This window comes from Heteronotia binoei, chromosome 1 (assembly GCF_032191835.1).
Source record: "Heteronotia binoei isolate CCM8104 ecotype False Entrance Well chromosome 1, APGP_CSIRO_Hbin_v1, whole genome shotgun sequence".
NCBI lineage: Eukaryota > Metazoa > Chordata > Lepidosauria > Squamata > Gekkonidae > Heteronotia > Heteronotia binoei.
In genome coordinates this window covers 198,985,058-199,129,236 of record NC_083223.1, presented here as the reverse complement: position 1 = coordinate 199,129,236, position 144,179 = coordinate 198,985,058, and the positions used below count along the sequence as shown (strand labels likewise).

Here is a 144,179-nt window from a genome sequence, read left to right as displayed (position 1 = left end):
TAGCGCTCTCTGGGGAACATATGGGGAGAGGCGGTCCCTGTGGTAGGCAGGTCCTCGGCCATATAGGGCTTTGGCCTCATAGGAGTTGTCCTTGAAAAGGCAGCTGCTGTAAGAGCTCTCTCAGCCCCACCTACCTCACAAGGTGAAAAGAGGCTTTCTGGGGACAACAGGAAAAGAAGCCTAAACCTGGGTGGACCAGGTAACAAGGGGTGGAGACTGGAGAGTGATGTAAATGATAGATTCGCTGCTGTTGTATTCCGCCATCAATTTATTAAAAACCTGTAAATTAGCACCATAACTGTTAATTTTAATTGGAATGTTGTTTTAAATGATGTTTAATTGGAATGTTGTTTTATAATGTAGTATTTATTGAATTATGTGATTTTATTGTATTGTATTATATTGTATCGCACTGTATTGAACTAAAATGTTGTGAGCCGCCCTGAGCCTGCTACGGCGGGGAGGGTGGGATATAAAGAAAAGTATTATTATTATTAAAGTGGGTGAAGTCAGAGGAGCAAGGGCTCTCTTCTCTCTGGGAGCTGGGACTGGAAGACAACAGACTGCTACTCTGCAGCCAGTAGCCAGCAGCCATATTTGCCAATGTGACTGGGCCTGGCTGCATGCAGGAAGCCAGAAGCAATGAGGTATCATTAGAAGATTTTGTAACTTATTAAGCTTAGATTTGCCTGCTCTGCTTAAACATCTGGTAAGGCAAGTTTTTAAACCAGAAGAATGCGTTTCAAACCAACTTTTATATGATCTTCTGGTTGCTGATTGTGTGCTGTGCTAAGATTATGCTTGTAACTTTTCATTTCTTTTTTAAATAAACCTTTTACTATTACTAAAGCTCTGTACCACATAGTTCCCCAACTGCCTTAGACCACGCTACTGTAAGAGGGGAGTCCCGGGAAAGGGGAAGGGTGCCAATCCTCCACGGGTCTCCCAAAGAAGGACTTTGGTCTCTGTGATAACCAGGTGCTGGGTTGGCAGAGGACCTCAAGGCCAGGCCTCAAAACGGGAAAGGGGGATTGGGAGTCCTGTTCCTCTCAGTGAGGAACCCCTAAATTGAGCAGGTGGTGGCAGCATGCCCTAGTGCCCTTGTGTTGGGGGAGGGCACAGTGGAAAGGCTTCTAGCCCCACTGGTGGATATCTTGATGGCACTTGGGTTTTTTGGCCACTGTGTGACACAGAGTATTGGACTGGACGGGCCATTGGCCTGATCCAACATGGCTTCACTTATGTTCTTATGGAAGGAAGAAGAATAGCTTCTTCCATGAGGTGGCAACCCAAGAGGGAGCTGACGGGTCTGGGTGTGAAGGTTGAATTGAGCTGGTTCCGTCACAGTAACAATTTAGGAATTGCTACAGTTGTTAGGAACAATCGAATGGGCTAAGTTCTGGGTGTGCATGCAAAAAATAAAACAGCTTTGCTTTGAAAAAGTAAATATTCAACCTGCAATGATAACGCTATTAGTAATCATGGGGTACATCCAAAAAATTAACCATAACCAGTGTTCCCTCTAAGCTGAGTTAGCATGAGCTAGCTCACAGATTTTTTAGCCTCCAGCTCACACTTTCTTGTCTTAGCTCAGGAAGGATGTCCCCAGAGCACACTCATTTATGCAGCAGCTCACAACTTTAATGTCAGTAGCTCACAAAGTAGAATTTTTGCTCACAAGACTCTGCAGCTTTGAGGGAATATTGACCATAACATACATGTAAAAGTATATTATTAATTTAGAGTGCAGGGTTTTTGTTTGGTTTTTGTAATCTGAAACATATTGAATGTCCTCAAGCAGAGCTACCTTCCCACCTTCTAGACAACTTTGAAACATCACCCTGCACATTTCCCACCCAGCCCATACCTTGTGAAATTTTAAAGCTACAAGTACATGACAATTTGCCCACTTAAGCAGATGAATGCTCATATGCCTTTGTAATCGGGGTGGGGGGTAATCATTCATCCACAGTGGCGACAATGTCCTGCCATCTCAACATTCAATAGCTTTTATCTCATTTTCTTTTGCAGTACATTTTCTTTCAGTCCCCTTCAAATTTTTAAAAGTATCATTTTCCCTAACAAACTTATTTCCTACTCCTTTACCTATATATGGTAATCACAATAGAGCACAGAAGGGAAAGCTGTTATCATTAACCACTCATCTGCCAAAGGGATCATCTGTATACAACCTTGTGCAGGATTGGAAGTAAATCCAGAACAGGGACACGTGGGGACAATTAAGAACCTTGAAAGGTTAATGAGATACAGGCTTAATTCATTCTCATACAGCATAATGTTGTCTAAAGCAGTGATTTGGAATAATGCACATTTTTTGTCCAAAGCAGTGATTTGGAATAATGCACACAATGCAATCCATGGATTCCAATAGATTTAGAAGAGTATAACACTGTTTAGGATTGCACTGGTAGGCACCGTTATGTGTGGAAAACATTACACACTAGAACCAGCCCAAGAGTGACTGTGCAAAGTCAGTTCGATTCAAGAATCAACCATCCAGTCTGTGAATTTACAGGCTTACAGTTCTACAGGTCAAGTGACTTTTCTTTGAACCTCAAAACAGGACAACTTTGGCACTCTTGAAACTTCTTTCGAATATGAGCTACAGTATATCATTAGGACTCTGTAAGATTCGTTTAGTGGTTTGATAAGCACCTTACATTTACATCTTTTCCAAGGCAAAGAAGAGTCAAGAAAGTTATAGATAGTGTGCCTAGGTGAAGTAGGGCGTAGCCAAAAAGGGACTCTTGGACCATAAACATGGGAAAACTATTTAGTGACTCAACCTCAGCTATCTGGAAGATATGACAGGTAAGAATTGGAAAGAAGGAAGAGGGAAAGATGCATGGGTTAAATCTATGCATGGGTTAAATACTATCATGTGTTGTCTTTCAGCAGTTAAAAATCATTCCTCTTTAAGTCAGAAGAGAAAATTAAGTGATCTGCAGCATACAAATCAATAACTGTCTTTTTGGTCATTAAACTACTAACAAAATGTTGGACAATGTTAATCGATCACAAAAGCCTTTTAACGTGTTCTTGGAGAAGCGCAAGAGGGTTTAATGCTTTATTAAAACAAACCTTAATGAGGGAATGATGAGAAACCTTTTGAATGATCCATTACATGATGGGTGAAAGTGGAAGAGGAAAGCAGTCTGTTTTCAAAAGAAAATGAAAGGTGGATTGGCAGACACTTTGTCCACAAAAGCAATTGCTTTTGTTCATATGAATGTAGTCCCCATCATGTATTTATGTACAAAATTTATATCCTGCCTTTTTGCCTTCACAAGGGCTTCATAAGGTCCATCAGCAATCTAAACGTACATGCTAAAATCACATTAAAAAAACTATACAAAATCAACTTCTCAACGCATCATTAAAACAAATTAAAAACAGTTAAAACTGCATACAAAACATAAAAAACAGCAATGAAAACATTGCTAAGGAAGGAGGGTTCACCAAAAACGTCTTCACCTGCTGATGAAAGATGGTAACAGAAGGGAATAGACAAATCTCCATGGAGAGAGGGTTCCAGAGTTTTGGTGCCATATTAAAAAAGACCATTTCCCAGGTTGCCCCCCACTTAATCTCAGAAGGCAGGGGCACCCAAAGCAGGGCCTCCAAAGATGACCATAGTAGTTGGACAGGTTCATAAGTGTCCCGCCTCAGGACTCGGCCGGAGAAGGGGGGGCAGCCCCCCCATGGCCGCCCCCGCAGCCCTAGTCACACCCGCCTCAGCCGACCACCCAGTCAAGCCCCACCAGCAAAGGGCCCTCCTGGTGGGCACCGGGGCTGCTCGCGACATCCCCACTCGCCTCCACGTGGCCCGAAGAGTCCAGAGGTTCGGGCAGCAGCTGCGCTAGACCCCGCAGCCACCCAATGTGGAAGGAACCAACTGGCCGCCAGGGAGGAGCTGGGGCCAGCCGGCGATGAGCCTGCAAGGCCTGGCCCGAACCGTGGCGGCACCGCCACACCCCACAGCCCAGCCCACCAGATGGCCAGCACATGAGCCAGATGAAGGCCTCGCCTCAGGACACCTGGGATCAGCGTCGGGGCTTATGAAGAGGGGCAGGACCAGCCTGGGGAGAGGGCAGGAGGGAAGGGGTGGGCTCCCTGGGGAATAAAAGGAAGCCAAACTGGGAGGTCAGGAAGGAAGGATGGTGGATGTGACAAGAGGGCTGCCCGCTCAGAAAGATAGAAGGAGCACTAAACACCACCAGGGCTAGGCGGCTGGGTGACGCAACCCCACCCCTATCCAATTCTGAGACCTCCACAGTTGACTTCGAGGGTCCACTGGGAGGACTGGCTGCCAGGGGACCCCCCAGGTGGCAACAGGGGTGTGACAATAAGGGAGTTAGTTGGCCCTTATTGGGTTTTGAAGGTCAAGACTAGCATTTTAAATTGAGCCTGGATACAAACTGGGAGCCAGTGTAGATGGCCAAGAGTCCGCTTGCGGAGAGGACAGGATAGAAAATTAAAATAATAATAAAAGACTGGAGTGAAATAGTTCATATAACTCACTCCATTCAACATCCTGGCTGCAATCTTCTGTACCAACTGAAGTTTCAAAACACTTCTCAAGGGCAGCCCCTCATAGAGTGCATTGCAGTAATCTAATACAGATGTAACCAGGGCATGCACTACTGTGACCAGATCTTTTCTGTCCAGAAAAGGCTGTCTGGCAGCCCCATCCATATACTCACCTGCTCCAGAGGGACTTGCAGGCCTGGTGAACAGGACTCTGACAGTGGATAGCTCCCCCACCCCAAGTCACCACTGAGGCAGGCAAGCCCTATCAGGTTGCAGGGAAACAAAACAAGAGTGAGGCCAAGCCTAGAAATATGCCAGCAGCAGCCCCAGAGTCCAGCAGACCTGGTGCAGGCCTTAGACAAGATGCAGAGCTCAGGGAGCAGGCTGTACACAGGAGTAAACAGGAGAAGGGAATTGGCAGTGGTTTGGGCCTCCTAGGGCCTGACCAACTAACAAAGCAGCCTCTTAAAGCCTTAGGAGAGGGTGAGGCAGAAGAAGGGAAAGCCAAGTCAGCAAGGTGATTGGTTCAGGTTCTGTTCAGTCATCGGGGGTGGGGTGGGGTGGAGGATCCCCCAGTTTGGGCCCTACCTTAAATCCTGGATTAGTCCTTCCACCTATCAGTAGTACTTCAGTCTTGTTGGAATTAAACTTCAGTTTATTAGCCTGCATCCACTCCAAAACTAATAATTACGTTTTATTTATTTATTTATTTATTTATTTATTCATTCATTCATTTATTCATTTATTTATTTATTTATGCATTCATTCATTCATTCATTCATTCATTCATGAAACTGCTCCAGGCACTGGTCCAGGGTTTCTGCAGCCTCTCTAGGATTGGCTGGAAGTGCAAAATAGAGCTGAATGTCATCCACATATTGATGACAACTGAGCCTAAATCTCCAGTTGACCTCATTGTGATTATCATCATTTTGGATAATGTGCAACACTGGCCAAAAAGTCATAGGATGTGTACTTTCTTCAGTACTGTCATATCAGAGTATATGTGTTACCAGAAATGGGCACTCCGCTACATCCATATAACAAACTGCAGCTATATATCTGGTGAATTAATGTGAAAATCATCCTAATTATTTTAGGCAACCTGTTATTCCCCTGCCTCTAAGCTGCCACCCTCAAATCCCGTGTTGAATTGGACTGATTGGTGTATCCACAAAACACAACTTTTTAATCTCGACACCTCCAGTTCAGAGCACTGTATTTTCTCTGTTCACTAGCATCTTTGTGGGCATGGAGAAGACAAGCAGGTGGCCATTTTAACCTAGATGCCATTAGTTTCAGAGGGTAGCCCTGTTGGTCTGCAGAAAGATTCAAGTCCAATAGCACCTTAGAGACCAACAAAATTTTGAGGGTGGGAGCCAAAGCTCCCTTTCTTATATCTGACAAAGCAAGTTTTGGATGGTATCCCAGAAAAACATGGACTCATAAATCTTTAAGAGGATCAAGTATAACTAAAACTCATTCCTTGTTATTGTCTAGTTTGTCTGAATAGAAATTATATGTCCCAAATTCGATGCTGTTGATGTAGAGAGCCAGTTTAGTATAGTGGTTAAGAGTGGTCCGGAGTGCAGAGAAGTGGGTTTGATTCCCCGCTCTTTAACATGCAACCAGCTAAGTGACTTTGGGTCAATCACAGTTCTCTCAGAGCTCTCTCAGTCAGTTTGCTTGTTTGTGTTGTGCTTCCCCAAGCATTGTGCTGCTTCCTGGGGTTTCCCCAGCTATTCTCTGATTTTTCTTAAACCTGCTTTCCTGCAAAGCTTGGTTTTTCCTGCTCCCATCCACATGGCTGCCATTTCCCCTGGCTCTAGCTCCTTGGCAGCCATCCCACATCTCATCCCTTAGGAAGCCAAATTTGTAAAAAAAAATCCGTTACTTGATTGTTTATTTATTTATTTAATTAAATTTATTAACTGCTCTTCCCTGCAAGCAGGGCTCAGGGTGGTTTACAACAATGAATACACAATAAATAGTTTACATTAAAAGCTTATTATTGTAGCATTATAACAATATAACAATCTGTGTATTCAATTTTCTGGATTCCCAGTTTTCTTATATATAGCCAGTCGCTTTTGTTGCAGAGATATAAGGGAAAAGTCATGTCTTGTCAAAAAATAGCTGATTTTTTTTGGGGGGGGGGCGGGCGGGCTCTGAAAAGTCTTGATGCTGCAAGGGAAGAATGGCTACTGCTGGGGGGATGTGGGGCAGGGAAAGTAGGTGTGGGGGAACCTGCCACATGGAAGCCTTTTACTGCTGCACTATATTGGAATCCACATTTTCCCATACTGGGGACCCAATTAAGATGGAATGGTGGCATGGAAATGTGTTGGGCTTTTTTAAAATAACATTTATCCAGCTCGAAGAAAAGCAAGAACATAAGAGAAGCCATGTTGGATCAGGCCAATAGCCCATCCAGTTCAACACTCTGTATCTCATAGTGACCAAAAAAACCATGTGCCATCAGGAGGCCCACCAGTAGGGCCATGACTACTGGAAGACCTCCCACTGCGCCCCCCCCCCCAAAAGCACCAAGTCATAGGGGAAAGTGCTCGATGGGTTGAGTGTTCCATTCACATGCCCCTTTGTTGCTTTAAATTGCACCAAATGTTCTTCAAAGACTTGGATCTGTCACTTATGTGCAATTTTGTCCCAAGATGTTTCAGGGCTTACTTTCAAGTAATTTAGTGAGATTTATTTCTGATTAAGAAGGTTTAGGATCCAGCTGATTCCTTTTTTTTTTCCTGCTGGAGATGCTGAAATGCATTTGCTTCTCTCTACAATAAATCACTAGAAATAAGATAAAGAGAAAGATACATCAGGGGTGAGGTCAGACGTTCAGAAAATCCCGCTACAGGCATGAGCGGAGTCCAGAAGCATGTCGGATTTTAAGCGGTTGTCCAAACGTCAGCATCTGCGAATGATGGTTAGCTCGTTCGAGTCCCGCGTTGAGACGACTGGGGTGTGGACTAATTTGATACTACTTTAAATCCGGAACAAAATTCTTCTAATGGTTCCTGAGTGGAATTTCTCTGTTTGAACGCTCCATCATTGGCGACTCGTTGGAAGCGCACCACCGCTTCCCGCCCAAAGCCCCCTGCAACTGATATCACTGCGCCAGTGAATGAGCGAGTGAATGTTGGCTCGATAAATCATTTACCCGCCCCTATGTCCGAAAACAAAACTCACTTTTGAAACTAGATGTGAACTAGATATGAACTGATTTGAATTCCTGGGTTTTTTTCTGCATGAGTAGTGCTTGTGCTGGAAAAGTAGTGCCAACGGACTAGCAAAACTTTTAGTGATCCGACCCATTTAAAAGTGACGCGCATCCCTGCCCTCAAGAACAAGGTCATGGTGGGTGTGCGAGGTCTCTCATGGAGAAGAGAGGAGACACTGGATCTGCTCGATAGTGCAGATAGCAGGCATCACTGCACCTGCGCTAATGCAGATTGATGTCTCATGAAATGTAGAGCACTCTGATCGACCAGCGACGGGACCCATATGGCATAGAACGGGAGCCTGGCTGTTGTCTGATTGGGAAATTGGTTGTGCGGATTATAATAGAGGCGCGTTGCAGATAGATTTAATGGTGAGTGTGACCACACCCCAGCATTACCTGTCACTATTGATTCTTCCAGTTCTTGTGGCTGCTCTACCCTTCTCTGAAAGTAGTTTTATTGATTTTAATGGGGATGTTCACTGCTGTGACTTTTTTAGTGATTATTTTCTCTCCTCTTCCCATTTTTCTTCTTTTCCTTACACTCTCTAACCAGCTGTCCTTTTATTTGGAAAATTTATATTCCACCTTTGCAGTCAATAGAGTATTTGAATCCTTACAATAAATAAAAATAGGAACAGCCATAATAATCCTATTGCAAACTTTGAAATAAATAATCACAACAGAGGAGGTTGCAAACTGGGTGTAATAGAACGATGAATCCTTATGTATCAGAAAACTTAGTAAATTTTTTGTGATCTTGCAGTTATTATGAAATACATTGCTGTACTCACATGAGTTGCTGAATGTTACACAACTGCTTTATTGAAACCAGCTTTAGACTAACACAAAAAATGAAACTAAAAAAAGAGAACAGTCCATAATCAGGTTCCAGTTAACTCTTTACTATCAATTTTACTACATTGTTGTGTGGGTGTGTTGTGTTTCCCCTTCTCTTAGGGGAGGGTGGTTAAGGTAATGAAAATGAAACAAATTTGAGTACAGCTTGATGCTGAGGGGGGGGGGGGGCACCCGGCCAATATAATCTATTCTGTTCTATAGTTTAATATTCCTTTCCATCAAGGCCATTTGTTGTAGGAATGGGTTTTCAAGATTCATATGCAGTCCATTTGTGAAGCACACAATGGAAAAAGTTTTCCCTTGTGTGTGTGTGTGTATATGTATATATATTTGTAGGAAGTAGCTGCTATAAATATGTTGAGTACCTTGTCTGTCAGCCTTATGACGTGCAGGGCCTGTAAGTCAACCCTCTTCCGGTTAGCCTATGCCTGATTAGATAAATGTAGCTGCCAGATTTCTGTGATTAGTATACTGTATAGTTCTAATGTTAAATATTTTAAGGTTTTTTAGGTTTTAAATGTCTGATTTTAAATGTAATAACTTTGTTCTGATTTTATTGTTTTATTGTTTGTTGTAAGCCGCCCTGAGCCACTTGTGGGAAGGGCGGGATATAAGTTACCAAATAAATAAATAAATAAAAATAAATAAATATGCAAAGCCACCTTATTCCCTATAGCCATGTATTACAGCATTACCCACAGAGAGTGTTTTAAGAACACTTTGGCCAAGATCCATCCTTCTAACAGCTGAGTCGGTATATCTTGTAATAAGCTCTGGCTTGACAGCTGTAAAACATCAGAGTCAAGCAAAGCAGCCTAGCAGAACATCCAGCATGACTTAGTGGCAACACAGAGGTTAAATGGCTGAAAGTTCAATAGAGCAGGGGTGGCCAATGGTAGCTCTCCAAATGCTTTTTGCCTACAACTCCCATCAGCCCCAGCCATTGGCCATGCTGGCTGGGGCTGATGGGAGTTGTAGGCAAAAAAAGCTACCATTTCTGGAGAGCTACCATTGGCCACCCCTGCAATAGAGGAACCAGACCAGTGATGTAATGGGGTGAGCAGTGATTTCCAAAATATATGCTATCAAAAGAAGGGAAATTATGCTTTGAAAACTGAAGCTATCATACTGGGCTGATCTGCTACCCTTTGCCCAATGAAGCCAGGATTTCTTCTACCAACTAACAAATATAGGGGCAATGTCATAGTGTAAAGGGAGAAAACAATTCCCTGTTGTACATTGTGCTACAACTTATAGACCCAGCAATTTCGCAGAAACATCAGCATTGACCATTATAAAAAACACCTCTAGTCCCGAATAACTGGGCAAAGGATAGGTTGCCAACTCCCAACTTAAAGCTTATAGCTTCTAAATTGTTCTGTGATATAGTCTGCTGATACAAGTGATGCAGCTTCAGAAATAGGCAAATGAGAGTCAAGTCTCTTCAAAACAATGGCACTCCAGAAAGCAGCATGTGTGTTGCTATGAGATAGCACATTAAGCCCAGGAACCACTTGTATCTGCATCAAGCTAGAGAGTAGCATCTTGTGTCAAATGAGGAGCATAAATGTGTTCTTCCAATGACAATATAACATGCAAGAATAAACTGCTTTATTGTTACATATCCTCCCAGCAAAAACTGAGCTGGCTTGCTTGGTTAAATATCAGGCCCTTTACTATACCCAGATTAGGAGTGTTATCTTACATTTTAATTAATTATGCAAATTGCGTCTTTTATAAATGCAACTTTGCTAGTTGATGGTGTATTATTCATGAATATACCTTTTAGCTGCATGTAAGTACTGTTGTAAAAAAGCCCTGTGGCGCAGAGTGGTAAAGCTGCAGTACTGTAGTCAGAGCCCTCTGCTCACGACCTGAGTTTGATCCTAGCGGAAGCTGGTTCAGGTAGCCAGCTCCAGGTTGACTCAGCCTTCCATCATTCCGAGGTCAGTAAAATGAGTACCGAGCTTGCTGGGAGGAAAGTGTAGATGACTGGAAAGGCAATGGCAAACCACCCTCTTAAAAGTCTGCCATGAGAACATTGTGAAAGCAACATCACCCCAGAGTCGAAAACAACTGGTGCTTGTACAGAGAACTACCTTTACCTTTAAGTAGTGTTGTAATCACAGTCTTCTGTGCTTTCTCTTACTATATCAAACACATTTGTTTTAAAAGCCATGAAGTTTAACTTGTACAGTTCAAATTTCTTTTAGAAGCTTGGCCGCTGATTTGGTGCCTAGATATTTAATATTTTGTTTGTGATATAATGAGGGATTGTGGTTCAGTGGCAGAGCCTCTGTTTGGCATGAAGAAGGTCCCAGGTTCAGTCCCCAGCATCTCCTGTTATAGGTCCAGGCAAAAGGTGATGTTAAAGACCTCAGCCTGAGACCCATTGTCAGTCTGAGTAGACAGTACTGACCTTCATGGACCAATGGTCTGATTCAGTATCAGGCAGCTTCCTATGTGTGACACTGTAGGTTTTCTGGGCATCTAGATGCCCAGTAGAAATTGTTCTCACTATATAAATGTCAGCTTTTAAAACATAAAATCTTGCATATGTTGAACAATTGACTTGTTGGTTCAACCATTCAAGAGACTGCAAAGATGACATATGCTTACACAGTGGATGAATTTAGTAGGGTTGTAAGAACAATGATTAATAAATATTGTGGTGTGCATGAAAAGTGAAGTTAGATTGTTTGACACTGACATGAAACTATTTTATTGTTAACATATTGGTGCATATTAGTGTATGGGTGAAATCTGGCATAAAGTATTTCAGATGTAGGACATGTTTACTATATAGAGATTGAAGTTTGTTTTTTACTTTCTTAGTATTTCTCCAGAACCCCCTCCCTTTGTTCCATTTATTGCTTTGCTTTGATGTTCCTTTTTTCCCCTTTCCTCAGACTTTAGTTTAAAAAAAAACACCTACATCTAATGCTTCGTCTTTTTATATTTATTTTTCAGCTAATCAGGCCCTGGTTTTGTGGATTACTAAAATCCATTATTTCCTTTCAGTTGATTTTATTCACACTTTGGTATGTTTTCTTGTTCTGTCTCATTTGAATTATTGTAAAATTCTTTATTTGATTTTCTTGATTCCCACCTTAATTATCTTGTTTCATTCTTTCAGTTGAGTATCCATCTTGTCATTTCCATTCACAAAAATAAGCATGTTTCTCCACTGCCACTTCCCTTTCAGTAGTTGCATTTACCAGTGTAAGGATGTTACTTGCTTTGAAATCTATCCATCTGTAACATCTTTGATCTTTGTATATTTGTTTCTCACTCTTGCTGTCTTTTCTCTTTCTTATTATGCCTCATTGTTATTTCTTTTGTTTCATGTCTTTGTACATGTTCACTTTGGGCTTTTAATTATGTAACTGACTGCTAGTTGCTGTATAACCACTGTATTCTCTTTTCTTGTTAAACCAGGGGTTGTTTTTTTTTTGCAGGAATGCACAGGAATGCAGTTCCAGCTGACTTGGCAGCAGGGGTGGGGCCTAATATGCAAATACAAACACACACACACAGACAGATTATTTAAACTAGCCAAGTTTGCTGTGATAACAATGTCAGCATTCTCTTTCTCCTCTTCCAGTTTTTCATTCCTTGTATTTTAGTTTCGATGAATTATATTAAATTGTAAGCCTGTTTGCAGAAGATCTCTTTTACAGCACATAAATTTTTGCATCTTTGATAAACAAGCAATGCCATCAATGGTAGGAACTGGAAACCCCCTTAAAGAGAAAGATTTCAAGTAGTAAACTCATAAAATGCAAGATAGGGGATAATTTGGGGGCACAGGGCAAGGTAAAATTGGGCAGGACACTCAAGGGCTGGTTAACCAGGTTAGGACTATTTATAGTGTGTGGCTTGGCTTATCCTGAGAAATTAAAACTAGAGTCCTATAAGCAAAACTAAAGAATAATATACAGGGTATGAAGAGGGCAGACTGGACTAGATGTGGCCCCGACCTCTGATTACATCCAGCTACCCTGAGAGCATGGAGAAAAATGTCCTGTCCCTTTCATGTGTGGAAATGACCTGAAACTTTTTATGGCATGGAAGTAGATAATATCTATGAAAGTTACAGGACATTTCTTGCTCCAGGAAGTTGGCCAGCCTGATAGCGGAAGGGGATGGATGAACTGTATGCAAGGCTGAATAGTTCCTGATTTGAGCTATCTGGCCTTCCTCTTCACCTGGAGACCTCCTGCCTGAAAGCCTCTGTTCCCTGCTCAGTAGGGTGGCAGTGGGGGAAATGGGGATTAGTATTGCTCCCATGGTGCCTTGTCATTTCTGTCACAAACCTAGAAGTGACACATCCTATCAAGGTGATTCTACCAAAACTCAACAGTAAAACCATAGAGTTTTGAGAAATACAAAGAGTGTTGCCCCAACATGATAACGTCACTCCTGGATCTGCAGCAGAAGTGACATCATGGCATGGGAATGATGCTAATTTACATGTCCCCATCCCTAAAAACTTGCCATCGGATGGCAACACTGGGCTGGCAATTCTATTCCTGATGGGGCAATAAAGGTCCCAGTCATAAGTAAACATCTTGGAGAATGAACATGTACAAGGCGTGAATAAGGTAGAATTGGAGGCAGGCTAAGATGAGGAGCTGTCAAAAGGAACCAGTGCTTCAGCTACATACTTATGCAAATGCATGGAAGACAAAAAAAAAAATGGATTCCACCTGGCTGACCACTCCATGGTTGATACACAGCAATAATCTCAACAATCGACCATGGGGCAAGTGCAAAATAAAGCCAGTTCAGGGTAAAATATTTGATCAGAACTTCCCATTACAAAATAAAATTGTGTACTTGAAGGCACAGTCATACCTCACTGACCTAACTATTCTAAAGTCCAGTTCACAGTCTTCCAGTTTACCCATCAGAAAATTTTCAAAAGTTTTATTGAAATTCAGATAAACAACATTGACAGCTGTCCCATAATCCAGTGAGCCCATCACTCAGTCAAAAAAGGGGATGAGGTTGGGCTGGAAAGACTTACTGGGGACAAATCTGTGCTGACTTCCCTGGATCACCAAGTAGTCCTTCAGATGGCACTCCCACACCCCCCCCCCCCACACACACTTCCTTGTGAGACAGTGGTGCTTTCAGAACCTACAGTGCCATCTTTAGATTATTTACTGTGTTGTTGATTTTATCTGTTTTTCACCAATGTATTTATGATGTATTTATATACATCATACATTTATATACATATATATGAGCCCTGTTCTTTGTGGGAGGGCTGTTCTAAATCAAATTTAATAAATAAATCATACACACAAACCAAACACTGTTATTCACCACATTTCTTGAATTATTTCTTCCCAAGCAGCCTTCACTTCATATGCTTACTATATTACAAGCAAAATGCACAGGACATGTGACTTGTCAATAAAATAAGCACCCCACCATAATGAAAACTGATAAAACAGAAACTTGACACCCACCCACAGTTTATAGTGCAGTCCTAAGAACACTTACTTGGGAACACATCCCACTGAATAGGCCTGAGTATGATTCTGTGTAGACCTGCTTAGGATTTCTGTCTAAGACAACTGGATCTGATGACCAGAATCCAGATGATAAAAGTATGTTTCCAACCCATCTGGGGTCTTTTCAGATCCCCTGACTTCCCTGCATATCTGGCATCCCTGTGTAACATAGAGAAAGTATTCAGGGATTTCTAGGGAAGTTGGGAGTGGGGCAGAGGGGAGACACTGTAGTGAGTACAGAGCTTCTCAGCTTGCTGACGCTCCACATTATGTCTTTAATAAAGACTTCATAAACCTTGATAGTATTTGATAAATTTCTCCTCACAGCTTTAGCAATATGATGTATGTTGAAGAGTGCCAAAAATTAATCTTGACCAATCTGTGTTTTGTTACTGAAATACTTCAGAATTCTTGACCTTTTCAGAGTGGATCTGGAGAATTTTACTAGGATAGTCTTTTAAAAAAGTGATTCAAAGTATTAGCCTTCAAAATGAAAATGCTAGCTTTTAAACCATTTATTTATTTATTTTCTGAAAGCTAAGTTTTTATTTTTAGCAGTGGGCAAAAACTTTCTACTGGTGTCAGGAGTGGATACAGATGGAGAGGCCTTATTGACCAATAATCTGGTTTTTCTTTTCTGGGCAAGATTTTTTACCTTGCACTTCTGCTGCCAATTGCTAATTTAAATGATGAATTTTATTGATATGTTTTGAATAAAGTATTATTTCTCTGTTGCTCTATGATGTTAGTTGCCTCCTTGAAGCTTCATGGTAGATATTTATTTATATATTTATTTTCTTCAATTTATATCCCAACTTCCCAGCAAGCGGGCTCAGTGTAGCTTAAGAGGTCACATGGGTATCAAATTCAAAGTTAAAATTTAAAAGTGTAAAGTAAACAATTAAACATTTTCAGAAATTTCATATAACACAAAGACCACAGTAAAAGTTATTTCAATGGTGACATTCAGATGGATGCCACCGACTACTAGGCTAGGGCTATCAGCAGGGATGGCCAAGAATGGACTTTGGACACTTGCTGTGTCAACTACATGTTTGTTTAATGTTTAATTCAATTTATACCCTGCCCTCCCCACCAAGGCGGGCTCAATGGCACAGCCCAGTGGCACAGCTCCGTTTTGTAGGACCTGCAGAATTGCAATAGGTCCTGCAGGGCCCTGATCTCAACTGGGAGCTTATTCAACCAGGCTGGGGCCAGGACCGAAAAGGCTAGGGTTGCCAAGTCCCTCCACTGCTGTGGTAGGGGACTTCTAGCACATGCACCGTGCGATGACATCACCTGGAAGTGAAGTAATCACACTGGGTATGTCACACAGGGGACAGTCTAGGAATTGTAGTAAAACTCTGTGGTACCATAGAGTTTTATTGTGATTCCTAGAGCATCCCCATGCAATGTATCCAGTGCAATGATGTCACTTCTGGGTGATGTCATCACACCAGACATGTCACATGGTGACAGGGCTCTTCCAGGATGGGGATCTCCCGGCAGCCTCCTCCCTGCCAGCAGGTTGGGGCTCCCCAAACCAGGGGATCCCCCACCCGTGGTGGGAGCTTGGCAGCCCTAGAAAAAGCCCTGGACCTAGTTGAGGCTAGCTGGACATCCTTTCATAAAGGGATAACCAGAAGATGTTGGTCAGTTGAGTGCCTGGCTCTGTGGGGCACATACAGGGAGAGACGGTCCCTGATTTGAAGGCCCTTGGCTGCATAGGACTTAAACTGGATACAGTACTCTATAGACAGCTAGTGAACTTGATGGAGCATCAGCTGAATGTGTGCTTGCACAGGCACAGCTGTCAGAACACATGCCGGCACATTATGCACCAGCTGCAGTTTCCAGGTCAAGTTCAAGGGCAACCCTATAGAGAGTGAGTTACAATAATCAAGTCTTGAAGTGACCATTCAATGAATCACTGTAGCTAAGTCCTGGAAATGAAATAAGGAACCTGACTGTTCATAGCACGTTCATTCTGGAAAGTTGCACAATAAACCACTAGTCTCTAAGGTGGCAGACAATATTTTGCCTTTCAACTTACCTTCCTTGGCAGTTTCCCTGAACTTAACTAGCATTTTCAGAAAATGAGGTAAGACCTCATTATCTGGACTGGCATTTAGTGTGTGGAGGTTTTTTTAGGGGAAGTACTGTGATATTTTAATTAGAATAATTTTATCTTTTAGGAACACCCTTATTTTATTATCTGTTAGTTATTGTTACATGTATTGAGTCTTTGGGATCTAGCAAGAAGCAAAACCCAGCTGGCATTACCTGAAAGCAGAAGCAAATAAGATTTATTTTTCTTTTCTCACTGGCTGCATCCCACCTCTACACAGCGGAGAATGATTAAAGTAATTTTTAATAATATGCTTTTATATAGCATTTAATAAAAGCAGATAGCATTCATATAGTCCTCTTCATCTTAAAAATGTTTAGCAAACATCTGTAAATTCTTACCAAACACTGTGAAGAGAATTTGTTTGCATGTTATCTTAACACATAATCTTATTCTTGACACATAAACTGAGATTTACAGCCAAACTCTGATTAGGTATAAACCATACTTGGTTCCAGAGTAATCTTAAAATCAGGGAAACATTGCTATCAGTATAACAAAATTTGTAGCGTGTATGAGCTTTCTTCAGTGGCTTGCAGAAATCCAGCCAATCACTACAGAGACCCTTCACCACAAAATACGATGTGGCAGTGTAGATTCCCCCCCACCTTCTTTTTTAGGCCTGATCTACTCATGTGGCATACTGAGCCAATAATAGGCTTGTTAGCAGTCAGGCCTCTCCTCCTGCTGAGGGGCAGTTTGTAGGCTAAAAGAGCCAGAAACACCCTTCTTAATATCACCCCAATACCTTAAATGCAGGGCACTGCTTAGGCCAAAACGGACCAAGATGGATGCCAATGAGACAGAGGCCTGAGAAACCAGTTTTCAAAGTGTAAATCAGAGCGGCTGGCTGGCTATTACCCCTCCTTGCACTGGAGAGATGCAGGACATTAGAACAACGGGTCATCCAGGACATATTGATTCACTCAGTATCACCCTATCAACACCCAAGCCTAACTTCCCCATCACCCATTATCCTTGATTAAGCAGCATTTAATCAACATTTCAGTCTATTCACCTTCCTAATTACTTTCCCCATCTGGTGCTTGCAGAGCCATCAAGCTTCTCCTTCCTCTTTGATAGAACCATCAAGTCATTGTGCTCTGGCAGTGAGTCAAACTGCCTCAAGATACATTTTGCCCTATAAATATGTCACCCAGTTGACCCAGTGTGTGTGTTCTTGGATCCCCCTCAAACCCCACTAGCATGTGAGTTCTTTCTTGCTTCTGGAAATGCTGGCTGTTCTCTTTAAATCTTGCCGCTTTTGTAAATATCATCCTTCCCCTAAACAGCTTTCCCTTTTCCTCCCTGCTTTTCTTAGTTAGGTTTTGTATGTGCTTATTGTGTATTGTGTACCCTTGTTTTACTTATTTTTAATAAAAATCTTACAGTTGAACATCTGCCTGATTGTTTCTCAGAGTTCTCTTAGGGACAAATTCCTGTATGCAGAGGTGATATTCCAGTTACCTACCTCTTACGCCTTCTCCTTGATGGACTTTAAATTTTTTTGCAGGAAGTTTTTAGATAAAGCAGTGAAAATTGCACCTGCAATCTGAAGTGGTACAAACCACTCTGCCACCTCAAAATTCTAACATCTCTGTCATAGAACCTTTTACAAAGTCTGTTAATTATCCAGAATTACTGAAGAACTCCAATTACATGCATTTATTGGAACTCTTACATGTTAGAATTGTAACCCCTCCCAATTACATTTTAAGATATGAGACCCCTTCTTGAGCAACAACAACAACAAAATGACTTCTTGACTTTATTATGGTTTTTCATTTTAAAATCCACAGCGGTTACTCTTACCTCAGCTGTGGGAATGGCTGCCCAGTTTCAGTTTGCTACATATGTGGTGAGAAAACAAATGAGACTGGAAGCTAAGTGGGAGGGAAGAACTGAAAAGTGAACTCAAGCAGAGGTTTCTGTGAATGAATCAGTCTGGACTGCTGGTTCTGAACTTGTGACTTTTCTAACTTATAATGTATTTTAAAATCACAAATTGCATTTAAAAAGAAATCAAACAGATAGTTCCCTAGATGTTCCTCTAACAAGAGAGAGGGTGACAAATTACATATATTTTTCCTTCACAGAAATGTAGGTGAAAGTTTAGGGTAAATATAAGTCACAAACCTTTTATTTTGAGAGCCAGTTTGCTGTTGTGGTTAAGTGTGTGGGCTCTTATTTGGGAAAACTGAGTTTGATTCCCCACTCCTCCACTTGCAGCTGCTGGAATGGCCTTGGGTCAGCCATAGCTCTCACAGGAGTCGTCCTTGAAAAGGCAGCTTCTGTGAGAGCTCTCTCAGCCCCACCCACCTCACAGGGCATCTGTTGTGGTGTAAGAAAAAGCCCCTACTTTTCATACACATGGACATCATGATCACCAGTATGGTTGCCAGGGTGCCTGGAGTTTGACTCGCACACATCTGCTCTAAGAAGGGAACTTTGCCCACAGTTTCTAAGGCTTATGTGGATACTATAAGCCTCAGCTTTGCAGCAGCATTCTACATCTCTGGATGGGTGTTAGCCAGAACTACAGACGAGCTTCTAGCTGTTCCTTGCGTGCCCAGTCTTGGCCGCTGCAGTGGAGGAAGCCACGCCGCCATGAACTGTACAGGCAAACAGTTTCCAGCCTGTTTCCATGAATACCACCAGAATCCATCTTGTTTTCCTGACTCCATTACAGCAAAGCAAGAAACTCACGTATCCAACAGCTGCTTCAACTTCTGCATAAGGCAATCAAGCTTTTCTTAGGTGTGGATCCTGCCAGACCGCCTAAGCCTTTGTCCAAAGACTGGTGCCAAGAAGAACTCTGAAGAAGAGGAAGACCATCTTCAGCCAGAGCCAAGTTCCTTTGTGCAAACTGGGTGTTACCTTAGGTAGCAATTTGGGCATCTATTGTCACCTTTTTAGATAAGTTTAATAGTCTTAAGCACACCTCCACCCAGTAATTTCCCCCATTCTTTTCCCCAACAGTCATCCTGGAGCCTCCCCCTTGGCCCATTGTTACCTGGACAGCCAATCCATTCATTGGCTAGCTATGAGCGTCCAATCAGGGGTTGCCAACTAACCGGCTATTGCCAACTAACCAGCTGACCACCTGTCATCCACCCCTGTACCTCCCATCCCCTAAGGGCTCAAGGTAGTCTTTATAACCTGTGACACAGCTCCCCACATGTGTCCTTCTAGCAGTATCCCAATTCCACTGTCTAGATCCATCCCCGATTCTAAGGCCAAGTTTCGGGTCCCCTCTCCCACGTCCTCTTTCGTCGCAATTGGAGCCTTTTTGAAGACTACGATCGGTAATTATCACCCTGTTTGTCTACCCTGTGTTGTCTCTATATCTTTCTCTATTTTTCCTAGGACTGTATGCATGTTTCCTGAGCCCATTGTCTTGTATGTATGCCTATATTTTCTAGAATAAATTTTAATTGTTTTACTTAGAGTACCTAATATTTTTAAGCATTAATTTCTGGACGTGGAATCCTGTATACACAGGTAAAAGATCCTGATTAAGCCAGGTGCCCACCTGACAATTCCCCAACTTCGTTTTGAGGGCATTCTGGCTTACAGTGGAGGAGAAAGGTAAAGGAGATTGTGAGCCACTCTGAGACTCAGAGTGGAGGGTGGGATATACATCCAATCCAATATCTTTGATGAGAGCTGTTTTTGAGTAATGAAAAATATCCCAAACTATTAAATTTACATACATCCCTGCAAATGTATGCAATTTCCTTCCTTTCTCCTGCATGTTACCAAGTTTTGTTCTGTCATAGAAACAGAAAATGGACTAGGAAGAGCACCCAGCATCAGCTAAACAGCACAGAGAAAATCCCCACAAAAAGTAAAGTGTTTTTTAAAAGCCTACAATAGTATTTCCACTAGGGTTGATAGGTCCGACACAAGAAATATCTGGGAGCTTTGGGGGTGGAGCCAGGAGCAAAGGTGTGATGAGCACTATTGAACTCTGAAGGGAGTTCTGGCCATCAAATTTAAAGGAACCACACTCCTTTTAAATGCCCTCTCTCCATTTGGAATACTGAAGCAGAGGGGCACCTTGTTTTGGGGCTCATAGAATTGGACTCCCCAGTCCAATCTTTTTGAAACTTGGGTGTGTGTGTGTCGAGGAGAGGTGCTGGATGCTGTGCTGAAAATGTGGTGCCTCTACCTCAAAAGAAGAAGAAGAATTGCAGATTTATACCCTACCCTTCTCTCTGAATCAGAGACTGAGAGCGGCTTACAATCTCCTTTATCTTCTTCCCCCACAACAGACACCCTGTGAGGTGGATGGGTCTGAGACAGCTTTCACAGAAGCTGTCCTTTCAAGGACAACTCCTAAGAGCCCTATGGCTAACCCAAGGCCATTCCAGCAAGTGCATGTGGAGAAGTAGGGAATCAAACCTGGTTCTCCCAGATAAGAGTCCACACACTTAACCAATACATCAAACTGGCTCTACACTAAACAGCCCCAAATACCCACAGATCAATTTTTCATTATACCCTAAGGGAATTGGTCTCCATAGGGAATAATGGAATGACCAGCAGACATCCCCCCCGCCGCTGCTTTCTGATGACCCTGAAGTGGGGGGAGGGCCTCCAAACCAGGGGTCCCCTCACCCCACCTGGGGATTGGCAGCCCTAATTTCCACAAAAGCACAATATGACATCAATTTGCTAAGAGAAAGTAAAAAGTAAGTAGCCCCACATAATGGTAAAAGTTCCAATAGCAGTGATCTTATGAAAAAAGGGTAAAAATAATGGTTAGCATCACAAAAATGGGAAACCACTGGCTCCTAAGAAGACCTCCGTTCCTAATTCTCCTTTCTACATTGCAGTCCCCTCTTCAAAACTGGATGAACTCCTTTCTCACACCCTCTCTTAGCCACAGCATATTTTTGGAACTCTCTGTCTGGGGCAGCGATGCTCTGTATTCTTGGTGTTGTGGGGGGGGGGGACAGTGGGAGGGCTTCTAGTCTCCTGGCCCCGCTGATGGACCTCCTGATGGCACCTGGGTTTTTTGGCCACTGTGTGACACAGTGTTGGACTGGATGGGCCATTGGCCATGGTTTCTCTTATGTTCTTATGTTCACTTGAAAAACACTCCCCATTCCTATTCTCTTTCACTTACATTTTGGTCATTCTCAACCTGGAAAACGGAAAAAGCTAATGGTGCATCAATTCCCTTCTCATGTTACAGTGAATACATGTACATCCCTCATGTACATGAGTGCATCTGTTTGTAAAAGAGTCAACACATGTTTATTTTAGAAATGAAGCTGGGGACTAGTACCTGGATAAAGATGTGGGTTCAATCACACATTAGGTTGAATGCCACATCATAATTACTCAGTGCACACATACAAAGCAAAATCAAGGGTACACTGTACACAGATTGTAGATATGTTCTTTGTAACTTGTGAACAGGACTTTAAGACATGTCAAGTCAGTTGATTGGATCTCCCTAGGTCTTTGAGCACTGCAAGAGCATTCCTTCTCGTGATCTTTTCCTGGGTTTTACAGAGTCTGCATGAGGTACTTTTCAGCAGCTGGTTAGGTACTCATAAGCTAGCTGTTGGAGAACACTGATATAGGTAACCATAAGCTATTTTTCATATATAGAAAACAGCAGTGGAGACACCCACCAGCAACACAACTTTCTAAGCAACAACCATATTTGGCTCTTTGTCCATTTCAGACAAACCATCTTAACTCATTATTCCTTTCCTCCCATTAAGGTTTGTATTGTTATATATATAACAATACAAAATTGGCACAACATCATCTTAATGGGAGGAAAGGAATTAGCAAAAGGAGAAACTCTGTGACCTTGTGCTGCACAAGTTTTACAACAGAGAGGTAGAAGTTTAATTCCTGGTTTGATTCAGTTAAAAGGATTTCAGGCAGTAGGTGTTGGGAAAGAGCCACTGCAAAGTAGAAAGTACTGAACTAGATGGACCAATGGTTTCAGTGAGAGATAGCTTTATATATACATTCAAACTATTTGAGGTTCTATAGTCCAATAATGAGCTGCTATTGGACCAAGGTCCTGATATTGACCTTCAGTTTGTCTATTATAGAGTGTCCATCCAATCATGATATTAAGAATCGTGATTGGTTAGAAAGGTAACCGGGCAGATCTTCAGAAAATATAATTGTCCTCTGTTGCCCTATGTATTGTGGTAAACAGATCAAATGCTGGGTTTGATTGATTAAAAATTTAATTGTTGTAGAATTTATTTGGTATGCTACTTGGTAAATATGCTAACACCCCCCCCCCCAAAAAAAAAAAATAACAAGGTTTGGTGAATTTTCATAAGACAGAGATAGATTCCAGAAGGAAGCAACAGATATAAAGAGCAACCCCAACAAACTCAGCCTGTGTTTCATCTACTAGAAAGGACATGAAGAGTGGAAATTTCAGTCTAATAGTTCCAGGTATTTACAGCCTTGTCTTGCAAACCTCATCACAATAGGATTTTTGTTAGCTGTTTAGCTTGACCTGTCCTCCTAAAAACCAGGAAGACGTTAAAGCCAACAACGAGAGAGAAAGTATTTTCAGCTTGCTGAAAACACGAACTGTCATAAAGCTGTTATCTAAGCGTATACACTTTTATGTGATGAGAGAAAGGGAGATTCCAGGAAATAGGAAAGTATTACTTTAGTCATTTCTCCCTTATATTTTTGTACATCCTAGTCAGAGCTTTTCCTGCCAGTTATGGCTGACACAGCCCTCTCTGCTGCTCTGTCGTTAAGAACAACATATTTGACCTCAGAAAACAACACATCCTAAAAGAGAGAAAATCACATTGACAACAGTGAGAGTATTGGACAAAAACACTTTAGGTTACCAAAAGTATAAGGTAGCATTTTGCAGAATGATGATGGGGTAAAGGCTGATGATAATATTAGTCAGTTCATGCTCAAATGCTATTACAGGAATCTGCAAGTCTTTCCCAACTCACTGGTGACTGAATATATCTTGATAGGTATTTAGTTGAAGCCACTTTCCCCTGAAACCACAGATCCACCATGAAGAAACTCATACTGGTCTTTCTGAAAATAATGCCTCCTGTGTGAGCTCTGGGTGTCCCTATGCATGAGTCTGAATAAAGCTGAACGTTTTAGATAAGTGAAGCAACCAAATTCTATTGTAGCTTACTTATATCAGCCCATAACGGGGGAAAAATAGTATCTGAATGCCAAAACTCACACTAATTCTCAGGTTACAAAACTTGTTCTTTTAGGTTTCTCAGTCTCTTGAAAACAGTTTGAGTGCACCACTCCCATCTATTCTTAAATTATTTATTAATTACAAAAACATTTCTATATCTCAATAAAATTTCTATCTCATCTGTCCTTGTAACTCAAGGCAGCTTACAAGTCACAGTTAAAACATTAGTTTAAAGTCAACAGAATAAATCTCTCAGTACCACAATCCAAAAGATGCCTGCAGTTTATACCCCATTAAAAGTGCTGATGAATAAAATGGCCTTGCAGTGCCTCCTGAAGATTTCTATTGACAGTGCTCTAATCACTTTCTCAGGGAGCCTCTTCCACAGAGTGGGAACTACACAGGAAAATGAATGGCCTCTGTTTGATGCCAGGTAGGTCACTTTATGTGATGCACACATTATGTCAACAAATTTGGAAAACGCAGCAGTGGCCACAGGATTGGAAAAGGTCAATTTATATTCCAATCCCAAAAAAGGGTAATGCCAAAGAATGTCCAAACTATCGCACCATTGCACTCATTTCACATGCCAGCAAAGTCATCTTAAAGATCCTACAAGCTAGGCTTCAGCAGTATGTAGATTGGAAACTACCAGAAGTTCAAGCTAGGTTTCGGAGAGGTAGAGGAACTAGAGATCAAATTGCCAACATTCGCTGGATTATGGAGAAAGCACGGGAGTATCAGAAAAACGTCTATTTCTGTTTCATTGACTACACTAAAGCCTTTGATTGTATGGATCACAACAAACTGTGGCAAGTCCTTAAAGAGATGGGAGTACCAGACCACCTCACATGTCTCCTGAGAAACCTGTATAAAGGTCAAGAAGCAACTATCAGAACGGGATATGGAACAACTGATTGGTTTAGCATAGGAAAAGGAGTTCGACAAGGATGTATATTGTCACCCTGCTTATTTAATTTATATGCAGAGTACATAATGCAGAATGCTGGCCTGGATGAAGTACAAGCGGGAATTAAGATTGCCGGGAAAAACATCAACAACTTCAGATATGCAGATGATACTACTCTAATGGCAGTAAGTGAGGAGGACCTAAAGAACCTCTTGTTGAGGGTGAAAGAGGAGAGCACAAAAGTAGGCTTGAAACTCAACATCAAAAAAACTAAGATCATGGCATCCGGCCACATCACACCTTGGCAAATAGAAGGGGAAGACATGGAAGTAGACTTCACATTTCTGGGATCCAAGATCACTGCAGATGGTGACTGTAGCCATGAAGCTACAGTCTGTAGCCTTGGGAGGACAGCTATGGCAAACCTGGGCAGTATAATAAAAAGAGGAGACATCACCCTGCCAACAAAAGTCCTTATAGTCAAAGCAATGGTATTCCCAATAGTAATGTATGGCTGTGAAAGCTGGACCATAAGGAAGGCCGAGCGCAGAAAAATAGATGCTTTTAAGATATGGTGCTGGAAAACAATCTTGAGAGTCCCTTGGACTGCAAGAAGATCAAATCAGTCAGTCCTAAAGGAAATCAACCCAGACTGTTCCCTGGAAGGTCAGATGCTGAAGCTGAAGCTAAAATACTTTGGCCACCAAATGAGAAGGGAGCACTCAATGGAGAAGATCCTGATGCTGAGAATGACAGAAGGCAAAAGAAGACGGGGATGGCAAAAGATGAGGTGGCTGGACAGCGTTACTGATGTAACAAACACGAATTTGAGCAGACTTTGGAGGATGGTGGAAGACAGGAGGGCCTGGTGTGACTTTGTCCATGGGGTTGCATAGAGTCGGACTCGATTGTGCGACTAAACAACAAAGGTTAAGTGGGGGACTAGCCAGTAGGTGGCAGCCTGAAGACTGCAGCTGGTGACATATGGCAGGAGGTGGTTCTTTACGTATGTGGATCCTGGATCATAACCAGCATGTGGAATTGGATTTGGAAACAAACTGGCAGCCGGTGTAGCTGTTTTAAGATGGGTAAAATATGTTCCCATCAGTTAGCTACCACATTCTGAACCTGCTGCAGTTTCTGGGTTGTCTTGATTGGATGAGTAAAAAAGGATGGTCTGGCAAACCAGATGCAGCTCACAGAAGACATTCCTGCCCACTAATCCACCCTGTTTTTCAAACAAAAATGCTGGGTCCATGAATACCCCCGAAGTCTTAACTTGCTCTACCAAAGCCAACTCCCATTTCATCCACTACAATGGGATCCAAGCCATCTAGAACATGAGTCTTCCCAACCAGCATCACCTGTTTTGTCTCAATTCAGCTTCAGGTTATTCTGCCTTAGACACCTGGCTCAAAACACCAGTTCAGAATAAACAGCACAGACTTCTTGAAGTGTCAAGCTATTTTTAAAATTGATCCCCTGACCCATTGCCATTACTTGAACCTTCTTAAACTCGGCCACCGTAATTCTTACCTAGTCTGCTAGTTATGTCAAGTCACTTAATAGGAAGATAGCCCCTGAAACAGAAAGTAATTATTTGAAGGCTCTTCTTTATCTTTCTATATGTAGGTGATTGGCATGCTGAATCAGAGTGCCATTCAACAGTGAATTATATTTTTGGTGCGAGAAAGTGCACAGAGGCAATTTGTATTCTAATTGCTAGTAGTCTATGGAGTCAAACGGCTTTGATAAGTTAAATCCCCCATACCAAAAGTACTTTTCTTTGAGGTCCCTTCTGTTTGGTAGAAGGGCTGCCTGCTAATTCCTGTTAAAAAAAGAAGCTGCACCTGCAAGCATCCTAAAAGGAACTTCAGTCTTCAGTGTGGTTCTATTAAGAAGGAATAGGCAATTTTTCGGTACAGTAAGGATGGTCATATTAAAAGTGTTACCAGCCAGAAGTCCATAGTTAATGTGAATGTATTTTTATGAAAATGAAAGGTGTAAAATAATAATTAATTAACACATTACTTTAAATTTATTGGAAAATTATTGTCAGTTTAAATTATCACACACTTGTATCAGCATTTGGATAGGTGAAACTGTCATTATTTTTGATATTTTAGTACTTTATAAAAAAAATAACCAACTTATTTCTCTGCAGTCATAAGGGCCAGAAATATACTTTTTACAGATTAAAACCCGGGATTCTAAGGAGTTTAAAAAAGATCTCCAGGGAACATGAAATGGACTGAGAATTGAGACATTGACACCATCACCATATTTTCATTTATATAGCAGAGTGTTTAAAGCACTTAATGTACTGTTTCAGGGATCCACCTTCAATCACTTCCTCTGTCACTACATTCCTAAGAACACTTTCCTAGGAGTAAGCCCCATTGAACAAAATGGGACTTACTTCTCAGTAGACCTGTGGATTCCTCCCTGTGTGGCTGTCAGCACCAGCTAAGTCTGGGTTTAAAACAATTTATTCAGCACCAGCTAAGTCTGGAAGGACTCATTGTCTAGACCAAACCTAGCTCAATCTTTAAATTCTCAGTTCACTGGTACCACATTTACAATAATTCCTTCTATCCTACATGCAACAAAGGGCTGGAGAACAGAAAAATGTCTTGTAGGAAATATACGTGTGCTGTAGTCACGTGTCACTATTGCAGTCTGTGTGAGCAGGAAGCCCCGAGTGGCAAGGGGTTTTTTCAGAGTGTATCCCTGGTGACACAGGTATGCGTGCCTCTGTCAAACATGACGCTGTTTTACATGGCACTGATTTCTGCACATCATGAAAAAAGCACAATGTACCATTATTTGAAGCATTTCCTTGTTGGAATTAAAAGCTAGTCATTCACACGAGACTCGCTGTGGTTTCCTCAGACACTCGCCGTGAGATTGCCGGACGTATGCAGACCCGTACCCTACACTGAAGCTTCTTCCCTGCAGGCATTCCGCAACGTGTGAATGAATTCTGACGGAGCAACAGGAGGAGGGGGAAGGGGTTGATTTGACTGCCCTCTGGCTGGCGCTGTGAGGGGCGGCAGGGTTAGACATTGCCGGCAATGAATGAAGCCGAGAGCTTCTTCTCCGCATAGACTTGCTGAAGCGCCCCTAGTGTTTTCTGCGTCCTCCCGCACTGGAAGTGGCGGCGGGGCTGCTCTGTTCCTTTAGCGGCAAGGACCGAGCCGTGTCCCTCCCCTCTCTTTCGGCCAGGCCTGGCCTGGCCTAGCTCCGAGAGGAGGAGAACAGGGAGGAGCCGCTGCTGTCGCCGGATGCGCTGAGGAAGCGGCTCCGGCTCTCCTGCGCAGCTCGGCCGGCCGCTCACCTGAGCGCGCAGTGGAAGCCGGAGGAGAAGGAGGAGTCGGCCGAGCCGCCGCCGCCGTAATCCCGGCCCAGGGGGCGGCGGCGAAGGCGGCCGATAGAGAAGCCATGGCTAGGACCCCGGGAGCCTAGGCGGGCTGCCGCGCTACCCGCTAGGAGCGCCAGGCGAGCAAGGGGCCCGGTGCAAGGCGCACCGCAAAGGCCTGCGAGCCCATACCCGGAGAGCCAGCGCCAAGTAGTCGCTCGGCCGCCGCCCGCGCAAAGATGTCCACCCGTACGCCGCTGCCCACCGTCAACGAGCGGGACACCGAGAACGTGAGTGCCGAGATGAGTTTCCTTCCTTCCGTCTGTGCCATATTAATTCCTGGCGTCGGATTGATTGGAGGGGGAGGGGGGCTGCTGCTCGTCAGTAGGAACCATTCCTCCACACACACACAAACACCTTCCCAGATGCCACTTTTGGCACCCCTCAATGGCCCGGGGCAATCTCCTCCGCTAGGCCTTTCCCTGGGGCGCCTCTCTGCCTGCACTGAAGCACTGCCTCGCTGGGGGATGCTCTTTCTCCCTCCTCCAAAAGCCACACCCGGGACCTTCTTATTCCTGAGGAGACTGTCTGCCCTTCCTCTTAGCACTTTCCAAAGCCTCCCAAGGGAGGCATTTTCTGGCCAAGTGTGCGTCTCTGTTCTCTCTCCCCTTGCCCCCCTCCTGGTCTGGTTTAGACCAGCAGCTTCCCTGAGCCTTTTCTCCGAGTAGACTTTCAGTCTCCCTTTCCATAGTTATTTTCCTCCCAAAGTTGTCTATCATATCCACTCAGCTTTCATATCTTTATTTCCATTGAGAAGGACTGCTCCATTCTTCAGCACTGTATCTTAGGAGGGGTAGGTTCTTAGGCTGCATATGTCAGACCTGCATCCTGTAATGGGCCAGTCCTGGATGTCTGCATGTGACCTCCAAAAACTGGGCTGTTCCTGTCTATCTGTCACTGTCTCTATCCATTAAGGCCAGGGTAGGATCTGCTTTCATGTCTGTTTTGTCACAGACTCCTCCTCCCTTCCATTCCCTTCTGCTTCTAGCAAACAACTTCTTTCTTTTTCCTCTTGGTGAAGCTCCCTTGGACTTTTTTTTTGTTCCTGTGAAGTAGTCCAATGAACTTCCCTTTGTATGGTGACTTCTGCTGAAAAAGAAAACTAAGATAAGTGCAATAGGAATAAAGAGGGGTGATTATTTTCCACTTGAAGAATGTTACTGGAAAAATAAAAGTGAAAAAGAATGAGAGGCTTTGCAAAATCGTTGTTTAAGGCATGCAGTATTTTTAATTGTTTGCTGTGTTGTACATACAGGAGGACACAAAGTGGAAGATATTAGGCACTGGGAAAGAAGAAACTTGTTTCAGAATGTCCATTTCATAGTGCTGATGATTGGTTGAGGTAAAGAGGTAGAAAGTTCAGAGTAGTAATGTAGGAAAAATTTTTCCCAAACTGAAAAGTTTCCAGTGCTGTATTTTTCCATGGACATTTTCCAGCCCACATATGTAAAAATCATGTTCCTCTGCAGATGTCAGGGGTGTTGTGCTGCAAATCAATCATGGTAGATGGGCTAAATGTGGGGTATGAAGTATGGGCAGGCCGCAGTGTTTATACATGTTTTGGCTAGTACATGGTGTATTTGTTATTCTTTGGCTAACAGTATTTAAATTTCAATTGGGAACATTTCCAGATAATTTTCCAACACATAATTGTCTCAGAAAACTGTATCACTAACTCAGAATATGAAATCTGGCTTTATGTAGATATATGCTAATTCTAATTAACAGGTATGATTATTGGACGTGTACTATGGATGGGATGGGAAAGGCTCATTTGTAAGCGTTGAATTGAATGGTGGTTGAATTGAAGTAAGCTTTACTGTGTTGATGGTGAAATGGTGTATGGTATATGCAGCCCCATTGGGTTAGGAGGCACAATTAGCTGTGCTTGCTTTTTCTAACAGTTGTAAACAATAGTGAACCGATGATCTGTGCCTAGGAATGTTGTGTACCAAACCCTACATAGACACTCTTGTTTTGAGAATTTGATCTAATGTGAAAATGTGTGTGTATGAGCAGGGGAAAAGAACAATGGGAAGGAGAAGTAGCTCTGGTCAGGAAACTAGTAGCACTAACCATAGCCTAGTGTAACTTGACAGTTCCAGTATACCTTTGTTAGACATTCGGATCAATGTAACTTCTCCCTATTAATGGAGATTTGGTATAAACTTGATCCCAAATACTGTGCAACTGTCTCTCCTGGATCAATTAATACTTTCAGATTTAAGACTATCGAAATGTAAAGGAAAACATCTCCTTTTCCAGTAAGCATTACACTTTTCCTTTGAAAATATACTGGCTGAAGAAGCCATGACTGCATCCCTTTTGTAATCTACATGGATTCCTTTCTTTTAAGAAATCTGGTTGTGACCTGGCAGTTTTGTTTTTCTTACCATTTTGCTAGTCAGATTATCCATTTCCACAAAAGATATACTATATATGCTTAGAGCCGCTCAGTTCATGAATGCCCTGGTTATTTGGAGGATTACAGGTCAGGAGTGGTTAACGGAGCTGTCTTACTGCTCCCCTGCCTCAATCTTTTCTTATATTTTCAAAATGAGTCAGCAGGTGGTAGAATTACCAAACAGGGCCAAGTACTTGTTACAAAAGAACGTTTTCTCTTCAGTTTGACCTGCAAAATGTGCAGCTCTCCATTCTTCTTCAGTCTTGTTACTTATGCTATATCATTTCCCAATGGGTTTTGATATATTTAAGATCTCCAAAATGGGGAGAGCTTCTCTCCTAACACCTCTGTGCCTCCTGCTCTTTGCAGCAGTTTGTACAAGGAAGACTGAAGAATTATCCATAGTATTCTTAAAGGTAACAGAATCCCTTCCAAAAGCAAAAATCTGTTACACTTGAAAAGGATGTTGCAGTACTAGGATTACCATCATGCTATGAAGTTTTATTTTCAATCAAGGTTGAAAGAATGGTTTTAGTCACAAGAGGGTGCTTCCCTTTGACTTGTCATATTTTGACATTACTTCCTTGACAAATGGCATTTTGTTGGCTTGGTTTCACAGTTTGGGCAGATTAGTTTGTTTCTTGTTCTGTTCTGTGAATAGATGATAATAAAACAGAACAGGTGTCTGAAGAAGGCAATGGGATGGATGAGGATCAATAAACTGAAACTCAATTCAGGTAAGACCAAGGTGCTGTTGTCGATGATAAAGCCACTCAAGAACCAAGGAGTCCTTGAATGCCCCATGAGGGAGCAGCTTTGTAGCTTGGCGGTGCTGCTGGTTGGGGTATAAAATTTTTAAAAGCAGCCATTGAAATATGATTTAATTAGCTAGAATGGACCTCAAACAGAGGGAGAGGGATCAGCCGTGCAGATCCTTTTTTCTGTTGATATTAACAGACTCCCCTGCTAGCTTGGCCTTATTGTTAAATGTTTGTAGAAATATATAAATGATAGATGAATAATTTTTGTTTAACCCTTTAAATATTGAACATTTTGTATTCCGAGGTGTTGGATTCTGGCTTGTGATTGGCAACTCAGATGTGCTCTGTACCTAATGCCTTTTAGCAGCTTTAGTTGACACAGTCCTTCTTTAGAAAGTGTGGTCTGGCCATGGAAATGCATTATTTGATCATATCCAGGCAAAATTTTTGTAATGTGCTTTATATGAGACTGTTTGGATACTTCTGTTGGTCTAAAATATAGTGGCAAGGCTATTGTAAGGGACTGGGTTCAGCTGCATGGGCTGGCTATCTGTTTCTGACCACAATTCACAGTACTAGTTATACTTTAAAGGTCCTAAATGGCTTGGGATTGGGGGTATTTGAAAGACTACTTCCCCCCATATCATCTGGCTCACCAGTTAATATCCTTCTCTCAAGTCTTGTTCTGTATGTTCCTATTTGTAGAAGTGAGACAGGGCTTTTTCAATAGTTGGACCTCACCTTTGCAATGCCCTGCCCCTTGAGCCTCACTTGATGTTTGCCTTGTTCTTCTTTAGATGCCTGGCCAAAACCTTTATTTTAATCTGGGCTCTAAACTGGAGGGGGGGGAGTGTCTCTATCTTTTAAAGCTGGTTTTTTGGTCTGCTTCTAGCCTGATGCTTTTATTAATATAATTTTAGGCTGTTTAATGTTGTTTATGATTTTTTTGTTTGTTTGTAAGCCACTTTAAGCAAGCCTCTGAAGAGGCAGTATACATTTTCTAAATAAATTAAAATATGTCTTGTTTACTTGCTTTGGTAAAGCTAATAGAAACTTGAAGTTTAATTTTGCTTTCATACTGTACAGCAGACATTTATATTGAACATTCTTTGGAATCCTAGAAATAATTTAGAATATGATTATGGTAGCATATATGAGCTCTGGGCCTTCTCTGGCTGGTTCTGAATCAAAAATATACTTGCATCTTTCATGGAAGGAAGATTAGGAAAGCAATGTGAAGATTATTAAGAAAAATTAGATAGAAACAACAAAATACTGTAAAATGAATTCTGTACTAACAGTGTAAAAGGAAATAACTAGTAGTCTGAAGAATGATCTAAAGAGATTTTTAAAGATGAAATGTAACTTTTGTTCGTGCCACATGGCCCAGCTAGTCCCTAGCTTTATTTTACTTTATCACTTCACTTCCTTTATGCACTACCTCTCTCCTCAATGGGGACTCAAATTTTCTTCCATCATTCTCCTCTTCCTAGGAGTATCCTAGATCCTAATCCATCATATCCGTTGAACAACACTGGTTCTCATAGATGATTTGGTATTTTGCCTGCTACAGGTTATGGGTTTGTTCCTGGATTCTAAATCAGGTTGCCATCTCTGGGTTGGAAAATACTTTGATATTTTGGGGATGGAGCCAGGGAAGGGAGGGGTTTGGGGAGGGACCTCAACAGGGTATGCTGCCATAGAGTCCACCCTCCAAAGTGCCATTTTTTCCAGGGAAACTGATTTCTGTCACTTGGAGAGCAATTGTAATAGTGGGAGATCTCCAGCTACCCTAATTCTAATAGTGTAATTGTAATTCTAGTAGTCTCTGGATATGGGAAATCATATTGGAAGGGCTGAGGATGTGACTTGTTTTGTTTAAATATTTTTGAAGCCACCTCTCTAGAAACCTGTTTGAACCAGCTAACAAAGTAGCATACAAATGTTTTATTTAAATGAACAAATCTCAGCAGATTTAAAACAACAATTTATTAAGATTCAATACCAATGGTATTTGACACTATACACAATACACTATATAAAACAGATAGCAATAAGTGTGGGAGATGCCATACTAATAGAGCAGATTTTAAATGTTCTTTTGAACATGTCCTAAAATTCACTCCTTATGGATGGATGTTTTGGATCAAGAATCTGAAATTACAGATTGAAGATGAAATCCTGCTGTCTGAGAAATGAAGTACTTAATGGAAATTTTGAAATGGTTATAAATCTGCTGCCTGCTGCAAAACCTTGTATCACAATAACTGGAAAAATAAAAAAGCAGTAAGATCAGAATGGTTTAATAAGATTTGGAAAATGAGTTTAATTAAATTAACATACTGTGTACATGCTCAAAGAACATCAGATTTTGGGGTGAGCAAATTGTATGGTCTATGTGTTAGAACTCCAAATTACAAGATGGAACTTTCTGTATTTATTTTTGGTATGCTATGACTGATATGCAATTAATTTGTAAAACGTGTTTGGTTATGTGCTTGTTGTTAGCTATTTAAAGTGTGTGTGTGTGTGTGTATGTGTATATATATAAAGGTAAAGGTAGTCCCCTATGCAAGCACCAGTCGTTTCTGACTCTGGGGTAACATCGCATCACAACATTTTCATGGCTGACTTTTTATGGGGTGGTTTGCCATTACCTTCCCCTGTCATCTACACTTTACCCCCAGCAAGCTGGGTACTCATTTTACCAAACTCGGAAGGATGGAAGGCTGAGTCAACCTTGAGCCAGCTACCTGAACCCAGCTTCCACCAGGATCGAACTCAGGTCATGAGCAGAGCTTGGACTGCAGTTTAAATTTTTATATTCTGTGTATTTTTATCTGAATCTATTATGCCATTAAAGGTTTGGTATGGTATGGTGTGGGAGCTTACCACTCGTGTGTCTCACAGAGAGAGAGAGATGAAGGAAAAACAATGTAACAGTAAAAACTATTCCTATCAAAGGGGCATAAAAGAAGCATAAATATACTGCAGCATAAAAACAATAATCAGCAGCATAAAACATTAATAAAACATTTTTTTCAGAGAAGATAAGTATTAATCATAAAAAAGCCCTTGGGTTTAGAGATGTGAAAATATCCAGAAATTATAGCCAAATGTGGTGAAATGCCTTGCAGCATAGGAATTATTCCAAAGTTCACAGACTACAGGGCCAATAAATGGGTCCGTTATCTGTACAGGCTTATTCTACGAAGTGCTTTTGCTGAATGATAAAAAGAAAGAGAAAGATCCTAGTCAGAGAAGAACAGAAGGCAGGCAACATCACACTTCACTCATAGTCAAACCCAAAGTTATACCTTGAGAGGACAAACAAGCTGACTTTCCTTTTGGGACAGGAAAAGAAAAAAGGTCTAAAAGGGGAGGGACTGAAGGGGAGATTGAAAAACTCCTGGCCCCAAGGGAAAAACGGGTCTTTGCCCATTTTCGGTTGGCTGCTTTATGCCAGGAATTTTCTTATCTCCATGAGGCAGCCATGACCAACCACTTGGTGCTGAAATTAGAAAATGGGGAAACTCCAATGCTACATAAAATAATGGATTATTTCTAAATGTTTACAACTTCAAGAATTAAATGGCCTAACCCTATTTACGATTGTTATAGATTCTTATGCTTGCAGACTGCAGCATAGCTGCTAGGCTGCATGAGCAGAGTTTGCTTCCCTGGATGGGAAGAGTCAGGGGGTGTCCATTTCGGCGCGCAGAGACAAAGGCGGGTTGGCAGGCTCCTCGTCGGCTCCTTTGTCTTGTTTTTGGTTGGACATTGGGGTTTGTTGGGGCAGACGACTGGGCAGCGGCGGGTGAAGCGTTGGCTGCAGTGCTGCGGGCTGGCAGCGGCATCGGAGGTGGTGGAGGACGTGGCGTTGTCCTTCTTGTTGGCTGAGTCTGCCTAGGGTTTGGGGTCTGCTGGGGTTGTGGAGCCCAGGGGTTGGTCTTTCCCCTTTTAATTTTTGAGGGTCTGGGCCTGTGGGGCAACCTGGGTTTTTTATTATTGCCCTTGAGGCTGGCAGGTGACCATTTTGGAGAGCCTCCCCCTCCCCCCATTTTTCTCCTACTGGAGACATTGGTGTGCAGCAGAGGCTTTTGTGGCCATTTTGAGTTCCCTTTCTTCTTCCAGGGGGAAGCCATTTTAGAGTGGAGCTGCAGGAGGCCATTTTGTGGTCTTGTGCTTGCTATTTAGATGGCTGGTGGAAAAGGGTCGGGCAAGCCCAAAGGAAAAAAGTCAGCGCCTAAGGTTCCCAAGGCTCCTGCGAAAAGGCCACCACCACTGTTATCCTCTTCTGATGAGGAGGGTGATATGGTGGTTGATTCCAATATTGCTTGTAGATTGAGAGCATTGGAACAGGCAGCGGGCATCCTTTCTCCAGGTGGGGAGGATGGTGTGAAGCAATCTAAGAAGGGTAAGCAGGCGAGTATTCTCACCAGGCTGTCTATTCTTGAGGGCAGGTCTGGTGGAGTCGTGCCTGGCAGGGACGCTGGCCTTTGCGGTCCAGATGTGGGTTTGATGGTGGCTGGAGCATCGGGGGTCGGTTTGCCATTGGTTCCTGCTGGATTCGGAGGTAGGTCGGGTGATAATTTACAGGTGGGGCCTGGGCAGGTTTGGCCATGGGGAGCATGGGGGCCTGCTTCGGTGGCCTGGCAGGGCACTTCCATGTCAAGCGCGGGGGCGCCTGCCTCCTCTGCATTGGGCGCATTTCAGAATTGGGCTTGGCCATGTGGGCAAGGCGTTCCTAGTGTGTACCCAGGCGCAGGCCATCCTGGCACGGCTGGTTCCTTTATGGGGGCACCCTCAACATATGGGATAGTGCCTTTTGCTGCTTTGACGTTTGGGGAGGTTGCCTTGCCGCTGGGGGACCACTTGCTTCTCGCTACTAGGGAAAAAATATTAAAAGGGGATTACGTGGATATTTTTTCTCTTTTTCGGGAGGTTGAGAAAAAAGACAAGGAAGAATTGGATGAGAAAGAGAAGGACAAATTGAAAAAACGGAAGGTGGACAGGACCTGGGCTAATTGGCTTCCTGGGTTCTGTATTTATGCCGGGGTGATTGCGAGGGCGCAGCCGTGGTGGGCAGCATCCCTGTTCCAGTATTTGGACATAATTTATAAAGGCTATACGGCCTTTAGTGGACCAGCCTGGTTACAATATGACCAGGAATTTAGGATGAGGGCTGCCCTGTATCCGTCCCTTCAGTGGGATCGGATCCATCAGCAGCTTTGGCTGCAGGTTATGTCCCCGGCTAGGCCTAATCTGGGTGATCACTCTGATAGTGGTCACTTGGTGAGTAGGTCATCCACATCCACTGCTGGTTCATCAGGCTCTCCCCGCGGTGCAGCGGGGCAGGTGGTTCAACCCCGCATGCTCTGCTGGGAATTTGGATCCCTTGGGGTATTTAATAGGAAGGCGTGCCAGTTCGAGCACAAGTGCCCCATGTGTGGTGGTTCCCACTCATTTGACAACTGCCCTAGAGCCCGTGGGCGTAAAAATACGAAGAAGTCTGGTGGCAGTGGAGGTGCCTTTCCAGCTAAGAAAGGGGCCCAATCCAATAAGGGAGGGACCTCTTGAGCAGTGGCTATCAAGGTACCCTCAAAGGGTTGATAGTTTGTATTTGTTAGAAGGTTTTAAAGTTGGGTTTAGGATCCCTTTTCAGGGACCTCGAGTTCTGTTTATGTCAGGAAACCTTAAGTCAGTTCAGGGCTTGGAGCAGGTTGTTAGGGACAAGATTGCAAAACAGCTGGCTGAGGGAAGGATACTGGGTCCTTTTTCACATCCTCCAGTGAGTACTCTTAGAGTCTCACCTTTGGGTGTGGTGCCTAAAAAGGCGCCTGGTGAATTTCGTTTGATTCACCATTTGTCTTTTCCTAAGGGGAAGTCCGTGAATGATGGGATCCTGGAGCACTTATGCTCTGTTAGGTACACCAGCTTTAACCAGGCTATTGCTGTGGTGAGGCGTTGTGGGGTGGGGGCAGAATGGGCAAAATGCGACATTAAGTCTGCGTTTCGCCTTTTACCTGTCCATCCCGATGATTTTGAACTTCTAGGGTTTTCTTTTGAGGGTCAATTTTACATGGATAGAGCATTGCCAATGGGCTGCTCTGTGTCATGTTCGGCTTTCGAGCGTTTCAGCACATTTTTGGAATGGGCTGTGCGGGAGAAAGTGGGTTTGCAGGATGTCGTTCATTATTTGGATGACTACCTCTTTGTGGGTCTCGAGGGGACTGGGCGTTGTGGGCAGTTGCTGTCTGGCTTTGTTGAGCTGGCGGCGGAGCTTGGGGTTCTTTTAGCGCCTGAGAAAACTGAAGGTCCGACCCAGAGGTTGACCTTTTTGGGGATTGAATTGACACTATTGTGCAGTTGTCTAGGGTGCCTCTTCAGAAAATAGTGGAGCTGAGGGCTAGGATTTCTACCTTTCGTTTTAAAAGGAAGGTTACTTTGTTGGAGTTGCAGCAGCTAGTTGGGCACCTCAACTTTGCTTGCAAAGTGGTTGCTCCTGGGAGGGCTTTTCTTAGAAGGCTGTGCGATGCTATGGCAGGGTTACGCTTGCCTCAGCATAGAACTAGGGTCACCTGCAGCATGAGGGATGATTTGAGGGTTTGGCAGGAATTTTTGGAGTCCTTTAATGGAGTCTCTTTTTGGAGGGACATGAGGCTCGAAGCTGCTGGTTCCTTGGGTTTTGGAGTCTATTTCCGTGGACATTGGTGCACGGATATTTGGCCTGACTCCTGGGTAAAGGTTGGTGTGAACCGGGATCTTACGTTTCTCGAGTTCTTTCCTATTTTAGTCGCGGTTTGGCTGTGGGGGAAGGATATGTCCAATCACGCTGTCCATTTTTGGTGTGATAATATGGCGGTGGTCCACATCATTAATTCCCTTTCATCCAAATCTGGCCGGGTTATGAGATTGGTGAGGGCCTTCACTCTGCGCTGTTTGCGGCTTAACATTTTGTTTTTAGCCAAGCATGTTCCTGGGGTGAGTAACGGGGTGGCTGACGCTCTATCTCGTAAACAGATGGAGAGGTTTCGTCAGCTGGCCCCAGATGCTGACAGAGAGCCGGTGCCAATGCCCCAGGAGCTATGGCTGATTGGAGAGCCGAGGCCTGCAGAGCGATAGGTCTAGCCATTGCACCCAGCACCGGGAAGTCTTACGAACAGGCTGTGCGGCAGTTTGAAGACTTTAGGGCTGAGGTAGGGTATTGCAGGGTTTGGCCCCTCCCAGTGGAGCATTTGCTCCATTACTGTGTTTCGCTGCGAGGTAAGGGGTTGGCCGTGCGATCCATTAGGGGGCGCCTGTCTGCATTGGCTTTTGTCAGTAAGGCGCTGGGTTATAGGGAAGAAACAGCTGACTTTCGTATTCGAAAGATACTGGAGGGGTGGGCTAGAGAGGCCGGTCCCAGGGTTGATACGCGGAATCCTGTGTCTGCTTTGATTCTGCGGGGTTTGAAGAGGGTTTGGGATGTGGTGTGTGCTTCGTCATTTGAAGCATGTTTGTTTCAGGCTGTGTCTTTGTTAGCTTTTTGGGGGGCTCTTAGAGTAAGTGAGCTGGTGGCACAGTCTAGAAACGATGTTTCTGGTAAGGCTCTGTTGTTAAGGGATCTGCAGCTATTTGCGGGTAAGGCAGTCATCACTGTCCGTCGCTCTAAGACGGATCAGTTGCAGAAGGGTACGGTGCTCGAGTTGGGTAGTTCAGAGCTTGAGCTGTGTCCAGTTACTGCATTGGCTGCTTATTTGGCAGTTAGGGGGCCCATGGAGGGGTTTTTGTTTATACATTCAAATGGTTGCCCATTGACAAAGCATCTGTTTTGGGCAGTAACATCACAGGCTTTGGGTGAGTTGGGGTTGTCTGGGGTGCGGTTTGGGACCTACTCCTTTAGAATTGGGGCAGCCTCAACAGCGGCTGTCCTGGGGTATCCTTCCACTTCCATTCAGAGATTGGGCAGGTGGCGTTCCTCAGCCTATAAGGCTTACGTGCAACCTTTTATTAGGCCGTGATTGACTTGGTGTCTGTTTATTGTTGGTTCTGTTCTTGTTTAACTGTTTTTTTCTCTTTAGATGCTGTTATTCCTGGCCAGAGGAGCCGAGTTCTCATATGCGGCCATAGCCATGTGTTTTGGGCTCGGAGAACTGCGGTTGGCTCTCAGCTGGGACTCAGCCACCATGTGTGTATCAAATGGCGGGGGAGCTGGGGCCTTCAGTGGCTGGGCCTGCTGCCTTTGTTGTTTAAAGATTGTGTGGGTCCTCCTCCTCAGGTTTTAATTGTTCACCTTGGAGGTAACGATCTGGGACTCTTAAAGGTCAAGGCCTTAGTTTGGCAGGCCCGGGATGATTTCCAGCACATTCGGGAGTGATGGCCTGGGACCACCATAATTTGGTCAGCCATGCTGCTCCATCTGGTGTGGCGTTGTGCTTGGGACCCTGCAGCTATAGAAAGGGTCCGGTATAAGGCTAATAAGGAGATCAGGAAGGTGCTGGAAAAGGGGTTGGGCCACTATTTGCCCCATCTGGACATTTTGTTGAAATTTCCTGACCTCTACAGAGGGGATGGGGTCCATCTCTCGGAAAAGGGTAATATGCTTTTCCTGAGAGATTTGCAGCAAGGGTTGCGGGTGGCTTTGGGCCTCCTGGTGGGCGCTAAGCCCTAAGTAGAGACTTGGCCTTAGTAGTGGCAGGTTTTTGGGGTTTAGGGCACTATGCGGCTAGGGGACGACTGTGAAGCATCCCCCTTTTGGGGAATTTGGGGTCTGGCATGATCAGCCTTTGGGTTTGAAGACCCGGGTTTGGAGAATGCAGACTGTCTGGGAGGCTCGGCTAGAGGGTGCCTTTCTGGCGAGACATGCGTCTGGGTTTGGGCCCTCTGGTGCGTGCCTCCCTGCTGGGCCTGCCTGGAGGGAGCTGAGTAACACTTAGCTCCGACTGGGGGGCTGGGTCTCTCACCCGTTAATGGCAGGGGAGCGGTCGCGGTGACCCTTAGCCCTGGCCAGGCCGCTGGTGGGGTACCCTTGCTGTTTATTAGAATATTGAATAAAGTGGCCCAATTTTATACCAATACTCTGTGTCTGGCTGTTTATTCCGTCCTTGGGGAGCAAAGGATTGTTATAGATATGTAAGACACAGGAGCAGAGGATTGTTTATCCCCTCTTTTTAAATCCTTGTTCAATCTGTAATGTTTGCAGTAGATGTGCGCACTTTTTTTCCCCCTTAATAATATTTTCTTTCATTTTAAATGTGGTTAGTCTGGTCTCAGTGGCCCCATGTTAAATTCATGTTCAGTCCTCACAAGCCAAAATAGGAGAGAGAAGAGAGTGGGCAACTGTTAACCCTACCTTACTAGAGTGTCCTACGAGGTGTACCAGTTCTTTCAGCAACCATAGAGCAAAGCAGGTGAGATGTGACTGCTTGAGGGCAGCCTTTATACAGTGTGCCAGAGGGAGCCTACATGAAGTCCACTCCCACAAGGGCAGAAATAGGTACTTGCAAGACTGCTTTGCTATACTTTCCAAAAACTTGTGAGTCTTTTTCCTTTTTTGGGAGGTGAGGGACTGAAATTTTGGGGAAAATTGAATTATAGTGATACTTATTTTGCTATCAAACCTAACCTATTTTGCTGCTTTAACAAAATGTATTTTTCAAATGGCACGCTTGGCCCATTTCCAGAATTCTCGCGTTTCAGATGCCATCTAGCTTTGAAAGCAGCAAAGCTGTATTCTTAATTGTTTCACTGCAGGCATGGGTACCATGGGATAATGAGGCAAGATGGCTTGAGAAGGTAGCTATGGAGGACAGTGGTACAGTTCCTGGTTATATACCATTTCCATGTCATTGGCTAGATTCATTAGGGTGGGATGGAATGAAATCACTGGAAGAAAACAACTTCAGCCACTAGTATGAGGACTGTATACAGGAACCTCTTTTCCCAACTAGGCACCTTTCTTCATTAAAGGTGGAGCTGGGTTACAGATGCTTCAGCGGTCATTTAGAAAAAGAGGTGCCAGAGCTCATTAGCATAACTTATTTGCATATGCCACACACACCCCTGATATCACGGAAGATGTACTAAATTATACCAGCTCAGCATCTACCTTAAAATGCTTCTTGAATTATAATTGTCATAATAAAACCTTACTCCCATCATACTTTTTAAATTACTTTCTCCTATGGGGACACAGTGGCATGATGAAATTTCCATCTGTCTGCTTTATGTTTGGTTATTATCTCATTTTTTGTGGGGGAAAATGTTAGAAAGTTATTCAAATCTTAAATTCTCACAGGGGTTTTGAACAATGGAGCCCAGAAGCAAGTTTTTTTTTTTGAGGGGGAGTAAGACAGAAAGAAAGCACAATAAAATGTAGATGTTCTGGAGCTCTACGCCTGTGAGCTCCTGCCTAAAATGAGGCCTGCTTCTACTGATCAGGAACATGAGCAACATAAAGAAAGGGAGTATTTAAATTGTGATATTTCAAGCAAATAAATTGGCACTTTATTTTCGCTTAGAAGTTTGGTAGGCTTACATTTGTACTTGTTTTTGAGATATTTCTGCATGGAAAATTCTCCCTCTAAAAAAACCATGTCATATGAAATGGTTTTATGAACAGTAGCCAATAGATTACATTGTCTGCTTTTATTTTTTTTAACTTTTTATTTTTGAATTTGAAATTGTAACATATTCAGTGTGTTTTGTTAATTCTTACTTAAACTCTTCACTGTAAATGAACAAATTACTACTCAAAGGAGATCAAGCCTTTGGAGCATGCAATCTGTCACTGCTCAGATGTTATTAGTTGAACTAAAAGATGTCTTGAATTAGTTTTAAAAAGCCATGCAATTTTTCCACTGTGGTGTACATGGTAACAGTTTAGACTGGGAAACAAGTCTGGATGTTCCAAGATTGACAGCTGGCAATAGAGAAGTTTAGAAAAGCAGGTAGGAAGAGCAGTGACAATTTCTAGTTTGAGAGAAAGAACAGGTGTTTGGCTCAAAGAAGAAGAATTAGTTGGATACATAAATGACAGTAATACTTGGACTTGCTTCTGAGTAAGAAAATATGAATCATATCTGAGAAGCAGAGCTGCAAGAGACAATTCTTGTTAAATAGTTTCTTTTATTGCCTTAAGGAACAGCATGGCCTATTTTTTGAGAAATTTGGGTTCACAGAAGAACTGCTTTTTTCTGGTCACACTTGCAGAATGACATGATCATGGCATTTCCCCCTCTCCCATTCCTAATAGAATTGATCCAGACTAATTGCTCTGGAGCAACTTCTGGTTGGGTTGGTGTGAGGAACCGGTCAGGGTCAGCTTGGGAGGGTGACCACTATAAATTTTTCCCCAGTCATCTTCCCTCAGTCCCTTGGCACACAAATAGAAATCCTGTCAGAACTAAAGTAAACTAGGCACCAGACAGTTTTTGAATTTCAAAAACCACAAAGAATATTTATTGGTTCACAAAAGGTAAGGGAGAGGGATAAAATAATATTAATTAGTTGATCAATAGAATCATGGAATCATAGAATTGGAAGGGACCTCTAGGGTCATCTAGTCCAATCCCCTGCATAATGCAGGAAACTCACAAACACTTCCCCGTAAATTCACAGGATCTCCATTGCTGTCAGATGGCCATCTAGCCTCTGTTTAAAAACCTCCAAGGAAGGAGAACCCACCACCTCCTGAGGAAGCATGTTCCACTGAGGAATTGCTCTAACGGTCAGGAAGTTCTTCCTAATGTTGAGCCGGAAACTCTTTTGATTTAATTTCAACCCATTGGTTCTGGTCCTACCTTCCGGGGCCACAGAAAACAATTCCACACCATCCTCTATATGACAGCCCTTCTAGTACTTGAAGATGGTGATCATATCATCTCTCAGCCACCTCCTTTCCAGACTAAACATCCCCAGCTCCTTCAACCTTTCGTCATAGGACTTGGTCTCCAGACCCCTCACCATCTTTGTCGCCCTCCTCTGGACCTGTTCCAGCTTGTCTATATCCTTCTTAAAATGTGGTTCCCAAAACTGAACACAATACTCCAGGTGAGGTCTTACCAGAGCAGAGTAAAGCGATACCATCGCATCACGTGTCAGGCAATTCAAAATAATCAGTTGTCAGGCAATTCAAAATAAACAATCTCTGATCACCAGGGATTTATCAGGTGGAGAGAGTTTAAAAATATATAAACAGGCAGGCTTTAGAACTATACAAAGACCCTGGGCAGGCAGTGCCTACTGGGCACTGGAAACGCTTTGCAGATATGCTCTGTGCTCTGGCTTCTCAAATCATAAAAATAATAAACTGACATTCACTCTTTTCCACACACACTGAGGACTCCTGATTTGTGCTAGATAACTTTTCCCTCACAGACATACGTGCTAGCTCACTGGACTCACACCCTTTTGAGTGCTCTAACTAGCCCCTCAACTCCTGGTGTGTCTCAGTTCCAGATAGATTCATAGTCTGACTCTTGGGATCCTTTTCTAGTGACAGGAATCCAGTCCTTCCTTCAGAGTGGTTGAGTGTTCTCAGTTTAACTAGGAGTCTGCCTTATGCTGACAGAACTCACAGAGAGTTTCTCCTCACAGAAAGTGCCTGGCTGTGACCCCCTTCTGCCTAAAAACTCTCTCCGACAGACACTTAGCCCAGTTCTGTCTACCAAGGAACTCAGCCCCACTGGCTGCTCTCAGCTCCTTGTCCAGTTGCTTCACACCACAACTGACCAGCTTAAGTACCAGTCTTCACACTTTTCAGTACTCAAGCTCCAGACTAAAACTCTGAGGTGTTTTTTCCTTCTGCAAGCCCCTTCAATTCACTACATTCTCGTTTCCATAACGGTGGCCCAGCCAGTTGGTGCAAGGCTGTTCCCAGCTTCCAGGCTAACTTGCCTGAGTCCCTTACAATTGGGAACATTGTGACATGCTCTCTTGTTGTTTCAAAGGAACTCTTCTCACATAATTAAAGACTTGTAAATTCTCATCTGAGTAAGACTTCAAGATGTGTCAGTGTACTGTAATGGGTAGTGCTAGATGTAGACTACAAAACGAGTTCAAATCTACACTGGAGCTTGGGACCTATATAGTGGAGCAGGGCAAGTCTTTCAGCCTGACCTGTTTAGGGGGATTGCTGCCAGGCTAACAATGGCCCTTTCTACACCAGCCATTTGCTGTGTTCTTTGTGTGCATTCCAAAGTGACCTTCGATATCTTGACATATGGGCAAATTGTATGCTCATTCCTTTCTGTAAGCTATTGTTTTGCCATTAAAAGTTATTGGAATTGCGACCTTCTACATTACCTACCACATTGGAGTTCTGTCTTGCCTCGCGCCTTCTTCTAGCTTCAACATTTGTTTTGTGCAAATGTGTACCGACACCACCGCTACCTTGCTGTTGCCCTGTGTTTCTCAAAACTGATTTCCAGATCCAGATTGAAGTCTGAAGTGTAGAACTTTTCCTTTGTGTTTTCAGATTTCTCCCCAAAGCTCCATCCCACTTTTCTTTGTTGTCTTTTGGCCCTTCCACGTCCTGTTGATTATTTTCTCTAATTTTCCATAGTTTTCTTTATTTGAGAGTTGCTTTCTGACTTTTTACTATTTTTTTGTATTGCAGATGTTTTCCTACATGAAATTATATGTTTTCTCTTTATTATTTGAAGTGGAACCTTAACACATTATTGAGACCTATATAGCTAGCACCCACCTTCCAACTCATTCACACACACATGCATCTTCTCCTGATTGCACTGGCTGGCATGCCAATTTCTGATGGGAAAAAGGACTCGTGCAGGCTCCCCCCCTTAACACTCTCACTCTCACACTCATTCACAAACACACACACCCCTTCTAACATTACTGGCTAGCTACTCGCTTAGGGAGGAAAGGACTCGCACAAGCTCTGCCCCCCAATCATTCACTCACATGCATCTTCTGACAGCGCTTAATGGCATGCCAATTTCTGAGGGGAAAAAGGACTTGCAACAGTTTCCCCCCCACCCCCCACTCTCACACTCATTCACACACACATACGCATCTTCTCCTGACAGTGCTGGCTGGCTGACTACTTGCTTAGGGGAAAAAGGACTCTCATGGGCTCCCCTGCCCCAAGCTCTCACACTCAGTCACACACACTAGATCCCAGAAATGTGTTAAACAGTGCAAATACAGAAGTAAAAATCTACAGATAAAACTGTTTCCTGTGGGAAAGTGTGAAACAATATTTTAAATGCAATATCAGTTTAGGTGATTCAGCTCTGTAGCAGATGGATCGAGTGCTGACAAAAACTGGAGTAGAACTTTATGCAGAAAGGGCCAGTGGCCCTTTCTTCCACCCTCGTTGGAGAAAAAATGAGGGGTTATTTTTAATTTAGCCTCTGCTCTGTAGAGTGGAAATTCTGCAAAATGCAGGAGTGTAGGCATGTTTTCACACACAGAAAATATATTATTGTTAGGTTCTTGCCTAACAGTTATGCTTTCTGCCTTGTGGTTTTGGTGAAGTATGTGTGAAGACTATTGGTAAGCTAGTCTCATTTTCTCTTATGCAACTTTTGCTCCTCATTTAATACAATGGACTCCATTTCTGGGGGGAAGAAATCTGACAGCAAGTTCACTTTTGTGATGCAGAATGAAGTGGACACGCATGATGGGAAATGTGCCACTGGATGTGATAGGTACAATGGAGCGAAAGGCATATAAAACTAGCTTGTTTGCAGATGAGGTTTGAATAATAACAAATAGTGCTTGGCAGATTTCATCGCGTTGGTTGAGCTTTGTGAAAACTGACATCTTTGATGACCATAGGGGAATAATGCAGCCTCATGCGTGTTTTGGTTTATTGCCCTGGAAACGTCCTACATGTTCATACATAGGAACAAGAAATATGGTGACACTCAAGTCATTTTCCGTATGCTTGCTTTTTAATGAATTTGCTACAAGTTTCTAGGTTTATTTTTAAAAATAAAGATCTGGGCGCAGAGCAACACTATTTTTCCTCGTCTCCACTGTCCATATTGCCTCATACAATAACTGTGTTATGTTTCATCATGTCTGTAAATCTCTCTGTATTTGCTGGGGGAAAAAATTGTTAATGCGTTTCCTCAAGCTTACATTTAATTCATTTATACTCTGCCTTTCTCTCCAGTGGGGACCCAGTGCGGCTTACATCAGTTTCTCCTCTCCTCCATTTTATCCTCACAACAACCCTATGAGGTAGGTTAGGCTAAGAGACTGAGTGATCCAAGGTCACCCATTGCATGAGTGAGGCTTCAAACCTGGATCTTGTTTGAATTTGAAAAATGCTAAAGAGAGCCATTTTGGTGTAGTGGTTAAGTGTGTGGACTCTTATCTGGGAGAACCGGGTTTGATTCCCCACTCCTCCACTTGCACCTGCTGGAATGGCCTTGGGTCAGCCATAGCTCTGGCAGAGGTTGTCCTTGAAAGGGCAGCTGCTGTGCGAGCCCTCTCCAGCCCCACCCACCTCACAGGGTGTCTGTTGTGGGGGAGGAAGGTAAAGGAGATTGTGAGCCACTCTGAGACTCTTTGGAGTAGAGGGCGGGATATAAATCCAATATCATCTTCTTCAATATCTTCTTCTAAAGAGACATCTGTAGATTCAACTTGAAGTTACATTTGTCCCAAGGGATTAGCAGCTGTTTTGGATTAGCAATTGTTTCACTTCCAGGGCTGCCACCCTAGGTGACTGCCTATGGTTGCCTAATGTGTGTGCTGGCCCTGTTTGGAGAATGTGAAGGGCACCTTCACTTGCTACATTTAAGAAGGTGTGTAACACATTTTTTTCCAGAGAGCATTGATAGTAGGTAATCTACTTCAGGAGATTTGGCTTCAATCTTTTAAAATTCTGGGTGTTTTTAAATATTGTATGTTTTTAATCTGTAATTTCTTAGTTCACTTTGTGCATTTTTAAATCTTGTTAAATGGATTGTTTTGTTTCATTGCAAACAGGTGTTGCATTGTTTTATTTAATTTATTTAAAACAGTTCTGTACTGCTTCCCCTGCTCAAGGTTCCCAAAATGGCAAACGTTTCAAACATCAAATCAGCATACTATGTACTTATATAAAATTTAAAACAAAACATAAAAACAGGGAGAATGGCTAATAGTAGTTACTGGGGGAATGCCAAACAAAAAGCCTTCACCCACTGGCTGAAGACAACATTGGTGGGGGGAGAGATACAGATGAATCTCTTTTGGAGGGGAGTTGCCAAAATGTCAGATTTTGGTGCTGTGACTTAGAAGACCCTTTGGTTGCCATCCATCTAGTCCAGGGGTAGGGAACCTTTTTTCTTCCAAGGGCCATTTGGATATTTATAACATCATTCATGGGCCATACAAAATTATCAACTTAAAAAACAGTGTTCTGCCGAGGGAGAACGATTCAGGCTGGCAAAATGAGTGTAAATAATTGTTTTTCTAATTGTTTTTCTATTTGAAGTCATGTGGGGACAGCCTAATTTGGCATGCACCCTCCCAGCCTGCTGCCCTAGGTAAATACCTAGATCCAGGGCTTTTTTTTTCTTTTCAGAAAAAGCCCAGCAAGAACTCATTAGCATATTAGACAACATCCCCTAACATTAGCATATTAGGCTACACCACCTAGGATCTCTCTCTCGGCTTGGCTTCGCGAACGAAGATTTAAGAAGGGTGCAATAGCCCACGTTTGCTGCAGGCTCGCTGGTGGCTGACAAGACCAATGTGGGACAGGCAGGTCCGGCCACAGCGGCTGCAGGGAAAAGTCTGATTTGGGGTTGGTGCTGTAGCAGTGCGATTCTTCCTCAATCTCCTTTTGTCCTCAAGACCAGCTATGCGTGCGTTCTCAAAGGAAGAGACAGCCTGGTGGATGGTGTGCCTCCATGCTTTGCGATCTGAGGCTAGGTCAGACCACTGGTGATGGTTGATGTGACAGGTGCTAAGGGATTTCTTCAAGGAGTCCTTGTACCTCTTCTTTGGTGCCCCTCTATTTCGATGGCCGGTGGAGAGTTCGCCATACAGGGCAATCTTGGGAAGGCGGTGGTTTTCCATCCTAGAAATATGCCCTGCCCAGCGCAGCTGCGTCTTCAACAGCAGTGCCTCGATGCTGGTAACCTCCGCCCTCTTGAGGACTTCAGTGTTGGTCACAAAGTCACTCCAGTGGATGTTGAGGATGGTGCGAAGGCAGCGCTGATGAAAGCGCTCAAGGAGTCGCAGGTGATGACGGTATAAAACCCACGATTCGGAGCCGTAGATGAGGGTTGTCATCACAACCGCTTTGTAAACATTGATCTTTGTGCCTTTTTTCAGATGCTTGTTGCTCCACACTCTTTTGTGCAGTCGGCCAAAGGCACAGTTTGCCTTTGCCAGCTTGTTGTCAATCTCCTTGTCGATCTTGGCATCTGAGGAGATGATGCACCCCAGGTAGCTGAACTGCTGGACGGTCTTCAGAACTGATTCACCCACAGTGATGCAGGGAGGGTGATAATCTTCCTGGGGTGCAGGCTGGTGGAGAACTTCTGTCTTCTTCAGACTAACTTCTAGGCCAAATAGCTTGGCAGCCTCTGCAAAGCAGGACGTCATATGCTGCAGAGCTGATGCCGAGTGGGAGACGAGTGCAGCATCATCAGCAAACAGTAGCTCTCGGATGAGTTTTTCCATTGTCTTGGAGTGTGCCTTTAGTCGCCTCAGGTTGAACAGGCTGCCATCGGTGCGATAGCGGATGTATACACCATCGTCATCATCTAGATCTACTGCGGCTCTTTGAAGCATCATGCTAAAGAAGATCGTAAAGAGAGTTGGCGCGAGAACGCAGCCTTGCTTTACACCTGTGCCTATTGGGAAGGGCTCCGAGAGGTCGTTGCAGTGTCTGACTTGGCCTCGCTGGTCTTCGTGTAGCTGGATGATCATGCTGAGGAACCTTGGGGGACATCCTAAACGTTCCAAGATTTGCCACAGGCCTTTCCTGCTAACGGTATTGAAAGCTTTGGTAAGGTCGACAAAAGTCACATACAGAGCCTTGTTCTGTTCCCTGCATTTCTCTTGGAGCTGCCTGAGAACAAATACCATGTCGGTGGTGCTCCTGTTAGCTCTGAAGCCGCACTGGCTCTCTGGGAGGAGTTCTTCTGCAATGGTGGGCACCAGTCTGTTCAGGAGTATTCTGGCAAGGATTTTGCCTGCGATGGAGAGCAGGGTTATCCCCCGGTAGTTGGAGCAGTCTGACTTTTCCCCTTTGTTCTTGTATAGGGTGATGATGATTGCATCGCGAAAGTCCTGTGGTAATTTGCCTTGTTCCCAGCAGGTGACAAGTACTTTGTGAAGTGAGCTATGTAGTACTGTGCCCCCATGCTTCCAGATCTCTGGTGGGATTCCATCAACTCCCGCTGCCTTGCCACTTTTCAGTTGCTTGATGGCTTTAACAGTCTCTTCTAGGGTGGGGATCTCATCCAACTCTGTTTTCACCGGTTGAAGTGGGGTGAGGTGGATTGCTGAATCTTGAACTACGCGGTTGGCACTGAAGAGAACCTGAAAATACTCCGACCACCGGTTCAGTATGGATGCCTTGTCTGTGAGGAGCACTTGGCCGTCTGCACTATGCAAGGGACTCTGAGCCTGATATGATGGACCATATACTGCCTTCAGGGCTTCGTAGAACCCTCTTAAATCACCAGTGTCTGCACACAGCTGGGTTCTCTCTGCAAGCTTGGTCCACCACTCGTTCTGAATGTCTCGAAGCTTGCGCTGGAGGTTGCTACATGCAGCGCGAAAGGTTGCTTTTTTCCCAGGACAGGAGGGCTGAGCAAGATGTGCTTGGTAGGCAGATCTCTTTTTTGCCAGTAATTCTTGGATCTCTTGATTGTTCTCATCAAACCAGTCCTTGTTCTTCCTTGTGGAGAACCCAAGGACTTCTTCAGAGATCTGCAGGACGGTAGTTTTTAGGTGTTCCCAGAGTGCTTCTGGAGAAGGGTCTGTGGGGCAACTGGGGTCCTCAATTCTTGACTGGAGTTTTGCCTGGAAGGCAGCTTTAACTTCGGCTGACTGGAGGCTGCCAACCTGAAACTTCCTCCGAGGGATACCTCCTCTCCTGGGTGTGGGTTTAAAGTGAAGACGGAGATTGCAGCGTACAAGACGATGATCCGTATGACATTCTGCGCTGGGCATTACTCGGGTGTGTAAGACATCTCGAAGGTCTCTCTGGCGCACCAGAATGTAGTCGATAAGGTGCCAATGCTTGGACCGTGGGTGCATCCAGGTTGTCTTCAGACTGTTCTTCTGCTGGAAGATAGTGTTGGTGATGGTGAGCTGGTGCTCCATGCAGAATTCTAGCAGGAGGCGCCCGTTGTCATTGCAGTTGCCAATGCCGTGTTTGCCAAGTACTCCTTTCCAGGCTTCCGAGTCTTTACCTACTCTGGCATTGAAGTCGCCAAGGATGATCACCTTGTCCTCTGTAGGGGTCTTCCGTACGAGGTTGCGTAGATCAGCATAGAACTTGTTCTTTTCTGCAGGATCTGCTTGAAGGGTTGGGCCATACACACTGAAGAGTGTTGCATGCTGCTTGTTTTGAAGTGGGAGGCGCATGGACATGATGCGATCTGAGTGACCTGTTGGCAGGTTTTCGAGTTTGGAGGCAATGGAGTTCCTGACCATGAAGCCAACGCCAGAAAGGCGGCTCTCAGCCTTTGACTTACCCGACCAGTAGAGGGTATAGCCAGCACCGTGTTCTTGAAGACTACCTTCCTCAGGGAAACGGACCTCACTGAGAGCTGCTATGTCGATATTCAACCTGAGAAGTTCGTGGGCAACTAGAGCAGAGCGTCGTTCAGGGCGACCACTGCCTACTGTGTCAAGCATGGTTCTGATGTTCCAACACGCAAGCTTTAGTCTTTGCACACTTTGTGAGGCAGGTGCATGCCTTTTCTTTGTTGTTATTTTTCGACCGCAAGTAAGGATGCCCGTTGACCGCGGCTAGCCAACTGGGGTGGGGGAGACGAGCTTTGTTTAGGCCACCTTTTCTAGGCCCCTCTCCGTGTGGAGCAAGCAGTGCTGTCCCTAGATAAGGCTGCTTGGTCGTTCAGGGTGCTGCCGAAAAATGCTTTCGTCTCCGGGTTAGCATCAGGCGACCAATATCCTGAACCGCCTACATGCAGGATCGGGACTGCGGCTTCCAGTGGCACCTTCCACCTGCCGTTTCGCCCCTTGCCCATCGCTGCAGGACTTGATGCGTTGTGGGTTGTGTGTGTGGATATGCCCTTCAGGCCTGCGCAGAGGAATTTTTTAGGTGAAGCACAGTGTGCGCGGTACTGGCTCCACCCTTTCACCTGGGGGTCATCTGCCATGGCCCAGTAAGCCGGGACGCCGGCAGCGAGTCCTCCAGGTGGTAGGTGTTACATTAACGAGCTCTATCTGCCCGGGTTTGATGTTAGAGTTTTCCTTCTCTTAGGCTGGCGAGGTTGGTGGGCCCAGCCTGCCCATCCGGTTATACCGCCGGACATTCGGTCGCACCATGACGTAGCAAACTCTGTGAAAACGGGGGGGACCAGCGAGAAGGTGTTGCTACGGATGCAGTAATGCAGGAGAGGCCATTGCAGTGACCATCTGCCAGGCATAGCCAGACAGTGACCACGCGGCGTTCACTACACCGGGAGAGGAGAGGCTATGTATTGCGCATGCACTTTCCCTGGGGGGGTAGGATTCCCAGAGGGAGCCCACCCCCCACCCCCCACCACCACCTAGGATAATCAAGTGCAAATTGAACTGGTGGTAGCTGGCTCCCACCCCTGACACCCTTCCCTTCCTCCCTTCATGCAGAGTCTGCAGCTGCTCTCAGCAGACCTTTAAAGGCACCCACTTACTCCAGCAGCAGTCCTTCACAATGCCCACCACTCAGGCTCCGCAGAGAGAGAGAGAAAGAAAGGAAAATAAAGAAATGGGGAGAAGAAAGAAAAATAAACGGAAATAAAGCAATGGGGGGAATAAAGGGAAATGAAATAGCAGGAAGAAAGGGGGGAAAGAAAGAGAAACAAATGGGGGAAGAAAGGAAAAGAAAAGGGGAAGGAAAGGGAATAAAGGGAAATAAAGAAAGAGGAATTAAGAGAAACAAAGATGTGGGGGGGGGGGAAGAAATAGAAAGAAAGAGAAATAAAGAAATAAGGGGGAACTGTGACAGTTACTTTTCCAGGCCCTGTAGTAATCCCTCCTGGCCAGCCAGACCTGGGGAGGCCGCTGCATAGCGCAGCCGGGCCCTATGATCCTCGCTGGCCAGCCAGGCCCCAGGGAGGCTGCCACGTGGCTCGGCTCAACCCAGCAATTCCCAAGGGCCAGACCAAGTGATCTCGAGGGCCATTTCCTTGGGCCAGATGTTCCCCACCCCTGATCTAGTCTTAGATGTTGGGGATGCCTGAGGCAGGGCCTCTGAAAATGACAGGAGTGGTTGGATTAGTTCACATGGGAGAAGATGGACCTTCAGGTATGCTGGTTCCAAGCCTAATAGAACTGTAAAGGTCAATACTAGCACCTTGATTTGGACCTGGAAGCAAATTGGAAACCAGTGTAGCTGGAACAAGACTGGAGTGATATGATCCCAATGCCCCACTCCAGTCAGCATTATGGCTGCAGCATTCTGTACCAACTGGTACCAGCCTTTTCCTTTGAGACCATGGTGTGTTGTTAAATGTAGAAGACCTTGCAGTACTTGACACCGGACAATCTTTAAGGGCAGCCCCAATTTTTTTTCTTTTGTTTATTCTTATTTTTCCATTTTTCAAGTCTGTAAATTTCATATAGCAATTGCCTTTTAAAAATTTTATTTATTACCTGCTGCAGTTCAGTGGAGAGATAGTTTGGTGTAATGTGGTTAGAATGTCAGACTGCCCTTGGAGAGACCTAGGTTCAAATTCCAGATCTCATTACTCTGACCTAGGGTGGCCAGATCGTCCCGCCCACCCGGGAGAGTCCCGCCCCTGCCCCCAAATTCCCGCCTCACGGGTTGGCTAACCTGGGACGAATCAAATCCCGGGTTAGCCGCTATCTCGTCGCCGCCAGCCCCCCTCCTCTCGGACGCTTCCCCTCCCCCCCTGCGTGGAGGAGGGCCGGCCCGGCAGCGGGCAGCTTCCCCCTGACTTGTGCCCCCCCCCCGCAGCCCACAAATCGGCACCGGGCTTTTCCAAGGCTCTGCAGAGGAGGCTATTGGCCGGCAGACGGCCGCGGCGATGAGTCAGGCGTCTCCCAGCCGCAGCAGAAGCAGGAGGGCAAGGGGTGGGGAGAGCCCGGCCGAGGAGGAGGAGTCTCCACGAACGCCATTGATTCAAACTCGGCAGCAGCGCCGGCCCCGGGTCCTGGAGCCCTCCTGCTGCAGCCAGCCGGGCTTCTGAGGCACGCTGCGCTCCGCCGGCTCCCGACCGCCTGGTTGAGGTGAGTGTCAAGTGGCACGCCAGCAGCAGCAGTGCCGGGGAAGGAGGGCGCAAAGCGGGACGCGGTGGTGACGAAGGGGGTTGGGTGGCGCTGCGTTCGGGCCTCTGGCTTAGGCAAAACTTTTTCCGGAGACGATCGCCGGGGAACGGCGGTAGGGGGCGACCGACGATGGCTCCCTGCGCGGTCCTCCCCGCTGCGAGGCGGAGAAGAGCACAGACGTGTCATGTCACCCCGGCCGGCTCAGGTGCCAGCAGCAGCCTCCCTTAACCCCTGCCTGCCCCGCTGCAATGGGACTTCGAAAAAGGGGGGTCGCCAAAACAACAGCGATTCTCTCTCCCCCTCCGCAGCGCTGCAAACCAGAGGGCGCTCTGGTGGCTACAGAGATAGGGTGCAAACGAGCAGCACCCTGGAGAGGCGCGCAAGGCTTCTTCGGGCTTGGCGGTGTTTCACTCGACATGAAAAATGTCTAAAATTCACTCCAGAAGTCACACGTGCAGTTTGCTGTAACTTGCACTTTCCCCCTATTTGTTCATATCCTTTCCCCTTTCCACCTAGAGTCTCGAGATACAGAAATGCTCGTGCTCATTAATGAAGCATAACATAAAAATAAGTCTTGATGTGATTGTATCAGGATTACTTTTTAACACTTTGCTCCATCAGCATGCACAAATGCTTGTGTGCACAGATAATCAGAACAGAAAGAGAGAGAGAGAGATGAATGGACAAATGCAACTGAAAAGCATGAGAAACAGAACTGGAAAATGTGGGAAATGAAGTTAGGCAACCATTTGTACAAGAGCTAGAAATGCTACAATCTGCTTTATCACTTCAGCAAGTTACCACCTTATTCTACTAATGTGTACACCAAGCCCAGGCTTAAACATTTGTTTTCTATCCCACTTTCCCCCTGCTTGTTTACCATCAGAGTGATCCACTGCCTCTTCCTGGCAGTGTACACTGGTATGGGAAAAATACAGAGCTGCCATTAGGTGTAGGTATATTTTAAATTAATCACCTAAAGTTTTAATCCTGTTGCAATTAACGTTTTAATGTATTCGTGTTCTATGGAATTGTTCATTGCTCTATGACATGATATAAGCCGCCCTGAGCCCACTTGTGGGATAGGGAGAGATAAAAACCGCTTAAATAATTTTTTAATTTTTAAGACAAGAAATGTTAAGAATGATTAGCTGTTGCCTGCCTCTCTGTCACACCCCTGTTATTCCTTGGAGGTCTCCCATCCAAATACTAGTCAGGGCTGACCCTGCTTAGCTTCCCAAATTGAGCTGGGCTGGGCTAGGCCAAAGCAGTTGACGTGGGGAAACGATGTCACAGGAAGTGATGTCACTTCCTGTTTCCGGCGGTGGCATGACGTCACCGGAAGTGACATCACCTCCTGTTTGCGGCGGCGCGCGCTTCGTGCGCACACACACATTCATTCCCCCCTCAAGGTGTCCCTGGCTGGCCTGCAGATATTATGGCCACCCTACAGTCTGACCTTAGGCAAGTATTTTTTTTCTCAGATAAATCTACATCAGAATGTCATTATGAAGACAAAAAGAGGGTCAATGCATGTTGTCTTGAAATTCTTGGGCAGGATTTCGAAAAACCAAACCCCAAAATACACAACTTACACAACAGATTTCTCACCAAATATATTCATCCATACTGAAGTAGCCATTTAGACAGTATTTGTATTTTATTATTACTATATTATCTCAATAAGTTCCAAGTCACAGACTCCCCTTAGGGGGAGGGGCATGATGCAGTGTTAGAGTATCAGTGTGGTGTGCAGAAGGTTCCAGGTTCACTCCCTGGCAACTCCAGTTAAAAGGACCTGTTAAAAGGACCTGGTACTCTCACATCCAGTCCTCTCCCTCTCACTGTCCTACATCTCACTGAACCCAGGGGGCAAGTGGGTATTGGAAATGTATCTCTATCTTGGATTGTACTGTTTTATTGTGGGTGTTGGAATTTTAATGTTGTTTTAATCTTGGCATCATTTATTTTTTATTTATGTAAGCCGCTTGCAGGGAAGGGTGGCCTAATAAGTCTAACTTAATCCTAGATATAATAAAAGCTGAACGTGTTGGCTCGATCCTCAATTTTTATTGGAAGTTGTGGCAACCACAGGAGTGGCCTTGCACTCTGTCTATCACCACTCCCCCCTGTCATTGGGTAGCCTTGCTGTGACCCGCCTACTGCCAGCCCTGTCAGGCCAGAACCCCATCAGTCAGCTGCTGACAAAGACAGTTGTCGCTGGAAGGTTCTCCTGCAGCCTTACTGATTATTACTGCCTTTCCTCAGTCCATCTCCCCCCCCCCTCCAAAAAAATGCTGCCACCATTTTGCCGCCTCCAACTCACACTGCCCACCAAAGCTGCACTCGCCCAGTATGCTCCCCCGCCCATACAATTTGGGAGGTGAGGTATTTATACTTATAAATATGCCAGAAAATTCTCCTCATGGGTCAATATTCCATCTCTTCGTTTACAGCACAGTCTGTGGTTGAATCCAGCGTGAACTAATGCCATGTGGCACACATACTTGCTTAAGTAACATTGAACATAATTTAATAACTATATACATGGAAGCAAATTTACATAAAACAGTTAAATCTCCAAGCTAGCCAACAGGGCAGTGGAGGCTTTGAGAGCCACACAATATGTGTGAAAGAGATACATGTGGCTCCCGAGCGGCAGTTTGGCCATCCCTTGTCTACAGCTCAGTAGAGAAATGGTAGAAGAAGCCAACCTGCTTCACACAGACTAGCTGTCTATGAAGTCCAGTGGTCTCCTGGGGCCCCTGTGATCTACTTGGGTAGACTTGGAGACAATGGATAGTGTAATGCCAATATGGAAGGAGAATTAGGGATGGTCTGGTCAGGTGACCCTTATTCTGACTTCTACTGTGTTGGCAAGTAAGTTCCATAGCTGTAAGTAGCTGCAGGAGTACCTTCTCTTTTTCCATAGCTGTAAGTAGCTACAGGATTACCTTGTCTTTTTCAATAGTTGTAAGTAGCTGCAGAATTACCTTCTCTTTTTAATTATTCAACCTTCCTTATAAAAAGGCTAATAGCTCCAGCTTCAGATATTAGCCCCAGGCCAGCATGACTTAGCAGGTTACCAGGTGTTACTAAGAATCATAAGACCTGGAAGATTGCACCTAACAGGCTGAGGAGGAAGACAAACAGGCAGCACATTCATAAACCACATTCACATAAGCAAGTTATCTTGCCTTTGTACTGTTGATCAAAATGGGTAGCCGTGTTTGTTCATAGCAGTAAAAAAGAGTAAGAGCCAGTAGCACCCTGAAGACTAACAAAATTTGTGGTAGGATTTGAACTTTCATGAGCCACTGCTCAATGTGTCTCTGAGTTTTATTGACCAAATCCTTGAAAGGATTCCTGCCTCAGGCTAAACAGCCTCTGGCATATCAAGGAGGTCTGCATGAGGAAGTACAGTTGGTGGTAGGAAATGCTGCAACAATAAATACAGAACAGAAATGATCAGTTCAGCAGAGTACTAGTCACCTAATGACACAAGAAGGCAGCAAGAGTACAGATGAAGCTGCCTTCTACTGAGTCAAATCCTTTGTCTATCAAGGTCAGATTTGTTCTTCCACTAAGTCCCTCCCCTAACAGTGCACCTGCTGTCTCTGCCTCCCGTATTATAGGTTCATTTGGTAACTTTGGTTCATATTGAGTGATATCAGTGTTTAGTGTTTTTGCTACAATAATTGGAGCTCCTCATCCCCTTGCCTCACAATTCCCAGGAGGAATGGGCACCTGGGGCTTTAAAAATTTTTTTTTAAGTCTTTAAAATGATGCAGGCAGACTTGAGGATGCAATATTACCTAGTTTGGCCCTTAGACAATCAGCAGTGCATGAGTAAAATCTTTTCTGTTATCACAACACAGGGACTGGTGTTTTGTGTGCATGCATGCCTGGAAGTCATGGCAACTTCCAGCAACCCCTACTGGGGCATGGAGGATGTTTGGAGAAGTAGCTTGATACAGCTACAACACAGGCGCAGATAAAAGCCTATCCTTCAACCACTCTGAAGGTGCATTCACACTACACTAAATAATGTGTTTTACATCTGGACTTTTACTGTGTAAGAATATGTATGAAGGTAGTTAAAAGAGATATAATGTTCAGTATTAAGTAATTCTTAGCAAACCATTGTTGAGTAAAATCTATACTCTCAAGTAGAGTGGTCAGGCCTCAGATTCAGTGGGAGCTCACAGGAGCACAGCTCCTAAACCTTTCTGAGAGTTCCACCTCCTTGTCCATTGAAAAGTATGTGCAGCTGCATAACAATCCCTGGACGAGCTCCACCACCTATTTTTCTATAAAATTACCCCTGATGGTGGTTAAAGAACATAAGAAGACATATGAGAAGCCATGTTTTTGAAATTTTTGAAATTGCGGTTTTTGAAATTTTATTGTTTTAATTTGTATTACGCTGTTTTTAACCCATGTATTGTTTTTACTTGCTGTACATCAGCCAGAGCCTGCTTATTGAATTAATGATGGTGGTGGTGATGATGATGATGATGATGATGATATTGGCATAGCCCAGTGGCCCATTCAGTCCAACACTCTGTGTCACATCATGGCCAAATCCAGGTGCTATCAGGAGGCCCACCAGCTGAGCCAGTACTCCAGAAGCCCTCCCACTATTGCAGTGAATTGGCAGATGGGGGGCCACACATCACTATTAGATGTATAGATATAAACTAATTTTCTCTGCTTCCTTAATTCTGAAATTACTAAACTCGAGAATTTGTGAGCAGTTACTCTCTGATAAGTTGATAATTCATTGGTTACAGATGAACAGAACCAATCACAAACAAAGCAATCTTCAAAGCTAGTAGTTTTCTTAGCCCACTATTCTGAGGGTTATTTTTTTACTTTATTTTTATGTATATGTCCTGTCCTTTCCTCCAATATTTCAGAGTTGTATGTTAGCCTTACAGCAACTAGTGGAAGTGTGTTAAATTGGAGGCAATGGAGAAGTAATGGCATAGCTGATGAGGAATTTCATTCTTAGTTTCTCATGTCAAAATCTAAAAAATCTGCCTTTCTTCTGCTATAGCCACCCTGTTACCCTTCTAAGGATCTATAGCAATAAATTTTAATTTTGATCTGTTGCTTAACAAAGGTGTTCAGAATAGGAAGTGATTCTTCTCTGTGTAGGTGTGAGCTGTTGCTAATGAGGTGAGAGTTTCTTGTCTATTTCTCCCACTCTCCCCCACACAGTCCAATTTTAGCATATTTTGATTGGGCCAGACAATAATTCAAAGTCACTCATTGTGGTTTGAGTATGCTTACTGTTGCAACTAGTAGTGGGGCGACAATGCCCTGGATCAGGGGTGGCCATGCTGGCTGGGTCTGATGGGAGTTGTAGGCAAAAAACATCTGGAGAGCTGCCATAGGCCAACCTGCCCTAGATATTGATGTGTGCTGGTATGCTGAGCTATCACTGCTAACGAATTGCTGAGATGGGTTGGTGCTTGCAATCAGCACTGGGAGGCAAATTATGAGAGTGCAGGCAGCAGCATGTTAGTACATAAGAAAATAAGAGAAGCCATGTTGGATCAGGCCAGTGGCCCATCCAATCCAACACTCTGTCACACAGTGGCCAAAAACCCAGGCACCATCAGTAGCACTGTGCAGGCACCAGATCATTCAAGAGGCTTTGGCGTATGCACAGTCTGGCTTTCCTAGAACCATGTCTCACAGGCTGAAAGTTTGTTTTTAACCTTAGAAGATTTATCAAGATAAATGAATCTGTGTCTTCTGGTCATTAAATAACATAGTTTACAAATATGAACTGTGAAGAAAGTTAGTGATAGGTGATTATGTAATTCAGTCTACTGTATATGCAAATAATGGCCTTATTCATGTAATGAGGTCTGTGTTCAGAAGCCTCGTTCAACTTTAGGGGCATGCTCTGAAAAAGAATGGCCCTTACAGATAAGATTAATAGACAACTGTAGTAAAATTGTAGAGTGAAATATACTTTGATCTTTTTGTGTGTGTGTGTGTGTGTGAAGCCTCTGGTGACTTGGAGTTTATGAATGGCATAAGCCTTAAATTAATCTGTTCATAGAAAACTGCGTTTCGGTTCTGTTCAGTTTTACAATACCAAAGTTTCCCTTTCATAACATAGTCACTGTTGCCCTGCTTCAGAACAGGAGCTTCCAGATTTATTTAAATGGCAGTGTACTATCTAATCCACTTGGACTATTTTCTGATTACAATACTGCTGTGATCTCCTTTCTGATTTCCCAGTGTTTGTGAATATGTGCATACTGCTACCAAAAATAACTTCCATTCCAATTACTTGTAAACAGTTGTCGAATCCCAGACTTTGGTTTTCTTCAAAACACTCACTCACTTGATTCTTCTTAGGTCATGTGTTCTAATTAGGATTGCAAGCTGTGGGTTGGGAAATAACTGGAGGTTTGGGGGTGGAGCCTGAGAAGGGCAGGGTTTGGGAAGGAAGGAAGGACTTTAAAGTGTATTATGCCATAGAGTCCATCTTCCAAAGCAGCTGTTTTCTCCAGGTAAACTGTTGCCTGGAGATCAGTTGTAATTCCAGGAGTTCTCTAGCCACCAACTGGAGGTTGGCAGTCCTAGTTCTAATGCTTTAAAAAAAAATTATAATGACAAAAACCAAATAACTTACAGTCTTCAGTCTGCATAAAGGCTGCTAAATGATTGATCACATCCTTTTAAAAAATAACATCTCAATTTCTTGAGGAATAGACCAAGAAGAGCACTGCTGTAGACCACTGTATATTACTATATGAAGTATGACAGAGCCCTGTAAGAATCTGTGTATAATTTGGCAGCCACATAGTCAGTATTTTAAAACAACCTCAATTCCTTACCTCTGGTCCTCAATAAGAAGTAAAAATGTAAGTAAGCATCTGTTTGATTTTACTTTTATTAAAAAACCAATATAACTAGCCCCATGACGCAGAATGGTAAAGCTGTGCAGTACTGTAGTCGGAGCCCTCTGCTCACAACCTGAGTTTGATCCCAGCAGAAGCTGGTTCCGTTAGCCGGCTCCAGGTTGACTCAGCCTTCCATCCTTCCGAGGTCAGTAAAATGAGTACCCATCTTGCTGGGGGGAAAGTGTACATGACTGGGGAAGGAAATGGCAAACCACCCCATCAAAAAAGTCTGCCGTGTAAACATCATGATGTGACGTCACCCCAGAGTCGAAAACAAGTGGTGCTTGCACAAGGGACTTCTTTTACCTTTATAACTAGTCTAATACAGTATTTTACATATTAAGAAATATTAATAACCACAAGTTACTACAAAAGCTTAAAAATATACATTTTGGTTGAGATCTTGTTTTTCTCAAAGTACTCTTGAGACATCTTGAATAATCTGTCCAGTTACTGTTATGTGTCCATTGTAAAGTCATATTAATTTATCTAATAGATAACTGTGTTTCCCAAAGGTCATAAACAAATTGCCTGTTCTAAATAGCATGCATCACAATCATAATCTTATGCCTGCAAGTAAGTGTGTGAAACCAAGTGGAAGGCTGTTGAATTGGTGCAGTGTTACAACTTTTGGTTTAACAGGTTTCCCTATGACTTCCAGACTATAGTCAGAAAGCAAGATATAAATATTTAAATTCTGGATCATCAGGTCTGTGCCATCACCAATTACCATTGCCAGAGATGCCACTGATATTTGTATAATAGCTCAGAACTTAGTGGGAGAGAGAACATGATAAAACAGAATTGAAGACGTTCCACTTGACATACATAAAAGCCTTTGTACAACTGCAGAAATACTGACCTGTATCCTACCACTTTATTTAGCAAAGTTTAAAGCTGTCCTCTGCAGTAAGAGCCACTTACGCTTGAGGAAGGCTTCAAGACTCGCTGTGTGGAGTGGTAGGATGCAGGACACTTGACTTTGGCCCACTTCTCTGTGATGGATTGTAGTATTGTGCAAGTGTAATGACACAACTGACGTACAGTAAACCAAGATTGTTTCTGTGCCTCTTGACTCGTCTAGCATGTCTCTGAAGCTATGTTCTGCTCTCTGTGTGATTGTCATATGCATTTCAGGAAGGTTAGGTTTTCAAAATTCACAGCTCTTATTGACCAGTGTTCTTTTCTCTTAAACTAAATGCACTTGCAGTCAGATGAAAATACGTTAATACAACTCTACTCTGCAAATGTTTTATTTCTATGCTAGTAGATGGAGTAGAGCCCTGTGGTGCAGAGTGGTAAAGCTGCAGTACTGTCTACTCACAACCTGAGTTCAATCCCAGCAGAAGCTGGGTTCAGGTAGCCGGCTCAAGGTTGACTCAGCCTTCCATCCTTCCGAGGTCGGTAAAATGAGTACCCAGCTTGCTGGGGGGGAAGTGTAGATGACTGAGGAAGGCAATGGCAAACCACCCCGTAAAAAGTCTGCTGTGAAAACGTCATGATGTGACGTAACCCCAGAGTCGGAAACGACTGATGCTTGCACAGGGGACTACCTTTACCTTTTAGACTGTACAATCTTTGAACCCTGTGAAACAGATTATGATATGTGGTACTAAAATTAGGGGACACAAATTAATGAAAGAGGGAAATCTGAGGTAGAACATCAGCTGAAACAAAAATACTTGTTGACAGTCACTTTATAATAGGTGTGTTGGACCCTGTGAAGCAACAACACAAGGCATTTGGGATCACAGACACTTCCACATCTCTCTTCCCTGAGAAGCTTCCTTTGAAGTGTGATGTTTGGAGTCATGGGAGGAAGCCCAAGGGCAAAGTGGCATGGGTGCTGCTGAGAAAAAGGGTGGTGGTTTCATGTCCATTTCTCTGTTGTAGTGACAGCTTCTTGCATCAGCAGAAACAATTAGCAGAAGAGAGGGGAGGGGGTGATGTTGTCTGGTTCCTTTTATTCAGGGCTTTGTTTGTAGAAAAAGCCCAGCAGGAACTCATTTTCGTATTAAGCACACCACCTGACATCACCATTATTTCATACAGGGCTTTTTTGTGGGAAAAGCCCAGCAGGGACTCATTTGCATATTAGGCCACACCCCCAATGCCAAGCTAGCCAGAACTGTGTCCCTATGCATTCCTGCTAAAAAAAAAAAAAGCCCTGCTTTTATTTATAACAGCCCTGGGCCACTCGTAAGCAGTTAGGCTAAATATTGGTCCTTCTACCTGTCAATTTTGTATTTATGCTGAAAGTGTTAATGGGTAATGTAAAGTAAACAGCCATATTGGGCCAGGCAACATCTATGAAGAACAAAACCCAAGTAATACCTTTTATTACCAGCCTTTTAATTCCAGCCTGATAGACTCAAAACATTGTTCAGTCTTTTGAGCTCACCAGAACTCTTGTCAGGCTGAATATTACAAAATATAAAAAGATAGAGGATTGGAAAGCATGTTTTTCAGGCCAAAATGTTATTACCTGATTTTGCAAACATCCTCTGTGAGATATATACAGGCAAATAGCTTACTTATATTGCTGGTGTTAGGTTACATGGAAAATATTCTCTGGGAATGAGCAGTTGTTGGATTGCATCCACTCTTCGTTCATTCATTGGAAATACAAAAACCAGTTAAATACCGTATATGACCTATTTTTGCTTTTGTTTTGGAAAGAGGCTATTCTGTGCCATTAGAAAGAATTCTCAGCTGGTTTCTAATTCAGGTACATGTGATTCATGGTAGAATATAACATAGAGTATCGCCGCTTAAAATATGTTCTGCCATGATTCCTGTGTACCTTGTATTTTGGTTAATTAGAAGCAACATTTTTATAGCCAAATGCTGGGATAGTGCATGTTTATACCAAACATTTTTCTTAATCTTACCAACGTTATTTGCAAAGTACATTGTTTCTATGGGAGGTCCTTATCCTCCTTGGTTCTAGAAAGAATGAAAGGGGGCAAAATTATTTTTAAAAGTAAATTCTCTCACGCTTCGAAAAATTTCTGCTTATGGGTAAGTTTTACCTTGTCACGTTTTTCTTGCATAATTCTTTTTAAGTTCTACCCTTGCAGCTGAGTACATTCCTTACTTTATGCTGCCTAAAATTACAGCAAGGATTAGCCCATTCATTGGTGCTCATCTGATTGGGCAGACCACCTGCAATTTTAGATTTGGATTCAGCTTGAAATGTTGGTTCTTTTTCATATAAAGGGATACCTGGTCTGTTTTGACTTCCATGTATGTGGTATGGAAATGAGGTAGGGTTGCCAGGTCCAAGAAATATCTGGGGAATTTGAGGGTGGAGCCAGGAGCCTTTGGGGGTGGAGCTAGGAGCAAGGTTGTGACAGGCACAATTGAACTCCAAAGGGAGTTCTGGCCATCACATTTAAAGGGACTGCACACCTTTTAAATACCTTCCATTCACTTGGAAATAATGCAGGATAGGGGCACCTTCTTTTGGGGCTCATAGAATTGGACCCGCTGGTCCAATCCTTTTGAAACTTGGAGGGTGTTTTGGGGAGAGGCACCAGATGCTATGCTGAAAAATTAATGCCTCTACCTCAACAAACAGCCCCCCCAAGCCCCATATACCCATTGATCAATTCTCCATTTTACCCTATGGGAATTGGTCTTCATAGGGAATAATGGAATACCCAGCAGACATCCCCCCCCCCCACTTTCTGATGACCCTGAAGTGTGGGGAGGGCCTCCAAACTGGGTGATCCCCTGCCCCCACCTGGGAATTGGCAATCCTAAAATGAGGAATAAGGCTTTACAAGATGCTTAACATTTCTTGTAAATTAAATTTAAAATTAGGAGGCCCATGTAGTTTGAAAAGAGAAATGTGAAGGTGGTACTTAAAATGTAGATCAGTTCAATCAATTTATATCAATAATGATCAGCTCTAAGAATTGTTGATCTTGATGCTATAGTCGTCAAAGTATAATATATGTGTTTTTTCCAGTTTATTTTCATTTCTTTTGCAACATAAAGAATGCATCGTGTTCTGTACAAATCTAAAATGTTTTCTGATGGTTGTCTTTAGACTGTGCAAGTGCTTCATCAATAATTTAAGTCCATTAAAATTAAGAAGAGTGATTATCCTATATTTTTCAGCATTTGTGCATAGTGATGTCATTGGTTTTAAGATGCAGCTTTTAGGTGGCATTTTGGTGGGATACAAGAAATGAAGGTATTCAGTTTTTATTCACTATGATTCAGAAACATCTCCATTAGTTTTCCATACTGTTTAGGTGCAGAAAAGAGACACACTTGGCTCCCAAAAACTGCAGCACAGAAGAGTAATCAGAGGAATGATGTGGAACATTTGTGATCAGAACTATGTTTGCTCCTTCATGTTCCTATGTTCCTCCAGATTGCAAGAGGGAGCGCTAAGAAGACAGTATGTTTGGTGGATGAACTCCTATCACATAATGAGACACTAGGGTTAGCCGCCCTGAGCCTGTTAGCCGCCCTGAGTCTGCTTTGGCGGGGAGGGCGGGATACAAATAAAAGTTTATTATTATTATTATTATAGGGTGCTCACTGAGGCCACCGTGACATGATTGCTCCAGTGCATTATGGAAAGGTTTGAAATTACTAAATGCATGAGTAAAGCAAGCAACATGATTACTGCTCTGCCCTGCTCACCAGGTTGGAGGCAAGTCCCAGACCACAACAGACCTGTCAGCAAGTGTTCTAGGGTTCCTTTCCAAAGTCAGAGTCCACAGTTCAGTACTAATGTCTAGAATCACAGTCCAAAAGTTGACCAAGAAAAAGTAGCTAGCCGGGAAACTGGTGGAATTATCAGCAGAGTTGCATACAAGTTGTTCCTTCACTGGCTGCAAATCTTTGGTATCTTTATACAGGAAGTTTCCCTACTGGTGTTGTTGGAGCTTGTGCTAGACGTCTGCTCACAAACTGAGTCAGCTTCCCTATTCATTAGAGCTACTGAGGCCCAAGTCCTCTCCTACAATTTCTTTTTTTTGTGTGTGTTGGGTCATCCCAAGCTCACCATCAAATCACATATCGTGTCCACGGGCAGAGCTGCAGCCCAGAAAGTCACCATGCTGTAAGCCACCATCTCCGCTGGGGAGAAAAGCGATATATAAATAGTGTGGCGTAGTGGTCAGAGCCTTGTCCCAGGATGTGTTCCCTCCAAGCTGAGCTAGCGTGAGCCAGCTCACAGATCCCCAGCCTCCAGCTCACACCCCTTTGTCTTAGCTCAGGAAGGATGGCCCCACAGCACACCCCTCAACGCCGAAGCTCACAACCTCCATGCCAGTCGCCCACAAAGCAGAATCCTTGCACGCAAGACTCTGCAGTTTCGAGGTAAGACCGCAAGGACCAAATGTTCCCTCTAAGCTGCAGAGTGTCTTGGGAGCAACAACTCTAACCCTGCGAGCGACTGGCATCAACGCCGCGAGCTGCCACATCAATCAGTGTGCTCTGGGGGGTCATCCCCCTAAAACAAAAAGGTGTGAGCTGGAACGGAGGCTAAAAACCTGTGCGCCAGCCCACGCCACCCAGCCTAGAGGTTACCCTGCCAAGGGCCCAAGGCGAGGAGAGGGCGCGCGCCTGCCAAAACCCAAGCAAGCCCTGCAGTTTGCAAAACGCCCTTCCCCCCCCTTTTTTATCCAACCCCCCCTTCTGCCGCGCGATAGGTAGATGTTATTAATTTTACATGATTTTAATAATAATAATAAATTTTATTATTTAAATTGACAAATTGATTTTTGTAAACATAAAAGGCAATATATAATTCACGTGTTACAACTTTCTAATTTATATTATAGCTCATGATTATACTTTGAGGATACCACGTGATAATGGCATGAGTAACAGCAGCAACTCAGGACCCAAGATAGTAAATGCAGTTTTATGCATGCAGATAGGATTGAATAAAAGTTTACTTTATATAGGCCTAACTTCTCAACTTCTCAACTTCTTCTGTTTATGGGTGGGAGTGAGATAATAATAATAATAATAATAATAATAATAATAATAATAATAATAATAATAATAATAATAATAATAATAATAATAATAATAATAATAATAATGGATTTTATTTATATCCCGCCCTCCCCGCCTAGGCGGCTCAGGGCGGCTAACAACATTTCACACAATTAACATAAATAGATAAAACTTTAAATTTAACAATTAAAAAGAAATTAAACATAAAAACCAGTTAATTAAGTTAAAATACATAATTCAAATTACATTAAATATATCTGGCAGCAATAAAATTGTTTGGCGCTAGTTCTGCCAGTTTAGATAGTTCCGTGATCGTATTATAGATGGCGGTTCTTTATTCTTAGCAACTCAGCAGTCGATATCAGCATAGGCTTGTCTGAAAAGGGCGGTCTTGCAGGCCCTGCGGAACTGGTCAAGGTTCCGCAGGGCCCGCACTTCCTCCGGAAGTTGGTTCCACAGTGCCAGAGCCGCGGCTGAAAAGGCCCGTGTTCTGGTGTTTTGAAGTTTGACCTCTCTCGGCCCAGGGATGGTCACTTTATTTTTACCCATTGACCTCAGTGCCCTCTGGGGTTCATATGGGGAGAGACAGTCCCTTAGGTAGGCTGGTCCTCGGCCATATAGGGCTTTAAAGGTAATAACCAACACTTTGTACTGGACTCGGTAGGTAATTGGCAGCCAGTGCAGTTCGCGCAGCCCCGGCCATATGTGCTCCCATTTCGAGAGACCCAATAGTAGCCTGGCCGACGCATTCTGCACCAGCTGCAACTTCCGGGTCCGGCACAGAGGTAGCCCCAAGTAGAGGGCATTACAGTAGTCCAATCTTGAGGTGACCGTTGCATGGATCACTGTTGCGAGGTCGCGGCGTTCCAGAAAGAGGGCCAACTGCCTCGCCCGCTTCAGGTGGAAGAATGCTGACTTGGCAGTGGCTGCTATCTGGGCCTCCATTGATAAGGAAGCCTCCAGTAAAACGCCCAAACTCTTTACCTGGCGCACTGGTTTCAATGGTGCGCCGTCGAAGGTTGGGAGAGCTATTTCCCCTCCTAGCGCGCCGCGACCCACACAAAGGACCTCTGTCTTCGCTGGGTTCAATTTCAGCCCACTCAATCTGAGCCACGTCGCTACAGCCTGCAGCGCCCGATCTAGATTCCCTGGGGCGAAGCCGGGCCGGCCGTCCATTAGCAGATAGAGCTGGGTGTCATCTGCATATTGATGGCAACCCAGCCCAAACCTCCGGACAATCTGGGCAAGGGGGCGCATATAAATGTTAAATAACATTGGGGAGAGAACTGCCCCCTGAGGCACCCCACAATCAAGTGTGTGCCTCTGGGATCGCTCACCCCCAATAGCCACCCTTTGTCCCCGACCAGAGAGGAAGGAGGAAAGCCATTGCAAGGCCAGCCCCCCAACTCCTATGTCGACGAGGCGGCGCTTTAGCAACTGATGGTCGACTGTGTCAAATGCCGCCGACAGGTCTAATAACATCAGTACCGCAGTGCCGCCACGATCCAGATGTCGCTGAAGGTCATCTACAAAGGCGACCAGCACAGTCTCCGTCCCATGGCCCGGTCGGAACCCAGACTGGCACGAGTCGAGAACGGAAGCGTCATCTAGGAACCTCTGCAGCTGCAACGCCACTGCCCTCTCAATGATTTTACCTAAAAACGGTAAATTAGACACCGGACGGTAATTCGCCAATTCGGCCGGGTCTGCTGTGCATTTTTTTAAGAGAGGGCGAACCAACGCCTCTTTCAAGGGCGTTGGAAAATGCCCCTCAGTGAGGGATCTATTTATGATGTCCCGTAAAGGACATCTAAGCTCCCTCTGGCAAGATTTAATCAGCCAAGGGGGCAAGGATCCAAATCGCATGTTGTTGGGCGAGCAGCGGAGAGGATCCCATCGACTTCCTCCAGGTTGAGTGGGTCGAAGTGATCCAGTACCAGATCCGAAGACAGGCAGGGAGCCTCAATTTCGCTCACTGTATCCAAGGTGGTAGGCAGGTCTTGGCGGAGCAATGAGATTTTATCTGCAAAGTATTTCGCAAATGCCTCACAGCCAATCTCCAATTCTCTAATGTTTTGTTTGCCTTGTGGCAATGTTATCAGGTCCCCGATTATTCTAAACAATTGTGCTGGGCGCGAGTTTGCAGATGCAATTTTGGTTGCAAAGTAGTCTTTCTTTGCAGCCTTGACTGCCATCTCATAAGACTTCATAAACGTTCTGTAGGATGTTCTCATTGCTTCGTCCCGAGTATGTCTCCACTGCCTCTCTAGTCGTCTGAGCCCTTGTTTCAGCTGGCGCAATTCCAAGGTGTACCATGGAGCCAGCCTCATACGAGGGCGCAGAGGGCGCCGGGGTGCTATTTCGTCGATGGCCCTGGTTAGCCGGTCTTGCCAGGTCTCCACAAGGCCATCGAGGGAATTGCTAGTGGGCCAAGGATCCCTCAGGGCCGTTTGGAACCGTTCCGGGTCCATCAGGCTCCGAGGGCGAGCCAAGATAGGCTCTCCGCCCATACAGGGTTGGGGTGGCGTCCCCACACGGGCCTTAAGGGCTAGGTGATCCGACCATGGTACCGCTTCTACCGCGATATCGTTCACCAAAATCCTGGACGCAAAGATCAGGTCTAGTGTGGGCCCGGCCTGATGCGTGGGAGTCGTGACAAATTGAGAGAGTCCCAGTGTCGCCATGGAAGACACTAGGTCCATCGCCTGAGTGGAGGCCGTGTTGTCAGCATGGACGTTGAAGTCACCCAGGACCATAAGCCCCGGGAACCTCAACGCCCAGCCCGCCACTGCCTCCAATAGTGATGGTAAGGTGCTGGTTGGTGCGTTAGGCGGACGGTACACCAACCAGACTGCCAACCCCTCTCCGACATCCCACGCCAGACTGGCACATTCAATGCCATCAATCTTTGGGTCTGGGAGGGCCCAAAAGGAGTAACCCTCCCGTATGAGTAGCGCCACTCCCCTCCCCCGCCTGCTAATCCGTGATTGGTGAAAGACCGAGTATCCCGGGGGGCCATTTGGGAGAGAGCTACTGTCTCCCCGTCCCTCACCCAGGTCTCGGTCACACAAGCCAGGTCCACGTCCTGCTGGAGCAAAAACTCCCTCAGGGTCGCGGTCTTGTTGTTTATGGACCTGGCGTTGCATAACACCAATGACAGAGGCGAGCAATTCCTCTTGGTCCCACTACCTGCCACCGTTGGGATGGGAAGTAGACTGGAAGGTGACCGAGCCCTTTTTTGTCTCTGTCTCCTTCCTTTATATAACTGTCTACTCCCACCGTCATACCTTCCCCTCCCCAGGAGCACTGGAATCCTTCGGCCGGCCATCGCGGCTGCACTAAGTAGAGTTCTCAGATCTTAGTCACAGACTCTCTCCCGGTCTGTCGTTTTAGCTTGTCCTCTTACCAACCCCTCCGACTCCAATCGCTAGACCCACTTCCTATATCTTAAATTAATTAATTTAGTTGCCCTCCCCAATCCATTTCAGTCAATTGTTACAAAATCTCTATAAATTTATTCTTCCCAGCATTATTAAAAAATATCGTCCCTCCCACCCCGTCCTTATTAATAAGCTAAGAATCAAATATAAATACTTTCCAATATATATATAAATATATATATTATAAAATCTAATTAGCAATTGATTGAATAAAATTTCCTAATAAATTAATTAACAGTGAATTATAATGATTTCTATTTGTGGTCAGGCTGTTGGTCAGGCAAGTGAGGAGAAAGAAGAAAGTTAAAAATCAAAACAGTGCTTCACCCATTCTTCTAAAACCATGCAACTCTGTGGGGGGAAACATTTGGTTATAACTCTCTGTCAGCAAAATCCCAACTAGTTATTTCAAGACTGATGAGGAAGAGTTTAAGAAAGTGGCTGTTATGGAGGGGGGGAAGTATCACTAGTTTATAAGGCTGAAGTACACAACTCAGTCACGACGATTCTATTATATTGTAAAGAAAACCTTTATGAAGAGGCCTATTTTATAAAGTGTGGACACAGGCAAGCTAAATTAAAGATCGCCAGTTGTGTTCATAATAATGTACGTGAATGTGGTTGCTGCTTCATTTCTGCTCGCAGTCTGTGCCTATTCTCTCTCCTTCCTCTCCTACAATTTCTTTTGCAGAGAGGAGACCTTGGGCCACTAGGTGTGCACTTCTGTGCCTGGTGCATGCTTAATTCCTAACCTCCTCTGATCCTGTGGTGCTTTGGGAGACTGTGGTGGGTCTGGTCCACCCCTCTCCCTGCAGCCCCACTAAGCTCCCCAAGGTTGCTAATCTTGTAGGACCAAGGGGTCTCAAAAACAGTGTGAGGGGGAAAAGTTAAAAGGGTATTCCTGGAGTGGAAGGGGGAATTGGCAAAAATTATCTCCCCATTTCCTTCTGTCAGTGGGAAATGTTCATTGGATCCAACTAGTGGTCTTTTAGTATTACATACGTACTTTTGATTTTTTGAGGTTGCTAATTCTCCAGCACAAGTGCTTATACTGTTTTCTTACATAAATGTACCTTCCAGTTTCATTCTACTTAGATTACTAGTGTTCCTTCCAAGTTAGTAGAGCCAACTCACAATTTGGTCAACAGATTGAGAATGGTTTTGAAACTGTTAGCTGATTTGTGCTTTGAAGCAAGGCAGTTGTAACTGTATTGATTCTCCAGGCTTTGGGCTTGGCGTAGATTGGAGGTGTTATTGAAAGTAAGTGCAGAACACAAGCCAGCATCTTGAATGAGAGGCTTAAGGTGATAGCTATATAAGCAGAGATATATAGAGTGAGTGAGTGGTTGGCTGCAGGAGAAAGGCTTTCTTCTTTATGCTCAGGCTGTTTAAGTGTGGACTCAGACTCAAACTGCAAAGGGGGCCACCTTCAAACAGACAGGTGTCTAGTGTAAGCTTGCCTTTGTCTAGTGTAAGCTTTGCCCATGTTAATATCATGAGCTATAAACTTGCCCCCTTCAGGATGACTGCAATCCTGTCCAGAACATGCTGTCTCCTTAACCCTTAGTTGGCTGTGTTATCAACACCTCATTCTTGTCTTCATTTACTGACCTATATGCAGCTGATTACTACCACCAGTCATTTTTTAAAATATCTAACTGTTGATAAAAAGAAACAGAATTGTCCATTGAGTATGCACCTCATAACATAATGACACATCACTGGGGAAAAAACACATTCACCCACTGGTTATATAAACTGTTAAACAACAAAGGAGAACAAGGTGGAATTAGCACAAAACTGAACAGCTATCTCCTAGCACCGCCTTTTGTTTCTGGCCATCCACTGGAGCCCTTAAACCATGATGCCCTTTTTACCGACTTGGCCAGATCTGGTTCAGAAGGCTGTCTTGGTTAAAAGCTACCAAGAAGTTCAACAGAACTTAATAACTCAAAAAACTATCTGGTTAAACCAAGGCAGTTCGAGTTCCAAGATGAGTCTGGAAACCAGATAGAAAAGGGTCCATATAGTTAGCCTGACTCCAAAAAACTTGGTATTGCATGGCCACTGCCTACTGAAGCATCTGACATCTCTAAGAGTTTCACACTACTTCCTTCAAGGCATTCAAGACTTGTACCCTATACCTAACCAGTTCCCTCTAGCAGGATGAAACAAACCATGTTAATGAATGGTCACATGCAACTGGACCATTCCAAGAAACATGTATACCTTCAAGCTGTAATAATATTGAAACTCACCTGTGCAACTGCAAATAATCTGATTAAATTTAAACACTGCTTTAGGCTTAATAGTAGACTTGTAGAGGAATTTGCACTTAAGAAAAGAACAGTGAACTTTATGGTTGATATTATGACTAACAAAATATAAGTTTATCTCCAAGTGTTTTTTTACATTTATAAAAAAATAAATCTAATTCAATTTCTGAACTAAACTACAACACAACTTGATTTTATTAGTTAAAGGCTCAATAGCAAAATCTGTAGTCTACCTTTTAATCATCAGCCAATCTAAGTTATGAAAACACATGATTAAGATAAAATCAACATGACTCTTCACTATTCAACAAAGGTCATTTAAAAGTTTTATTATATGGACTCCTCAACAGCAAAGCATAATAAATTGATATGTGAAACATATAGGGTGACCATAATGTCTGAAGGCCAGCCAGGGACACCTTGGAGGGGGGGGAGGGGAAGGTAGGGGCGCGCGCGCCGCCGGAAACAGGAAGTGACGTCACTTCCGGTGATGTCATGCCACCGCCGGAAACAGGAAGTGACACCACTTCCTGTGACATCATTTCCCCCACGTCACCTGCCGGAAACGGGAAGTGACATCACTTCCTGTGACATCACTTCCCCCAAATGCCACTGCCGGAAACAGGAAATGACTTCACAGCACTTCCTGCGACGTCCCCAAAAATCCCCCAAATATCACCGCCGGAAACAATTTTGTTCTCAAATCCTGTATATACTTCATCAGTATATGGGATAAGGCACTTTCTCAACTGTGCTGCATAATGCAGCCTATTTATTTTGTCCTGTTTGCTCTGTTGGCTCTATCTGAGCCACCTTCATCACTTTCGGGGTGTGGATCCCCCAGTGGGGTGGTCTCCCGACTCCCTCCGCCGTCTATTTCTGATAGCCCTGCGCCCCCTCTTTCATTTGATATGTGTCCCGTGCGGGTGCCACCCTCCCGCCAGGAGATGCCGCAAAATGAGCCCCCTTGAGGCTTATGGCGGCAGGGCTCGGGGGAAGCGAGCTAGACTGCTGTTCTTTTGAGGGGTTATAGAGTGTTTCGAGCCCGTCCCTGTGGCATTGGTCCCATCGTTGTGGGACCCAGGGGGCCGGCGCAGCGGCACGCCGAAGCAGCCTGTCACTAATAACACAGGTCGAGATGCAGGACAGGAACCCGGAAGTGACCGACAGGCTGCTTCAGCGTGCCGCTGCGCCGGCCCCCTGGGCCCCACAACGATGGGACTGATGCCACAGGGACGGGCTCGAAACACTCTATAACCCCTCAAAAGAACAGCAGTCTAGCTCGCTTCCCCCGAGCCCTGCCGCCATAAGCCTCAAGGGGGCTCATTTTGCGGCATCTCCCGGCGGGAGGGTGGCACCCGCACGGGACACATATCAAATGAAAGAGGGAGCGCAGGGCTATCAGAAACAGCCGGCGGAGGGAGTCGCGAGACCACCCCACTGGGGGATCCACACCCCGAAAGTGATGAAGGTGGCGCAGATAGAGCCAACAGAGCAAACAGGACAAAATAAATAGGCTGCATTATGCAGCACAGTTGAGAAAGTGCCTTATCCCATATACTGATGAAGTAAATACAGGATCTGAGAACAAAATTGCACCAGAAGACACAAACACAAAGCTCCCTTACACTGAATCAGTGCTTGGGTCCACCAAAGTCAGTATTGTCCACTCCAGTCACAAACACAAAGCTCCCTTACACTGAATCAGTGCTTGGGTCCACCAAAGTCAGTATTGTCTACTCCAGTCACAAACACAAAGCTCCCTTACAATGAATCAGTGCTTGGGTCCACCAAAGTCAGTATTGTCCACTCCAGTCACAAACACAAAGCTCCCTTACACTGAATCAGTGCTTGGGTCCACCAAAGTCAGTATTGTCACATAAGAACATAAGAGAAGCCCTGTTGGATCAGGCCAGTGGCCCATCCAGTCCAACACTCTGCGTCACATAAGAACATAAGAGAAGCCCTGTTGGATCAGGCCAGTGGCCCATCCAGTCCAACACTCTGCGTCACATAAGAACATAAGAGAAGCCCTGTTGGATCAGGCCAGTGGCCCATCCAGTCCAACACTCTGCGTCACATAAGAACATAAGAGAAGCCCTGTTGGATCAGGCCAGTGGCCCATCCAGTCCAACACTCTGCGTCACATAAGAACATAAGAGAAGCCATGTTGGATCAGGCCAGTGGCCCATCCAGTCCAACACACTGTGTCACATAAGAACATAAGAGAAGCCCTGTTGGATCAGGCCAGTGGCCCATTCAGTCCAACACTCTGTGTCACATAAGAACATAGGGAGGGAAGGAAGGAAGGAAGGAAGGGAGGGAAGGAGGGAGGAAGGGAGGAGGGAGGGAAGGAAGGGAGGAGGGAGGGAAGGAAGGGAGGGAAGGAAGGAAGGAAGAAAGGAAGGAAGGGAGGAGGGAGGGAAAGGGGGAAAGGAAGGAAGGAAGGAAGGCCGCCCCCTCCCGCCTGCCCCCCCCCGCTTTCGGCCCCCACCCTCCCAGCTTACCTTCTTCCAGGGGGGCGGGTGGCGGCCTCTCCTCCTGGCGGCTGGTGCTGCTGGCGAGGCTGGCGGCGGCTGCGGAGGCGGGGGAGGGCCTGTGCTGGTCTCTGGAGGGCCTCCAGGGACCAGCGCGGGCCTCTCTGCGGCCTCGGCTGGCCGGCGCTGGTCGCTGGAGGCCCTCCAGAGTCTCTGGAGGGCCTCCAGGGACCAGCGCGGGCCTCTCCGCGGCCTCCGCGGGTCGGCGCTGGTCGCTGGAGGCCCTCCAGAGTCTCTGGGGGGCCTCCAGGGACCAGCGCCGGCCGCTCCGCGGCCTCGGCTGGCCGGCGCTGGTTGCTGGAGGCCCTCCAGAGTCTCTGGAGGGCCTCCAGGGACCAGCGCGGGCCTCTCCGTGGCCTCCGCGGGTCGGCGCTGGTCGCTGGAGGCCCTCCAGAGTCTCTGGAGGGCCTCCAGGGACCAGCGGAGGCCGCGGAGAGGCCTCCGCTGTTCGGTGCTGGTCGCTGGAGGCCCTCCAGAGTCTCTGGAGAGCCTCCAGGGACCAGCGGAGGCCGCGGAGAGGCCTCCGTTGTTCGGCGCTGGTCGCTGGAGGCCCTCCAGAGTCTGGCCACCCTAGAAACATAACAATATCTGCAGCCATATCTACTTCACAGGGTTGTTGTGCAGATCAAAAGGGGGAGAGGAGATTATGTTAGTTTCTTTGGTCCACAGTGTGGGAAAAGATTTTCCTTTTCCTAGGTAGAGGCTGCCAGGAGTTAGGAGGAGATGAAAAGCTGAAGTCAGATCAGTTCCTCTACAAAAAACAGCCACCTTGGGTGGGTGGGAAGACAACAAGGGGGGGCACTCGCCCAGAGCCTCTTTCTAGAGCCAGTTGTATTTCCCCCTCATTGGGTCTTATTCCTAGTTTGTTATATTCTCTTGGCTGGGCTAGATGACTATGGTCCATTCCAACCTCCCTTTCCCCTAGCAGGCCTTGGAGGCAGGCAAAAAACTGACGCCTAGAGCCATGGAATCCCAGTGGACAAAAACAGTATGGTGGTCTTCCATGAGGAAGCAACATTACCCACATTTCTCTTTCTCTGGTAGCCTCTTGTGGCAGAAGAAGAGTAAGGAGTCATGCCACTCAACATCCCCTCTTCACAGCAGCCCCAAGAATCCTATAATAAACTGTTTTGTCACAGATATCTGCAGTGGCATAGGAACTGGCACTATTGATTACTCTTTATATGCTGTAAGCATGTGAATTTCCTATTTTGGGAAAAAAATAAGCTTTTTATTATGCAGGAGGATGAGAAACTAAATAAGGACTACTTTGACTTAATACTATAGTAAACCTATATTCAAGTCTTTCTTTCTGCACTTTATGTTCTTGATTACTAGTCTTTTTAAAATCCAAAGCAACATACTGACACATAATTAAAATGTTATACCTAAAGAAGGACTTTAAATAATAAGCAGTAAAATACACTTGAGGTATGCTGTGATATTATTAAGTATCAAAAGCACAGTACTTACCAAGAAGAGAACAGCTACAAATCTCACACAAATAAAAGAAGTATCTGAGAAAAGAGCTTCCCAAAAGCTATTACAATCACTGTCCACAGTGTATTCAAGATGCCTCTTGAAATGTTATGATCTATCAGTGGGCAATAGTGTCACACTGAAGGATCCACTTGAAGCCCTGTACTACTGAAAGCCAAAAGGCATCTTACTAAGTGAACCCTTTCAAAAGAATTCCAATCATATCTGTTTTTATGTACTCTGTTTCTTATACAAATCTAAAATGGTCTTGAGAATTCTAAAATGCAAGGAAAAGTAGCCAGAAAATAAGAAAGTATGGATTTCACTTTGGGAAGCAGGTCTTTGCACGTTGTTGGTTGATGATGAGCTAGTTACTATGACAGTCAAAGAGCAATGCTGACCTGCAGGAAGACTTGGTGTACCTTTGTGCATTGAGCCCCCACCCCTGTAGTGTCCTTGGCAGTGGACACTAAACTGTGTAAGATTAGGGAGGGAAGCAAGTAGTTTTCTCTTCCATTATGGCAACTCCCAAGTATTTCTTTACTTTTCTCTGCAGGAGTGAATGGAAAGCAGTAAGTGCTGAATCTAGAAAACCAATTGGTATAAGGACTAAGAGCTGGCCAAACAGATAGTCTGGATTTTTTAAAGTGTAAAAAGCAACCATGTGGGGACTACCCATTTGGTTAAGGGCCAGGGAGAGAGCAAGAGGGAATACTTCCTGCACAGAATTTTCCCAATCCTGACTTCCCATCTCCATCTTAGAGCTGCTTTTTTATGTAGATAGCAATTAGAATTGTTTGGGGAGGATGGGGGAGAAGGAAGATTTATGACTGAGGCCAGGAATATGGTGTGGAAGAAACTAAAGCTGACTGTAATACAGCCCCAATCCAACTGCAATTCCCCCATAGCCTCTAGTTACATCTTTAAATTAAAAAACCTCACGTTTTATTTGTCCCCAGGTAACCTCATTTACTAGAGCAGGGCCATCTGGCTAACTGGGATTCCTTTGCCCAGCAAATCGAGGGGAAAGAAATAGGGGAAAATAAGCAACCTGCCATCCACGCCACTGCTGAAATGTCCAATTTCTATGGTATCTGGCAGCAAATAATTCAAGGTTAAGAAAAGCATAGACATGGACATGTTCAGAATGGGGGGGAGAGGGGGTCAACTACACAAACATGAATGATTTGGAGCCAGTTAATGCACACACTTTTGTGGCAGACTCTTGTCTTACTTACAGGACAGGCTCTCTCTCTCGGTTTGACTTCGCGAACAAAGATTTAAGAAGGGTGCAGTAGTCCACATCTGCTGCAGGCTCGCTGGTGGCTGACAAGACCAATGCGGGACAGGCAGATCCGGCCACAGTGGCTGCAGGGAAAAGTCTGATTTGGTGCTGTAGCAGTGCGATTCTTCCTCAATCTCCTTTTGTCCTCAAGACCAGCTATGCATGCGTTCTCAAAGGAAGAGACAGCCTGGTGGATGGTGTGCCTCCATGCTTTGCGATCTGAGGCTAGGTCAGACCACTGGTGATGGTTGATATGACAGGTGCCAAGGGATTTCTTCAAGGAGTCCTTGTACCTCTTCTTTGGTGCCCCTCTATTTCGATGGCTGGTGGAAAGTTCGCCATACAGAGCAATCTTGGAAAGGCGGTGGTTTTCCATCCTAGAAATATGCCCTGCCCAGCGCAGCTGCGTCTTCAACAGCAGTGCTTCGATGCTTGTAACCTCCGCCCGCTTGAGGACTTCAGTGTTGGTCACAAAGTCACTCCAGTGGATGTTGAGGATGGTGCGAAGGCAGCGCTGATGAAAGCGCTCAAGGAGTCGCAGGTGATGACGGTATAAAACCCACGATTCGGAGCCGAAGATGAGGGTTGTCATCACAACCGCTTTGTAAACATTGATCTTTGTGCCTTTTTTCAGATGCTTGTTGCCCCACACTCTTTTGTGCAGTCGGCCAAATGCACGGTTTGCCTTTGCCAGCCTGTTGTCAATCTCCTTGTCGATCTTGGCATCTGAGGAGATGATGCACCCCAGGTAGCTGAACTCCCAGAGAGCCAGTGCGGCTTCAGAGCTAACAGGAGCACCACCGACATCGTATTTGTTCTCAGGCAGCTCCAAGAGAAATGCAGGGAACAGAACAAGGGTCTATATGTGACTTTTGTCGACCTTACCAAAGCTTTCGATGCCGTTAGCAGGAAAGGCCTGTGGCAAATCTTGGAACGTTTAGGATGTCCCCCAAGGTTCCTCAGCATGATCATCCAGCTACATGAAGACCAGCGAGGCCAAGTCAGACACTGCAACGACCTCTCGGAGCCCTTCCCAATAGGCACAGGTGTAAAGCAAGGCTGCGTTCTCGTGCCAACTCTCTTTACGATCTTCTTTAGCATGATGCTTCAAAGAGCCGCAGTAGATCTAGATGATGACGATGGTGTTTACATCCGCTATCGCACTGATGGCAGCCTGTTCAACCTGAGGCGACTAAAGGCTCACACCAAGACAATGGAAAAACTCATCCGAGAGCTACTATTTGCTGATGATGCTGCAATCGTCTCCCACTCGGTATCAGCTCTACAGCATATGACGTCCTGCTTTGCAGAGGCTGCCAAGCTATTCGGCCTAGAAGTTAGTCTGAAGAAGACAGAAGTTCTCCACCAGCCTGCACCCCAGGAAGATTATCACCCTCCCTGCATCACTGTGGGTGAATCAGTACTGAAGACAGTCCAGCACAGGACAGGCACCCAAGCCGATAAACACAAGATGTATTTCTTTGCAGGCTTGGAAGGAAGTATGGAAGCAAAGTAGATGATTTTGTATGCCACTTGACTGGCTGAAGAGTGGATAGTTCAGGGTCCTGAGAATATTTCCCAATAGGTTAAAAGTGGAAGTACCCAGGCTGGAGGCGGTATGCATTTGAGACAGTCTTGGTGTAGCCAAAAATGTGTTGCTTTAGTGGTCAGTCCACATAGACTGAATTAGATCTATCTTTATTTCTTTGAGAAATGCTAATCCAGCAGGTTCTTTTATGTGACTAAAGGCATACATATTAATAATTAAGAATCCTTGATTAACCACCTGATAGTCAAATACTGGACAAGGCATGTCCATTCCCAGAGATAGCCATTCCCAGGGATGGTTAAATGAGCTGCAGTCCTACTCATTGTCTGACTCCCCATCCTTTTATTGAGAAAATAGCCAGAAACTGTTTGCTGACTTTAGGTAAATACAGAGAAAACTGAATCTGATCTCACCAACAAGTTGGAAGTGTGTGCGTGTGTGCGCACGCACATTCAAGAGAGAGCGAGAGATGAACCAAAATGGAAGCAGCTTGACAGTAGTAGGTGCTAGTAGACCTGGTCTGCATGTGGAAACTCATGTTTTTCCTGTAACACATATAACCAACTTCAGTTGGTTCAAAGAGCAGCAGTAAGGTAACGTCTTCAAAGACCATCACTGACTGCTGAACAGTTTTAAAGTGCATAATGCTGGTACATACCATTAAAATTTGGGACTGGAATGAAAAGGGCCTCCTATCGCCATATGAAGGTGCCTATCATTATTAATTGGACTGCCGACTGAAGAAAGCTAGAATTCCACCTATATTAAAACTCTGAAGTAGCAACATAAATGTAATTTTAATGGTTAAGTTTTATTATTTTAATACTGTAACTTAAAATTGTTGTTTTAATGATTGTTAGCTGCCCTGAATCCATTTGCAGAGAAGGTGGGATAGAAATTTGAGGTAAATAAAATATAAATAAATAAATAATCAACATTTATGGCTGTGCCTTAGGTGTATATGGATGCTCCTTGCCTTGCATGCTTCAAACTATAGTTTGAAGTAGATTTCTAGTTCTGATTTGGAGGGAAGTTGAAATAATAGGAACTGTGGTTCCTGAAAAGCAGAGCATTCAGGATGGAATTGGATCACAACAGAGAAAGAGGGAGAACACTAGCCTAAGGTATGACTGTCATTGCCAAACCATATTTTGTTGTTACATCATAGTTTGGAGTTACATCTGCGTGATGTTTGTCTGGTTAGTGTTTCTGGATGTGCCTGAGAATTAAAAAAAAAAAAACCAGAAAAGCATGATCTTGTAATTCTTCTGCATTACATAAAGCAGAAGGCTTATACTTTGACAGGTCTTATTTATATTCTTCCAGGAAACTCTTACTTGAATAATCTTTGTATGTGTAGTTACCAAGCTAAAGAAGAGTGGTTCTACATGACTGCTTTTGCATATGTACTTGTTTCAAAACAAATCTAATCCTGGATGCCTTGCAAATGAGGGCATGAGGTAGACTATGAACAGTCTGGGAAAGGAATCAGAATTTTGGGATTGGTTTGATTTTGTGGTAGTCTCACCTGCCTAAAATCAGTCATTCTGAATGGTATTGGTTCTTGTCATACATAGTAAAGATGGGTACCCACAGGGTCTTGCTTCAAGTGATTTATTAACCCTGCAGCTTTAGCTATCCATGAACTTCTGCTCTCCTGGCCTTTAGTTGACCCCAGTGTGGTCTCTGAGCCTCAGGTTGCTCCTGCTGAGTCCCAGAACATCCTCACTTCTCCCAACCCCCCCCCCCCACTTGTGCTTCATCTGCCCTTAAATCCAGTCTCCTCTCAGCTGTGGCCAGCCCTGTCTTCAAATGACCTCAACCCCTTACTATCTTCCCACAGCTATTAAGTACAATGGGTTTTTGGCTTTATGACGTGGGATGACGGAACACCTAAGTGAAGTCATGACTTCAGACAGTGAGAAGAAGACAATATGACTTCAGTCATATTGTGGTTGAGTAATGAATACATCTGCATTAGCACTAAACTATCGTCTATGGGAGGATGTCAGAACAACATTTTCAGATACTGATTTAAATACTTGGGCTACTTGATTCTTAGTTGTATCAATGCTGCCTCCCTTCTGCCCCCAAATCAGCAAAAACATCAGAAATGGACATGTAATACAAAATATAAACACACAAAATTACACATATGCAGTAAGTGAACATAAGAATGAATGTCAGAAATGGCTTATTTACTAAATTGTGAGAGTGACTGTCGAAGTCTGATGGAAGTGGTATAAGTATCTGAAAGAATGCATGTATGAAATACAAATAATAATGTGAAAAAGATGTTAGTGTCTGTATAATAATTTATTCTCCATTTCCTCCCTGCCCCCTTCCTTAGCACAACTACAAGAATAACTTGTTAAATAGACTTTAAGGCTAAAGAGAGAATGATGCACAAGCTATTTACTTTTCTCCCAAGGTTTATTTTTTTTCTGTTGGACCATTAATATCTAAGGACTGCTTCATATGTTACTGATACCAAATAGAGACTGCCAACAATGCATTATGTGACAGCATTCCCATGGCAGGGTGTAATGTTTGTATTGCCACACAAGTTGGTACAACTGTGTGGAAAATCTCTGCAGCCACTAGACACTGTGAGAGACTTGGTGGTACTAGCATGGTGAAACTCCATGCAAATGATAGATTTCCATGATAAGCACAAGTTCCAGAGAGTTCTGTGTTTGGCTCTCCCAAACATTTTTCTTTGCAAATGCTGAGGGAATTATCTAGATAGGGATTATGAATGTGGATGTATTAACCCTTATCTTCAACTGGAGGTCTGCAGAAATTGTCCCAAAAAGAAAATGTTACCTTTCAGGAGAAATCATTGTGAGTTTCCAAGCAATAGTCAGTATCTGAATCTGAAGGGATTCATTTTGCAAACAGACTAAAATGTGAAAAAGTACTATACAAGTTCCAAGAAGCAACTTGAATTGATTTATGCAGAACAATCACAAGATTTTCTGGACCAAGGGACTAGTATGATGAATGACCAGATGACTTAAGCTATGGAATAACTATCTTATCAAGTCCAGTAGGTTGCAGTGTCCTTTTACAAATACATCTGGATTTTATAGCAAAAGTTAAATGTAGGGTTCACATCCCCAGATAACACTAGTAACTATTTTAATATTTATTTATGTACTTCATCTATATCCTACTTCTCTTTTCAGGGGAGACCTAAAGGGGTTACAACATTCTCTCTTCCATTTAATCCTAACAACAGATCTGTGAGATAGGTTAGGCTGAGTATGTGTGACCAGCCCAAGGTCACTCAATAAGCTAGCATGTCAGGATGGGGATTTAAACCCGGGTCTTCCACATTCCACCGCACAACACTGGCTCCCATTTCGCATTACCTGTCTAATTACATTGTATTATAAACTTGCTCACTGGGCTATAATGGCTGTGAACTACCCTAAAAAACCTATCCACAGAGAAAAAGCTATTTACTTTTCTTATATTCTCTGTATATAGAATATATACCGTTTTCGCACACAGCTTACCTCGCAGTCACAATCCTGTTCCCTCCGCAGTGTTCGGTCGGATTTCCCACCATTTGCGCCGGAGTTACAGGAAGTGCCGCAGCTTCTGCGTAGCAAACGTAAACTGGGTTTTAGCAGTTTACGTTTGCTACACAAAAGCCGCGGCACTTCCTGTAACTCTGGTGCAGATGGTGGGAAATTGGACCAGACGCTGCGGAGGGAACAGGATTGTGACTGCGAGGTAAGCTGTGTGTGAAAACGGTATTTATCTTACAACAGATTTAACTTTATTTAAAACCTAAGGATTCTTGCCATGTCAGGTTGTCCAAAATGTTGATAATTTTTGTGCACCTTGATGTTGCTGTGTGAACAGTATAGTAGTAAACTGATTAGATGAGGTATTCCCAGCATAATATCTTTGGGATCATTTGTCTGTATCCATGATGCCTGAGAAGAATCTTTTAGGAGGTGCTGTAAGGTTGTTTTATTTGCAAGGGCTTTTATGGAATTTAAGCTGCAGTCATTTTCTTGGGGAGGGGTTTCATTGTAACTTGTTATGTTTTTAATTTTGGAATTGTAAGCTCCTTGAGTCACAAGGGAAAGATTGGGTATAAATATTTTTAAAAATTAAACACAGTGTTTGAATTCTCATTGTGATTGTATGAACTCATGTTTTGTTGCCAAGGTAGATATTAATAAAATGAAACCAGGTTGTAAAATTACCTATAGTAAATGTTGCTACTAAATTGATCAATTTTTAACTGACCCCAGATCTTTTAATTCCCGCTTTTATTTACTTTCAGGTGTGTAATGAAATGGGAATAATATTTGTGCAGTGTCTAGAAATCAGACACCATATAAAAGTTAAATGAGGCTCACAATCTATTATAGACAGGGCTTTTTTGATCAGGAACACAGTTCCGGCTGGCTTGGCATCAGGGGTGTGTGGCCTAATATGCAAATGAGTTCCTCCTGGGCCTTTTTTACAAAAAAAGAGAGCCCTGAATATAGATATTAAGTTTGGAAGGGGTGAGTGGATCGGAAAAGGTAGGGGCTGAAGGATCTTAACTTGCCAAGGCAGATTTGGAAAGGTGAGATTTTATATTTGCATAAAATGGGAAGAGAGTTGATGGAATGTTCAAGAGAAAGGGCATTATGTAAAAACCAGAAAGAGAAGAATAAGAAACTAAGAATCTAACCAAAAGTCTGCCTAGTCCAGCATCATGTCCTACAGGCAGCAGTGACTAGTTAGGTGCTTCTGAGAAGCCCCAAAGAGGAACATGTGAGCAACAGCCCTCACTTGTTCATCTCTCTGAAGTATTTAGTGGCCCATTTGCTTTGATCTTGAAGATTCTGTTTTAGTTGTCATCAGTGTTCCCTCTAAGCTGAGCTAGCTAGCTGATAGATTTTTAGCACATTTTTGTCTTCGCTCACGAAAAATGGCCCCAGAGCACAATAATTTCTACAGTAGCTCACAACGTTAATGCCAGTAGCTCACAAAGTAGAATTTTTGCTCACAAGACTCTGCAGCTTAGAGGGAACATTGGTTGTCATGACTAATAGACATTGCAAATTTTGCCCTTCATGAATTTGCTTAATTCCCCTTTAAAAACTATCTAAACCAGTGGCCATCACCACAATTTGTAGCATGTAATGCAATATATTAACTATTCATTCTGTGCAGTAGTACATCCTTTTTGCTGTCCTGAATGCACAGATAATCCATTTCATTGGATGAACATGGGCCAAACTACAAAATAAATCTACATGCGTCAGGGGTGCATGGCTGGACTTGTAGTCAGGTGTACACTGGGTGAATTCACTATAAGAAGCGTTTGTTTGCTTGGCTCTGCAGGAGGGAGAAGGAACTCCCAGTTTAAATGTTTTAATGTTTGCTGCCTTGTGAAAGATGGCACAAAAATACTTTCAAGATAAATAAATAAACACCAGTAAAAAGGGTGGCAGGAGAGTGCTTTTCACTCCTTTTCTCTGACTCTGCTTGCCCTAGGAAGGGACTTATGGAGCCAGAGCAAAGGGACAACCCACCCCCTTGCAGCATCAAGCAAACAAGTGCTTTTTAAGGTGAATTTCCCCAGTGTATATCTGACTATACGTCTTCTTAAGAGCCAGTTTGGTGTAGTGTTGAAGTGTACGGACTCTTATCTGGGAGAACCGGGTTTGATTCCTCACTCCTCCACATGCGCCTGCTGGAATGGCCTTGGGTCAGCCATAGCTCTTGCACAGGTTGTCCTTGAAAGGGCAGCTGCTGTGAGAGCCCTCTCAGCCCCACCCACCTCACAGGGTGTCTGTTGTGGGGGGAGAAGATATAGGAGATTGTAAGCTGCTCTGAGTCTCTTGATTCAGAGAGAAGGGTGGGGTACAAATCTGCAATTCTTCTTGGGCACCCCTGATCAAGCACATGTCAGGTGTATTGTATAGTTATGCCCTGAATTGTAGTAGTATGAGAAAAGGAATAAAATTTCCCACTCTACTTTCTCCCTCCCCAGCTGTTCTATTCACCTTATGATCCACTTGGAAACTAGTTAATGTATGTGTATACACAAGCACATACAATCCTTTCACCAAGTCTACCATTTCTCAAAGGTGTTACAGAGAAACTGTTATGGACCTGAAAATGTTTTGTAACATGTATATGTACACACATGCATGTACAATCCTAGCACCAGGAATACCAACATTTCTCAACGATGTTACAGAGAGAGTGTTGTGGACCCAAAGCTGATGCACATATTAAATCTTGAGGTTGTGCTTCTATGCACTTTGAAATTATTTATCCTTTCCAAAGCACTGACTGGAATGTTTGGGTTTTGCATATTTAACTATGAAACCAAAAATAATAAAAAGAAATTTGAGATGTTACTTATAACTTGGAAGGTTTGTTTTTTTTAAAAAAAGTTTAAATCCCTAATACGTTGATTATGGGGGAGTAAGGAAGTGCTATTGTGCATTGAATTCGCTTTGTAGGAAGAGGCTGTGGATAAAGTTCTGGGGAATTCAAAGCTTGTGTCGTTTTGTTTGGTTCTGATGAAAAGGATTTACATGCAATTTGTGTTTAGACTGAATTTATTTCTTTCCCTAATTTTCCTCTTATTGAGCCAGTTTCTCTGACTTTTCAGGGGGGGGTAATGCAAGGGGTAATTGTTCAATGTAAATTGAGTTGCTGCTTAGTTAGCAACTGAAATAGGAAGTACATAGGGTGTTTAGTTAAAGGGAAAGATTATTAAGAAACCAATTTCATTGCCTTTCATTGATGTGAACACATGATTCAGTTTTATTAATATCTCAAAAGAAGGCTAAGCATGAAATCAGGCAGAGGAAATGTAGCCTGTAAAACTAAATATTGAATACTATTATGTAGAGAGTACTTTAAAAAAAAATTGAAAAATGGTTTGGCATCCTGTACTTTCCCACAAAACCACTGTGTGGCATGGGCCATCTTATTCCCATTTTAAACTTATTTTGTAACTTGTATGGATTACCATTGTAATAGTTTTTTTAAATTGTGTCTTATAGCATACTTCTGTTGATGGATATACAGAGCCCCATGTCCAGTCCACAAAATCAAGTAGCAGGCAAAACATACCCCGTTGTAGGAACTCAGTCACATCTACAAATGAAGACCATCCTCACATTGGAAATTATCGCTTACTCAAAACAATAGGAAAAGGAAATTTTGCTAAAGTGAAGTTGGCTAGACATGTTCTTACTGGTAGAGAGGTAAGCTTCTTAAGTTTGTGAACATTATCACATGTCGTCTTATTCTTGTTTAGCTGTTTGCAGCAACAGTGTTGATTGTCTAACTATGAAACAGACTTTTCTTAGGGCTAAAAGACTCACGATAGTGGCTGAGGCTTTTGTGCAGAATAAGATCTGCGATCAAATTGCTATAAAGATGTGAGGCTAGGGGCTTGAATCATAACAACATAAGAGAAGCCATGTTAGATCAGGCCAATGGCCCATCCAATCCAACATTCTATGTCAGACAGTGGCCAAGAAAACCAGGTGCCATCAGGAGGTCCATTAGGGGGCCAGGACGCTAGAAGTCCTCCCATTGTTCTGCCCCCCCCCCCCAATCTTCATACCTCTCTTTTTAAAAAGCTATTTGTTCTCCTGGTGAAGGCAGCAGGGCCAGAAGTATTTGCGTTAAAAAACAGTCACAGGATGTAAGTAAGGTTGAGCTCCTCCTTCCTCCCACCAATGCTGTGCTTTAAATCACGCATTAAATTTGTGTGAGAACCAGTGCAGCATATGGTCAGATTGTTTGAGTTAGACTGCTAAGGTTACAATGTTGACTCTGTCTGGGGAGACCTGGATTCAAAACCCTGCTCAGCCACAAAGCTAATGGTGTTGGGCATAAATCAGTCCCTCTCTCTTAACCAGAGCCGGATCTTGGGGGGGGGGGGCGGAGAGGGGGGTGCTTGCCCTGGGCACCGACAGAGGGGGGGGCGCCAATTTGGGTATGGAGTCCATTGTATTCTATGGGATCATAAGATAGAACGGTTCATGAGGGGGCGTCATTTTTAAATTTTGCCCCCCCTCAAAAACCATGTAGATCCGGTCCTGCTCTTAAACTGTCTCACTCATAGGAAGGTTTAAGAGGGTGAATACAGTCTGAACTCTTCAAACAAAAGACATGATAGAAATGCTGACAAAGTTCTTGTTTTGAGATTTTCTCTGGAAGGTCTAGCTCTGATTAACAGAAATGATATTTCTTAATTAATAATAAAGGGGACAGTACTTTTAAAAAAATTAATTCCTTTTTTTTCTCATACACTAAAACGTCTAGTTAAAATAATCTGTATTGGATTGTAAATTGTGGTTTTAAGTGGAAGTGCTTTTTAGGTACTGTTGGACTTAATAAAAAAGAACTATTAGAAATTCTGACATTGCCAGCACATGAGACATCTATGTCTCATAAAATCTTTTTAAACATATGATGGGACTTGCTCTGGGAACATGTAATGTAGATGTACATCTGAACATTATATTGTGTGTGCTGTATAGTAGAGTATAGTTGTGCTGGGATTTGCTACTTCAGAATGGTATCAAGGACTCAACTTGAGACACTGAATATGTTCACAGCCTGACCCAGTCTTTGGCTGAACTGCAAGCTACCTTATTTTCTTTGTTATTATCAGGCTATTAGCAAATGCTGTACTATCTGCAAAATTAAGCCTTTAAATGCATAGATATTTACAACTTTAAATACTGTAAACTTCTACTTTATCCTCCTTGAAATTGCATGTCATACTAAAATGTAAGTTTTTAAATAGTTAGATAATTCTTTTGTTTCTCTATTTAGGTTGCTGTGAAAATAATAGATAAAACTCAGCTAAATCCCACCAGTTTACAAAAGGTGAGTATTTATTATATTAAATGGTTGTATAGAAATTTTATTATTGTTGCCCTTACAGGCTGGCTAAATGGCTCTGAAAGTAGTTTATATGCTCTGCGTCACTCTTCAAAGACTTGGTTGAGATGGAGGTATATTTACTTTTATTTTATTTTTCTCCCACCCTAAGCCCACTCATAGCGAGGGTGGGGTAAAAATCAAATAAATTCATTTTAGCTGGAAGATTGAGAGTTAGGGAGTTGTTTGATATGCATTTTGAGTTTAGTGTGTTTTGGCTTATGGCCTCGATTCCTAGGAGTGAGACTATGCATGTACTGAGAGGACACTTTCTTGTATTGAAGTTGAACTGATAAAGGATCAGATTCTCTTATAGCATGGCTTACCCCAGTTGCTTGAGCTACCGGTAATTATCAGTTTTTTAGATTTTCGATACAATGCTCATACAAATGAGCTAGAATCATTGACTGTTCAGCAGACATATATGTTATCCACAAAAGTAAACTTGGGGGAATCTAAAATCAGTGTAATATCTTATTTTGAGTTTTTGAATGCATGAAGCTGCCTTATTTGAATCAGTCCATTGTTATTATCAAGGTCAGTATTGTGATTGTCTACTCCGAGTATCAGTGGCTACAGATAATGTGGAAGAATTTATTCACCTCCTTAGATAAGAAACAAATGCCTTCAAACAAATGTTTTAAAAACCATGTTTGATGTTTAAAGATAAGTTATCTGAGATATAAAGAGACTACTTTCCCATAAGTTTAAAGACATTACAACTGATTTTATTCAATACATAATGTCTCAGTTGAGTTCCTTGATCCTCTAAAGCAGGAGGTGTCAAACTGATTTGTTATGAGGGCCAGATCTGATATAAATAAGACCTTGTTGGGCTGGGCTATGTATGTACTTATTTAAGATTAGGTAGCAGAGATATAAATGCAATCAAGGACATAGACAAATACCATTAAGGATTTTTTTTAAAAAAAACCCTTAAAATAAAGCATGCTTAAAACATTAGCACTCATTGGTCTTAAAGGTGCTTTCTTGTATTTCTCCTGTGGGATCCGGGGAACTGGGCAAAAAGGAGCTCTGGCTCTTTCTTTCCTTCCCCAGGGGATCAGGAGGTAGGGAGCCTCAGCCAATAGAAGGAAGAGAGGTTTGGCTCAGTAGCTCTGCCTTGTGATTGAGAGAGCCTAGCAAAGCAGGCTGTGCCTCCCCCCTTCCTCCCCAAAGGAGGAGCCTCAGCCAATGGAGAACATAGAGGTTTTGCTCTGTAGCTCATGTGCGATTGAGCAAGCCTGGCAAAGCAAGCTGTGATGCAAAAGGAAGCAAGAGAGAGGGAGAAGGAAGCAGATGATAGCCATTTGTTTGGGGGCCTGATAGGAGCCCTCCAGGGTCCTGATTCAGCCCCGGGTCGCATGTTTGATACCTCTGCTCTAATGATTCACTAGTTAGCAAGGAAGGTGCATATTGTTTCCATTGGATGATAATACACAATTGTATTTTAGTTATAAGAAATTATTTTTATTTTCTTTAGGTCCATTCAGTGTTGTTTGCTTCTTATTCACTTATTTCAAGTAATGCAAAGTCTTACATTTGATTGGATCAAGTATTAATTGTCCAAATTGTGTGGTGTAGGCTAGTATAAATGTGTAAATCCCATGATTCCTCATTTTTTGCTATATGCATTTGGAATAAAAACCTCCTGCTTACTGGAAATAAAATATTTCAATATGTTATTCATCTGATAATAGCATTTAAATTAGGCAACTGACAGTCTTCAAATATTCTGTCTGTATAGTGAATCCTCTTTAGGCCCATTTTGAGAAGATGACATTACTTACTCTTTAACCAACCCTTCATCCCTTTCTAGGATAATTTCATAGTGCCTTTATGTACATTAACCTTCTTGTCACGAAGATTTTGGGTTTTTTTTTTACTTCTTGATGAAAAATTTAAGTGGTGCTAGCATGCTAATGTTTCTTCAGGAGCCCAGGAATTCTGAAGTATCTGTCATAGGGGTGCTATACAATGTTAACAGATATAGTTGCCAACCCCCAGGTGGTTACAACCAAGAACAGAAAGCTGTGAATATAATATAAGTAACTAATAAACCATAAGATATTCAAGAAAACATATATGCCAGAAATTCACAACAATGTACTTGCCAAAAGCACAGGCAGTATAAAGTCAATATTTTATAATGTAAATCCTTCTAAAGTTGATAACCTCTAATGACTCATTTCAGTAAAGTGCAATGTCATATAAAACTATATTTCGTCTTTTTCAGAATACATTAAATACAGTTTCCAGCTCCTTAAAACGAAAGTGCTTGTGCTGATCCAGTAAAGTTTAAATAAAGTGCTTTAAAGGATGTAGTGCTTGTCAGTTTCATGTGTGCTTGTCAATTTCATGTGGTGATTCTTCCCAGGGTGGAATGGACAATAGCAAGCCTCTGACCAAGTTCTCTCTAAAGACTGGTGCTTGACATGTTGCTGCTCTTTTTGAAATGGTATGGACTTATATTATGCTTCTCTGAAGTGTTAACAAGAAACAAGTCCACAAGTCAGAGGTTTGCTATTGTCCATTCCATCCAAGGGAGAATCACCACATTTAATTGACGAGCACTACATCCTTTGAAGCACTTTATTTAAACTTTATTGGATCAGTGCAAGTACTTTCATTCTAAGGAACAGGAAATTGTTTGTAGTTGTGGATTCTGCTTGATAAATTTCATCATCTACAGTTTGTTAAGAGACTGAGACCAGTTCTGCAATGCAGAATTTTTCACCTGCCCCTCAGCATAAGTCAAGACTCTTAATATTAAATTTTAAAATTCTGAGAAAAAAGGGAGAAAGCTGCATTACAGAAGAATTGTACACCTTGTATGAAAATGAAATTTAAAATTCTACACCAAGAAAAGCTGGATTCTGCAGTATGCATAAATCAGATATATGAAACACATTTACATGCACAGATATATAACTCTTCTTTTTATATAATGTACATAATTTGTTATGATTTTACATGTCATCGGGAGGAGGAAGAAGCTGTGAAAGACACTGAGGACATGCCTGCACCCATTTGAAATCTTATTCAACAAGAACTGCTAACCCACATTTAAGCATATCTTCACAGTCATAAGGGCTGAGTTTCTCAGGAAGTTGAATATTGTGCTCAGCTTTGCACTTTTGTGGAACTGCTGCATACACATAACTGTGCCTTACTTAGGAAGCTACTTGCTCTGTAGGGAGTCCGTATGCCAACTGAAATTATCAGCAGAGGTTTCCCTCTACGTTGACTTCCAGGTTCTGTGATAATTATTTAGGGGAAGAATCAGAGCCTTTACAGTGGTGGCTCTACTCTGAAATTCTTTCTGTAGAGAAGTTCATCAGGCCACATCACTATTTGTTTTTAGGAACCTGTCAACATATTTTATTTAGTGCAGTTTTGCCGTCCAAGCAATGGGTCCCTTATTTTACAGGTTGGGCTATGACACTGATATGATTAGTTATGATATTTCCATAATTAAAACATCAAATTAATGATTTTAATACATTGTATGTTAGAAGCAGCCCTAGGTTTGATGCCACCTGTCTCACTCCCCCATTTTTTGAATGCAGCCTTGGGCCCTACACCCCTTGTTCAGTGAAACTGTGCCATAAATATATGCAATAGAAGTGAATGCATTTTCTTTCCCTGTCCATCTTTTCCTCCTCTCCCTTTGTTTTCTCTCATGTTGAATTTTCTCCTTGGGATATAAATTCACCATCTTTTATTCCAAAAGTCCTATGTATCCAACCATCTTTGCCTAGGAAGTCCATGAGGTTTTTTCATGAACTTCTCCATTCCTACAACCCTCCGGGGAGGCCATTCCTGAAGCTACCGAGTCGGTGTGCAAGAACAGCTGTTTGAGCTCATAGGATGAAGTGAGGAAGGAGAAGGGGGATGAAACTGATCCCTTTTATTAATGGAGCTGCACTTATGGAAGAGGAAGACAGAGCAATCTCACCTTCTTGTCCTTCCTCACTCTTAGCTGCACCCATACCTGCCTAATTCCTCTGCAAAGGTCCTGTATCCCTGGAAGTGGTCTTTCCAGAGGTCAGAAGAAGTTGCTGGATCAGAAAGGAATGCAGGAAAATTCTGTATTCCATGTATGGAGTGGTTGGATACTTATCATATAATAATTTTATAACAAAGAGTATAAATTATTTTCCTTCATTTCTAGCTAGCACGAATGTTTGCTAGTAAGAGGAATTCTATTACTGTGGTAGCCCCAGCTCTGTATCGAAAAGCCACAAACATTTACACTAGAAGCACAACTTAATGCTGCAAAATGTGCTTGACATCAACATTTAGGATAGGATTTGATAGAAAGTATATCTAATTGTTAAATTATATCTTAAAATGTGCTGTTACATTATTCTTGAATTACCAGAGCAGTCCTATTTACCTAGATACATGCTTATATAAACATCACTGTAAATAAAAATAGTTTTCTTTTTTTAAAACAGTTGTTCCGAGAAGTACGAATAATGAAGATATTGAATCACCCTAATATTGGTAGGAATTTCCCATTTTTCTGCTGAATCATATAGTAAATATATGTTTGGGTTTATATCTTTTTAGCTAGGCTTTTAGACATATAATCAGATTCTCAGTGTATATCAAACTTTCATAGCTATGAGTAAATTGTCCTTTTTAGAGCAGGAACACAGTTCCAGCTAGCTTGGTGTCATGGGGTGTGGTCTAATATGCAAATGAGTTCCTGCTGTGAGTTTTCTACAAAACAAGCCCTGTCTTTTGGTTTCCTGTAGGAAATGAACCATTTTTTGAAAGTTTTACATTGTTTCCTAGCAGGATAGGGTACCAGTAGGAAGTGTGACTTGCACAGTTCTTTGGCTGCTTTCTGCAAGGCCATAGTGTCTTCAGGTTGGTTTTACAGCCTTTTAATAAGGACCTGTTGTGGAAGAACTTATTACTAGCCCAACAAGTCAATACAAGGCATATCCTCGAATACTTGTGCTTCAAACTATGTATAATCAGTGGTTTGACTCCATAGGATTGCACTGTTGATTCAGAATGGGATGAATCTGTGGTAACTGTGGGGTTTTTTTTTAAAGTGTTATACTGATCAGACAAAATACGTTTTAAAAATCAGCTTTGTTTAATCAATACCACTTTGTTGTGAAGAACTGAGACCTGTGAATAAGAGACAGGATTACAAAGTGTATAACTTTCCCTTTCTGCTTTAGTTTCTGTTGCCTTTAGAGCCCTACTTTGTGATGACAATTCTTCTGGCTGAGGAAGGCAGAACAGTTTTGTTCCAGAGACAGTTATTGTTCCTGAATCGGCCAGAGGGCTTGTTGCATACAAGGTATACATATTGTTGCATACAGGGTATGCCTTTTTTCCTCCTTCTTCCAGCAGAGAATGCTGCTTTTCCAACATGCTTGGCTCTTGTTGGCTTATATAAACATTTAAATGAACAACATGTTAATATACTTGATGGACAGTGTCTTTCTAGTTCTTAACAGTTCTGAAGTTTCCCCTAGCATTTAAATGCTAGCTTTAGTTAAATCAGAATCTGCACTATTTCTGACCTGGACTAGTTCTGGAAGAGAAGTGGATGGTTATTATTTATTAAGAATCTCAAGTGTAGATCTAAACCTTGACTTCAGCATAGATTTCCTTTTATCTATGACATGGATAAGTTGCATCAGTTGAAGATTATTTTTTAATTGTTTTTCTTTACTACTTGAAGTAATTCACTGTCATTCTTTTATCTTTCAGTTAAATTGTTTGAAGTAATTGAAACTGAGAAAACATTGTACTTAGTAATGGAATATGCCAGTGGAGGTAAGTCAATGCTCTCTTCTGCTTCTGTGAGTAAGTTGGAAATATATGAATATGAATATGGAGGTTCAGCTGATATAATACACTTCATTGTCTTTTGCATGATTCATAGTTCCATGAAAATCATAGTCAGAACTAAAAACATTTCTACTTGGTGATGCTTTGTCATCTACTGATGTATTTTTAAAACAGGACTGCACAGCTACACTCTGGGTATGACATTCTGGAGAGGAGGTTTATTTTTATTTCTTTATCAATTTATTTATTTTCACATTTATATTCTGCTCTTCCTGCAAACAGGCTCAATGTTTCACAATAGGTAGTTAAGCCATTAAGCATCACAACAAATTAATAAATACTTAAAACACACTAAAACAGGATAGTTTAAAACAGGTTGCACCATTTGTTGTATGCACAATCTGCAAACTAGTGCCACTGGACACTGAGGTGTATATAATTTGAATGATGACTTCAGCAGGGGAGGCTGACTTTTTTGTTTTTGTTGGACAGCTGCCGCTTCAGCCAAAGGCCTGGTAGAACAGCTCCATTTTACTGGCCCTGTAAAACAGTAGAAGGTCCTGTGGGGCTCTGGTCTCATGCAGGAGCATGTTCCACCAGACTGGGACCAGGGCAGAAAAAGTCCTGGTTGTGGTCAAGCTAAAGAGACATTCCTCAGGCTGGGGACAGTCAGCAGATCTTGATCATCAGAGTGCAAGGCTCTTCAGGGCACATATGGGGAGAGACAGTCCCTCACATATGTTGGTCTCAGGCTGCACAAGGCTTTGAAGGTCAATACCAGTACCTTGAAGCGGATCCAGTACTCAGTTGGTAGCCAATGCAGTTGGTGTAATGGTGACTGAATGCATGTCCCACAGGCAGTGCAGTCAGCAGGTGCGCTGCCACGTTTTTGCACCAGCTGGAGTTTCTGGATGAGCCACAAGGGCAAGCCTGCATAAAGTGAGTTATTGTAATCAAGCCTGGAAGTGACCATAGCTGAATTCTGGGGGAGAGGAAAGGAGTTAGTTTCCTGATCTTCCAGAAATGATAAAAGGCAGACCTAGCAACTGTGGTGACCTGGGCCTTTGTGGAAAGTGAGACATCCAGAACCACCCCCAGGCTCCTCCTCTTCTGGATTGGCACAAATTATGCACCATCCAGGGTAGGGAGCTTGATCCTTGACTCCTGTCCCTCAACTCAGGTATAGGACCTCCATCCTTGTTGGATTAAGTTTCATCTAGCTCTGCTGTAACAATCCAGATGCAGCCTCCAATGCCCTGGTCAGATTTTCTGGGGTGGAGTCCAGGCAGCCATCCATCAACAGATAGAGATGGATGTCATCTACATACTGCTAACATCCCAGTCTAATAATAATAATAATAATAATACATTCTAAGTCTAAACCCCTGGACCAGCTGGGCATGGTGCACATATATATGTTAAATAACATTGGTGAGAGAATCACCCCCTATGGCACTCCACATTCAAGTGGGTGTCGTGGGGATACTCCCTCACCAAGTGCCACCCTCTGTCCCTGATCACAAAAAAAGGAAGAAACCTTTGGATATGCAAGACCAGTCATCAACACACTGCTGTCTTCCAGGAAACCACCACAAATCCAATTTATGAAACAACAGGCATTCTGATAGTGCTGACACAAGTGTAAGGATTTCTTGAGAACAAGGTTCAGGGCTCTAGATTTCTTCTTCCTTATAGGTTTTCACCCAGATAGCAACAGAAGCCACTGCTTTCACAGTTCTCTCTGTTCGTCCTCACATCCAGTATTTCTTCATGGGTGCATCCCTTCTCAGTCATTCTGCAGTGCACTGCTTTCCCAGTTGAGATCTACTCAAGATCTTCAGAGCACTCCACAAAGGTCCCTTCAAGACCCTAAGGTAGATTCCCCCTATGATTCTGTCCTATAAGTTTCCCTTCCTGCTTTCCATCATCTCAGACAGAAGAGTTTTGGAGCTCAGAACTCCATCTATAAGAAAGGAACATAGCATCTTCCACAAGGACTCGGTGGTATTATGGACTGACCCCCACCTCCATCCCAAAGGTCAGATCTTCTTTACACAAAAGTCAAAAGCTACCACTCTTGTCATTCTGCGCTTGTCCAAGTCACTCTTACAAATGGGAATGATTACACTGGATGTATGCAGAACCATGAAAATTTTCATCAAAAGTACCACAGATTTTGAATTTTCAGATACCCCTTTTTGCATTGTTCCACGCTTCACCCATGGGTAAGAAGACTTCCATATCTACAAGCACCAGGAATTTTCCTCACATACAAGATCAACATCTCCCAATCCCCGTCAGGATTATCGTCTAGTCCATTAGGGGTGCAGTATCCACAGCATCTTTGTCCTCAGTGCTCCCCACAAGGTGTTCTGCAGAGCATCTACCTGACTTTTCTTTTCTACTTATAAAAATACTGTAAGCTGGACAATTATGCCTCAGCCATTGTAGTTTTTTGCATGTTTTCCTCAATTGGCTCCTCAAGTTTTTTCTTCCTGGAATGGAGTAATGTTTCCTTATCCCCCGTGAAGATACCCACTGATGGAAGATGAATAATTAATTGAACATACCTTGTGGCCAAGCTTTCTTCAGTGGACTGAAGGATATCCTTTCCCATCTCGATTGTGACCAGGAGACTACTGTGAATAGGGAACTTACTTTCAGTGAGAAACTAAGTCAATGCCCATTCAGTTGCATCCTGTACACAGGACACTGTTCTAAGTTCAGATACTCTTTAGTTCAACAAATGAGACATTCCGATTTCCTTCACACTGTTGCTAATCATGTTCTGAGGTATGCCTCACACTGGTAATGGAAAGAGTCTGCAGGACCATAGAACCATAGAATCACAGTTGGAAGCATAGCCCTGTCTACAGAGCAGAGTGGGAGGATTAATCCTCAAAAGGATTACCCATCATTAATTGAAAGAAACCCTTGAAGTAAGTCTAATTCTTCATTCTCCCTAACATACTACTTCCCATATGGAGTGATGTGTCTCTTTTTCCATGGAGAAATGTTTTATCTCACAAGCAGCTACCTACAGTCCTAAGTGGTACTGTCTGGGCACAGCTTTACTACCTTGTCTGCTCTTTTTACATGAGCTAGGTGTGATTTTTCACTTGCTTACCTCACTGTAATGGCTTTTCACTCAAGCTGCCAATTAAGCTTAACCACTTTGATTTAATTGGTTTAGTGTAGAGGTTGCTAAATGAGAAGTTCTGATCCAGGGCTGCCTTTGTTATAAAGAACATTTACTAGTGAACTCTTATCCCATGGTAAAATATTGCTAAAATGGGGAATTGTTGACGCTGAAGGTAATAGAAAGAGGTCTTCTATGTAATATGGGGAACTGGAGTGCCTTTTCTGTTGTCCAGATTGAGGGGTTAATTTCTTTCCACTTTTTATGAGAACTGAAAATCCAGGGAAAGGACTTGGAATATATCTTTGAGCATCCTGGATCTACTGAACCATGGTTATGGCCTTGGTAGAATACTTTGACCAAAATTGTGTTCCTGAGGAAATGCAAAAAGTCAAAGCACATCCAATTTTATCCATCAGCTGGGTTCTCAAATACTTTTGTCTTTTTTCATCTTGAATTCAGTACAGTTTAATTTTATTATTTCTGTTTTAGGAGAAGTATTTGACTACTTGGTTGCACACGGACGAATGAAAGAGAAAGAAGCACGTGCAAAATTTAGACAGGTACAGATTAAATGTAGGCCATCAGTAAAAGAATTTGAAAGTCTGTGCTGAAAGTATGGTTTATTGCTGAAGACTAATGTTGGAAATTAGAGTATTCTTGAAGCTTAGGAACAGCAAAGGGGGCAAAATGATGGTCTGCAGAGAGAGGGAGAATTGGTAGAAGTTGTTTCCCTTAATTCTTTGTACTAGATTATTTGATATAAACTACAGTAAATATTCTTAAAAGGCAACAACTGTGGGGATTAGGCGATTCATAAATGTAATTAAATAAATAAAATAAAACATTGCAAATTACTCCACATCTTTGAGAACAGAACTATTGTAAGAATCAAGAGCCCGGATCTTGCCTGATCTCAGAAACCAAGCACGGTTGGCCGTGTCTAGTATTTGGATGGGAGACCTCAAAGGAACACCAGGGGATGGCACAGAAGCAGGCAATGGCAAACGACCTCTGAATATTTGTTGCTGTGATTTGATGGGGTGGGGTGGGGAGAATCAAGAGGAAATCCCTAAAATCCTTATCTGAACTGTCACTGAAAATATAGTGTTCATCAATATTATTAAACTCATTATATCAGTAAACTGGTTTACTGATATTCATTATTGGCATGAATACAGTTTATAAATACCAGCTCTGTTCTGTCAAATAAATTTAACAGAGTATTCTCCATTTGGGCCATTGTTTCTTAGACTTACTTTCTATATTTGGCTGAAGAAGTAAATTTAGAAATGAGTGGGCTGGTTTGGGGAGAAAATGTTTAGTGAATGTCAAAGAAATTAGTTAGCATATTAAAACTTTTGGTTCCTATAGTATGTAAGGAAAGGAAATATGAAGGCTGAGTCAATTCAAGGTAGATTGCTGTATTTTGGATCTTTACCTCTTGATCCATCATAATACGGACTGAAGTTGAATCTAGCTCCAGGTGACATTTCAGGGGTGATTGATCTTCCATTTCTGGCTTGGAGAGCCTTCAGAGGAAAACATCAAAGGGCACACTTTCAGACCCACTCCAAATTAGTTAAAATTGGTGCAAGGGTCAGCCATGGCCTCCTTTAGGTGCTGGCAGCTTTCTGCCTAGGGGTATGCAAAAAAAAAAAAAAAGTATTTTTCAGGTTCAGGTATATTGGACCCCCAAAAAATCGGTATTTCATAATGTTCCCTAATCCCAAAACTGGTATGGTATTTGGATTCAGGAAATATTCAGGAAACCCAGTTTTTTCCATCTCCATTATACCCAATGGTATATTATACCTACTGGACCATATTATACCCATTGGTCCCCATAGGGTATAATGGAGAGTCAATCCAGGGGTATTTGGGGCTCTTGGGGGGCTGTTTTTTGAAGCAGAAGCACCAAATTTGCAGCATAGCTGCTGGTACCTTTCTTCAACCCCCCCCCCCCAAAAAAAAAGAGTTTTGAAAGGATTGGACCAGGGGGTCTAATTCAGTGGGCCCCCAAAGAAGATGCTCCCATACTCAATTGCAGGGGTGGCCAAAGTTGTTTAATGTAAGAGCCACATAGAATAAATGTTAGATGTTTGAGAGCTGAAAGACATGAATGTCAGTTGGAAGGAAGGAAGGTAACTAGATGGGAGTGGAAAGAAAGCATCTTTAACTTTAAATGCATTCTCCAAGCCACTGGCAAGCTTGGCTTGGAGAAGTAATTTAAAAAGAGAAATGCCTTTTCAAAGCTGGCTGATGGGGCAGTGAGGGCTTTGAGAGCCACACAATATCTGTGAAAGATATTCCAAGCCATAGTTTGCTTTCAATGGAGGGGGTGGGAGACATTTAAAGAGACTTTCTTTAAATGCCTTCTGTTTTCACTCATTGAGTTGTGCCATTGCTTGGATGAGGCATTTAAAGTTGTGCGCAGCTTGGATAAAGAAACCCTCTTTAAATGCCTTTTCCAAGCTATGCCACTGCTACTGCCACAGCGCAACTCAGCTAGTGGACTCAGAAGGCATTTAAAGAGCCTGCAGCCTCTTTAAATGTCTTCTCCAAGCTGTGCTGCAGCACAACTTGGCAAGTGAACTCAGAAGACATTTAATAGAAACTCTAATTTCTTTTTGGCTAACCTCCCACCCTCCCAATAAACCCCAGCAAGGTATTTTTTCAGGTTTTTGGTGTTGGTGGTGTTGTTCAGGTAAACTGAATGCACACCCCTATTCCTGACTGTATCAATCCCTGACATCATCCACAGTGATTACTTTTACAGTATATTTGGGTCTTTCAAAGATGGCATTAACATGGTGATCCTTCTTTCTGTTGTTAAACTAAAACTGCATTATGAATAATCATGCAGGTTCTTAAGTTATACTTATAAAATTATTATCTGAAGCAAAAGGAATGTTTTAAAATGTAAGTTTAAACATACAGACTTAAGCATCTAGTAAGGCATACTGAGAGATAAAATTAGAATAGTTTTTTGCAATATATTGTATTGAGTTTTTTGTAGATGTTCTCTTAATAATAATCATGGTGGTATTTCAGATTGTGTCTGCTGTGCAGTACTGTCATCAAAAATGCATTGTTCATCGTGATCTTAAGGTATGTTTACTTTATTTCATTCAGGAATTAGAAATATGCTGGACCAAAATAATTAGACTTATTATATTTTGAAATGCCATATCCACTCAAAAGGAAGATGACCCCCTTCAAAAAGAATTAATTATCCATCAATTTCTTTTTACTGGACATGATTGTAACTTGTATGAGAATGTAAGATGACACCCCCCTTTCTTCCTCTTCTTTTTTAATGGTATACCTGGAGAAACACCAGCCTTGCATTGGAGTAAATACTGAAACATTTCATTGCTAAATTTTATATCTTCCAAATAAAACCTCATTTTGTTATGCATTCATATCTGTTAATGAGAGCTAGTTTGGTGTAAAGGTTAACAGCATGGACTCTAATCTGGGAGAACTGGATCTAATTCCCTGCTTCTCCACATGCACTTGCTGGTATGACTTTGGGTCAATCACAAGTTCTCTCAGACCTGTTCTCTGAAGAGCATTTTCTTGAAAGAGCTCTCTCAGCCCCTCCTACCTCATAGGGTGTATGTTGTGGGGAGAGGAAGAGAAAGGAGATTATAAGCCAACCATAGATTCCAAGTGAGGGCAGGGTATAAATCCAGTCTCTTCTTCTTAAATATAGTGATGTACAGTATATTTTCCTACTGGTAACAGAGATGTGTAAATATATGTGTTGCTGATGTAATACCAGCTCCCTGATGCTTATGTCATGGAGGCAACATCCGATCCCCTTTCTGCTCATATCATTCATTGGGTTCCATGTCCTGTTTATTCATTGTTAAACATGTGCTTCAATTCACTTTTTTACATTAACCCCTTCTCTTCTACCATTGAGCAATGCAGACACCCCTAGCCAAAAACTTGTTAGTCTCCAATCCTGAATCTCTTCACTGTAGCCCAGAACAAAAGTAATGCTGCCTCATCTTCTAATTATGTTTCAGAGACTGGGGTTACTCTCCCCCTCTTTATCAGGTTTACTCACATTCATTCTCCTCTTCAGCCTGTGAATTCCGTGTCCTTCATTCTGGAAACTAACTACTATGGTTATCATTAAATCTGCAGTAGTGGTTTTACTAATCATGGTTAATTCCTATATTTGTGGTTGTGAACTGTGATTTGGAGCAAAAATATTGGTGCAAATGTAAATCTAACCATGGTTAGCTCTCTGAAATGAAAGCGGTGGAAAGCTAGTCCAAGTGAGATTAATAAAAGGGAACACAGGTTGTGGCAAATCAAATGCAAGACTGTGATCAGGCAGGCAAAAAGGGGCTATGAGGAGCATGTTGCAAAAAACCCCATAAAGACCAACAATAAAAATTTCTTCAAATATATTAGAAGCAGGGAACCAGCCAGGGAGGCAATGCGGCCCTTGGATGACCAAGGGGGTAAAAGGATTACTGAAGGACGATAGGGAAATGGCTGAGAAGCTGAATGCATTTTTTGCCTCCGTCTTCACTGTGGAAGACAAGAAGTGTTTGCACGCTCCAGAACCACTAATTTTGGAAGGGGTGTTGAAAGACCTGAGTCAGATTGAGGTGGCAAGAGAGGAGGTCCTACAACTGATAGACGAATTAAAAACTAAGTCACCAGGTCGGGATGGCATACATCCAAGAGTTCTGAAAGAATTCAAAGTTGAACTTGTGGATCTCCTGACAAAAATATGTAATCTTTCATTGAAATCTGCCTCCATTCTTGAGGACTGGAAGGTAGCAAATGTCACCCCCATCTTTAAAAAGGGTTCCAGAGGGGATCCGGGAAATTACAGGCCAGTCAGTCTGACTTCAATACTGGGAAAGTTGGTAGAAACCATTATCAAGGACAGAATGAGTAGGCAAATTGATGAACACAAGTTATTGAGGAAGACTCAGCATGGGTTCTGTAAGGGAAGATCTTGCCTCACTAACCTGTTGCATTTCTTTGAGGGGGTGAACAAACATGTGGACAAAGGAGACCCAATAGATGTTGTTTACCTTGAATTCCAGAAAGCTTTTGATAAAGTTCCTCATCAAAGGCTCCTTAGAAAGCTCGAAAATCATGGAGTAAAAGGACAGATCCTCTTGTGAATCAAAAACTGGCTAATTAATAGGAAGCAGAGAGTGAGTATAAATGGGCAGTCTTCACAGTGGAGGACAGTAAGCAGTGGGGTGCCGCAGGGCTCGGTACTGTGTCCCATGCTCTTTAACTTGTTCATAAATGATTTGGAGTTGGGAGTGAGCAGTGAAGTGGCCAAGTTTGCAGATGACACTAAATTGTTCAGGGTGGAGAAAACTAGAGAGGATTGTGAGGAACTCCAAAGGGATCTGTTGAGGCTGGGTGAGTGGGCGTCAACGTGGCAGATGAGGTTCAATGTGGCCAAGTGCAAAGTAATGCACATTGGGGCCAAAAATCCCAGCTACAAATACAAGTAGATGGGGTATGAACTGGCAGAGACTGACCAAGAGAGAGATCTTGGGGTCGTGGTAGATAACTCACTGAAAATGTTAAGACAGTGTGTGATTGCAATAAAAAAGGCCAACACCATGCTGGGAATTATTAGGAAGGGAATTGAAAACAAATCAGCCAGTATCATAATGCCCCTGTATAAATCGATGGTGTGGTCTCATTTGGAGTACTGTGTGCAATTCTGGTCACCGCACTTAAAAAAAGATATTATAACATTGGAGAAAGTCAAGAAAAGGCCAGCTAGAACGATTAAAGGATTGGAACACTTTCCCTATGAAGAAAGGTTGAAACACTTGGGGCTCTTTAGCTTGGAGAAACGTCGACTGTGGGTTGACATGATAGAGGTTTACAAAATAATGCATGGGATGTAGAAAGTAGAGAAAGAAGTACTTTTCTTCCTTTCTCACAATACAAGAACTCGTGGGCATTCGATGAAATTGCTGAGCAGTCAGGTTAAAACAGATAAAAGGAAGTACTCCTTCACCCAAAGGGTGATTAACATGTAGAATTCACTGCCACAGGAGGTGGTGGCGGCAACAAGCATAGATAGCTTCAAGAGGGGGTTAGATAAAAATATGAAGCAGAGGTCCATCAGTGGCTGTTAGCCATAGTGTGTGTATATATGTGTGTATGTGTGTGTGTGTGTATATATATATATATATAAAAATTTTGCCACTGTGACACAGTGTTGGACTGGATGGGCCATTGGCCTGATCCAACATGGCTTCTCTTATGTTCTTATGAATTGGGGAATTTGAAAGTGAAGAGACAGGAAAAGATAGATTGTCCTAATGGGTCTTTAATCGTGGTGAGATGCTTGGAAAACATTCCACATGGACTGGGCTTATATGGATATGTTTTAGAAAGTGTCATGGTTCTGTCTGAATATGTATGAAGGAACTGAACCAAGACGAGGCAAAATCTGCCAATGTGGGGAAGGTGAAGCAGGAAAAAGTAAGATGAGCCCTGCAGATCTTTGCAGGGTCTCCATTTGTGGGGGGGTGTCTTTTTTTCATTATTTCCTCTTTCCCTGCTTCCTTCTGTCCTTCTCACCCACCAGCTGACCTACCTTTTTCTGCCCCCTTGTCTCCTTCCTCCCTCCCGCCGGCAGGATTTACCCAGAAAAACTATGGCCCAATTTTGCAGTGTCATTTTTTTTCTTTGTTTATATTTCAGATTCCCCCCCCCCCCCCTGCAAACCTGGGATTTTTCTCAGGTTTGTAGAAATATTTGTCTTGTCTTTGCATAGCTCCAGTCTCTGGATTTAAGTATCCACAGATAGGGCCACAGTGACATTAGATGCATTGACAGTGGCAAATTAATGGCTATCATTCAATAGTAAAATAAATCCAACAGAGCAGCAAAAATTGTTTCTTTGTAAACAGCTGTGCTACTAAAAGAGTCTTTTGTTTTAACATTTCCCAAATCTACTTTGTTCTTTCTGTACCTGCTGCAAAAGTCATTATCTGGCTCTCCTCATCTCTCATGGAGTTTTGAAAAGTCATTGCTGGCTCGTTTTTCTCTCAAAATCTGGTTTTCATTCTGGGCCTAATCATAGAGCCCTCTCAAAATGAAAGTCACCATGGCTTTTTTTGAGCAGGAACATACAGGAATGCAGTTCTGGCTGACTTGGTATCAGAAGGTGTGACCTAATATGTAAATTTCCTACTGGGCTTTTTCTACAGAAAACCCCCATGTGAAACAAGGGTGATGTCAGGGGGTGTGGCCCAATATGCAAATGAGTTCCTGCTGGGCCTTTTCTACCAAAAAAGCCTTGAAAGTCACTATAAAGTGTCCACTGCTAAAGTAAGTGATTGAGACACCATGAGATTCACTTTGAAAAATGAAGCTAGAAAATCTAATTCTGAAATCAGATTGAACATTTTTTAACACTAAAAGAATGGATTAATCCATTTGTATGGGCTTTGGAATTGACTATAATGATGAGGAAATCAAGACAGCATACAAAACTATGCTTTCCTAAAGAGGTACAACTAAATCTGCTTGTTTTAGATAGGAATCAGTAGATGATTTTTGGTAAGGCTAGTATTGTTTGAATTCCTAAACTGAGCATCATTGTTTAGATGCTATCCCAGTGTTTTCTCCACATCCATGACAATATCCAAACAATGCTCATATTGTATTTAGACCTCTGATTATGAGCTTTGTGGTGTTCTCAGCTGGTTCCTAGTATTACAGATTGTGTCTTTTCATAGAGCTTCTTGGGAATTGTTATTTGGTTGGGTGGATCAGCACAGTGCTTCCGTGATTATTTAGACTGCTGGCTGCAGATGGAGCCCAAGAGCATTGTTCTGTAACTTATAGTACCTTAAAAAAAACACAGAAAACTTTAAAGTTCATCTGTCAGGAATAAAAAGGATTAAAGTTTCAGGTTCTGAGCATGCGCCCATAATGGCTACTAACAGTTGCCTAGTCTGGAGGCCTCAGTTGCCTAGTCTGCCAAGACATCAGCACAAAATAAGTCTCACTGTATATCAAGAATGGCCAAGAGTTTCAAAGTAAGGTTGTCTATCATAATAACATAGCACAAGTATGGCTTGCAGTACAAGTTTATGTTAACAAGTTAATTATTTGTAATTCAATTCAGTTTTTTTCTTATGGTCTGTGACCAGCACAGATCGTTATATACACTGCTCAGAATTTTAAAAGTGGTCCATCAGTTAAATGGCTGGGGTATAAAAACAAATTAAAATAGCATCACTAAAAGAAAAGAAACCTTTACTAAGCCTATAACATTTTTGTACTATTCTGGCTGATAGCAGCAGTCATGCTTATGAGCTACAGTAAAATCACGTATGACACAACTGATAAAAGTTCCAGCTTTCTTCTTATTCTAAATATGCATCTTTTCAGACTTCTGCACTTAAAACATATATTCTAATAGTAACATTGGCCAAATCTTTGAATGCTTAAATCCGGTGTCTGTTGATACGAATAGGCAAAGAACAGATCTTTCTACAAACCTGAAAAGAGCCCCAGGATTGCAAGAAAATGTGAAATTAAAAAAACAAACAAACCCAAAACAGGGAGTTTAAAAAAAGATAAAAAGAGCACCTGTAACTTTAAGCAGCAGACTTCCTCAGTGACTTGGCAACCATAGTGTTCTAGGCTGGATTTGAGTGAGTAGAAAGGAAGAGATGAGAGGTAGGGTGATTTCCAGGCCTAATTTTGATTTTGAGGGAGGACTCGTTGGGGCCATGCCTGATTAGGGTTGCCAGCTCCGGGATGGGAAATTCCTGGAGATTTTGCAGTGTGGTAGTCTGAGGAATACATGGTTTGGTGAGGGGAGAAGCCTCAGCCAAATATAATGCCATAGAGTCCAGTCTTCTAAGCAGTCGTTTTCCCCAGGGGTCAGATCTCTGTTTTTTGAAGTTCAGTTGTAATTCTGGAAGATCTCCAGGTCCCACCAGGATGTCGGCAATAGCAACCTCTGGATGATTTGATACCACCTCACTTGCATGACTCAATTAGGCCTGGCTGCTCGCTACTGTTCAGCAGCAATCACTCTATGAAAGCCAATGTGTTGCAGCAGAGCTTCATAGTAGGATCTGAGAGACCCAGGTTTGAATTCCCATCTTGCTCTGGAAGCTCACTGAGTGATTTGGCCCAGTCACATACTTCCAGCATCATTTGTTTTATGGGGATAGATCAAGATGGTAGCCATATTTGTCTACCCATAGCAGTAGAAAAGAACAAGAGTCCAGTAGCACCTTAAAGACTAACAAAATTTGTGGCAGGGTATGAACTTTCACAAGTCACAGCTCACTTCTTAGTGTCTCACAAAAGCACATACCATGCCACAAATTTTGTTAGTCTTCAAGATGCTACCGGACTCTTGCTCTTTTCTGCTGTTTTATGGGGTTGTACAGATAAAAAGGAGGAGAACAAAAAAATCTGTCCCGCCGCAGGACTCGGCCAAGGGGGGAGGTCATCATCTCCGCGGCCACCCACCCATCTGAGCCCCACCAGCAAGGGCCCTCCCACGCCGAACACCGAGACCACCTAAGGCTCCCCCACTCACCACAATGCCCCACAGCGGCTCCCGGAGCCAGGCGGCAGCTGCACCAGGTCCCGCAGCCACCCAACGTGGCAGAGACCTCCCCGACACCATGGAGAGTCAGATCCTGGGCAGCAGCCAGCCGAGGAGGGGGGTCGAGGAGGATGGTGGGATTTGAGGAGAGAGAGCATCCTCAGAAGGCTATAATGCCATAGACCCCACCCTCCAAAGTGGCAATTTTCTTAATGGGAAATCAGGTTGCCAACCTCTAGGTGATGGCTGAAGAGTACCCAGAATTACAGTGGCTTTCCAGATAACAGAGATCAGATACCCTGGATACAATGGCTGCTTTGGGTGGTGGACTCTGTTGCATTATATCCTGATGAGGTTGCTTCCCTCCCCAGACCTGGACCTCCCAAGGCTCCACCCCCAAATCTCTAGGAATTTCCCAGCTTGGAGCCGGCAGCCCTAAGGGGGACAGATCTTTGTAGTTCGGAGACCCATTGTGATTCTTAGAGTTCTTCAGGTTGGCAGCCCTAGTCGGAGAGAAGGAAGCAGGAAAAGGGGAGAGGCTATGTAACTTTCAGGAAAGGGAAAAAGGAAATACGGGAGAGGAAAGTGAGGTACCTCCCTCAAGTCCTTGTGGGTTCATACATGTTATCTATATATCTAATAGCAATGTGTGGCCCCCATCTGCAATACGTAAATCTGTGGATTGCAGTCACCACTATGCTAAACATATTTTTCTGCAACTTGGGGTACTCCCTAGGTTTGCAGAAAAATCTGAAAAGTTAAAAAAGACATTGAAAGTTTAAATCCCCTTCATAATAAAAAAAACAAACAACACACACAAACACATCAGTTAAGCTGGTGATAGCCACTGCCACAGGTATCCACCAAGAGTGGCTCTGTGGCTGGGGTGGTGGTGGACACCAGGAGAGGCTCTAGACCCAGCCACCATGGCAGAGGATTCTGGGAGCTGCTGCAGACTCAGAGTGGCTCCCAGGCACCATTGCTGTCACCACTGGGCTTAAAATGGTTGGTGGGGCTTGGAGCTGCAATGGGGAGGGGGGAGATGGGATTCTCACAAGCCTCCTACTTGTATTCTGTAATTATCAGTATTTGAAAATGCTTCTTGTGAAATGTTATAGCTCTTTGGAATGACCACTTTTTCCAGGGATTATCTTTTCATGTTGATGTTTATCATTAAAGTTCTTTATTTTTTGTGTTTTCCTTTTTAGGCAGAAAATCTTCTTCTTGATGGAGACATGAACATTAAAATTGCTGATTTTGGTTTTAGTAATGAATTTACCATTGGCAATAAACTGGACACTTTTTGTGGAAGCCCTCCATATGCTGCTCCTGAACTCTTTCAAGGAAAGAAATATGATGGCCCAGAAGTAGATGTCTGGAGCCTTGGAGTCATTCTTTACACTCTAGTTAGTGGATCGTTGCCATTTGATGGTCAGAATTTAAAGGTACAGCTGAACATTTTAATTGTTTAATTCTAATAGTCTTCAGATTTTCTGTTTCAACAATAACTTTCTTCTTTTGCTAAAGGAACTGAGAGAACGGGTATTACGGGGGAAGTATCGGATACCATTCTATATGTCCACAGACTGTGAAAATCTACTGAAAAAACTACTTGTATTGAATCCAGTCAAGAGAGGGAGTTTGGAAGTAAGTAACCTAATGATTATCCTCTTTTGTGGGTGGGAAGGGAAATAGATTCCAGTACAATAAGCTGAAATACAAATGGATTATTGTCCTACCAAGTCTCCTGTTTAGTACATCAGTTCTAAACATGCTATGAGGGCTATTTTTTAAAAAAAATTCTACATTGGAGGTTCTTTTGCAGAAGAAATAATGTGCAGCCTAAATTGTTATATGTGATGATGAAACAGTCAGACACACATCCCTTGTGGAGGTGGGGGTCCTCTACTACCAGGCCCTGCACTCCAGTGGCTGATCAGGTGGCTGGTGGGGAGGACTTATGAGGAGAAAGATGAAAGCTGAGGCCACATTGCCAGCATTGCCCAGGAAGTTACGTCATCACGCCTGCAGTGTATGAGCATTGCTGTGGTATTTGGGCAAAAACTCTGTGGTAAAAACAGCTTCTACCATAGAGTTTTGGCCCAAATACCAGAACATTGCCTGGATGTCACTGGTGTGATGATGTAACTTCCTATGCAATGCTAGCAACATTGCCTGTGTTTTCCTCTTTCTCCTTGTAGGTTCCCCCATCCCCCACCAAGTTGCCAGGAGGGACCTAGAAATCCTAGTGCATAGACAGAAAATTTTAGATAGGGGGAGCCCAGGGGATAAAAATTTAGATGGGGGCCACGGGGCAGGCGAGTGAGAAAGGTGGCAGGCAACCAAGAAAAGCAGGCAAGTAAGGTGGCAGGCAGGAGAGAAAGGCAGGTGAGAAAGGTGGTGGTTGGGCAAAGAAGGTGGTGGGTGACCTGAGGAAGGGAGGCAGGTGAGAAAGGCAGGCAAGGAAAGTGGGGGGCGACTGAGAAAGGCGGCAGGATGGCAAGGAAGGCAGTAGGCAGGAGAGAAAGGAAGGCTGTGAGTGAGCGAGGAAGGCGGCAGGCAAACAGTGGAGGGGCCAGAAAGGCAAAGCAGGGGGAAGATTAGTGGGGCGTGGCCCCTCCCGGCCTCCCCCCCACGTAGCTACGGGCCTGCTGAGTCTACAAATGCGAAGAAACAGTGAATAGCTGTCATGAGCAATGCATGTGCTTAGTCTACAGGAGAGGAGTTTGCTGGTTTCTACAAAAAGCTGACTTGCATCTAGGAATTTTGTTAATCCATGAAGCTCATCTGTCAAGTCAGACTCCTTGATATCCAAGTTTTTTCATATAATATGTTTAGCATTGGGGTGTTTTTCCTCAGATCAGTACCATTAAACAAACAAATGATTAATCAAATAGGCCTTTGACTGTGAAGCAAGGTAAGAAAAGTGAAGACTACTATTAATATATTTTTTGTTATAATTAATGTAATATAATTTTGTTATAATTATATAATTTTGTGTAGGTCAAGACATCAAAACCTATTTAGATGCTGAATAGGAAACTAGCTACTATTATGTTATCATTCTGTCTTTCACATTCATGTCATTTTTATTGGGATTATGCTTCTACTGCACATTTATTTTATTATAGAGTGCTTGTGAGTTCTATGAAATATAACAGGTGTTTGAGCTTAAGAAGAGGTAACGGTTCTCAATACCTATCACTTCATTTTAGTAATTTTAACATTGCTTGTTTTATTTAAGATGGTTTAGTTTTAAAAGATACTTCTGTGCAAGTTTCCCCTTGTCATTTGGCGTGAAAGTTGTTGGGCATTGTTTCAGTAAAATACTTCAGTCAGTCTGGCACATTTAAAAACCTGCCCATGATTGTTTCTGAGTTCAGTATCCCAGAAAGATTTACTACTTATTCATATCCAATAAAATTGCAGCAAGTAATAAAATGGTTTCAGAAAGACAATATGTATTCGTCATCAGTGACCTTTCTTTCATCTTCATAGCTCTGCTTTTGTAGCTAGAGATGATGTTCCACCAAATTAATCTCATTTAATGACTTTCTGACATAGATAACCTGAACACTAAATGGGAGATATAGCCCTGTTTGCCTATGATTGCATGCAGACTGATTCTTTGTCAGATAACTAGAGAGATACCGTTACGGGTAGTTTCTGCTTCACCGATGTGGAGCATACATTGTTATAATATTTTTCTGTAAAGTGGAACAATTGGGATCAGAAGAGGTCAATTCAAGGATAGTGATCCCATAACAAAAATTTGAAATCATCAAGTTCAAATCCAAAAGATGCATGGTGCTTATATTTAGGGTTGTATTTGCTATATTTTCTGCTAGCTTCATAGCACAAGAAGTTGTAGGAGCAGATTTGACAGTGTTTGGTGGGCAGTGAGATGTAAAAAGGTTCTGGCACTTCAAAATATAGGAGACTTCTCACGTTATTTCAGTATATTATGTGAAGAACAGGATTGCATGTCCCATTCTTGTTCCCAGTCTCCACACACTGATTTCAAGTTCTGAATACTTCTTGCAAGGACAACTGTGCATGGGTAGGCATCTCTCCAGAAGCTGTATGTGCTAGCTTTGCATAATGTTTGTAAACATTAGCTTTTTGTAGTTCTAATTTGAGTTATCTGGCAACAAAAATGTGATCTTTTTAACATGGAGTCTGTACAGCCTACATCAGGGGTGTCAAACTCACTTGTTATGAGGGGCGGATCTGACATAAATAAATAAAACCTTGTCAGGCCAGGCCATGTGTGTCATATAATGTAATGCCAGGTAGAGGAGATATAAACGTTATAAAGGATGAAAACAAGCACAAAGATTTTTTAAAACTTAAAATATGCTTAGAAGATTAGCACTCTTCTTCTGTCTCCAATATCGTAAATGGACCATCTACAATATTCTTCTGATCTTCCGTTAGTTTTCGCAATATCTTGTCTTTAAGATACATATCTTGTTTGTCACCATTAATTTCATTTCCCCTATATAAATAGGAGTAAAAATCCCAAACTATGCGCTTCATATCTTCTAGTAGCGCTCTTTGATTACCATCTTTGTCCTTTAAAACCTTTATTATTTCTCTCTCTCGTTCTTTCCTAATTTTATAGGCCAGCCATTTACCTGGCTTATTTGCATTTTCAAAAAATTGTACTTTAGCGAACCGGACCTTTTTCTCCATCTCTTCCAAGTGTATTAGATGGATCTTATGTTGCAACATCTTTATTTCTAACTTAATTTCTTGTAGGGTGGGTTTCTCTTTTAATTGTTTCTCCTTTCGTTTAATTAAATCTGTCAGATCTGTCAACAGTCTATTTTCCTCCCGTCTTTTATAAGCATTAAAGCTGATGGCTAAACCCCTCATATATGCTTTACTCGTTTCCCACAAAATACTATAAGATTTGTCTTTCTGCATGTTTAATTGGAAAAAAACATTCATCTCCTTCTTGGCATAATTTATAAATTGTTTATCTTCCAGAAGTTTGGTATTCATTCTCCACCCTGATCTTTTCTTAACATCTTTCATTACCATTATAATAGGGTTATGATCGGCCATCGTATTAGGGAGAATTTCTATTTCTTCAATTAATTTCATTAATCCTGCCGACATCCAAACCATGTCGATACGGGACCATGAGTTGTGTCTACCCGAAAAGAAGGTAAAGTCACTTTTGGTAGGGTTTAAGGTTCGCCAAACGTCAACTAAGGTAAATTCGTCTACCAACCTAAAAAAAGCCTCTGGTAGTGTATTACTTCCAGACCTCTTAGATCTTTTTTTTAAACTTCTAGAACTTCTATCTAGGTCTGAGCATGTTACCGCATTAAAATCACCTAATAGACAAATCTTATCATAGTTATGATTGCTAATTTCCTCATGTAAGTCCTTGTAAAACTTACTCTGGTTGTCATTTGGTGCATAAATGTTAACCAACAGAATTTTAAAAGATTCTTGGATTATTTCAACCCCCTGGAATCTTGCATCAGCCGATTGGAAAATCATTTTGGCCTGTAAGTCATCCCTAACATATGTAACTAATCCCCTTTTTTTCTTTTGGAGCTCAGATGTTATAAACGCCTTCCCTAGTTTTTTATTCAATAATAACAATTCATCCTTCTTTTTCAGATGAGTCTCCTGTAGACATATAACATCTAAGTTTAATTTCTTTAATTGAAGAGATATACGTTTCCTCTTTTGTGGAGAGTTCAGACCGTTAACATTTAGAGACAGAATTTTTAACAGATTCATCATTTATAAGATTCAGTAACCTTTAGTTCAGCTTAAAAGTTTTTCTTCTTTCTCTGTGCCCTGGTCTCTCTCAGATTCCGTTCCTCCCCCTGTACTTCCCCCTCCTCTTGTTCGTTTAAAAATGCAAGATCAGCTAACTCGGCCGGGCCGCTCTGGCTCTCCTTAATCTGATCCTCTTTAGAGTTCCTTCTCTCTGGTTTCTTTGACCATGTTCTTATTTGGTTCCTTACAAAATCTTCCGCCTTCTCATGGGAATCAATCTTGTATCTTGTACCTACATACGTAAACAGTAACCCCTCCGGGATCAACCATCTGTACATTATTCCTTGATTTTGTAACATTGCAGCTAGATTCATATAAAGTTTCCTCTTATGTCTTATTACCCAGGGTGTCTCTCTCATAACTTTAATCCTTGTTCCTTTAATCATAAGAGGTTGGTCCCTTAATTCTTGCCAGATTTTCCCCTTAATACACCTTCGCACGAACTTTACATGAACCTCTCTCGGAAGATCATTCTTCCTCGCATAGTGTGATCCAACTCTGTATATACAATCAATTTCCCTTTCTATCTCCTCTTGATCTGTCTTTATAACAGTTGTCAGAGCTTCTGCTATAGTTTCCACTAAGTTTTCACCTTTTTCCTCGGGAATATTCACCAACCTAAGTATATAATCCGCTTGTCCCAATTCTAATTTAGCCATTTTAATATCGTATTCTTCCTGTTTTATCACAATTTCTCCTATCCTCTGATCTGTTAATCTAAGCTTTTCCTCTATAGATTTCGTGATATTAACAACTTCGGCAATATCCTTCTTTGTCTCCTTACATTTCTCATCTAGAGCTTCTATTTTATTTGCTAGTCCTTCTATCTGAGTACTCAATGTCGCTTGAGCCTGTTTTAAGGCCTCTAAAAAGGATTGTTGAATCTCTTTGAGGGAATCTTGGGAGATTGTTGCTCCTATTGACTTTGGTTGCCCTGGCGAGGACTTGGCTTTCACTTGCTGTGACATCTTAAACTATTGCTTGAAATACCTATTTCCCTTGTTTACTTGGATAAAGCATACGCTTTCCTCTCTGGTCAGGAATTTCTCTCTAACCAAATTCTAAATCCAATTTTCAAACAAAATTTTAGACAAATTTTCACACGGAATTTCAAACAACCTCCTCCTTCTCCTCTCTGATCAGAACTTTCCTCTCTAATCCAAATTTCAAGCGGAGTTTCAAATAGAATTTCCCACAGCCGCCACCTTCTACTTCTAAATTACAACTGCCCCCTTAAGGTCATCAAGGATTCACTCCCCCCCTTTTTTTTTCCTCTTCTCCCCTATCCCCTATCCAAGTCCCAACGAGACCTTTTCTCCTAAGAAAAGACGTTGTAAATAGTAAGTGAAAAATGAGGGGAAAAAAAGAAAAAAGAAAAGAGACAGCGGTCACACAGTAGAATCAAAGTCAGTTGCCAATGCCAATTGCCGATGCAGAGACAGTCAAAGTCAGTTACCAATTCAGAGTCTTACTTTCTCTGCTATTTTCCCAAAGTTCAAGGAAGAGCCGATGTTTATCCTCCGTAAACCTCCCAAACAATGGCTAATTAGTCTCAAACAAGCTACGTCAAGCCTCTCCCATCTCTTTTCTTCCTCTTCTCACCACGGGCCGGGAAGAGCTGGAGACACCGAAGAAGCCACTCGCTGCAACCGGGTTGTTGCCAAGTCAGTCTACAAGACGGCACGTTAGCTCTACCTTCGCCTCCGCCTCCACCACCTCTGCGCCTCTCGCCCTCTCCGCTCCCGCACAGTCCCCACCACGGAGGGTGACGTACCGGGCTTCTCCTTTTCCTCACAAAACGAGCAGCTGGTATATCTTCGGTTCCAAACAAACAGGAAAGTTCACACAGAGCTCATAAGAGGAATATCAGGAAACGCTCCAAACCAAAACACAAATCCACGCTGACCCCAACTCATCCGCAGAACCGCCTTCCAACAGATTCCTCCTTGTTCCGGAGGTCGGAGCTAAGTCGCCAATGGCGCCGCTCGGCTTCGGGACAGGGAAAGAGGGCAATGCCTACAGAGATAAACTCCCTCTGGCACTTTCCCCCGCCCCCTCCGTGTACTAGCCCCCTTCAACTGGAGGTCTGTACGGGCCCGCAAGCCCCCCTGTGAAGCCTCTGTTCGACGCGTCTCAGCAGAGCTCACCGAAACGCCGCCGCTTCACCCCGCCACAAACTGGAAGTTTTCTACAGCGAGAATAGTTTTTGCCAAACATTGGCGACAAAGGTATTGTCCTGAATTAAATGAGGTGGTTGATAAAATTTTGAACGCAGCTGAAATGGATATACTTTCGAATATGTTAAAAGGAGAGCTCAAACAGGAGGCTAGTAGGAAATGGGATAAGTTTTATAAATGGTATGAGGAAAAATGGCACAAGTCTAGGTAGAAGTATTTAGGGTTATAGAAATGGTTTGTTTTACATTATTAGTTAAAGATATCTATATACAATAATTATAGAATTAACTCTTGTAATTATATAATTTTCTGTGAAAATTTTGCTTCTTCTGATTTAAACCACAGATGATCCTCCTTAAGGATAAATGACATGTTAACAACTATATATGTCTTTTATATATGCTGAACGCTTTATTGCATGTTAATGTTCTGTTTTTGGATTTAATAAATAATTCAAACTCAAAAAAAAAAGAAGAAGATTAGCACTCTTGCAATATTTTGTTTATTTAACAGTATCTGATAACTGATACCTCTTACTCTGAATTATTGCATCAAAATCTGGAGACAGTGTAGCAAACTTGAATATGCCGTTCAGGTGTGTGTGTGTGTGTGTGTGTGTGTGTGGTTTGCAAACCTACGTTTGATTTATGGACATTCATTGCAGAAATCTCATGGTCAATGCTTTGAACCTAAGATCCAGGGGAAAACATGAAATGGCTGGGCATTATGAGCTTTTGTACATACGTTGCTTCATGTCCTGGTCAGCCAGTGGAGAAAATAGAGGCTTTGCTCTGTAGCTCCTGTGCAGTTAGGCAAGCCTGACAGAGCAAGCTGTGATGCAGAAGGAAGCAAGAGAGAGAAGGAAGCAGATGACAGTGAGTTGCTCACATGCCTGATAAGAGCCATTCGGGGGCCTGATCTTGCGCTTGGGCTGCATGTTTGACACCCCTGGCCAGATGCTCTGTCACAAAAAGCCTGATGGATCAGTGCTGCTCCACAGTCCTTACAGCACTTGCCAATAAAAAGCATTTTAAGAAAGTTTTTACATGCCTTGCATCAGCTTTTTTACTAATGTTGGTAGTTACAATCGCCATGATTTCTTGCCTTTTTAATATGCTTTGCTAATATTCCTTATCGGTACAGTTTTAGGAATTTGACCCTATGATAGGGTTGGCAGCTCTGGGTTGGGAAATACCTGGAGATTGGGTGTGGAGCCTGAGGAGGGCAAGGTTTGGTGAGGGAAGGGACTTCAACAGGGTAGAATGCCATAGAGTCTGCATTCTAAAGCAGCTATTTCTCCTGGTGAACTGATCTCCAGTCACCACCTGGAAGTTGGCACCACCTGGAGGTTGTACATTTCCCTCCAATTCCCAGTCAAGTTGTGACAACAGTCTTACAAGAATTCAGTGCTTGCTATTGGTTCAAAAACTGGTTGCTGCCAGAACATGGTGTTTAAAGAAGAGTAGAAAAATGCTGTAGAAATGTTTGACTGTGTTTGCCTTTAAATGGAACACTGGGAGTCACATACGGCGAGTCACAGTATGTCACAAAGTTGGGCATATATAGTAATAAACCAAATAAAGTTCTGTTAAAAAAATCATACAATATATAGCAGTGGAATGGATGAATCAGCAGAAATCACTACCACTGAACTTTTAGCTTATCTTCTTTGGAGGGTTTTAAACAGAGGCTAGATGGCCATCCAACAGCAATGCTGATGATTCTGTGAATTTAGGCAGATCATAAGAAGCAGGAAAGGTTGCATCAGTGCTTAGTTCTCTTGGCCCTTTCTTACACGCCCAGGGAAAATGCTGTTCACCACTTTGGGGTCAGACAGCAATTTTTCTCCAGGCCAGTTTGGCCAGGGATCCTGGAGAGGGGTTTTTTTTTTTGCCATCTTCTGGGTGTGGAACAGGTATCATCGGGGGGTATGTGTGGGGAGGTATTTGTGAATTTCCTGTATTCTGCAAGGAAGTGGGCTAGATGACCCTGGAGGTCCCTTCCAACCCCATGGTTCTATTCTATTATTCTTGGTCAGGAACTTATTTGTGTGCAAAGTACATACTTCAGTTATGTGTTTTGTACACAGATTGAGGCATCTGATTCCGTTCATCTGTTGAAGTCTTGTGTGAGTTTTCCTGCTTACAAGTCTTTAGATGCAGCAATAAACAAATACTTGAATGTTTCCCCTATGATTCATTTTCTAGCAAATAATGAAAGACCGATGGATGAATGTTGGCCATGAAGAAGAAGAATTAAAGCCATATATTGAGCCTGAACCAGATTTTAATGACACCAAAAGAATAGGTGAGAATTTTTATATGATCATCTTTGTCTTCCAGTTCTTTACTACTTAATCTAATTCCTCATTTTTTATAAGTATATGACAGATTTTTTTATCTGACAGTTTTGCCAGTTTATTTTATTAGTTTGATGGAATGGTTCCTGTTTAACCAGTTTTCTCCTGTGGAAGTTATTTTGAAACAATTCCTAGGAAACTTCTCCCTCATCTAACTTGTTCTTCTGTTGCCATCTGATTCTATCCATTCCCACTACTCACTGTCAATTTCCTCCCCCACTCTCTTCTTTTGCTGAAATTTTCAAGAAAGATTTGTGATTTGTACCATTCTGCTTATGGATCTTTTCCTGAAAAAATCCATCTGGATGGCCAAGTCTGAAACAGGAAATATTCTTATATCAAAAACATATATGTGCCTTCCCAAGATACAACAAAATCTGTACAGCAGGGCTAGCCAGGGTTGGTACCTTGGTTTCAACAAACCCAGGTGTGAAAAGAAATACTTTTAAAATGCTAAAAAAAAAAAGACTTTGTTTTGTTTTTAACCCTCATTTCTATGGCTGGGTTTGGGAGGCATTTGGGTATTACTATAGCAGCTAAAAATTGCACTCAACATGGAGGTAGTGTTGTGAGCCACCAGCATTCATGAGGAGAGGAAATGTTGGTAAAAGGGGGGGAGTGGGAAGGGAGAAATGGAAGGTGGGGCAGCAGAGCCTGTGGGTGGAAATGGTATCTGTCCCCATGAGCCCTTGTGGATCTCAGTTTGCTACACAGATATCTCTATGGGAGTATATGAGAATGAGTTGACACATTTAGATGTGTATGATTAAGGGAAAAATCATTCTATGGTGTTTTTCTTAATAGATATAATGGTCACAATGGGTTTTGCAAGAGATGAAATTCATGATTCCTTAGTAAGCCAAAAATATGATGAAGTCATGTCTACATACCTGCTCCTAGGTAGAAAACCACCTGAGGTAAGTTATTGTTACTGTTATCTGTTAGTTTTGAAATTGTTATTGTCTGGTAGAGATTGTTGACATGTGAATATATTTTGCAGATTGTTGGGAATATGGTGTTAGGCCTCATAGTTTTTGCTTGCTGTGGATTTATGAGTGGTTTAGCTGTGCAGGTTTTTTTCCCTTGGTAGTTTTTGGTTCGGGCCTATTGGACCCCCAAAATTTTGGGATTCCCCAAAAAACTTGGATCCCAATACCAGTAAAATACTTGGATCTGGAATTTTTCAGAAATCTTGGAATTTTTTGAGTCAAATAGACCCAAACCAAGAAATGCCACTGGGGGAGGGGGGAGCAGTGGCAAAGCTGCAAAAAATGGTGGAGAGCTGGCTCAGCTGGGGGTCTTTGGGGTGATCCCTTTAAACTGGACTGGCTAAAAGGGCTTGCAAAAGTACTCTCCCCACAGGCTGGACTGGACTGCCCAACAGAGCCCACCAAAGAGCTGAGTCCCAGCTAGCTGACAGGGAGAGTGTCCCCCCTTGGCAGTTTTCTGGGTTGTCTTGTCAGTCCCTTTAAAAACCCCTGTTTAAAGGGACTGTGGAAGAAAGCCCAGAAACAGCTGAGCCACAGGAGCAATCTGTTCCAGCCCCTCAACTGTCTTCAGATTTGCTGGTAATTCCTGGATATAGCTAAGATTTTTTTTTCCCAGGGATTTTTTCCCAATTCTCAAAAAAGCAAAACAAAACCCCCCAGCTAAAATATGCCCCAAAATACCAATAAGGTGGGGGGTTTTGGTATATTTTCAGTTTGGGTAGACTTGAATGTATACCCTTAGTTTAACTCATACATATTCTCATCCCTTGCAACTAGTTTTCTGCTTCATTAGTTGATTTTTTTTAAAAACTGAAGCAAATGCTCTATAGGCTAGCAGTGTCTTGAAGCCTGCCACTATTAGCAGTGTCTTGGGAAGATTGTGCAGTATTAGCAAACGTTTATAGCTACTGTTGTAGTAGAACTTTTATTTATTTATTCAATTTATATCCCGCCCTTCCTGAGAAAGCAGGCTCATTAAACCAACAATTTAAAGCCATTTAACCAACAATTACATGGTTTAATACAAATTTGCTTAGCACTTGAATGAACATTCATTGAGACATAGTGGAACTGCTTTATACATTTTGGCCAGGTTTAGATTGTGCTCTGTTTTTATTGTGAAAATGAAATAAGAAATGCTTCTAGAACATTATTTACACCAGATTAACAGAACTGTACTTTCTTTGGTGGTTTTAATCAAGACCAGTGGCGACTGAATGGTGCTGGTTGTCAGTATGTAAGAGGTGATTTTTTAAAAAATTTTTGATTCTGTGGATATTAGCACTTGTCTGTTGCTGAGAAGACGTTTCCCCCTCTCCTAGCCATTGTGGCTTAAGGAAAAATAAGAGAAACATGCCTTTTCTTATCACAAGCTATCGGTGGACAAACTGGCATAGATGACTAGTATATAAAGAGAAGCAACTGACCAGTTTATGGTTCACTCTGGGATTTTTTCATATATGTACTAGAGTTTAACCAGCATAACCTGTGGCAGTTTGCTCCAGCATATTCTGTTCATTAGACTAATGGAGTAGCACATTTCTTTTCCTTTATGCCAATTGTCTCATCAGAACTTTAACCAGCTGCTATCCCACTGGCAGGAGAAAAGATACAGGCTCTCCCCATATCATTTCCCTCATAGATAGGGAAGCAGAAAGCAGCAAGAGAGGGTCAAATAACACCCCAGTAGTAACACCCCCCCCCCCAAAAAAACCCCCACCTGTATTCCTTTGTGTTGATTACAACAATCAAGGCTGCATCTGAGGTGCCAGAAGATTGGAGGCAAGCAAATGTTGTCTCTAAATTCAAGAAGGGGAAAAAGAAGGATCCGGGTAACTACCGACTTGTCAGCTTGACGTCTATACCTGGAAAAGTTTTAGAACAAATCATCAAACAGTCAGTCCTGGAACATTTAGAAAGAATGGATGTGATTACTAAGAACCAGCATGGTTTTTTCAAGAACAAGTCATGCCAGACTAACCTGATCTCTTTTTTTTGAGAAAGTGACTACCTTGCTGGATCAGGGGAATGTAGAAGCCGTTTACCTTGATTTCAGAAAGGCTTTTGATAAGGTTCCACTTACTGTCCTTGTTGACAAGTTGGTAAAATGTGGTTTGGATCCTGTTACCATTAGATGGATCTGTAACTGGTTGACAGATCGCACCCAAAGAGTGCTTGTGAATGGTTCCTCATCCTCTTGGAGAGGAGTGACAAGTGGAGTGTCTCAAGGATCTGTCCTGGGACCTATTTTGTTCAACATCTTTATCAATGATTTGGGTGAAGGAATAGAAGGAATGCTTATTAAATTTGCCAATGATACTAAATTGGGAGGGGTTGCAAATACAGTAGAAGACAGAAACAGGATCCAGGATGACCTTGACAGGCTGGAAAACTGGGCTAAAATCGGTAAAATTAATTTTAACAGGGAAAAATGTAAAGTTCTGCATTTAGGTAGGAAAAATCCAATGCATGGTTATAGGATGGGGGAGACCTGTCTTAGCAGTAGTATGTGCGAAAAGGATCTAGGGGTCTTAGTGGATCATACACTGAACATGAGAACAGTGTGATGCGGTGGCTAAAAAGGCAAATACAATTTTGAGCTGTATCAACAGAAGTATAGTGTCCAGATCACATGAAGTGATTGTATCGCTTTACTCTGCTCTGGTAAGACCTCACTTGGAATATTGTGTTCGGTTTTGGACACCACATTTTGAGAAGGATATAGACAAGCTGGGACTCAAAACCTTCTCACCATCCCCGGGCCTAAGGAAGTCCGTCTCAAGTCAACCAGAGACAGGGCCTTTTCTACAATGGCCCCTACATGGTGGAACCAGCTACCGGAAGAGGTGAGGGCCCTGCGGGATCTTACTCAGTTCCGCAGGGCCTGTAAGACAACCCTCTTCCGGTTAGCCTACGCCTGACTGGATAAATGCAGCTTATTAGACTTCTGTGAATTGTATTGTATAGTTTTAATGTTAAGAATTTAAGGTTTTTAGGTTTTTAAATGCTTCGACTTTTTAAATGTAATAACTCTGTACTTTGTTTTATTGTTTTATCGTTTGCTGTGAGCCGCCCTGAGCCATTTTATGGGAAGGGCGGGGTATAAGTTATAGAATAAAATAAATAAACAAACAAACAAACAAACAAACAAACGGGGTCCAGAGGAGGGCAACGAAGATGATGAGGGGTCTGGAGACCAAGTCCTATGAAGAAAGGTTGAAGGAGCTGGGCATGTTTAGCCTGGAGAGGAGGTGGCTGAGGGGTGATAATGATCACCATCTTCAAGTACTTGAAGGGCTGTCTTATAGAGGATGGTGTGGAATTGTTTTCTGTGGCCCCAGAAGGTAGGACCAGAACCAGTGGGTTGAAATTAAATCAAAAGAGTTTCCGGCTCAACATTAGGAAGAACTTCCTGTGCGTTAGAGCGATTCCTCGGTGGAACAGGCTTCCTTGGGAGGTGGTGGACTCTCCTTCCTTGGAGATTTTTAAACAAAGGCTAGATAACCTCTGACAGCAATGAGGATCCTGTGAATTTAGGGGGAGGCATTTCTGAGTTTCCTGCATTGTGCAGGGGGTGGACTAGATGATCCTGGAGGTGCCTTTCAACTCTATGATTTAGGGGGAGGGATTTGTGAGTTTCCTGCATTGTGCAGGGGGTTGGACTAGATGATCCTGGAGGTGCCTTCCAACTCTATGATTCTATGATATTTTATAGAATCTCTGAAAAGCTGCCTAGACTGGCCTTATGGTGCTTGCAGACCCCTGTCTAGTCCAGGAATATAGCTAACATGGTAGTGAATATATTATCTTGATATTTAATCCTGTGTCTTGTTAGAGATCGTTAAAATTGCGTCTAACATTAGTTACCTTAAAAGTAGAGATTTGAATAATGCTTGGCACTTGCTAAAAAGGGGTGTGTGTGTGTTTTTAAGGGGAAAGGGTATGCTTAATTGTCTAAATACCGTTGCTTATTCTTGTAGTTTGAAGGAAGTGAGTCCTTGTCCAGTAGTAACCTGAGTCAAAGATCTCGACCAAGCTCTGATCTCAACAACAGCTCTATGCATTCTCCTGCTCAGCTGAAAGTCCAGAGAAGTATATCGGCTAATCAGAAACAACGGCGGTTCAGTGAACATGGTGGGGATGGCATTCAAACAAGTAAAGTAGCAAAATACAATTTAAAATTGTGTGCTGTGTTTTCTGGGCTTGGCAGCTCGACTTCTCTGTGCATTAGTTGTGTGCCTCTTATCCCGTCATGATGCTTTTCTCATGTGAGCATTCTGTGGTAAATATAATTTGAGTTATTCAGCAAATGTGTGAATTTCATTAGCATTTCTTTTGCTGTTTATAGCTATTTTAGCTATCTGTATAATTAAAACTATGCTGTTTGTCATCATTGTTTGGAATATAAAACCTGGGATAGCATATCCTCAGGGCAGTATTTTTAAAGGGAAATTGATTAGATTATCAGACTGGTGTTACTTCCAGAGAGCAAATGGCCATATGACTGATCAAAATAGCAAGCCAATGGTTGGAGCCTAGAAGACTGGATCCCTCTTTGCTGTTGGGTCTTTCCTCTTCTGGTTTATAGAAAGGGATGGGGAACAAGCTCCCTTTGGGCTTATGAAATATTGCCTTTTTGTAATAAGCCGACAAGAGATTTGTATGGGTTATATATATTTGCCCCAGTCCACTTATCCACTAGCTCATTTAAACTGGGCCCCCAGCTATCTTATCATTTGTCACATTTCTATCCTGCTCTTCAGGATGTCAGACAAAGTTCTCCCCTGCTCCAGTTTTAGCCTTAATTGGCCAAAAATCATTCAGTGAGCTTTAATGGCTGAGGAGGGATATGATACCCAGTTCTCTGAAGTTCTAGTCCAAACATCACTACACTACATCAGCATGCTACATTTGCATCTTTTTTTTCTTTTGCTGATTCTTGGCAATGCCACAGGGTTTTTATTGATTCATGGTGACTCCATAGGGTTTTCAAGGCAAGAGATATTCAGAGTTGGTTTGCCATTGCCTGCCTCGGTGTCACAAACCTGGTATTCCTTGGAGGTCTCCCCTCCAAATTCTACCCAGTGTCAACCCTGCTGAGCTTCCAAGATCTGACAGGATTGAGTTCACCTGGACTATGTAGGTCAGAAACATATGTAGCATTAGCATACCAGAAATCCATAGCTTGGGTTCAGGCCTGTAGCTACAAAGGGCCACTCAAGATCCAGTCCCTGACTTCCTATACAGCCCAGGCCCCCTGACTTCCCATATTTAATTTTTTTGTGCCTCCATTCCCATGCTGTGGGGGGAAGAGCATGAGACAACTGGAAGGTTGAAGAAGTGTCACAGGGTTATAACCGCCCTTTTGCATGCGCCCCGCTCTGAAGCACACTGGAAAAGGAGCCCTTGTTCCTTTATCCAAGCAGTCTGCAATCAGCTCTGTCAAGGATCCAACCAGCCTCCTAGAAGGTTCTACAATAGCACAGGTACCGGTGTATTAAGCACAATATGTCCTTCAAAACCTCACCAGTTGAATTATCACTCTCACACAAAACATTTAGTGCACAATTTATAATGTCCATACAGCAAAATAATAGAACAAACACCCACATGCCACTCCCCCAGACTGTTTTCTAAAGTCACGTCTCAGAGGCACCGCCTTCAGCCACTTCTCGCTGTTTGGAATCTGGGTGGAGACAGGGGTGTCGTTCTGCACAACTTCTCACAAAGAGATCAAAAGACCATATTTCCTGGATTTTCTACGGTCGGTTTCGTTGGTTTTACCCTTCGTCAGTCTTCTCTCAATTCTGTTTTAACTGGAGTCACAGTACAATGAATTCAATCACAGATCAACACGTACATGTTCAAGTCTGTTCTACTGGAGAGCCAGTAGCAGAGACTTGAGCATGTACGTGTTGATCCGTGATAGGGTTGCCAAGTCCAATTCAAGAAATATCTGGGGACTTTGGGGGTGGAGCCAGGAGACTTTGGGGGTGGACCAGGAGACATTGGGGCGGAGCCAGGAACAAGAGTGTGACAAGCATAACTGAACTCCAAGAGAGTTCTGGCCATCACATTTAAAGGGACAGCACACCTTTTAAAATGTCTTCCTTCCATAGGAAATAATGAAGGATAAGGGCACCTTCTTTTGGGGCTCATAGAATTGGACCCCCTGGTCCAATCGTTTTGAAATTTGGGGGATACTTTGGGGAGAGGCACTAGATACTATATTGAAAATTTGGTGCCTCTACCTCAAAAAACAGCTCCCCCAGAGCCCCCGAAACCTCCAGATCAATTCCCCATTATACCCTATGAGAAGACGTTTCCCCCTCCCCCCCCCCATTTCTGGGAAATCTGATGCAGGGGACAGAACTCAGTCACCACCGGAGGTGCAAAGGCACATGGTCCTTTGGGGGCGTGGCTGGGCTCCCCTCCCTTCACCGGCCAGCTGACTGGGGGCGGGAAGCAGCCTGAGAAAACGGAAGAGCTCTGGCTGCCGTTCTCCTCCCTCCCCTCCCCCCGCTTTCCCTTTTATGGCCAGCGGGGGGAGGAGGCTCCAAATCTGGAGTCTCCAGGCCTAGCGGGGGATTTGGGAACCCTAATCCGTGATTGAATTCATTGTACTGTGGCTCCAGTTAAAACAGCACTGAGAGAAAACTGACGAAGGATAAAACCAATGAAACTGTAGGAAATCCAAGAAATACGGTCTTTTGATCTCTTTGTGAGAAGTTGTGCAGAACGACGCCCCTGTCTCCACCCAGATTCCAAACTGTGAGAAGCAGCTGAAGGTGGTGCCTCTGAGACGTGACTTTAGAAAACAATCTGGGGGAGTGTCATATGGGTGTTTGTTCTGTTATTTTCCTGTATAGACTTATTATAAATTGTGCACTAAATGTTTGTTTACGCACTTTTTGTGTGAGAGTGATAATTCAGCCGGTGAGGTTTTGAAGGATATACTGTCCTAGAAGGTTCTGGCTGTGAGAGTCAGTGTTATTATGCTCTCGAGAGTGCCTCTGCTTCCTGGGGCTGATGCTGAAACTCTTACTGGCTCTGGCCATTGCTTCTTCCACCTAGTAGCCTGGCAGTAAAGGAGGGCTTCTCCATCCATGTATTTCCTGAGTGGATGGCTAAAGAGGCTGCCCTGCCCTTGGAGGCTCATGAGCCCCACTCTGCATCCAGGCCGACCCACAAAGGACTGTTTGCCATGTTATCCCCATCTCAGCTGAGCATCTGGTATAGCCAGGTGAGTCTCTCTTTGGAGTTTTTGCTGCTTCTCCATACACCCCTTCAGCGAGGTCAGAGGTCCATTGTTAAGAGGGCTTGACCTTTGTTGTCCCTGGGGAGCTCCCTCCAAGGACCTTCCCAATGGATTTTTAATTTAATTTTTATTTTTCCTTTTTTTTGTGATGTCACATCTGGAGCTTTTTTGGGGGGCCCACCACTGAAAAGGTGGGGCACATCACATAGGTGTAAAATTATTCTTTCTCACCAGCATCCTGATTAAATTGGACCACCCTTATGGTGTCAGGTGCAGCATAATGTATATGTGTGAGGAGGGTGTTGATCGAATTCAGGGATCCCAGACTCTCTTCCTACCTAACAGCTAACTCGTGCTCTGAGGAATTTGAGACATCTCACAGTGCAGATCTCATATGCAGCCTGCCTTTGGCGGGGGAGGGCGGGATACAAAAATAAATTTACCTTACCTTACCTTATCTCATATAGAGGTGAGACAGTGCACATGAGGGAACACTTAGAATATACTTCTGCATGTATACTGGAGCATGCTGCATATGGAGATCTTAATTCTGGAGATATGGAGATCTTAATTGCACCATGAGCAAAGTTATTTCTGTGGTGGATCAATCTGGCTGATGATGGTGAACGTTTCTGTGTTTCTTTAGCCTTTTCCCTTTGTGCAATTTAACATGGATCTGTGTGTGTGTATCGCTTTGTTTTGTATTAAAATGGACTAAATAGGAAAAATCCACATAGCATTTACTACTTACTACTTATATTTCTGTGTAGAAGTAATCTGGAAACAAAGATAACAAGAAAGATGAGTAGTGGAAGGGAGTAAAAAGAAACTCCTTTCTGTTATAAATTTTGCAGTCATTTTAGAACATTCGAAGAAGCCCAGTGCTGTGTAGTGGTTGGAGTGTCAGACTAGGATCTGCAAGACCCAGATTCAAATCCCTACTCAACCATGGTAGCTCACTGGGTAGCTCACTAGAGCTATTCACTCACTCTTAGCCTAACCTACCTCACAGGGTTGTTGTGAGGATAAAATGGAGGAGCAGAGAACAACGTAAGCCACTTCAGGTCCCATTGGTGAGAATGCGGAGAGGAGGTATAAATAAAATAAATAATATAAATAAAAACATGGGCATATCAAAGCAGATAAATCTAGGATGTAAAGCATTATGGCATTTTCATGAGAAAATGGTTAGCTATAACTGTTATACTATGGATCCACTAGTGGAGCAATAGTGGTGAAAGGCAAAGTAGACTGAACTACTGAACTACTAAGAGCATGTGCATATTTTAAATTTTATGTGGAACAGATAATAAACTAATACTTGTATAAAATTATGTAGTCAAAATACTGGCGGCTGAATTGTTTTCAGGTGGCTTCTCTGCATGATCTTGTGTAAAGAGGCATTAGGATCTCATTTGTATTTGTTGTCTGGATATTATTTTTAGTATACATGGGAATAATTTTTAAAGTTGACTGATGCAGAAAACATTAATTAATGGACCTTACCTCTGTTTGACAGTTGGCCCAGCAATTCCTCCTGCTGTCTCATACTCAAAAAGGAGTCAGGCAAATAGTGTGGAGAGTGAACACAAAGAAGAATGGGATAAAGATGTAACACGTAAACTTAGCAGCACTGCAGTTGGGTCGAAAGGAGAGATGACAGCAAGCCCACTTGTGGGCCCGGAAAGGAAAAAATCAACTCCTGTTCCAAGTGTAGGTGAAATTTCTGTTCTATGGTGGGATAGAATTTTCTCTATAGAATAATATTGTAGTTAATAATATTGTAGTTAATATTCTTGAGTTGTTAATATTCTTGAGTAAAATGTTTAATTTTGATTTATAAGCAGTGGTGCAAAACTCCAGGTGTCCAGTAACCAGACATCAAGCACCTAAAACGGTGGGGTTGAAAAATGGGCTGCTGAAGTTTATTAATTCCATTCAATCCTGAATTCTGGTTTCTCACAATTAAGCACTGCTGAAAAAGAAGGCACGGGGGGGGGATGCTTCAGCTATCGCTTCCTCCAGTCTGGCTCCTAGAAAACCTTGCTGGATCCTGTGTTTTGCAGAATCTTTTGCAGTTCTTGGAATAAGTACTGTCTCACAGGGCAAACATCTGATTCTGGATTGGATTATTCCTCCCTAACCATTAGAAACAAAACCATTATTTTTATTGTATCATTGGGCTTCAGAACAGTCAGAGGCTCATGTAGTAGTCTAGGAAATGGGGAAAAGGTACCCTAATACAACAGACAGTAACATAGTTGTATTGGTTATTGAGCAGCATGGGCAAGCTAGCTACAGCAGTATCCTGCATAAGGCAAACAGAACAGGTCTCTCCTATAGTATCTGCTTCTTACTGTGTGTGGATTTGTATCATGTTGCTGTCTCTGTAATTATTGAAGAGCCTTTAGTGTAGCTCCTTAGGTGAATTATTTCTGCTGTCTGCTGCAGCCAACAAAAATTCCTGATATATACACTGGCAAAGATTGCCATTCCACACATTGCAACTTTACCCCTGCTGATGGTCAGCTTGCAGTGCCAGTAATGCACTGTTTGTTATGGTTAGGTGGATAGGCAGAAGCACGTATTCTACTGCAATACATTCAGAAAAGATGAACATGCAGGGCCGATGCACTCTCTTAGGCTGTTTCCTAGGGCGACGGCCCTCAGGGGGTGCTGAACTGAGTGCCCCCTATGTGACTCACAGGGGTTGCCAGTGCCCAACTTGGCCATTGTGGCAGGTGAGGGAAGGCAAGGGGGTGATGGTGGCAGGGGGATGGGTAGCTGGTGTGGGGAAAGACCAACCACCACTCTCTTCACCCAGCACAGCACCACCTGCCCAGCCCTGCTGGAGCACACTGAGCACATGGTGAGGCAGCAGCAGCTGAGGGAGGAGGAGTGCTGGAGGGTGTCCACCGCATGCCTGCCTCATGGTCAGTAGCTAGGAGCTGAGCCATGCAGGGACAGGAGCAGCCACACGGGGGGTGGGGAGGTGGCAGCGGGGCCCCAGCCTGGATTTAGGGGGAAGCGGGTGAGGGGCAGGAAGTCAGGGGCAGAGGGGCTGTCAGTGGAGGGGAACGCAGGTGGGATGCAGGGGGGCCCTCGCCCAAAGCACCAAAAAACCTGGTGCCAGTCCTGTGAACATGGCAGTAAGTCCTTTTCAGTGCTGGGACAGTGTAGCAGTCTTAGAGATCTCTAAGCCCCAGTACATACTCAGTAATATTTATTCATTATTTCACATTTCTATCCTGCCCTTCCCAAAACGGGCTCAGATAGCGTTTGTGTATTTTGGATCTTCTATGGTTCTATTTCCAAGCCTAGACCTTAAAACGTGGCCTCTAAAATGAGCCTGCCAAAACTGTACGCCTTGTATCTGGCTGCACAGCTAGCATTTTGAAGAACCTCGTGCTGCTGTTAGTTATGTTATACTCTATCTAAAAATTAGATAACAATAACATTTGTGACAATTTGTGGTTACTTTTTAAAAATTAAAATTTAAAAATTAAAAATTTGTGACAATTTGTGGTTACTTTTTAAAAATTAAATTCATGTCCCTACGAAATATGTGCATACTGAAGCACTGGTTTATTCCATATCGAAATGGTTTAGTATGCAAATATCTGACAGTTAAAATCAGTGTTGTCTTCTTTGAGGAAAGGTTATCCAAAGCATTTGGAAAATAATTGCAGTAGCTGTTTGCCACAAGCCATAGGAATTTGCATTTATTTTCCTTCAGGGCTCTATTCAGTGTATCTGCCATTTTGGATTTAAAAATGCCTATTAATGGGAGCTTGTTCTGTTGAAATAGAACAGAAGTATTTGATTCTGTAAACCAATAGGAGAACTCCCTTTTTTCTGCCTATATTATCAGTTAGAGTCAGTGTCATTAGAGAGTTTACAGGTTCTCAAGATGGGGGAGATGGAGATGAGAGGCAAGGAAGGTCAGAGGCAAAAAAGCCCAATTCTTATACTTAGCTAAGCAGCTTGTCTATAAATTCAAAAGATAAGCATGAGTGCTTATGAACTCTCTCTATGGTTACAGTGTAATGAGTGATGTGTCTGTACATGTAGACAACTGTACAATCCTTCTCTCTTCCCTTGCCTTTTATTAGGAGAAGGATTGTGTAAATTGTGTAGATAGCACATTTTTGTAGAGGCTGAATAAGTGTTCAAGCTTTCAGACTTCCTCATTATTCTTCAACTGAGTATATGAACCAGGTCAGTCACTTCTAGCTAAGACCACAAGTCAGGTGGGAGCACATGCATCCACATTTTTCTGAGGAGGAAATTTTCAGCTGCTTGCCAGCATAGAACCTCCAACTTACTTTTCAAGCTCCAAAAGGCAGTCTGAGCTTTGGCATATGAGTCTTTTAAGGGTATGTAATGCTCATCCACTATGTTTATCTGAAGATGACACACATCTTTCTCTCTTTACTTTTTGTGTAATTCCAGAGAAATGCTGGAAACTCTAAATCAGGTTTGGATGTAGTGAAGGACTGGATATGGGCAGACAATATTAATTTACTTTTGGTTGGACATACAACCAAATCTAGATTATGTTTATAAACAGTTTGAGATAAAGTTAGGTCCTGAAGGATTAGGTTTGCAGTCTGGGGGTACTTCTAGATCTAAAGTTGCAGGTTGTAGAGGTGTCTAGGAGTATGTTTTAGAAGTGTAGGCAGGTTTGCCATGCGACCATTCATGGAGAAGGACGGTCTCTAGCCTCATAATATGTGCTTTGGTAATACCTAGTCTAGAAAGCCTGGAACTTATGCAAAATGCAGCTCCAAAGATATTGATTGAAATTCACCCCATGGAGATTACATCACCAGTTTTGTACCAACTGGTTTAGTTATATGCATGATCATACTTTTTCCCACTGTAGCCCACACTCTTCCAAACTCCTGCTATGTGAAACTTGACCTCTGTACTGGAGCCAGTTAAGGCATTCACTGCCCTGAACTGATCCCTTGACTTACTGCCAAGCTGTTTCCTCTGTACTATTTTACTGATCCTTACAACTGACTGCTTGGCGGGGGCGGGGGGGGGTTATAGCTGTTACTGTGCTGGTGTTTTATTGCTTTTAATGACTGATGATATAAAGTTTCTAATGGTTAGGGAGGAATATTATTTTGTGTTTTATCATTTTACAGTGTTGCTTATAAGCTGCTTTGTGTGCTGTTATAGTTTTTTAAAGCAAAGTCTAAATCCCTTAAAGTTAAATACAGTGCATGCATACATTCTTTCATGTGTTATGGCTTCTTTCCTTGCACATTTTCAGATGTGCTATATGTGAGTGTTTTGTTCAGCCTTACTTGGTATCTTGAATTTGATTACATGTACATTCCTTTCCTCTCCAGAATAATCTGTTTGCTGGGACTAGTATGACTCGAAGAAACACCTATGTTTGTGAAAGGTCTACAGATCGCTATTCTGCCATACAGAATGGAAAAGATAATAGGTAATGAACCTGAGCCTTCCAGAATGTATGGATTTCGGTTCAATTGTCATGGGGTTTAAATTTTTAGTGTATTTGTTTGACACAGTTTAAGGCACTTCAGGAACAATACATACCTGAACAGGCCCTGCAGGCAGGGATAGGGAAGGAAATGGAAGTCCCCAGGATATTGGTATGGGGAACTGTGCCTCATCTGTCACAGCACCTTCCAGATGCCATTTTTGTTAAGATGGTTGAGCCAACCTGCCCTCAGGCTGAAATCTATCTTGGTTGGACAGCTGTATCCCCATCTCTGCCTTGGACTGACCAAATAATATTATGTTATGTTAAATTGGTTTTATTGCAGCTGGTTTCAGCCTCAGACTTTAGTAATAGTTGTCCTTGCTTTCTCTTTCTCCTGCCTTGGGCACAACTACTTCATAGGTTATGAAGTTTGCTAGCAAAAAATTCACTAAGTTGATATTAAATAGCAACTAATTAGTCTGTCAGCAGGTAAGAACAGATACTGCTTTGTCATTTAAATATTTTTGAAATTCTGGTCAATGAAAAGGGTCCCTAGTTAAATTTTGATATCTAAGCTCTCAATTGATTACATTTGCATCTAAATGTTCTCTTTAGAACTCCTCTTTGGGACCTTGAAATTACTTGAAGGTTGATTTAAACTGCCATCAGTAGTTTGGTAATCTGGTATAACACTGGGAACATTAAATCATATAAACTACAGTTGATGGAGTTTTTAAAAAAATATAGACTTTGGTGGGAAAGCATCCTCTTTCACTTAGCACTGTTGTACCTTTGCACTGCTTTGATTGGGGAGAAAAGTTTAAATTCATCTCATTGCAGAGATTTTGGAGCAGATGCCTGCCTAATTACCATCTATTTTCCACTGAGTTTCTGAAAGTAGTTTCTGATTTCTGTTTAACTCCGCTTTCTCTTTTTCCAAATCCATGAGAGTGATCATCACTGTTTAAACACTTTCCACATGCTCTGTTTGGGTGTAGAATACTTTATAACCTAAAAGTCTGTGTCCAGAATTTGAGCAGAACCCATAAGAAACTGTTAGGCAACATTGTTCTAATAGAAACTGGTTATAAAGTGTTTCAAGAAATCTCAAGTTTGTGTATGAAAACATTTTGTTGCAAAGAATCTATTCTACATTTGAAGGTTTTATATGAAAATACTTGGCCATAACATCTGGAAATCTCAAGGTATTTCTTTTGATTCCCTCCTGATAATAAAAGCCTAACAGAAATGTCTGCAAGCAGCACCTCCTCTGCTGGCTCTGCTGTCACTTGTGCAATATCAACCCGACCTCGACACCAGAAGTCCATGTCTGCCTCTGGACATCCAATAAAAGTCACATTGCCAACTATCAAAGATGGCAGTGAAACTTACCGGCCAAGGTATTCTTCAGTATGTTGTTGTGATCTTTATGTGGTTTTGATGTTATGCAAACACAAATGTATTATTGCAAGTGATACAGCATGCCACATTGCTGCATATTGATGATCTGTATTATGTTTCACTTGTGGCATTATGGGCTCTGAAGAAACTCCACAATGCATAAGGGTGGTATACTGTTCAGGGCAAAAACGGAGACAGAAGTGCCTGGGAGACTGTGCAAGAGACAGCATGGCTAAATAAACGCAGGTAACTGAGCAGCAAGGAAGTCATTGTAGTCCTTGATTTGAAGAAAGAAGGTGCCAAGCAGAAAGTAGGGCTTCATATAAGGGCTGAGCACTGTCAGCAGGAAGTAAGTACTTGGAAGAGGTTTTGGAAAAATGTGGACCAGGGAGCCAAGAGGGGTTGTAGATGTAGATTGACCCAAAATTGGTATTTTTTTAACAGATGCAAGAAAAAAAATGTTTCCCCAGTCACAGCTGCTTCTGTCCCCATACTCTGGAACTTGGCAGCTTCTGGGAGGCCCTGTGGGCAAAGAACAATAGAATGAATGGGAGCTGTTGTTCATGTGTAGATTCATATTAACTAGTCCGTTGTTTTGGCTTCAAGTTTCTCTGAGCATTCATTTACAACCAAGGTGAGGAGCTACGCTCTTGTGGGTTCTGTTTTATAGTGCCTATAGCATGGAAGTGTCATCATAAGTTTATTGATGAGCAGTTGAACTTTACAGGACTGATTTTTTGGCCCTGCCAAAGGAGACGGGAGCTCTTTATTAAGCCCTGCCCTGCTGGTGCCTTCCACACAGGAGTTGGTGTGGAATGGTGCCTCTGCTGTGAAAGTAGCTGCAAGGAGGGAGAAAGGGGGGATAGCTTTCTCACATCCAGGCCTTATGCTGATTGCTGCTCTCCCCTGCCCCCATCATGTTGGCACAGAAGTGCCAACTGTTGTGCCAGACTCTCTCACAATGTGGGAATCCCCATCCCCTTTTTTTCTTCACATCAGAGCCACAGTGCTCAATCTGCCACTTTGCAGCTGTGAACTGAAAAGGGGGTTGATTGAAGGGGGGAATGCAGAGCAAAGCACTGTCATTTTGAACATGGAGCTCAGCTCTGCCCACAGCCACCGTCCATTTCCCCTTTAAGCCAGCACAAAGGAGGGTTTTCCTTTGCTCCAGTTTGATGGGGAAAGCCTGGAAAGCCCCACACATCATCCTCAGAATAAGCACAACATTGTGTGGTTGTTGCTACTGTTGTATCTATAACAATCATTTAAAACATGTGCCTGTCCACTTCCATTAGAACGCAAAGTAGTTGGGGCTATAGGGCCAGCATATAGGCATTGGGGTCAGCAGCAATATGTGGCAGTCCATCTGCTTTCCCATCCTCTGGCTTGATGATGTCACCACAATAAGACCCTGTAGATAGGAGCCTTGTCTTTGGATCCTGCCTCAAAATGTTGCCTATCGGACACTGCCATGTTTTGTATTTAAATGCCCCAGTTGTCCTGGTAGAAATTGTATTAATGTATATCACATGGAATTTTACTTGCTCTTTTCTCTCCCCCCCCCCCCCGCCCCCCAATTTGGAATGCAGCCTCTGAAATAGTAATAGCGGTGTGGAGTTTAGGCAAAGCAAGAAAAACACCAGGTACCAAATGTTGCAATATAAGTGCAAAGCACTCTTTTACTCAGTCACTTTGTAACTGTAATTCTAAATGTCCTTCAAAGCAAATAAACAGTCCTTAGTAGAAACTCAAACTTTACATGTTGCCAGGAATAAAATCTGTCTTCTTGTATTTCTGTTGAGAGACACAGATAGCCTGGCTGTTCCTCTTTGAAGAGTGATTCAACAGATGTAGTAGCAGTGACACGAGTCCTAAGTTCAAGTTTGTATTTCCTTTACACTTCCTCTGGCTGCTATTTTCACAATCCAGAACTTAACATTCAAAATATAAATAAAACAAATTTGCAGAGTATGTCTTTACAGAAGTAAAACAAATATGCAGAGTATGTCTTTACAGAAGTTAGCCTTCAACCCCGTGAGTTGTGAGTTGAGGCTGTAAGCTGTTCCCTAAGCACGGAGTAAGTTAGATGCTGTGTGACTTCATGCACAAAAAATGTTGAAGGTTAACTTCTGTAAAGACATACTCTGTATGAACATATGAAGCTGCCTTATACTGAATCAGACCCTCCGTCCATCAAAGTCAGTATTGTCTTCTCAGACTGGCAGCGGCTCTCCAGGGTCTCAAGCTGAGGTTTTTCACGCCTACTTGCCTGGACCCTTTTAAGTTGGAGATGCCAGGGATTGAACCTGGGACCTTCTGCTTACCAAGCAGATGCTCTACCACTGAGCTACCGTCCTTCCCCTATATATTTGTTTTACTTATTGTTTATTTGTTTTACTTATATTTTGCATGTTCTGTGTCTCTCAACAGAAATAAAAGAAGACAGCAGATTTTATTCCTGGCAACATTTAAAGTTTGAGTTTCTACTAAGGACTGTTTATTTGCTTTGAAGGACATTTAGTATTACAGTTACAAAGTGATTGAGTAAAAGAGTGCTTTGCACTTATATTGCAACATTTGGTGCCTGGTGTTTTTCTTGCTTTGCCTCTGAAATAGTGACAGGACCTAGTATGGGCATTGTAGAACAAGGAAGGAGAGCTCCTGCTCCATTGGTAAAGCCTTAAAAGTGTAAAGATTCCCTTGCTTTTCATCTCTCATTGTAGAATTAACAAGGAGATCCTCAAGGTTCCCAAGGATGTATCAGCCAGGTTGTATACCTGAGGACCAATGTCCCTCTAAGCTGCAGTGACTTGTGAGCAAAAATCCTTCTTTGTGAGCTACTGGCAGGGCTTTTTTTTTGTAGGAAGAACTCCTTTGCATATTAGGCCACACACCCCTGATATAGCCAGTCCTCCAAGAGCTTACAGGGTCTATTGTAAGCTTCGGGAGGATGGCTATACCAGGGGTTTGTGGCCTAACATGCAAAGGAGTTGCTGCTACAAAACCCAGGCTACTGGCATTAAAGTTGTGAGCTGCTGCATAAATTATTGTGCTCTGGGGTCATCCTTCCTGAGCTAAGACAAAAACATGTGAGCTGGAGGCTAAAAATCTGTGAGCTAGTTCACGCTAACTCAGCTTAGAGGGAACACTGCTGACTATGAATTTGAGGACCAGGATACCTTGAACATCAGTTTTAGGTGTGGAAAGTTAAGTTTTGAAAACTGGTGGTGATACTGAAGGCTTTTCTTAAATGTTCTCCTGCCTTCTCAGCAGTGCAACTCAAAGAGCCCCAGCTGCTTCCCCATCTGCTCACAGTATTAGCACTACTACTCCAGACCGAACCCGCTTTCCACGGGGGAGTTCAAGTCGCAGCACTTTCCATGGTGAGCAGCTACGGGAGCGACGCAACGCCACTTACAATGGGCCACCTGCATCACCATCGCATGAGACAGGCACGTTTGCTCAGACTAGAAGAGGGACATCAACAGGCATTATCAGCAAGATAACATCCAAATTTGTTCGCAGGTTAGTACTGTGCATTTCTGAATGCATCCATCTTTCAAGATACCCTGAAGGATTACTTAGGTGCACTTGATTCCTGACTCTGTCACAAGGTCGGTAGCAGTACATTTCCAAGCATGCAGTAAATTTTAAGATGAGTTGAAATCTCTCTTGCTTTGTTTTTTTCCATAATTATGTGTATACCTCTTCAATGTTACTTGTTCTGGATAGTTTGAAAGATAATGATCTTCTTTTCTCTTGGCACAAGAAGCTAACTTTATTTTAGGATCAGGACCTAGAGAATAGTTTTACATACAAGTGACTAATATATTGTTAAAGCTAAGCAAAGTCTCGCCATGAGGAGACAGCTTGGAGGCCCCATGTAAGCTCTTGGCTTCTTGGCTCTATACATATTCACCTATAATATATTTATAAAGGCAGTTCTGAGGTTTTCCATGCTCAGTTTGAGTACCTTTTGACAGCACATAAAATTTCACACTCCAGTCTCTCCACATGTATACATTGAGAGCAAATTACCATGTTTCTTCTATATCACTTACAATTGCATCTAAACTTTCAAGTCATGATTGCATTCCTTTTTAACATTGTCTGTTTTTCTGTATCCAGTAACTTAGAATACGTTTCATTGACCTACAATGTACAAACATGTTGTCTAATTTCTGAAGTACTTTTTGAAGTAGTATAATGTATATTAATTTCCCAAAGTGTAATTGAATATACTTAAAGAGCAGAATCGCCTAAGGATTAATTTTGTTGTTGTTTTAAGTTCTTCTGGTAAGTATGTGACAATAACATTCTGTATAGGGATTACACAGCTTTGATCCCCCAAACCGAATGCAGCTCACCAGTCATATACAGTGCTCACCGACAGACAAACCTGTTGCCTTTGCCACTTGCCTGAAATTACAGAAACATTTGGTTGGTTGAGCACCCATATATGTTTGTGTGTGTTTGTATATTGATACACACAAACACACATGCATCTATCAAATCTAGAACATTTTCATCCTGAACTACTTCTCTCAGAGCTGTATACATGATTCTGCCTTCCTCATTTTATCATCACAACAGCCCTGTAAGATAGATGTGGCTGAAAGAGAATGACAGGATGAGCTTCAGTGGGACTTGGAGTCCAGGTCTCCCAGGGCCTAGCCCAATGCTCCAACCACTACATTACACTGGCTGTGCAGCTGTGTGCTACATTTGGATTGGTGGGTCACATTCTATATCAGTCCAATATAATATTCTTGCACAGTTAATTAGAATGTTTAATGGGCTGGATAATGAGTAAACATGTTTTACGCAAACTGGGATGCATCATGTAGCATAACTGCCTGAGGTATCAGAAATGTTGACATAGAACAGTGGTTTTATTGTATTTAAAATGTAATACAAATTAATATAGTGTGCACTATAAGAAAGCCATCTTAAAGTATTAAAATGTTGTGTTAGAAATACTGAAGAATCCTTAGTATAACAAGATATTGTTAGGTTTGCCTTTTCTTGACCCCCTAGAGAAGTGCAATCTGAGATACCTTCTGCAAACACCATTTAGAATTGGTGCATTAAATAGAATTAGCATAAGTAAGCAGGCATTCTCCCTTGTCATAGTTTCATAGAAACTGCTGCCTTTGGAGATGGTGGTCCCCCCATGTAGCCATTTTGCCTGACAAATAGTTGATAGGTCTGATCCCCATGCTTCTGTCTGATCTTTGATCTATCTGTCTATGGAGTGCAATTTGTCTTGACACTGGCAAAATTGGGAAATTCCTACACTTTAATATGCTATTTTCAGGTGCCTTTGATGGGCCTGAATAGATAATCAATGGATAATGTTATTACTGGATGGGCTGCAATGCTGTAATTTAAGTGTATAAAACACAAAGTGCAAACTGTTACAGGAGTCCTTTAAATCCAGCCTTTACAAGTGTAAAACATATCTCTGGATTAGGTTCTTATTGACTGCTGTGATGTTCTCACCTTTTAAATGTGTGTAGGGGGAAGAATGGAACCAGACTCATCATAAGTGACTATTCTGGCTTTGGAATGTCACAAGGTGGTTATTTTAGATAGCTATAGTGACAGGGGAAGGGGGGATAGAGACATTGGAACGTACCCAGCAGGGTAGAAATAAATTGGGGTTTCATAGGAAGAAATAAAATGCAGGTGTGACAAATACTATTAAAAATCTCAGAAAATAATAATTTCATGCTGAATATTTGCTCAATAGTGATTTTAACTTTGTTCTAGGTACAGGTTTTCTTGACTTTTTAAATTTACTATTATTACTATATATATTTTCTATCCTTCATTTATTAAAATCTCAACCTTAACTTTGTTTTGAGGGATCCAAGTGAAGGCGAAGCCAGTGGCAGAACTGACACCTCAAGGTGAGGAGCCACGATTAATACTTCGCTGCTAGGTCCCTTTGTGTTCCAAGGTTCATGGTTTTTTAAACTAATATGCAGAACAGAAAGTCTTTTATTAATCAAATACTATGTATGATTTTAATTTCCATTTTCTCCTTTAAATATTACTAAGGCAAATAACTTTTTAAAAATCAATAACTCTGATTTCAGCAAGTGTTTTGACATCAGTAGACATCACTGGGTGCAACTGCTTCTGAAGTCTTTGCTAAGTCAGAATTTTGTACATTTAAGTATTAAAACATAATTCTTCGTTATTCCATAAAAGCATACATTACCATTCTGAGAGTTGTGCCAGCTGTCCATTAACCCAAATCAATAAGCACTTAGAGGCATAGTGCCCCCCAAGCAAATATTAAGAAGAAATGCAAGTAGTCTATCTTGATACTTTTATCCAGCCCTTCTGTGTTGTGAATGTGCTTGAAGCTCTCACCCTTTTGCTAGTAGCAACTAAGCCTTCTGACCTAGCCAGCTTCCCTGTATGTAGATCACTGGAAGATGCTAACACATTTTTCTCTCTTTAGAAATACAAATTGTGTGTATTATTGGCTTTCATGTAGCTCACTACTGCTCAAATAGCACTTTCTGGTGAAACCGCAAAAATGCTTTCCTAGTAGATTTAAGTTATAGTTACTGAGCATGCTCAGTAGCTGACTGAGCATATTAAGGAGCTCTGAGGGGTGTGGTTTGTGGGAAAATACCAAATGACACATGTATAATTCCCACTTTCATCTTTGCATGGATTAAAATGCCTTTTAACACTGTCCATCTCGAGGTTAAAACCTTTCAATGGTGAAAAGGCACTCAACTTGTATATATGCCAGGATGCAGTTAGCTCCTGAAGGTGCACCTGAGTGTGTGTCCACACTGAGCTTTCTTCTCCATTTTTATTGGTTGTGGCTCTTCATCTGAGGCTCCTTCCTGAATTTCCTGTGTTTGACTTGTAGCTAGAGAGCCTGCTTTTAGAAGGGCAGAAGCCCAACACAAGGTTGTTTAATAAATCAGTATCTGATAACTTGCATAGATATGTAATAAGCTGTAAATTTTGTGGTGATGAAACATTGTGTTTCTCAGTTTACACCGCTAAAGACACTCTGGGGCCACTGCTCCCTACTCAGCCAGCTAGAATTTAGAGATAAGAATGTTGCACTTGATTGTGTTATCTGATGCCTACCATACACTACATAGTATTGGTGTGAGTAGAGTTGTGGACAAGGACAGGGTAATAACTTGGAGCTAAAGAAGCAAAATGCAAAAAGTATACTTAAAACAGTACTGCAGTCCTTTGTGCATCTGCTAGGAAGCAAGTCCTCATCTCAGAGTGATGATGCCATTTTTGTCAGTATGGTTTTTCAGCATGTATTGGTGCGCATCATGGACACTAAATATATTGTTTTACAGTATTTCAGCTTTGTTTATAAATTGCACAGTAGGCTTACACAACTCAGATGTTGAAGAGTCACTGATATTCTTAACTGACTGTGGAGACAGAATTGCCCGAAGTTAAGCATTTTAGACAAAAAACATCCAAAATTGTTCCCCTCACTTTCCAGATCACCAGCTTGGAATGGGCAGAATAGACACCCACTGTGAAGAAGTATAAACCTAATGGTGGATTGCAGGATGGTTCCCCTCGCCCCTTTTTGTCTTCTGTTTTGTGTTATCCTAAGATGTTTTGGAGATGCGTGGCGTATTCCAAGTGGTGCAGTCAAGGGAAATCTAGTCACAGCTGAGGTTCCTCCTATCACAGCTATGCATGACCAAGGTTATGCTTGAACTGGAAAGATTTTCTAAAGTGCCTAGGACTTATGTGTATTTCCTGTACTTCTTATTTGCATACTTAAACTTTTTTATCTTTCAGGAGCACTTCTGGGGAACCAAAAGAGCGAGAGAAAGAAGATGGCAAAGATTCTAAGCCACGGTCTTTGAGGTTCACCTGGAGTATGAAGACCACGAGTTCCATGGACCCAAATGACATGATGAGAGAGATTAGAAAAGTGTTAGACGCTAACAACTGTGACTATGAACAAAAGGAGAGGTTCCTGCTTTTCTGTGTTCACGGTGATGCTCGACAGGATAGCCTTGTCCAGTGGGAGATGGAAGTTTGTAAATTGCCACGCCTATCGCTCAATGGAGTCCGCTTCAAGCGAATATCTGGGACTTCGATCGCCTTTAAGAACATTGCATCCAAAATAGCAAATGAGCTTAAGCTGTAAAGAGCAGCACCGTTTCTGGGATCAGGGAAGATTCATATGTGATCTAAGCTTACATTTGAATGTACTGGTTATGCCTAACATTGATTGGCCTGTGAAACTCCCCATGTAGAGATTGTCCCTATTGCAATAAGGTTATACATAGTTATTCTGTACAATTTAATTCAGTATGACCTATATTAAATGAAAAACTGTAGCTAAAGAAGTTATGTTCACATGTACAGGTAAGTATATTGAGCATTCTGTTCATTTTATGTTCAAAAAGTTGTATAATAAAAAGGAAGCTTAAAAATCCAGATCTTGTATAGTTGTCTAGAGATCTGCACAGAAGAGTGTTTCACTTTGAGTCAGAAAGATCTTCCCAGTCATTATTTACATTTTTTGTGGGTTTTATAATTCTTATCTCCTATCATGCATTTTTAAAAACTGCGTCCATAGTAGAAATGCACAAAAAATTGTTTTCACAACTGTAGCATGAACAATTTTAGTTATTTAAAAAAAACATATATAAAAATGAATTACCAAGTGAAAAATCTGCTTTTTATTATACATGGGATTTTTTCCCCCGTCACCTTTCACTTTTACCTTCCCTAGAGAACAGTGTTTAGTTTGGGAAAAAGAAAACAAGTGCAAACATGTTTACAGTGTTGGCGCTTACAGTGATGAAAAAGGGGGTTGTAGGGATGTTTAGTCACTGGCTCCTTAAAATATGATGGGAAATGGAAATCACATCTTGATAACATTTTGTTTGCAAAGTCATAAATTCCTCGTCAATGGAGCAAAAGAATAGAAGTACTGTTTGTATTTAGCATAGTGTAAAATATTGTTTGCTTTCTTCTAAAACAATACAAATCCCACTTTGTCAAAATATATCTTTGCATTGAGACTGTTTCATAGCACAAAGTAATCTGAAACGTTGACCAGTTGTCAGAGCTAATAAATGCCACCTCAGGAATTTTAACTGGTTTTTGAAATATTCTCCCCCCCCCCCGCCAGAAAAAGAGTCAAGACGGCTCCATATACTTTATAGCTAAGCATACTTTGTTTATAACAATAGATTATTACTTCTGTGATTGTACAAATTTTGTTCTCATATATCTTCTGTTTTAATATTTTGCCCCATTTATTGTATTTATTCCCCATCATTACACCTGTAATGTTCAGCTGTGCATAGGTATTTTGCCTATGGAAGAAGGAATGAAATCCTTCATTAATTAGTGATATAAACTATGTAAAACCACTAGTACTTGGTACATTTTAATATTTGTTATTTTGTACTGAATTAATCATAGAGATTGGTTGTGCAATGTTATTTAATGTTGTAATTACTGTAATTTCAACATATGGGCCCCATCTGCAGACTCCTGTGAAGATTAGAAAAGTCATTCAAAATTGTCACTTTATAAGTTCTTTTTTTAAGCTGTGGTAAATTCTGTAACCCAAAATTAGAAGGCTGTAAGTGTAACTAAATGTGCCATTTTGAGAATGGCTTTCTGACAGATGGACTTGACATGCTGTACTGTACTGTGATGTAGCTCTCTCTTCTGTAACAGTTCTGTTCTGAAATGAACGTGTATTGTTGCCTTAGAAAAAGGATGGTGTTTTGGCAAGAAAGAACAGTACCCCTTTTTATCTGGTGTTCCTTTAAAAGAACAACTTTTTTTGACGCAAGTCATCCTAACTCACATTCACTGGTGCACTCTATTAAAAACTTACTTGAACTGTTCTTATCCTGTTGTCTTTGTGTGGTTGAATGATTTGAGGCAAGTGCAAGGAAGATAGCACAGAGAAGGGGAAAATGAATGTATAAAATCAACCCCAGTGTCACCTGCTTTCTAGAAGTTGTTCTGTTAATTCCCCCCTCCCAAGTGGTTCTTTTCCAGTTGTGAATTATGGGCTTCATTCTTCTAACATTTGCCCAGTCATTCATTCATTCATTCCTCCCATTTTTATCTCATTCATTCTCCAAGGAACGTATGGTGACATATGGATGGTGATTTTTTAAAAAGGTAAAGGTATGATGATTATATATATGAAATTCTAGCATGAGCTCCTTTGCATATTAGGCCACACACCCTGATGTAGCCAATCCTCCAAGAACTTACAAGGCTCTTTTTTTGTAAGCTCCAGGAGGATTCGCTACATCAGGGGTGTGTGGCCTAATATGCAAAGGAGCTCCTGCTAGAATTCCAACCCTATATAAAAGGCAAGCCATCTTGCTGATGACTCACCTACTCTCCCATTGGCTGAGCCATGTGTTGCTCTTTCTCCACGGAGAGACACCCTACGTTCTAGCCCCAGAACAGACAAGGATTGGGCCACTGGGGAAGCTGATCCTATTGGCTCATCCTGTGAGGTCCTCCATTTTCCCTCAGTGGCTGTTGCTAGGCAACCATGGTATTCCAGGCTTGGCTCTGTCAGTAAAGGGCTGGGGGAGGAGGCTCTTTCCAGGCCTATTTTGGCCTTTGAGGGAGAACTTATTGGGGCCAGTCCTGAGTAGGGCTGCCAGCTCCATGTTGGGAAATTCTTTTGAGATTTTGTGGTGGAGTCTACAGAAGGCAGAGTTTGGAGAGGGGAGAGGCCTCAACTGAATGTAATGCCATAGAGTTTACCCTCCAAAGTTATTTTCGACATGGGGAAAGAGATCTGTTATCTGGAATTCAGTTGTGATATCAGGAGATCTTCAGGCTGGCCACCCCTAGGACTGGCAGTACCCACTGGGTGACTTGACATCACCTGACTGGCATGACTTCACTAGGTCTGGCTGCTTGCCACTGTTCAGCAAACACTGGAAATAAACCACTGCTTTTTTATGTAAGTTTCTGTAAGGGAAGATATTGCCTCACCTGTTACAGTTCTTTGAGGGGGTGAACAAACGTGGACAAAGGGAACCCAATAGATGTTGTTTACTTTGACTTCCAGAAAGCTTTTGATAAAGTTCCTCATCAAAGGCTCCTTAGTAAGCTCGAGAGTCATGGAGTAAAAGGACAGGTCCTCTTGTGGATCAAAAACTGGCTAATTATTGGGAAGCAGAGAGTATAAATGGACAGTCTTCACAGTGGAGGACGGTAAGCAGTGGGGTGCTGCAGGCTCAGTACTGGGTCCCATGCTCTTTAACTTGCTCATTAATGATCTGGAGTTGGGAGTAAGCAGTGAAGTGGCCAAGTTTGCAGATGTCACTAAATTGTTCAGGGTGGTGAGAATCAGAGAGGATTGAGGGGCTTCCGGAGTTGGAAAGATGGGGAACTGGCGCATCTCCCTTTCGTGAAGTGAACCAACACCTTTGTTCTGGACATAAAAGGTGTTTTTATCACTTGCTGTCTACCCTCCCAGTTATGGGAAGAGTCCAAGACATGCTTGCAAGATTTTGAGGAGTTTAACTTGGGCTGGCGAGGAGTCCTGCTGGGGCTCGTTTTCGGCTTTGCAGAATCTCCCGTGAAAAATCGCATAACGACTACAAAGGCTTTTTGGAGTCATTAAGTTGACATAAGTTCACCCAACCCCAACTTTCTATGGACTATAGACTACTGAAGATTGGAACGATCGGTGTAAGGAAGTTTTGGACACTTGATAAGGTATAATTCTTATCTTTCATTCCGGGTCTAAAAGAACATTTTTAAACTAAAGAAACAAAGATTTGGAACTATTTGCAAAGAAGTAAAACTGTGGGGTGGGGGTGAAATCGTGGCTTTGGGACTTTAATAGGCGCTGTAAAACTAAAAAAAAAGAGATTTGTTTACCTTTGTGGCTTCCGCAAAAAAATCCCCTGTCATAACAAAGCCTCAGCTTGCAATTGGAAAACAGGAAACGACGATCGAAATATCTCAAGAGTGGAAACCATTGAGAACGGAACTTCATTTCCAGAGAGTCAGGAAACAGCGCTGGGAGAAGAGGGACACATCCTAGATCTCTAGGCCTACTCTAGCCCAAAAAATCATAGAGTTGAGGCCTGAAAAAGTTGCAGCCGCCATTTTGAATGTTTACAAAACTTTAAATATTAATATCGTGGCCCAGGAAGCTCTGAGGACGGCGATTTTGGGCTTGCTGAAGAGGGCATGCTCTAATCTATTGAACCCTGTTATTGGTTTGTAGTTTGGTGAGGTCAACTTGAGGTCTATTATATGCTATGGGAAGACTGACGGCTGATGTCTGATCCAAAATACGAACTAAGAATGCGTGGAAGAGCTGGCTCAGTAGAGGGCAAAATGTCTAAGATTGCCCAAGAACAG

General features: G+C 42.8%; 1 protein-coding gene across 10 annotated transcripts; it reads left to right on the top strand.

Annotated features, from left to right (window-relative positions):
• The first annotated feature begins 27,425 nt into the window (after positions 1–27,425).
• On the top strand, positions 27,426–141,676 carry MARK1 (microtubule affinity regulating kinase 1). Of its 10 annotated transcripts, none has more exons than XM_060246498.1 (18): positions 27,426–28,029; positions 85,898–86,101; positions 87,687–87,740; positions 92,255–92,303; positions 93,534–93,599; positions 97,246–97,316; positions 99,808–99,864; positions 107,551–107,787; positions 107,870–107,989; positions 116,529–116,628; positions 117,485–117,597; positions 121,650–121,824; positions 126,447–126,640; positions 130,288–130,388; positions 131,627–131,788; positions 135,060–135,314; positions 137,657–137,701; positions 139,599–141,676. In XM_060246498.1, exons 1-18 carry the CDS (start codon positions 27,979–27,981, stop codon positions 139,951–139,953), a joined length of 2,409 nt encoding a protein of 802 aa, XP_060102481.1. In that variant the 5' UTR covers positions 27,426–27,978; the 3' UTR covers positions 139,954–141,676. The 10 variants fall into 10 exon arrangements, 8 of the variants coding, with proteins under 8 accessions (XP_060102481.1, XP_060102533.1, XP_060102490.1 ...); XR_009555793.1 differs by lacking the exon at positions 135,060–135,314 and adding an exon at positions 135,315–135,403 and having other exon boundaries at positions 27,564–28,029; positions 139,599–139,760; XR_009555790.1 differs by having other exon boundaries at positions 27,566–28,029; positions 135,060–135,403; positions 139,599–139,760.
• The last annotated feature ends 2,503 nt before the right edge of the window (positions 141,677–144,179 follow it).

What these genes read in the sequence shown, in the direction of transcription:
- MARK1 (XM_060246498.1), top strand. Translation starts at nt 27,979, where the DNA reads ATGTCCACCCGTACGCCGCTGCCCACCGTCAACGAGCGGGACACCGAG. An exon ending in ATGTTCTTACTGGTAGAGAG is followed by an intron (nt 86,102 to 87,686) that starts GTAAGCTTCTTA and finishes TTCTCTATTTAG; the next exon opens with GTTGCTGTGAAAATAATAGA. An exon ending in TGGGGATGGCATTCAAACAA is followed by an intron (nt 121,825 to 126,446) that starts GTAAAGTAGCAA and finishes TCTGTTTGACAG; the next exon opens with TTGGCCCAGCAATTCCTCCT.